Below are 144,179 nucleotides of genomic sequence, written 5' to 3' on the forward strand. Positions count from 1 at the left end.
ATGGATTAGGTGGCCTTTTTAGGTCTCTTCTAACCTTGGTTTTGGTTTCTGTGCAAGGGAAGGGTTGGATTCACAGGAGGTGGTCATGCTGAGCTGGTCCTGCTGAGCCCTGCCTCTGTGCTGCACTGACCATGGATAGACAGGAGAATGGGTGTGGATATGAGCATGGGCATGGGCATGGACAAGGGCATGGGGCTGGGAATGAGCATGGACACAAGCGATGAAGTTACGTCTGAATAAGTGCCCTCTGGGACCCGCCTGATAGCGGGTGCCTGCTAGTGGTGGAAGCCTGTTGTGGGACTGGGGATGTCCCTGTCCATGCAGTGAAGAAGTGACAATATTCACCAGAGCAACTCACTTCCTCAGGGCTTCCCAGGACCTCATCTCTGGAGAGTTCAGCCAGCGCAGCAAGTCCCTTCTCCTCTTGTAAACCTGCACCTGAACTCCAGACGGACCAAGGCTGAAGCCTTCTCCAGGACCAGGCTGGCACTCCCAGAAGAGGATGAGCTTTAGAGGATCCCTCTGTATTTAGGAGATGGTGTCGGACGGTGCCTACTTCTTCTGCAGCTCCTCATTTGTCCTTTACAAGGTTCTGTGATTTAAGAACGTGTGTTAAATCTTCTGCAACAATCAATTCAAATATACAAGTTTGGCTATTCAAATTACTTTTCCAAAAGTACTTTAAAATGCATTAAGTTATTAATTGCCTGCTGGCACTTTAATCAAATGGGAAAATTGACATAGCCAGAGGCATGTATTTTTGTGGAAAGGAAATTTATTTAAGAAGAAACAGCGGCTCTTACTGCTTAATTTAAACTGAGAAAACTGTGGAAAATCAACTGCTATGGAAAATTAATAAAACATTTCCAGCTGCAAACAGTGACTAATTGTACAAGATGAAGACTGCCTGGAATTAATAACTTGCAATCTTCTGTGTGAAGAACCCCCTACCAGTTCAATTTACTGGGAGATTAAATTACTTCTAAGTTTGCCATATTAAAACAGAACATGAATAAAATGTTAGTGAAAGCACATCTATTATTTACTGTCTGTGATATGGATATAATTATTTCCAAACAACCACAATGTGACGTGACTGGCAATATTTAAATTATTTACTAGCGAATGTAGTTATACCACCTCGGTTCCTATAAAAGCAGCCCAAATGGGTTTCTACAGATGGCGTATTCCTGCCACGGGGAATTATCTCCCCAGCCTCTGCCCCCGTGGTGCCCAGCATCCCTGTTTTACTGCTCTTTTAGCACCAACACCAACACCACTGTGCTTCCCCCACTGCCCCGTGTCATATGAACTCCATGCCTCTTTGCTTTGCTCAGTTTTTTGTATTTTTTTCCCCCTTTTTAAAGTTGACTGCACTGAATACCTGGTGCAAACAAGAGCTTCGGCAGTGGTAGAGCATGATCAGGCAAATGTTTTCCCTGCATGCAAGGGCTCCTTGCTGAACCCCAAGCAGAAAGCTCACCTGTGGAGCTGGCAAACTTGCGCTTGCTTTTTCAAAGTGTGCCAAGTTTGTGGGGTGCATAAGCCCGTTTCAAGGGAGCAAAAAATAGGAAGGTGAAAAAGAAACAAATCAAGGCAAGAGAGTATTTGCTAAAACCCAAACAAAACCCAGCGGGATTTCAAAGCAACCCGAGAAGGAGCAGGAGGTGGGAGAGCCATGGAGGATGGAAGAGTTGCCAGCCCCAGTCGTCGATGGGTGCTGAGATAAAGCAGAGAGAGGTTGTGCAATGTGTGGTTTAGGCGGTGGAGATTTTTGAAGCACCAAGCGAGTTGGGAATGAGGAGAGACCACCTGGAAGGTGTTTGGGGCTGATGTGGTTGACGGCATGCCCGCTGCCCTGCCATGAGATGCAAAACACTTCCAGGATCTTAGCATAAAATCGAGACCCCTAAAAAGACCCCAAAATACAAAGTGTTGCAGAGAGAGGGCATGGGAGGATGTTAATGGGCTGTAGGGTGTCAGCCCTTGCCCCTCTGCTTGGAGAAGACAGGGAGAAGGACTGTGTGGCAGCATCCCTGCTTTAGAGAGGGGAAACTGAGGCACAGAGTGACCTGGAACAGCCCTTCTCTGGACATCAGGCTGGGTCAATGTGTTGGGTATCTTACAATCCCAGCCCCGGCAGAGACACCCTCTCCATGTCCCTCTCTGTCCAGCCAGCAACTGAAGGATGCCCAAGCTGACACCCCCAGCAAAGGTTCCCAACTGCTTGGGGACGTAAGGGCACGTCGAAGTGCTCTCAGGAAGCCATAAAAAGTGATGAGAGCAACAGAGCTGGATGAACCACAGCAGGAATCACTCAACAACTTGTTCAAATAGAAATTAATTCTTTACCATTAAAGAGGACTGTCTTTAAAGCTTTGCTCAGACATGATTAGCTACAACTGCAATAAGCCAAAGCTGTCCAGGCAGTGCTGTTGGAGAAAGACAGGACCAGCCACACCGTGCTGCCCCAAAGCCCACCTCACCCCACGGCCCCTCTTCAGTGCTGGCAGTCACTGCTGCCTGGGTCAGAAGTTAAGCATGGAGTGGTACCTTCACATCTTTTCCTCACCTCCACTGCTCTGCCACACAGTTGCTTCCAGCCAGGGGTGGTCTTATGGACCTGCATGTGTTCCTGCAGTGAAGACGTCCATAGCTTCATCATGTGTCCTGTGAAGAAGGGCTTCCTTTGGCTACTTGGAAATGATGTGCTAACCTATCTATCTGAGGACCCTGCTAGTCTTGGCTTTATGAGACAAAATGAAACACTGTACCCTCCTCTGCCATCCCCACCGCTCAAGGCTCTGCAGACCTCTGCCACCTCCCTCTTCTACTGATGGTTTTCTGAGGGGGCTCTTGCTGGGATGGTATCTCAGCAGGAACCATTTACACTTGTGTTTAAAGGGATTTGGGCATGCTCTGTGAAAATAACTGTATTGCAAAAAAAAGGGAAAGATGCTCTGTGGTAACTGTGAGCATCCTTATTTGCCGTTTATTAGTCCTAATCAGTCCTTCAATGTCCCTCTCAGCTAGAGGTGAGATGTTCCCTCCCACTCCGTGCCCAGGAAGGTCTCATCAAGAGGATGCTGAGCCCAAGCAGAAGGCCCTGAAGAGGCAAGTCAGCTCGCTCCCAGATCCCGAGCTTGACACTTGGTGAAAAGCAGCTCCAGCTCATGTTCAGAGACAGCCTTTTGCAATGTGCTTCCAAGGCTTGTGTACAATCACGAGCCTAATTATGGGCATCGGGCATTGAAAGACAAGAAGTCCTTCTCTGTCCACAAATAAATGAGTTGTACCTCAGATCTGTAGGTTAATATAGAGAACGTGCATGGATGGAGATGGAGTTGCCCAAAGACACTTTCGCATTTCAATAATCGAGCGTGTCACATCTAATTGCCAAAGGCCTGTCACTGTGCAAACCTAGGGACCTCTCATCTTGATGTCAGCTTAGACCCGATTGCCTAATTGCATTACCTGGGTAATTAGATAGAAATATAGTAGCCCTGTGCTGCATGATAGTGAGGATCCACTTCCTAACAGAATTAACCTGGCTTTAATGTGGAAAACTTGTACACACACATGGCTACACAGAGACATACAACTTAACCCGGCTGTAATCACACAGATTAGACCCAGGGGCTAGTTCCCTTAAAGAAATAGTGAAAAATGATACAAGTTTAGTTCCAAAGAGCCTCCTTTGTGCTGGTTTGGATCCCAGCAACTAGAGGTATCAGAGACCATGGGAGCCACCACGATCCCACCATGAAGCACCTTTGCAGGATCACCTAGGAGCTCAGTCCAGGCCAGCTTCAAATGCTCCAGACCTGGATGCACCAGCCACAAAGGTGCATTTTAGGCTTTGTGGAAACAGGGTGCTGGGAAAAGTTTGGGGTGTTATGGGCTTCCTTGACGAGTCATGTAGGTGTTTGGTGCCAGAGTTGCAGCACGTTCTCTGTGGTGGTAGCAGGACCTGGAGAAGATGGAGGGAGTGGTGTTGTAGGCAACAGGGCTCACTGCCACCATGCCCTGCTGCCACCATGCCTACTGCCACTGTGCCTTTTTCTCAGCCAGGGAGGAGAATTAGTTTTGCTCTGGAGTGGGTTCAAGAACAAGAAGAAACGAATAATCCCACCACAGCAGGGTGCAAGTCTCATAAAAGCAAGCGGCTGTAATGTTCACCTGGAGACCTGGCGAGATTTGTTTGCCTGAAGGTCCCCTTTCCTCCCCGTAGGTGCAGAACTGGGGCTGTGCCAGCCCACAGTTGCATTTCCACTGGCCTGGGACTACCTGCACCTACGTTGGCCATGGTGTGACCAGTGAGGAGCAGGAGGAAAAAGGCATCTCCATGCAGATTGTGGCTGGTATTTAAGGCAGGATCAGCCCCTTTTCCAGCCCTCACACCGCCGTTTACCCCTGGCTGGGACAACCTGGTCTTTCTTTGCTTTGAAGGGCCCATTCCTCATCCCATCTCATTTCTGCCTACACTTGTCCCACCTATTCCTACCACCCTCAACCATCACATTTCTCTCTGACATGCCACCAACCCTCCTTTTCTCCCCTGTTTTGTTGCCTTTTTTTTTCCTCCTTTCTTGTTTTCTTCTTTTTTCCCCTTAAAGAGCGAACAAAACAAAACAAGAAAAAGCAGTGCCAAGCCGATCCTCTTAACCCAACGTTCTTACCCCAGGGAGGGCTCCGGCAGCGCCGAAGCACGCGGCAAAAACCCCCACGCATTTTGTCCTGTTTCTTCATAGCAACTCGAGCAAATTGAAAGCCGCGGAGGGGTGTGCCCCCAGGCACTTGGTAAATCCACTTCCTTTGTCATAACAAGAACAAATCCCACCTTTGAAGTTTTTCCTTCTTGTTACAAGGGGAATGTCTTTTGTTTAATCCATTTTAGCCTTTAATGCCTGACCTGGATCAATCCTGTTGGGTAGATTACACACTACTCACGCCGACTTTAAACTACCCTACAGGGATTTTTATTCTCCCCCCCCCTCTCTCCCCACCGCATTGGTGTGAGAATCTCAGCAATAATTGGCATTACGACTTTAGACCATCTCTCACTTTGAAGGAGGAGACTGTCCTTTAACAAAGGGGAGGGAGGGGGAGGAAACCCTCAAATATCAAACAGATTTAATCAGCTTTGAGGTCTTGCAATCTCATATTCATACCGGATCTTTATTAGATATGAAAATCAGTGCAGAACTTGGCTGGGCTCTGTGTCTCCGTGTCCTCCTCCTCTGTTTCATGCTCCAGTTTGGGACCAAACTCACTCGCCCTCGCAGCCTTCCATTGGTGATCTGGCAGAAAGCCTGGGAAACATTCACCCAGGATTGTTGCAAACAAATTGTCAGGGTGTCCATCATCCACACCGCATCTGAGCTGCACTGTCCTCCTCCATCCCATTGATCACACAAGTGGAGGAGGCTGAAAATTGCTGCCAGAAGGACCCAGGTGCCCTCCTTGATGACCCAGACATGTATGGTGCTGCACAGAGGATAAATCCATACATGAACCCATAACCTCCATGTCATTAAACTTTACCTCAGGACTTGCTGTAGAAAGAGATGATCCTCAGCTCTTGCCAGCCCCTTATTTTGCAAGACAACCTGTAGCTTGGGCTTCCTTCACTCTCTAATAACTACTTATAGCAGATATAGCTGCACTCAAAGGATTGTCATCAACAACTCAATGTCCAAGTGGAGACCGGTGACGAGTGGTGTTCCTCAGGGGTTGATACTGGGACCGGCACTGTTTAACATCTTTGTCGGTGACACGGACAGCGGGATCAAGTGCACCCTCAGCAAGTTTGCTGATGACACTAAGCTGTGTGGTGCAGTCAGCGCTGGAGGGAAGGGATGCCATCCAGAGGGACCTTGCCAGGCTTGAGAGGTGGGCCCGTGCGACCTGCATGAAGTTCAACAAGGCCAAGTGCAAGGTCCTGCACGTGGGTCAGGGCAATCCCAAGCACAGCTATAGGCTGGGCAGGGAATGGATTTAAAGCAGCCCCGAGGAGAAGGACTTGGGGGTGTTGGTGGATAAGAAGCTCAGCATGAGCCAGCAATGTGCACTGGCAGCTCAGAAAGCCAACCATGTCCTGGGCTGCATCAAAAGCAGCATGACCAGCAGGTTGAGGGAGGGGATTCTTCCCGTTGTGGTGGGTTGACCCTGGCTGGACACCAGGTGCCACGAAGACGCTCTATCTTTCCCTTCCTCAGCAGGACACAGAGGGGAGAAAAATAAGATGGGAAAAAACACCCTCATGGGTCAGGATAAAGGCAGTTTAATAAAGCAAAAGCAAAAGTCTGTGCATGGAAGCAAGGAAAAAAAACCCAAAAGATTTATTCTCCACTTCCCATCAGCAGGTGACGTCCGGTGATTTCCCAGGAAGTAGAGCTTTAGTGCGTGTAGCAGTTGCTCTGGAAGACAAACGTCATAAATAATGAATGCCTCCACTTCCTCCTCCTTTCTCTCAGCTTTTTATTGCTGAGCAGATGCCATATGGTATGGAATATCCCTTTGCTCAGTTGGGGTCAGCTGTCCTGGCTGTGTCCCCTCCCAAGATCTTGCCAACACTCAGCCTACTGGTGAGGGGGGGAATGTTGGAGAGACAGCCTTGATGTGTGCCAGCACTGCTCAGCAGTAGCCAAAACACCAGCGTGTTACCAACACCTTGCTGGCTACCGATACACAGCACAGCGCTATGAGGGCTGCTGTGGGGAAAATTAACTCCATCTCAGCCAGACCCAATACGACCCTCTACTCTGCTCTGCTGAAACCCCCCTGCAGTACTGCATCCAGCTCGGGGGTCCCCAGGACAAGAAGGACGTGGACCTGTTGGAGTGAGTCCAGAGGTGGCCACGAAGCTGATCCAAGGGCTGGAGCACCTCTGCTGTGAAGTTGGGGTTGTTCAGCCTGGAGAAGAGAAGGCTCCGGGGAGACCTTAGAGCCCCTTCCAGTCCCTAAAGGGGCTCCAGGAAAGCTGGAGAGGGGCTGGTGACAAGGGCAGGGAGGGACAGGACAAAGGGGGATGGCTTTAAACTGAAGGAGGGGAGATTTAGATTGGATATTAGGAAGAAATTCCTCTCAATAAGGGTGCTGAGGCCCTGGCACAGGTTGCCCAGAGAAGCTGTGGCTGCCCCTGGCTCCCTGGCAGTGTTCAAGGCCAGGTTGGATGGGGCTTTGGGCAACCTGGGCTAGTGGAGGGTGTCCCTGCCCATGGCAGGGGGGTGGGACTGGATGGGCTTTGAGGTCCCTTCCAACCCAAACCATTCTATGAGTCTATGATTCTATGATGTGTCCTGTCCCAAAGCCACCTTCTGCTTGCAGCATCTCTCTTCATCTACAGCGTTGAAGCACAGGCTGTGCTATAGATCTCCTTGGCAGTTTAACATTGGCTTTGTTGCTTTTTCTTGTGGTTTAAGGCTAATCACCAGCCTTTTTCTTGAAGCGATACAAAGCAACAGGTCATGTGACTCTCTTTATAATAAATTATCAAATTAAGTTTTTCTTTAGTGTCACTTCAGCCTTAGGCTGTGATTTGCTCTGCTTTCACAACCCAGCCCCCAGTGCCACTGCTTCCCCATCTCTTCCCCATTTCACACTTTTGTGTCTAATTTTTCCCTCCTAACTGCACCCAGAAGCCCAGGGCCTTGAGGACGTCTATCTGCACATTTCTGACCTTGGTTCATCAGGGTCGTTTTGCATTCCTGTACAAAAGCTCTGGTCTCTCCCCATCTCCAAGCTTCACAGTGGACAGGTGTACCGGCTTGATGTTTCATCTGACCAAGCATGGGAAAGCAAATGGAAGACATTAAATGACCCGAATATGCCAGGGACATCTTGCATTGCAGCTCTTAAAACCCCCCAAACCTCTTGATCCTGCCCCATGGGTAGATGCTCTATTGCCCCAGGGCACAGCTGAGACGAGGCCAAGACAGAATTTGGGACTTCCCCATGAGAGTGGATAAAAGGGAGACTAAGTAATGAGTTGTAACCACACTCTGTGTCACTAAGCAGACAGCTTTTAGGAGCTGGGAAGACTGGGGACATGAGGACATTGAGGATGTGGGACTCCCATGAGAGACCAATGAATGCCAAGACAAGATTTTGCCAAAGTTGGGTGACTCAGGGACATCTTCCATCCTCACCCCTCAAGCAGCTCACAACCAGCAACCAGGCAAGGTAATTCCAAGCACTCATCCCACAAGAGGTGGGAACCATCTGCTCATATCATGATCAGTGGCCCCATTTGGGGACGTGCCAACAGGAACCACAAAACACCCACCATGACCCTGCTGCATCACCCTGGGAGAAAAAGCAAAGACTAGGCCCATTTTACAGCAACAACACCGCCCCTGGGTTAGTGTGGCCATGGGTTAGAGCTCAAGACTTTCCATCCCTGTTGCTGACAGCATCAGCCTGGGGGATAAGGTGGCTTTTCCTTGGCTTTTGTAGGGCCAAGCCTTAGCGATGGAGGTGGCAGAGCATTTTGGCACGTGGAGCCAGCGGCTGGCTTGAGAAGGGGCCGGTTAGACCCCAGAAGTCCTTCAGGACAGTCGAGTAAGGAACCATCTTCTTTCACTTTTTATGAGATGGATATGTTTTGAAATTAGTAACCCTCCATTAGCTCTCCAAATAGCTCTGAATCATTAGGGTCAGTACGTCTGCGCTCCTCAAAATGAGCTTTTACCTGAATTAGCATCTTAAAGAGGCAGGACTCCCTTCCCTGGTTTTAATTCCGGCGTCTCACTGCACATCAGGATGGTTTCGGTTGGCCAATCCAAGCCCCGCATCCCAAATACATTCAGGGGAACCTGCTGGCTTGTATAAAATGTTCTTTTTCCTTCCCATTCTTTACTAAATGCCTATTATATTAATGTTTAAAATCCATTTAAGTTCATCATGGGTGGCTTTGTGAAAAGACACCGGCTCCGTCATTGTAATTAGATGATTTATTGCCCTCTCGTGGTGACACACGCTAACTAGAGAAGCTGTGATTTAAATTGGATGATCCTTCCAAGAGTGTTTGAGTGAGAAATAAAGGGAGAATTATTAATACTATTAGAGAGCAGCAGCATATACGTGCAAGGGATATACTGCGCTACGAGAGGGATTAGCCAAAACTTGCTGTTTTTGCAGCTGAGCTCTGCTTTCGCGGGTGTCCAGCCCGACGTGGGACCAACATCTCCCGTCAGCTGGAGCTGTGAGCGGGGCCAGGTGCTGGCACAGCGATGAGCATGTCATAAAAAACAACATGTTGGCCAAAAGCACTGGGTTTAGAGTGGGAAACTGCAAGGAAAACCACCACCCTGGGATTTACTGCTCCAGCCCAGCCAAGTGTTCCTGGCTCTGTCCCGCAAACGGGGACATCTCTGCCCTCCCTCCTTTTCAGAGGCTGCTGGCCACAGGACGAAGTGAAAGGGTTGATTTTTTTTTTTTTTTTAATTGAAATTTTGGTTCCTCTCTTCTCCCCGCTGATTAAAATACGTTAAGTGCTGCCTGGGTTATAAACCTTCATCCCTGCAACCCTCCTCATCCCCACTGTTAGGAAAGCTAGATGATTCCCAAAGTTACCCACTGTAAGATAATTTCCCATCAGTTTAGGTGAATCCACATTAACAGTTTTCTCTGATTTAATTAAAAATCCAGGCAGGCCTGAACTGCAATAATTTGGTATAAAAACCAAGTATAGACCTAGCCTGGAGCTGTTATTCAAATGCTTGGGTTAATACACTGTAAAGCCATGAGCACATCCTCTTACGATGGGGCTTAAATCTTTTAAGAGTGGCTTATATCAATCTAGTTTAAGTCAATTCCTCACCGAGTTAAGCTAAATTGAAAGAAGCACTCAGACCCCAAACACAGAGCCGGTATTACCTAATCTCTCTGCACACAGCAATGGCTTCAGCCAGGTACCTGCTGGCACGGTGGGAGAGGACAGGGCACCGGGAAGCCTTGGCCAGACCCCGTTGAGTACCAGGACAGAGAGTTTCCCAATTTTATCCATACTGCTCTTTGCAAACACAGCCGTCCCCTCTCAGAGGTCCCTTTTGCTGGAGACCACGGCATGACCATGTCCTTGCAGAGGACAGGGATCACCAGTTCACTGTGCCTTTGCAATGATCCTTCACCCAAAATCATAAGCATCTGCTCTTCAGGCTTTGGAGAAAACCTCTAATGTTGGGCTGTTCCAAAGCAGAGGGCAAGGCTATAAAACAGCAAGAAGTGGTTTCCTTGCAGGAGGTAACTGCTGCAAAAGAAGTGCCAAAGACAGTGGATGGTTGCCCTGTGACCACTAAATTTATGTGCAGATCGAGACTTTCCAGTGGTAAAAGAAAAATAAAGGAAAAAAGCTTTTCTCCTACCTGACACAGAGTCTGGAGGCCACACACCGGTTCCACACCCAATTGCATGAGCTTCGCCATCAAACTGGGGTTGCGCTGGCTGGCAGGAGGCCTAGGAGCTCCTATCAGGAGCATCGTGACCTGCACAGAGGTAAACTTTGTGGTAACTAAATAAAATCAAGCTTTGATTTTTGGTGTAGTCATTATGAAGCTCCTTGGTTGGGTCCCGTGAACGCTTGGGCCATCAGCCTCAGATGCACTGGCACCCTTTGTCTCTGCCCTCCTCAACCCCTAGGACCCCTACCCCGGCGCTGAGCTGCACCTTTCCAAAAGCCAGCGGCAACCCCAAATGTTGTGACCTCTAAACGCTATGTTTACTTGTGTTTGGCCACGTAGACCTCCTGGCCTCTGCATCCTTTACTAACAGGCAGGAAGGAAACACATCAAAATCCCTTGGAAGGTCCTCAGGAGATTACATAGATGGGTCTTGCCATTCCTCCTGTTCCCAGAACTGGAGTTCACTCTTTGGGCAGGACAAGAGCTGGTTTTTAATCCATTTCACATGCACTCACACTCATTTGGGCAAGTGATAATTGTGACTATAAAGCCATATGGAAAAAATAACCCTCTGCAGAGTGATGCAAAATAAGGAACCTGCCGCTGAGTACTTCGATGAGCATTAAATAAATAAAAAGTCATTACAGGCAGAAACACCACTAAAATAAAGAGATTAATGAACCCGTAAGACTTGACTTGAAGACCCTGTCCTTCTGCAAGCCTCCTGGCTAACCCACCATCCCAGCTACCCAAGAAATCAACTCCTCTACCCCCGTGGCACAAAAAGTCCCAGGGGAAGCAGTTTCGGTAGGACCAGAGTCCTGGCCGTGGTGAGCTGGAGGGTGATTTTGCTGCAAGTTTTGGGTGTGCTCAGCCAAAAGGACCAACCCTTAACTAAAAATCATCCTGGGCTACGTCGTGGTCCTGCTCGGATGCTGCCGCAGTTATCCCTAAGGGTACTTTGAGCTGGTTCTTCGGAAAGGAGCATCATTTATCTGCAGAAACAATACCTCTTAAAGAAAGGGGGTTATTCCTTTTCTCTCTTAGCTCCCCAAAGGTGTTTTGTTTCTTTTCCCCTGTCTCTCCCGGGCGGCAGGGTCTGGCCGTACCGTGCCCAAGCCTCCCTGCACCGTCCGGGTTTGGGCATTAGATGGCAGCAGCGCTCAGGGATGGAGGGGCAGCCGCAGCCCCCCCCCCCCCCCCCCCCGCCCCCCCCCGCCCCCGCCAAGGACCCGGGTACCGGCTTTGGGGGATTTCTGCAGGCCAGAGGGGTTTGCTCGTGTTGTGCGTCACAGGGCGGCAGCGAATATTGGACATATTGGCGAATATGAAGGTATTTTGGAAAGTCAGCGGTATCCTGGATGCGTTGGAGACCATGGCCTCCAGAGCATCTTTGGGATCGATCCCAAAGCAGCTCTGCCCCTGTCCCAGGCTGAGGCTGGAGGAGAAGGAGCTGCCCCAGGAGCGCCGGGGTGGGTGATGGTGCTGAGCACGGGGCGGGGGGGGGGCTGAGAGCCGTGGACGGTTCCCACAGGTTTGACTCCATTGAACCGTAAAGAGATGCAAGGTCACCTCCTTGCTCCACCCAGAGAAGTCATCTGCTGGGGAAAAAAAAAAAAGGTAGCAAAAATGTCACTTTTGATAATACAGATTAGGGCCAACATTCAGTTTGGGGTGGTGGGGTGCAGGAGGGGCCTTGGGATACCCTGCCTGACTTTTGGAAGCAATTTGCAGGAGGAAAGTGATGCTCCACCTCCAGACATGATTTTGGGCGAACCCATCTGGATCCCACAGCATTCTGTGGTCACCAGCACCAACACACCACAAATCCCCTCATCCCCAGAGACACGATGGCAGCAAACAGAGTAATTCCCTTACACCAGCTGGCTTAGTCTGAGGTGTGAGTTAAGAAATCCCCACGGCTTTTTGGCTTCATGGATGATGGTCAGGAGATGCCGGGGGTCCTTTTCCCCAGAGCCGGCTGCGCAGCCTGCGGCAAAGGGGACGTGGCCGCCAGCCCGGGGCAGCACCGGGGCGATGTGCAGCCGCTGCTGTGTCCAAGGCACTGGAGCGTGGCCCCACTGCTGGGAGCCGGCTGCAAACTGCAATGCAGTCCTCTGCTAACAAACACCTTCAGCCCTGTGCCCAGCCCAGCTGGGCAGGAGTCAGAGAGCAGCCGTTTAATGGGTATTTTCATAAACAACCATGTTTTCAGCACCAGCTTTCTGATTTTTTTGTTCCCATCAGGAACAGGCTGTTACTTTGTAAAAAAAAAAAAAAAAATTGGAGAAGGGGAAAAAGATTTCTTTGCTGTTGCTGCAGCAAATCCATGGATGCATAAGGGGACTTGTAAGGCTCAGTATTTATTTTTTTATCTGACATATCCACTCGCTCAGTCTCACATTGTCTTATCTACCATCCCGATAAGAGCCCTAGAGAAAAACCCAGCAGAGAAATTAGCAATCAGGAGCTATTTTATCAGGTCTGTGTGACAAACATGGGGACAGAGAGCAGCATTTCCTTTGGCCCCTTGGAGATAGGGGTGCCTGGAAACCAAAGGGCTGTTTTACAAAACAGGTCAGAGAGATGACATGGCTTGGGGTTGGGTTTTTTTTTTTTCCCCCTGGTGCCACTTCTGCAAACGCCTGGTGTGCCCATACCCACACCCTGCAGGGAGCAGCAGGTTCAAGTGTTGGTAACTGGAGATGCTTGACCATGGCGTGACTCTAGAAAGTCTTTGCTTCAGCAAAAATACGCTGCCTTTTTTTTTTTTTTTTTTTTTTGGCTGAACCCTCAGCTGGTTTTGCTCCACAGCCCAAGGAAAGATGCTGATCCCCAACTGCCTACCGTATTACCGGCACGGCAGCACATGGAGCGACCCAGATGCTTCCTGCGAGCAGCATCCCCCCCATATCTCTTCTCTGCAAATGCAAAGCCCTCATAGCAAAAAACCCACCACAGACTGGAGACGCCACAGAGAAAACCACAGATGAGCTGACCATGGTCTCCAAACCTGGGACCACCGTCTCCAAACCTCCTTTTCTGGGCCAGGTTGGGGTCTGGCATCATGTGCCCCCACCCAAGTATTCCTGCAGGATCCATGCTGCGCCTTGCAGAGCAAAAAAAACCTGCAAGCTGCAGGTAAGCAAGTTAAGTAGATCAATATTATCCAAATATATATTTTAAAAAAAAGATTGGCTATAACCTTCGTCTGTAACCTTTCTCACTGATGAGATTCAGCAGTCTGCCTGCCAAGAAGGAGTCGCAGGACTTGCCAAGCGCTATCGAGCCGCGTGCCCTCATGACTCAGGGGGATTTCGTGCCTTATCACATGTGCACTGCAGTGATTTCCACCATCGGGGGGAGGGGGGCGGGAAGCAGGAGGTCACATTCACAAATGTTGTGAAAAAAAATCCTTAATTACTCCCCCAAGGGCTGTTTCGGAGCTACTGTAGGGCCAAAAGCGAGATTGAAAAGGTTCATTAAGGAAGTTGGCAGACAGATGTGCCTGAATCGCCGAGTCACAATATGGTCCCTGACCTTAAACCAGGGAGTTGGGAACCTGACCACCCTGTAATGAAAGCGGAGGATGGAGGAGTTTTAAAGCAGCCCTTCTCATCAGGCGTTGCGAGGGACCAGTCGTAGCGGGGAAGATGCTACCGAAAGATTTTTCTGGCTGGGGATTTTGCTCTGTGCAACATGCAGCAATGCCAAGAGAGGGCAGCCCAAGCCGCCACATCACCACCTGGCTTTTCCCAAATCTGTGCACCGAGCTATTAGGATGCTGTGAGCAAGCAGAAAAAAAAAAAAAAAAAAAAAAAAAAAAAAGGAAGGAAGGGAAAAAAAGGCATTTACAGCCCAAATCCCAGACGCAAAAATGCTGGGAGAGAAAATATAGGGGAAAGCAAGAAGGAGACCCCCAACTTTGGAGGGATGGAGGGGCTGAAGCCATAAGGATGCAAACTGCTCGTGGGCAAGAAAATTTTAAAATCTGTGAGGTTAATCTGTCCCCAGTAACAAGGGACCATGAGGGGGGCATGAGCAGAAGCCGGGTGTCCCGATGCAACAGCTGCGTCTCGCCCCGTGCGAGGGACGATGAGCCGAGGGCCATGGAGGTGTTTGGATGCTTCGTTTTCAAAATGTTTTAGGAAAAAAAGAAGCTGGGAAAGTTTCCTACTCAGAGCATATATCAGGTTCATGGGGGCAGGTCTCAGCTACTCACCTCTCAGAGAGGGGCAGTGATTTTTCACGTGGGTGGGTGAGGTTTCAGTCTCCCCCCCCCAGCCCACAGAAGACCCGTTCTTTGCAGAAAGAGGGGGCTTTGCACATTTCCAGAGTCTTTAATAAATAGTGACAATAAAACCGGCGGAGATAGGTTAATGGAGTGTGTCAATGTGCAAACATGGCTCCGGGGCATTTCCAAGCAAGCGGCTTTAGCTCAGCGGCCCTAATTGTGGGGGAGAAGCAGGTGGGGTGCATCGCACTCCCCAGGCGATTCGAAATGTGTATTATTCCCAGCCCCAACCGAAACACTGAGCTCCTTTCTTCCATTTCAATGCAGATTTGGGCAGTCTTAGAAAGCGGGCATGTGTGGCTCAGGGGAAGAGAATAGCATCTCCCAAGCTATTGCTCCCCGAGGGTTTGGGGAAGGGTTTTATCCCTGTTTGTGGCACTGAATATTTTCCTTTCTGAAAGAGGACAAAACCACAAAAAAAAAATCACTTTTTTTTTCCCCGTCACAATGCCCAGCTGAAGCTGGGCTACATCCAAGTGAGCATTCGGAGACGGCGTTGGTGAAAGTCCAGGCCATCGAGATGAGAATCTGCCCCTGAATGTGTCTGAACTTTACCAGGAGAAAATAAATTAATCAGGAAGAAAAGGAATTACCCAGCAAACTCCCTCGACGTGTTGTACCAATTTAAAGCGATGTTAATGTTGATTTATTGATTTGGAAAGGTACTTACATTTATAAAAGCAGCAAGGGCTTGTCTATAGTGCCAATAACGTAACACAGATCTACTGGCTGTAATCCTTCAAGTCCCTTATCAGCACATAAAATTCATCATGTGAGAAAGATGCAAAGGGAAAAAACCTCAGGAAACTTTCTTTTTCCCACAAAAAAAAAAAAAAAAGGAGGCTAAGCCATGTTTCCAGGAAAGGCCAAAATAGTGTGTAACGAGCCAACTACCCTGCCTTTGCAAGGAGTTAACTAGGCTGGAAATCAAAGCAGAGATGGGACGGGGCAGCGAGATCACTGGCACATCTGAGGCTCAGGGATCAGTGACTTGAACAACACCATAAATCCCTCTAAAAATCCCCAGAAGCAAAAGATGGTTCCCCCGGGGATTCAGCCGAGCAGCTGGAAACAGATAATATTTCCCAGGCATTCCCAGCAGGAACGGTGGGAGCAAGGAGCAGTTTACAGGGGCATCTTGGTATCGTGCGAGGGATGATGCTTTAGGGCTGCCTGAATAGGAGCGCGGAGCATGGATGAATAAATCTGGAACAACTTTCCCCAAATCCAGGGGGTTTATGTCTGTGTTTAAGGGCAGAATTTGGTTTCTGAAAAGCCCCGAAGGCGTTAGGTCGGAGTTACTCAGCGAAGAGACACTTTTCAGTAAGAAGGGCTTTTTAGGCAGAGGTTTGCTCTGGGCAGCTGGGCAATGTGCGATGCCGACTGAAAAAGGGTTTCAGGAGGAAAAAGGCTGAGAGATGCTGGATGCCAAGGGCCTGGCAACGGCCACGGACAGATATCCCTGGGGACACCACAGGACAGGACTGGCCGTAGCTTTTTCCCAGGTCTCTGCATCTCCCTCTGCTTGGTGGCTTGTCCAGAAGAGATTCATCGGTGGGACAGGGGCAGGAGGAAAATGACACGGAGCTGTTGGAGAGAGTCCAGAGGAAGCCATGGAGATGGTCTGAGGGCTGGAGCACCTCTGCTATGGAGACAGGCTGAGAGAGCTGGGCTGGTTCAGCCTGGAGAAGAGAAGGCTCCGGGGAGACCTTAGAGCCCCTTCCAGTCCCTAAAGGGGCTCCAGGAAAGCTGGAGAGGGACTGGTGACAAGGGCAGGGAGTGACAGGACAAGGGGGAATGGCCTGAAGCTGAAGGAGAGGAGATGGAGATGAGATGTGAGGCAGAACTTCTTCCCTGTGAGGGTGCTGAGGCCCCGGCACAGGTTGCCCAGAGAAGCTGTGGCTGCCCCTGGCTCCCTGGCAGTGTTGAAGGCCAGGTTGGATGGGGCTTTGGGCAACCTGGGCTAGTGGAGGGTGTCCCTGCCCATGGCAGGGGGTTGGAACTGGATGGGCTTTGAGGTCCCTTCCAACCCAAACCATTCTGTGAGTCTATGAAAATCCCTTTACATGGCAAACCAATAAACTGCTCCAGGTTTGCTGTTAAGAGATGTGGGAATAAAGACATTTTTCAGAATAAGAGGCAGAAAATAAATAATTTCTCATGGATCCAGCACAACCCAGGTCAAATAGGCAGTGTAGAAAGGACTAGCTTGTCCGAGAACATCCATATAAGCTCTCCACAGTTTGATCAAACTCCTCACCAGCTTTTAAATGTAAGGGGGGAAATTGAGCTTCTTGCACAAATTCTGCCCCTGGGATTTTTCCAGGCTGGACCAACCCAGAGACAATAGAAAAGCAAGAAAACCAGTCCATTTTCTTAGCCTGGACATTCTCCCCTGTATCCCGTGGAGCTCCTGGATGGAGCCCCCCGTGTTCCCCCATGCATCCTGGAGGATGGGGTACCCCGCCTGCGGTGGCAAAGAGGGGGGTTGCTCTCTCAGCAGACAAATTACCCACAAATTGTACAAGCTGCAGAGGTTGTTTCAGTTACTAAATGATTAAAGGATCTAATCTCTGGAGCGATGAGGGTGAATATGGTTTGAAAAACAGGATATTTGGGGAGAGGAGGGGGCTCCTCCAGCATCTCTCCAGGGCCTGAGCCATAGGAGCCCTCCGACAGAGCCCCAGATAAGTAAGACATCATTAATAAATCAATGACAGGGAAATGAAAATGGAAGTAGATGAATCAGCGAGCTGATCGGGTCACAGATGAAAAATAGCACATCTGCTGCCGCTTTCAGTGCATTAACAAATAAGGCCACTGGCTCAGACACACTAATGCTTGGAATAATGAAGCTTCGAGACCGATTAGAGCATAAATCACTTTTTTAAAACATAGCAAGTCCCTCCCCGACCATCGGGAGACATATTTGCTGTATCCTACGCGTTCCCGGCAGCTGCCGGCTGGTGCAACGGGCAACGCCGCTGCTCCGGTCTGCTCCCGGTTTCTGTAGGGTTGTTGACTCCCACCAGCTGAAGGCACTGAGCCGCGGCTAATCCATACGTTAAATCCACACGTTAAATCCACGCCAGTGAATGCCTGCGACCTCCACACCGACCCGCTCGCCGGCCGGACAGGACCCAAGTGCCTTCCCCTCTCCTTTGCCCTCTGGCACCAATTTTGGGGTTTATTTGGATTGAAGAGGGCAGCGACCGCAGGCTGCAAAATAATCTGCTCTGTGTTATCTGCTCGGGTTTTGGGAAGGAAGACGAAGCGACTTTTCCCTGGTCCCATAAAACAGCAGAGAGCGAGGAGCAGCCCCAGCATTAACCCCAGGGGTTCCCTGGGGACCTCGGGTGTGGGTGCAGGGACACGAGGGTCAGTGCTGCAGGTGGACCCACACCACGTATCGCATGTCGCGAGCTGACACTGAACAGCCACAGCTCACCAACCCCCGCAGTTTTCATCCTTCTCCCTATTCGTGTTGCCCCGTCTCCCCGCTATCGAGCACAGTGACGCAGCCCGGCGCCCCAAAGGCTCCCGTTCATCCATCAGCTCCGCACCAGCCACACCAAAAACCAGCCTCTGAGGGCGTTTTGGGGACACAGCACCGTCTGGACACCCACACCATGACCCATGGATGTGGCCGGGGGGGTCTCCCCTCCCATCTGCTCCCCAATTTCGCCCTGCGCATCCCCACCTCCTCCATCCCCTTTCCTGGACACCGTGGTCACTCGCACGTAAACGAGGAGATCTATAAGCTAATCAAGCTGCTTTCCCTCCGGGCTTGATAGAGAGACAGATCGTTATTGGTGTTTCTATTTTTAAATACACGAGAAGTGCCTGGATATGATAGCAATAGGGTCAGCTGTGTCCCCCCGCTGCACTGAGTCCTGACCCCCATTATCAACAACCAGGGTGTGGAAAGAGAGGCACAGCGTGTATACGGAAATTTGGCACCCAAAATATTGATGGGAAGAGGCAGCTCTTCAACCCCTGAGGATGAATACCACCCAGGCTGTTAAAAATAAAAGGGGAAAAGAGAAAAAGAGAAGGCCCAGGCTCCTGGCATGGGGACTACGGCATGGACCACTGAGCTGCACCGTCCTCCATCCCGTTTGAGAACATGCCAGGGCTACCCTGGGTCTCATCCTCCGCTCAGCCCCAGAGCAGCGTACCCCAAAATGATTATTATTCCGCAGCGGCAGTCACGCCGCCTGCCTGTAAAAACCGGAGCAATCAGAGCTTGCTCTTCCAGCCTCGTTAAATCACATTTAAACGGGGGCAGCGCTCCGCTTGGAGGTCGGGGGCGGGAGCCAGGCTCCGCAGCCGCGCGCGGGATTATTGTACGACAAGATTACAGAGCCATTACGATTTTATACGCCGCCGCTATCCAATTACTTAAGCAGAAATGCCTCTCCCGCATGCTGAGCGAGCCAGCCCGCTCACTCCCGCGCTCGGTTGCTACCCCTGCTCCTACCAGCAGATACGATTCTCCGAGCTGATTGCTGTGTGTTGAAAGCAAACTGGAATTATCAATTTGCAGGGAAGGCTGGAAGGGCCGGTATCGCTGCCGCATGTCGGCGGCGATGGGAGGATGCGGGGCTGGGGGTTTGCAAGGGGATGGTTTAAGATCAGGTGGCAGCGAAGAGCTGCAGGGGAATATCAGGGAGTTTCTGATCCTGAATGAAGAGGTCTGCTCTCGCTGCGAGATGCTCTATTTATTCCGGTGGCAGCTGCCTCCGTTTGTGTTCATACTAAAAGGCGAAAGACCAGCCAGCGACATTCATTCATTACGAAAAGCATCGCGAAGGAGCCTGCTCGGGCTGCGATTACCTGTTTGCAAGTGATATTAATCACTGAAGCAAAAACTAATTATGTGGTTCACTAGTTTTTCCCTTTCCCTTCGACAGCTCTGCTGTGAAACCCCGGGGACCTGATGGGCAGGGAGCTGCGCTCTGCCATCGCGATGGCACAAAATGCCCTCTCCTTCCAAAAAGGGACGGTCTGAGTGATTTAAGAGGAGCCTGGAAGAGCTGCGGGAGCATCACGGGGTTTGTACATCAAACCCGAACCTCAGCTGTGACCCCACCGGGAGATCTGCACCCGGAGCCGAGCGTGGTTTGCACATCACGAGCCTCCAAGGTGAAGCCCCACGTTGGTGTGAGACATCGGGGCTGCGAGAAGGGGTTTGGGGGGGGGGAGCCCAACTGACCCCTGCGCCCCTTCTCCACCGCTGGCTCCCCTTAGGGGCACCCCCTGAACCATCCTCCATGCATCCTCTGCACAAATCGAAGGGGGTTCAGCTTTCACGTACCCCAAGGCAACAGCCCTGGCAGCGGGGCGCACACTTACGTTTTTGGGGGAGAAAAAGTAAAGTTCATATTTTGTTTTAAAGGTCCTTACAGATACCCAGCCCAGGGCGATGTGGCTGCACTTCTGAATTTTTAAAGGTGCTCTTTCATGTTGGAAAGTGTTTAAAAATGCAAATTTTGACCTAAAAAGAGCACCTTGGGTGTGCTTTCAAAAAACGTTCATCCTTTGAATCGAAAAGACCCCTCTCTGCTCTGCCCGGCGTGGCAGCGCAGGGTGCTCACGGCGGGGCGGGGGGCTGCTGAAGTGGAGCCTCTGCAAAGCGAGGGAAAGGGAAAGGGAAAAAAAAAGGAGAAAAGAAGAAAGGGGAAAAAAAAGGAGAAGAGGGGAAAAGGAGAAAGGGAAAAAAAGGAGAAAAGGAGAAAAGGAGAGGAAAAAGTCCAAATGTTTTGCAATCCCGGAAACAAGGCAAGGATGGAAGCAGGGACAGGGCTTGCTGGGGCCAAGCAGGAGCAGCACACCTCAGGTCACCTCTGAGCACTCGCCGAGGAGCAAACCAAGAGCGCCGCTGATTAAGTGGGTTAATTCCCACCCCTAAATGATTATTTTATCGCAGCAGCACTCAGCGAGGCACAGGCCCTGCCTCCGCCGGCCGCTCCCCAACCCGCCTGTGCCAGCAGCAGCCTTCCCCCGAAGAGCTCCCAATCTAGGTCAGAGCCGCGCTTTAAACGCCTTTCAATATTAAACAAAACTAAGATGCTGCGAATAACACATCTGGGGGGCGGCAGGGGCTTTGTGGGAAAGGCAGCCTTGAAAAAGCACAAATAAAAGGCGCCGGTGCTACCTGGGTCACGAATCTGGCGGAGCCCGAAGCAATAAGGATCTGCCCTGCTGATGTTTGAAGGCGCTCGCGAGATGTATGGCTCAACCTCGTGCCGTGTGATGGTGGGTTTGTGTCAATGCTGCAAAAACCCAAGAGTTTGCTTTCTGCTTGAGCTCCATGGGTTGAACGAGGGGGGGGTGTCTGTGTTTTTCCCCGGCGAGGGAGGACGCAGAGCCAGCTCTTCGTGCGAAGCTTCGTGCCGCTGCTTTCCCGTTAACACAAGCGCGATGGGTCCAGCGCTGCCAAACTTCCAGGCAGGATGAACCCCTGTGTCTCCGGGGAGCACACGGGATTTGGGGAATGTTGACCAAAATGCATTGGTGGGGGGGTGTGTGTGGGGGAATCGCCGAGGTTGGGGTCTGCGAAGGAGACGGCGCTTGGTCTGGCTGCCACCCGGCTCTGCCGCTTCGTGCCCGCTCTCCTCCATTCCAGCTGCGAAAGCGCCTGTCCAAAGAGGTTTCAGAGCCGATAAATCCAACCTCAATTTAGTGCCTGTTACACTCCGCAGGGAGAAGGACGCCCCTGTCCAGAAAAATGCACTCGCTGATTTTCATCCTTTTGATTTATAGAGCTTCTAGTTTAAGAGATGTTCCTCTCCTCTCCAAACGAAGCAGACGCTGACAGCTCCATCCATCACCCGGGCTGTCAGAGGCCCAGTGCTTTAAATAAGCTATTAAAGTGAGATCTAGCTGGTTAACAGTCATAACAGACCAGAAATCAGAGAGTTTACTTACTTCAGTGCCCGGTGAAATTAATTTCCTTTTAATGACCGGGGACTGGAGGGAGAGATCACTCCGATCCGGGAGACGCAAAGATATTTCTGACCCCGGAGGTGGCTGCAGCGTCGGCTATAAGCACCTGCCCGCGCTCTCTCCTGAGTGGGAATCTGTCTTCGTTACTGATGGCCAAGCCTAATTAGCGGTCTCAAACACCCACGGAGCTTGGCCGGGTGAAGGAGGTGGCAGCACCTTCCCTGGCAGCCCCTGGGGACCCCTCCGTGAGCCGCCGGGGATGCGCTGGGACGAGAAACAGGTATAAACTGCAACGAGACATGTGCAGCTCAGCAGCTTTAAATAACTCTTGTTATGTATTAACATTACCTACCCGGCTTTTTGGTCCCCTAAAGTAGATGTTCATTACTTCTAAAGTGAGTTTTGCAACAGATTTTTAAAAAGGAAGGTTTTCTTGTGTAATTAACCCTTGAACTTGTTTGGGTAAGCCTTAAAATTACAGTGTTAATAATTAGTGCTGTTATCCAAAGTTTATCGCATATGCATGGCTGCAGAAAGAAACATGGTCTAAGTGTGATTATCTAAGGAAAAGTCCTACAGAAGATTGAAATTGAACGTAGTAGCTGTAATTATCTAAAAGGAAGCCCATTACCGTATGATAAAACTGTCAAAATAATGACGTGGCCTCCTACGAGTCATGCAGAGATCAGTAATGCTAATCCTACATCATAGCTTGAGAATTTAAAAATTGTATTTGGACCTTAATTCACGATGGAGCCATTCAAAACGTATTTAATAAATGGGTTATAGTACTTCTTAATTAAAAATTAAAACTATTCCTGCTGGGCTGGGACCACGGTGGGGCCAGGTCCCGCTGTGCTCTGCCCAGCAAAGCCCATCACATCCCAAAACCAACCAACGTCAGCGGCAACGTAACACGTTCCTCAGCGGTTTCTTTTTCTCCCAGCTCCCCGCAGGAAAATCCCAACACTTTGTCTTTTTTAGCGAGCCCGGCGTCCTTGTCATCTTTTCCCTTTCGATTTCCACCGGCCCATTTCATCCCTCCCCACCCCACCATCTGTCTTGTCCACCTTCGCTCCTTAATCCAATCTCCCCGCTCGTATCACCTTGCCTCTGCACCGCGCCTGATTTATTTTGGAGCGGCCGGTTTCTGCGCTGGCTGGGTCGGGACACCTGGAAATTGGCTCAGATTTAATTTCCAGACCCGGGAGGGGACCGGGGGTGGGTTGCCGGAGATGTCCGGCAGGAGTAGCTCCGTGGACCCCACCCAGACAGACCACGAGGGAGAAATCGAGACCCCAACCGCATCCCCATGCTTCTGCCTCTGGATAATTAACAGCCACTGATGCCTTGGGGGAAAACCCGCTCTAAACCCCGTGCTTGGCTTTAAGCCGGCCACTAAAGCAAACTGCTTTGCCTTAACAGCATTTTTGTTACCCCAAGCTGGCCGGTGAGCGTTGGTTCTCAGCATTAAACCGCTGCTTTTCAGCAGCAGAGACAGCTCGCTTGCTGCTCAGTGAATATTTAATTCCCCCAGAGCAGCAAATCCCCGTCTGAGCGGGTCCTGCGGCCGCAGCTCCGGCGACGTGTTGGGGCAGGGGTGCCATTGCCCCACAGCCAAACGCACGAGCGGTGCAGAGACCTCCAAAAGCACTCGTCTTGATATCCACAGACAAATATTTGGCTCCGCAGCCTCCGTTCCCAGCCCGGCAGACGGCGGAGGGCACGGCTGCCTCCTCCCGGGGCCACGCGTGGGAAGAAGCCCTCGTGTCCTCGTGTCCCCTCCCCAGGGACCCACGGTGCTGCCGCGGGGATGGGGGGAGCACGCCGGGCTGCAGAGGCGATGCTAACACAAGTGCGTTGCCATCAGGGCACGGCCACCCTCCTGCCACCGCCCACGCGCGTGGGGACAAGGCGACGGTGGCCACGGGTGGGGCTGGTGGCTGAGCCCCCCTTTTGCGGGGGCGGGGTGGGGGATTTGTGCCTTCAGGTGGATTTGCGAAGCATCACTGCAGCGAGCGGAGACCCCGCAGGAGGACGCGGCCAAGGGACCCCTTCTGCACACCGATCCCGTGGACAAGCCGTGCCACAGCCGGGGACCACCTCTCGCCCTCAGAGCAGCCTCCACCTCCATCAAACCAACTGCACCAAAAGGCATCCAGGGCTTACGTCATCGATTGCACCAAAAGCAGAGCGTGCCCTGAGCTGCTCGCCTCCGAGAGCCGTCTCTCCGTGGAGCAGCAGCCGCTTCGTGATCAATTGGTGCTCCGTACATAAATCATTCCTCGGGATTCACCTTCTCGCGTAGGCAGGAGCGATCCAGGCTCCCGCAATCCCTCCTGCCTGGGCAAAGCTCAACACCGTGATCCCTGCAAAAAGGAGCGGTGAAACCGAGCACCGAGAAGAAGGAAGGAAATTGCCAGGTCTGCGGCAGTAAATTCACCCTCCCTTTGCCCCGCGTTGGGAAACAACGTTAGTTAATACGTGAACTGGCTCCCCATCAGCGTTAATTAGGGTGTTATCTATCGCGCACCTCCTCGGCAGCTGGTTTTGCAGCGAGCGAGGGAAGTCGCATCCTTGCCAGAATTAAACGAGACACGGTGCCCTCGCCCGCCTGGAAATGAGTTTGTAAACAGGGATTTTGCTGGCACTTGCTTTCATCCAGGTAATGCTTCTGGGCAAGGAGACAAGCCCAGACCTGCTGTCTCACACCATCATTTCGGTCCTTTTAATACCCCAAAAAAGCAGTTTTCCTCCCTCTGCTCCCACCACCGCCTCGTTCCCCTCCCGTACACGACCGGTGCCATCCTGCAGACACATGCAGCCTGCTCAGGGAGCTTGTCAGGATTAAAACCAGCCTGCAAAGGAAAGAGAAGGATGGTGGTTTAATTCAGATGGGTTCCCAGATCTGGCGTCCCCGGGAAGGTTTGCGCTGGCACGAGGAGGCGGATACTGGGCAGCGGCGCAGGGCAAAGCCAGCTCTGCTAGGCTTAGTTCAAAGCAATCGCAAAAATACAGCTTGACTTACCCTAGCGCTAAAGCTTGCCCAAGAAATAAGATATGAGGATAATACAAGCGCACCAAAATTTCTGGTTATAACTATGGAAATCTAATTACAGGCGAGCAGGAGCATCGCGGGTGCCTGAGCCGCATCCTGCCCTTTCCCTTCTCCGTGGGACCTTCTGCCGGCGGAGACACGGAGCGAGCTGTTCTCAGGGGCTCCGTCTTGCTCTGCTGTTTGCCCCATCAAAAAGAAAAAAAGATAATAATAATAATGATGATAGTAAAGGAATCAAGGCCACAGCATGAGGGCAAACGGCTCCTTTTGGGCAAGGAGACGGGGCGAAGAGAGGGGTCACGTGCGGCGGCGGGGAGCGCGCCCGGCACCGAGGGAAGCTCAGCCAGACAGTGATGAATGGGCAGGACGATGAAAAGATACAGCCGTATTTATTACCACTGGTCATTTCTGACAGCAGAATGTTAATAAGAATACTAATAGTCAATATTTCTTCGAGAGAGGCTTCATCCATTTTTAGCAGCTTGCCGGAGCACAGCAGATGAGTTTCTTATGGGCTGTTTCTTGCGGCTGCCGACATGACGTGATGAATTCTGAGCTCCTCGAGCTACGGTACAGTGCAGTGGCACAACTTTATTGGGCTTTCAGAAATCCAATTTTACTGTGTCCAATATTGTGAGTTGATTAAACCTGATTTGAATCGACAAACGTCTGGGAGGGTGGGTGGTAGCTTACTGTGAAAGAAGGGAGAGAGTTTAATAAACAGGCTTGGGAGATAAAAATCTACTTTTATTCCAATAAAACTCCCATGTCAGAAAGCTGATGGTAGTGTGAAGGGTAAGAGAGAGAGAGGAAAAAAACCAAGACGTCTCCAAGCCAATGAAGTCTTGACGATAGCGTGAGTACAAGAGATTAAAATGGAAAAGCAGACACGAAGGCGATATCTGGGCACAGGGCTCACGGGCAGAGTTTGGGGACGAGGTGCAGGGGGTGCTACAGCAAAGTCCCCACCAGCACGAACCAAAGCAGCGTGCCGGTATTTCAGCGTGGTCAGGGAAGGGTCGGTCCGGGGAGGGAACAGCCTCTGCTGAGCCCAGGGCAAGCTCGGCCTTTCCTTCCACCTGCAAAATCCCAGCTGGGCTCGAAAATGGGCTGCTTTTTTGGTTTAAGGTGATGGATCATGGCACCCAGGGTGTGGAAGAGCCTGGGAGGGCAAAAGGGAGATGGGGATGCCCTCCGCTCCTGTCCTGCACCTTCATCCAGCTTTGCCCAGGGTTGGGATGCAGCTCTTGGGGCGCTGGGCAGCAAATCCCACCCCCCAAAACCCAGCTCATCTCTCACCTCCTTCCTGATGCAGCAGCAGCAGAAAATTGTCCATCCCCCCCCAGACATGCCCTCCTTGGTCCCCAGAAGAGGACGGGGTGCCCAGCCATCCCCGCACCCCCCCCCATCAGCCCTAAAAGCCTCCAGTCCCGCAGGTTAAACCGCCGGAGCTGGGAAGGTCCCCAGCCAGCTCCTGCCTCGCGTTCGTACTCCCCTTCCGATAAACCCAGAAATCCTTCACCGCTCACAGCCTCGCCTGCATGTTAACCGGCAGCAGTCAGCGAGCGATAAATTCTCCTCATCCCTCTCCGGTAGAGCTGTTCGGCGCTGTCAGAGCCCATGACTTAGATGGGGGGGGGAATTAAACACAAGCGGAGCGCTCTGCGATAGAGCCTGTGTCAACAGCTGCCCAAAAACTACGGGGTCCAGCGAGCCCCTGCTCTGCAGCGCTCGCACCTCGAGAACCGCCATGAGGATGGGATGTGGGGAACGTGCACGGGGCCGAAACCACGAAATGCCGTACCTGGCAGCGGGGAGGGAGCGGATCAGAGCCCGGCTCAGAGCTGGCATCGAGCAGGTTTTACTGCCCTGCAAAAATATATTGTCCTGTCCTCCGCAACCACGGGAGTCCTTATTATTCAGCCTGCGTCCGTGCCGATGGCTCTCTCCCAGGCAGCTAAAGATCACAGCCAGGGCTGCTTGAGACAGTCGCTGTGACTTTTTTCATAAGGAGTATTTTGTCAAAACCTACAGGCTTTTTGCAAAGGGTTTAAAAGAATTTTACAGCCAGGGAGTACAGATCTAAGCTGTTATTCCCGGTGATCCGAGAGAGACGATGGGCAGATACTGGATCAGTCTCTGAGATGATGCTCACAGCTGTTTGAACAAAAGCAGAGCGCAAACTTCAACCAATGTCTCCCATCAGGCCACCAAACATTTGGCTTTCCCCAAATTTCTCTGCCTTGGCACCTGGTCTGAGCAAATAGGAGGCATTTGGCTGTCTGCCCCCGATCTCCAGGATTTGGGCATCCTACACGAATCCCCCCAGCGCGTTTGCTAGGGAAGTGTTTTGTGGGTGCGTGGGCATCCTGTCCCCCCGGCGCACGGCAGACGGGCACATCTGCCCCCACCCAGCAAGCCCAGCACATCCCAGCCCGGCTGCTTGCAATCCCATCTCTGCCCAAATTTTAGTTAAATGGGACCATTAAGTATCTTGCCTCAACCACAAAAATCCTGGTTACGCTGGATTTCGGTCTCTTTTGAAAAAGATTGCAACTTTAGCACAACCAGATAAGGTAAAGCTCAGTATTTGCTATAAAACTTGCTCTTGAGCAGCAGCCAGCCCTCGCCGTGCGGCTCCCCGCTGCCGCTGGCTCCTCTCCAGCCCGGCGGCTGCATCTGGGCAGCTACTGAGGAACCCAGGGTAGACGCACGCTGCATCTTCTCGTTTGATAAATGTTACGTTATCACATGCCCTCCGTATAAGACACCCAAACACCCATCTGGAGACAAACATTTGTGGGTCTGTATCGCAGGGGCCGGTGGGTGACACCCATCACCTCTCAGTTGCTGCCTCTGGTCGATGAACTCGTGTGTCGGGCCAGGACAGGGACGCGGAGGCACAGGGACATCTTCACTCAGCATCCCTGGTCCCTCCGTGACCTGAGCCTGGCGGCCGCTCCAGCCCCGCTAACCGTTCCAGCTCTGCGCTAATGACTTTTTCCGCACTCCCCACCCCGAATCTCTCAACAGCCAAAGCAAAACAGCAATGCTTTTGCGGGGAGCTGGGGGTGATTTATGTGGCCACGAGTGAATTTGGAGAGGAGCGATCAGTGCAAGCGTTTTTCATCACCCCCTCCCCACCTTTCCCCTTGGCTGGACAGGAGCCGGGTCAAACACCGAAACGGTTGGACCAGCCCCTGGGGGAAGAGATTACGGACACGGGCTCCATCCCAGCCTGATGCTTGTCCTATTGCCTTTGTGGCTATCGTAACCTAAACACACACAAGGGTCAGCCTGCCCCTCCTTTTCCATCCTCCCCCACCCATTTCCCTCAACATCATGTTTTCCCTCCATCACTTCCACCTCTCTTCCCTTCTCCCATGGAACCAGGAGCGTTTCCAAAGCCATCAGCCCGGGACGTTGCCCCCGACGGGCTTTGACACGCGTGGTATCGACGGGTATCTCGTTGCAACGCGTGCATGCATCCCCTGCGAGCGCAAACCCACCCGTGTCCTGGGTTCAGGGCACCCACGCCAACGTGGAACAGGAGCAGTTATTGCCAGGACCTAAACCCCACAGCCCTGGCAGGGTTAAATGTACACGTGTCTCTGTCCCGCTGGCGCTGCGGGTCTCCGAGTTACAGGAACAGGGGTAACACGGGTGGACCACACAAAAAATCCACGTGCTTGCGCTTATTCTTTGCTAAAGCATCTCTGAATAAGCACGGGCAGCAGCAGGCAGGGTCTGCAGGCAGCACAGGGCTGCCCCAAGCAAATCGCTCCCCAAAAAACAGTTTAACAGCCCCAGATTGGTTTGTGGTTTTTAAGTACTCTCAGGATAAAACTGGTTTATGCCAAGATGGCGCAGAGGAACAGCCCATCTCCAGGGCAAACAGTCAGCAAAAGGCATTTTCAACCCAACTTTTCCAACTAACTGAGCTTTCCTCAGTGGCTCATAGCTGGGGGCTGGAAGTCTCAAAACTGGACCCCCTCATTTTCTAGAAGATGAGGGTTGAGCAAAACTTTTAATTTCTCGGGGGTAAAGTTACACGTTGGCATCACTTTGCTGCTTAAAGTGTTGTATTTCAGAGGGTCCATACTCAAAGAGAAGGGAAAATTAAATGAATCCCCAAAAGTTTTGACCACAAACGCTCCAGAACTCAGGTTTTTCACCTCATCTGAGAACCAGCCCCCATCCAAACACATCAGGTTTTCCTGGGAAAGCTGTGTCTTTCCATGGACCGGCAAGCCAGCAGCCCCCGGTCCTTCACAAAAACCCCAGACAGATTTTGCCTGCCAGAGAGAATAAAGAGGGAAATGACACAGTTAAGGAGTCTTCTGACAAGAAGGAACCGTGCTCATTTAAGGAACTGAAAAGCATCCCTGGCTCCAGCATGGCTGCAGGATCGTGGCCCTGCTATGGCCAAAATCCCTGCCCTGATAAGCAGCATCCCCTTTCCCCCCAGCATCCCCCTCTTTGCTGAGTGCTGCCCGCACAGGAGGTCACTCGGTTCATTCTTTTTTGTTTATTCCCTTATTCCATTTTCCTGTCTCCATATCCCTCAGCATTTTTAAGCCAAATCAAAACCCTGTTTTGGGCTTTTTTTTTTTTTTTTTAATTACTCATAATTAAGTGATTCTTGGCAAGGGAAGATCATGGAAACAGCGTTATCCCACAGACAGGCATTCAGCTAGGAATTTCCTCTTAGCCTCCTAGCCCTAAATACATCTGGAAAAATATATAATCACTTTATTTATTACAGCAAGTATTTCCTTGCAAATACAGCCCTCTCGCAACACCCCGGGACCTTTATCACAACAGCCTCCAGCAAGACCTTGAGCTGCACCCTCATTTCGTTATGTGTTGAGCTCCACTTTTCCTCCTGCCAAAGTCACTGAGAAAAACCCTCTGGAATTTTTTTTTTTTTTTTTTTTGGGGGGGGTGTCAATTTTTCAGTGCGTTGACTGGTGCTAGACAGCAAGAGCATCACCTGCACTTGGTAACGGGGTTACGGCAGGGTGCATCGGAGGGCACCCACGAGCGTGGGTCCAAGGGTGCGCAGCGGGTGCAGCAGCCACACAACGTAAGGGCTGGTCCCCCCCTCCGGTGACTCAGCCGTGCTGTGTCCCCCCGTAGCTCACCGAGCCGCTCAAAGATGCCCCGGTACAAGCTTTGCAAACCAGCACAGTGTACCGAGAGGGGAGAAGCACAAAATCATAAGCCAACGAGTGCATAAGCCAACGGGTCCCCATGGACTTGAACAGCCATGAGCCTTCCTGCACCCTTACACCCACCCGTGGCCCCAACACCTGGCCTCTGCGCACACTGTATGTTTGTACACCCACGGTAGAAGTTCAGCCTTAAAAAGAAAAAAAATCATTTTAAAAGCACCTGGGCTGCCTTTAGCTGTATCCCAACCAGCTTGGTTCTGGTGGGGTTTACACGACAAACATCATACGCAGGGATGGTACCCACAACAGCATCCCACACCGCCCCCAGCACACGTGCCAGACCCAAAAGCTGGAGATATGTGGGGAAACGGGGAAATCCAGCCTGTTCATCTGCAGTTTCCTCCAGCCCTTCCTTGTTATTAAGACATGCCTGCAGTCTTGGGTCTCCAAAGGACCAAACCCTTTGAAAGCCGCAGGATCCTTCCCCCCCCTGCTCCAAAGGGGAAATAGACCCCAAGGTTGCTCTTTTCTAACATCTTTTTTAGGAAGACCGCATAGGTCTCCTGAGGCAGGTAAGGATGCGGCCAAGAGTAAAACGGCCCCAACGGCCCCTTTCCAGGCTCAGGGCTATCACCCAGAAGTGCTCAAAGGACCGACCGAACAGGTTTAATAGGGTGGGCTGCTTCCCAAAACGCCAGCGCATCTGGGAGAAACATCACCCCCCTGCTAAGCCCCCAAAACTGAAGAAACTGTGTTCACGTAACTCCAGCGTGCCCCGCTGGGCCAGGTTACTTTAAGCTCATCACACTCTCAGCTTTGCATTTGAGTTTAGCTCCACTTTTCCAAATAAGCTCAAGGAAAAGCCGGTATCCAGGACTGTCAGCTCTAAATATTCATAAGTCATGAGACTGGCTTCAAAGTCGGCAGATTTTTTAGAAACTCACCCGTACGTTGCAATTATTCAAAATTGTCTTAATTTTTTTTTTTTAATGTTCTATATTTGACTTTCTTTTGATGTATCTTCTCTTTAGGTTTGTGTTTCTCCCTGCAATCATATGGGCTTTAAAAAAGAAAAAGAAGAAAAGATAGCTGCAATTCCGATACATTCATACAGCTCCAGATGTTAATCCTTAAAACAAAGCAGATGGGGAAAAAAATAATCACGATGGAGCCACAATAGTTGGTGGGAAGCTCCAGGAATCTGCATCCACACCCGAAGCCCTGTCCAGTACCCGGGGTGCCTCAGCGGTCCCCGTCCTGTGCTCAAGAGTGGTGGCAGGGACCGAGATGGAGTTTGTGTCAGGTACCTTATTGCTCTGCTGGATTTGCATCTGGATTTGCTAGAAAAGCAGGAGACGGCCATAAACGCGCAGGTAAAATCCTAGAAAAAAGCTCTTTTAGGTGACGGGGATGTCTGTCGAACAAGTCAGCACTGCTCCCAGGAGCTGGATGCGGGGACAGGGCGAATCCTCAATTCCCACGGCTGCATCCTGCTCCCAGGACCAGACAGAAGGAAGAAACCGCTCTGGTTCCTGCTCCTGCTGAGGGGATTAAAGGAAAACCCGCTGCAGCGACCTGATGAGCATCCCTGGAGCGTGTACCAGTGCCCCCCTGCAGCACCCAGCCCTGCCCACGAGCTTCTCCATCCCCGACCAGCGCTTTGCGGCGCTCCCCAAATCTGAGCGACGATGGAGATAATCCCGGCCACCGTGCCAGGTGTCTGCCTCACCCTGCTATTGCACAGGAAAATGCTTTGCATAATCCGATTAAATAAAATTGATGTGTTGCTTGGCACAGCACAGGGCCGGTGGGAGCAGCCAGCTAATCACCGGGGAATAAAAACTACCGGGACTTTGATCACTGCTGTAGTATTCTCTGAGGAGCAGCTTTACTTTGTAAATCCTGGAGTACGTAGTTTGATGTTATCGTTGGGGAAAAGAAAAGAGAAAAATAGGGAAATAAAAAGCAAACGCCTGGGTGCGGAGTGCTTGTGCATTAACAACTGGGTGAAGAAGGGCGTTGCTTACTGGTACTAGTGGAAGTAGCAGTCAGTCATCCCTGCACATCACGACTCCGCTCCTGTAAAAAACAGAGGCAAGAAACCTCATGGAGCCAAGCAGCAGCCGACACTGTGCTGTTAATAATATCTAATTAATTGTGGATAGCAGGGAAATTCTAGAAAAATGGGAAGATGGTTTAGTGTGGATGTAGGATCAAACAAGGCAAGTGTGTGTGTGTGGGGGGGTAACCCAGGCTGCTTCCCACCAGATGTCTGTCCCAGATGGAAAACCACATGCGTTTGTGCAGGATTCAACTCCAAGAATAAAGAAATGCAAAACCAACTAATTTCACTGGGTGGTTGTGTAGGAAATAAGCATCAAACAAACATGCTCTCATTCTTAATGAGCTAATGCTCAGGTTTACTAACAGCCCAGCACGCTGCAAGGAATGCAGAAGACTTCCAGGAGGCTTTTGACTTCAAACACCCTGACATTTGAAAGCAAGACTGCAAAATATCAATAAACACAAGCGAAGTGGCTTACCGAGCGGTCAATACCAGACTCTGGCTTGGGGGAGCTCCCCGGGGCGCAGCAGGGATCAGCGCTGAGCCGCTGCCTGGGGACCTTGCTGTTAATGAGCTGCAAATCCATCTGAACATCTCTGCTGAGTGCATGCAGAGTGGCAAGTAACGAGGAAGGCAGGACGGTTATTAGAGCAAACGGGCTCGTTTGGCAGGCTGAGCACTGCCCCGGGAATGGGGTTCATGGCAGCAGGGGGGTTCGGGGTGGGAGGAGGCTGCCAGCCCCACAGGGTGGGGGTCTGCTGCCAGGGGAGCCCCAATCCCACCCATTTCAGCTCAGCAAAATCAGTTACTCCCATTACTTACCAAGTGCCCGGAGCCTTGCAGGTACGAACAGGGCAGTGGCAAGGATGGGATATGATCTTACCTCTCTGCGTCCCACTGAGGAGCTCAGCAGGAAAGTGCATGCACAGATCTAGTAGAGGAACTTAAAAAAGCACAGAAAAGCACAAAAGTGGTTTTCAAGCCAGAGAGAATACCAGGTAGAAAGGCTCATAAGGATCTCATCCTGCTTAAGCTTATGGGAAAGACGACTGATGGCAGCTTGACTGTGTCTGTGCACCTGAATGAGGAGAAAAACCTGAGAGCTAAAGGGCTTGTAGCCTGTTTTGAAAGAGGATGGTTGAAAAGCAGGGCCAGACTCGACAAAATAAGGAGGTGCACTTCATTCATGGGGAGGGTGGGTAACAACAGGACAGCCTCCAAGGGAAGTTCAGAGATATTCCTCTCCAAATGCCTCAAAAATGAAGACGGGACACGATCTTGAGAGAGGTGGGTTGGTTGGACGCAAGCTCAAACCAGGCTGGCATCCAGCAGCCTGGGCTGGGTTTTTGATCCCTCCTCTCTTAGATCTGTGGATCAAAGGTGGCCCCTAAGCCCCGTGCCCTCCTGTGCTGAGCTCCTCAGGAGGGAAGTTTGGGGAGCACCACTGCAGCAGGAGTGGGCACCATCATAGGTGGCACAGGCTCTCAGCGGCCATCTCCTCATCCATCTGCTTTCGTACACACCAGCAAGGCCTTCTCTCAATGTGCTCTACCCCACAAGCCTCTAGAGCCACCAAAACCCCAGCAAAAACCTGATGATGGTGGCTCATCCCTCCTCAGTTCCCATCCAGGTGTCCCTCTCCCCTCATTTCCTCTGCCCGCAGCATCCCGCTGTGCCCGGCCACCGGCACTGGGACAGTTACCGCCCTTTCCTTTCCATATGCCCCTTCAACACAGCCCACAGGCTCTCTTTTTGGGAAAGCACTTGATTACCAGAAAGAAATAGAGCAATTGCTGGAGGGTGATGCTGCTTTGGATTTTTACCCTGCAGGGGCTCGGGACATCTCACGAGGAAAGCAGGAGGCAACCCAACATCGGTGCATAACTCCACAGCGATACTCTGTCAACAGGAACAAAAACACAGTGGAAACTGCCGATTCTAGTAAAAAAAACACTTAAACCTCAACCTTTGAGATGCACGAGCCACCCCTGTTACACCCCCGTACGGCTTCACCAGCAGGTGAAGACGTGAGAGTTCAACCCTCATCACATCCCTCTTGATTCCTCTTGAAAGAAGAGTTTGTACCAGCCCCGGGGCTGGAAGCTATTAGTTAGTGCTGCGTGATGCTCTGCAGATCAAGGTACCAAAGGAAACCCGCGCATCAGGCAGGGCTGCCGGAGCAAACCCTGGCCTTCAAAAGCAATATATTCACGGGTTTTTTCAGACAAATCCGTCAGTGTGAGCATGTCTTCAGTTCAGAAGGGCAGGACCAGCCTGCTTTTGATCCTTGCTTGTAGAGCACAGGAGATCGAGACACAGACAGGGCTGCTGTACACAGAGTGACATTAACGGCGCTTTATCCTCCCAGGCTAAACACGGCTACGCTTCGGAGAACTCCTGTCAAACCCCCCAGAACCGTTTCCAAAAATTTCCCTTAAGAAAATCCAGATCCAGAGAAGCACAGCGCAGTAGTTTCACCAGCCTCTGCAGAAGGGCATTGGCCCACATTTGCTGAGACGAGGGGCCAGGGCCCTATTTCCTAGCAGGCTCTGTGTTTATTATTTGCAGACCTTGAATATAAAATATGCCAAGTCCTTCAAATCTGCAAACAACGTCTGGGTTCTCTTCCCAGCCAGGCATTGTGAATCATTTGAAAAGACTTTGGGCTTTCGAGGAAATTGCTGGTGTGTTTGCTGGCACACGTGATGTTTCCAGTAAACGGAACCGCTGTGGAGTCGTTGCCTTGAACTTCTGAATCTTTCTGGAAATGTCGTCTTAAAGATGTTTTCAGTATTTTAATTGATTTGGTTGTATGAGATAAAGTTTAAAATGCTGAAAGTTTCTGCAGAACAAACCGTTCCCAATGCTTGTGTTTGGAAACGTTGATGGAGGAGTGACGATGCTCATTTGCAGTTTACTCAGATCAAACTGGTTGAAGTTTTCCGAGCGGAGAAAACTTTATCGAAATCAGATGCTATTCTATTTAAAGCAATCTACTGCAGCGGAGCTTTGCATTTGTGAGCAAAGACAAACAAAAAATCACCTTTCCTGGAAATGGGATGAGGCAATGCTTAGGGATGAAGACAAGCAAGTTGCTCCTTTGCCTTAAAGACAACATGCTTCCACTGAGGCTATAGCTACCTCCTCCGGACAGGAGGGCTATGAATTATTTATATTTTAATATAAATCTCTGTTTGGCATGCGCTTTCTGACCTGATGGCTTGCAGCAAGTCCACCCTATGCAGGACACATCAGACCTACTGTTGAACCATGCATGGACAGACCAAACCTGAAGTTTCTCGGATTCCCTGCACGTTCCTTGTCTGTCCTGACACATCCAAGTCCTTTCTGCGTTCACTGCCCGTGTGCGTGTCCCTGCCTGGGGAACCTCACCCTGGGTAGGAGAGCAGGAGCCCACCTTTACTATTTGCTGTCCACGCAGCTCAGGAGCGTGCGGATCTCCGCAGCAGAGGCGAGGCAGAACATCTGGCCCACACGTGTGTTGGGGAGGAAAGATTTCTCCTGGTACGTCAGGGACTGCCTGTAAAACCCGCTGTTCTCTCCGCTGGAGGCTCCTGGGCTGTCTAGACATGTTCAGTTACATGCACTGAAATCCCCAGCCACTCCTGATCTGGCTTGAAGTGACCCTCCTGGCTCTCCTCCCAAGGAGGGGCTGGCTCTCCCCGCCAGCAAGACTCTCCCCGGCCAAGGGAAAGGCAGGAGGATCTTGATACGAAGGGCCCGGCCAGCGGTGGTTTATCCTGATGGGAAGGGAGGGGAGGGAGAAAACAAATCTTACCAAAGGGACAGCACTCCTGGAAGCCCATGGAGGGTGAATGAAGAAGAAACAAGTGAAGGAAGACACAGGTTTCTGCAGGTTTCTGCAGGGAACGTTCCCGTTAAAAAAAAAAAAAAAGGAAAACATTTATTTTCTGGTTGCAAGGAGGCGGGGGGGATAAAAGCCTTTAGCCAAAAGCCAGATTTCTTTCACAAAACCCTCAAATGGTTGTTTCAACCTTCCAAGCAGGGCTGGGTATCCCTGTAGTTCCTATTCTTCAGGTAGGAAAGGGGAAATGGAAAATCGTCCAACCCCAGGGGAGAGCCAGAAGTCAGACCTGCCCTCCCCATGGACTTGCTGCCTTCCCCAAGCTCCGTTAGTTTTTTGGCTTCAGGTGCCCACACAGCGCCCATAGCGCGTGGCTCTGGCAGCACTCTGCCTTCTGCGTGGACACGAAGATTTCAGTGGAGGTCAAGGTTTCCACACAGGACGACAACGTGTGCGTACACAGGAGAGGAAAAGCAAAGCAGCTTTCCCAGGAGCATGAAGCAGGAGAGGCGAGCTCAGGTACTCCTGGTACACGCACGGGCAGGGTTTGCTGAATCGCATCTAACGCGAGAAGAGGCCACTTGGTACAGACACTGCTCGGACAAAGCTTGGCCCAGTCCTCATTTGGACCCTCTCATCAGGAGAATTACTTTGGCCCCATTCTCCCTTCCTCCACCCCTTCCCTGGCTCCTCACTTCCATTTAATCAGAGAGGAATAAAGAGGGGAGGGGATGCGCCACAGACCCAAGATCAGCCAGATGTTACTCGTTGCTCTCCCCAGCCTGCTGAGCTGCCTTTGTGGTCTCAGCTTGACAGGCAATTTGGCCCAAACCCCACATCGCCCTCGAGGCCGAGGCCAAGCCCCGGCTCCTCTCACGTCCGACACAGCTGGCTGTGCAGCTGCTCCGCAGAACCACAGCTGGATTTCAGCAGCACACCTCCCCCACCTTCCCAAGGTGATGCGTGGAAAAAGGACCACAGAGAAACCGTCCAGTGCTGAAACCCGGCAGCAGCGTCCCTTTTCTGCGGGCTCAGCCTGCCCCACGGCCCGCACAGCTCCATCCACACTTGGCAATTTAACCCCAGACTGATGAGGGGAGTCCGAGTCGCTCCTCTGGACGGGGCGGCAACAGCCCCCAATGCCTCACCATAGAGCAAGGGAGCCTGAGGTTGGGTTTAGATTTAAGTACGGCCGCCTTCCCTCTGCTGCTCTTGCAGAGGACAATTTCTACCAGAAGTAGCAAATTCCGACTCAGTTCAAAGGCCAGGGCCTCCGCCTCTGCTAGTTTTAAGAATATAGCATTTAAGGCAAATCACAAAATGTATTTCTTTATCTATATAATTATATACATGCATGTATATAAACTTTAAGCACTGATGTAATTGGGGTTCTACTGGATTCCTTTCTGCTGTTAAGTATTCCCTCATCTTGAGCCTGTCTTCAGACATGAATTTTCAGCGAGTTAAAAAAGAAAAGAATAATCAGGCTCAGACTCCTATGTCAAACTTCTGTCTGCCTTAGTTTTACATGAAAGAGATTTCTTAAGTTCCTCCTAAAAATATGCATCCATACAGCAATACCTTGAAAGGGAGAGAAAAGCAGGAATCACAAATGCTCTGGAAACCGCTCACAAAGATCGTTTCCCAGCAGCACTGTACTGCAGTGCAAAGTGAAGTTTTACAGCCAGGTAACGCAAGAGGCAGAATACACGTTCTCTTCAGCAGGGAGTGAAAAAAAAGACCACAGCATCTTTAACCAGGTAGTTGGAAAAATGAGAACAGTAGCAAGGGAAATTGGATCATTGGGACGATGTTTGGTCCTGTTGTCTCATGTAAAATAAACAGAGAACAGGCTGAAAGCTGTAGGTTTAAAGCAGCAGCTTGTGGTAAATGATAATAAAATAATAAAACCTGATAAACAGACACAAAATCTTACATTTGTGTAAAAAGCCCACAGAAGTTTACTACTGAGGGGTACTACAGGGTTGCTTTAGGATCCAAGCAGTGACACTTCCCTCCCCGTTCCTCCCTCGGTGCCTGTTCCTGCCGCATCAGCAGAATCCTCCTCTCCCCCGCTCCCCCGGCAGCAGAGCACAGAGCGACAGCTCCACTCTGCCCCCACGTTCCCAGAACTACTTCTCTTAGGTGAGCACATTTCAAATGTCTTGAAATGAAGAAGGTGGTCCCTGCACAGACAGCGATGGTCCCAGAGGAAAAAGGTTTTACTCTTGTATTGGTAGGTGGACACAGCTACATACAAATAATCCAAAGCTTCTCCTGGGAGCATCTTCCCTGGGAAGTATTTAACACTCTGCAATTACAAGGAAGCCTGATAGCCAGCTGGCAGACGACCACATCTAGAGAAAGTTGCAGATATCCTTATTTCCATTTCCTATGCTCACGCCAACGGTTTTTTTCTGCTTACCAAAAAAGGCTGACAATTCATTTTAGCTCATTTAAAAATAAATAAATAAATAGAAAATGAAGCTTATGTACTTACAGGGACTGCATACAAAAAGGGACGAATACACAAACAAAACACTGAATTACCATTATGGAAATAAATTTTAAGAGTCACAAAGCATATTATTCCTGGAAATTGCTTTTATTTAGCAATTATGTTAACACCGCAAAAAGGCAGTTGGCATTGAAAACAAACAGTTCAATTTAAAAATCAGGGAAGTGAACTGACTGAAATTTCAGGGCACTCACACTTGAATACACTCCACTACCTTCAATACTTAAGAATCCTCAATCACAGGCTTAGGTTTTTGTTTGTCGAGGAGAAGAAGAAAGGGGATAAAAGGGTAAGAGAAACTGTTTATTTTGCAAATCAAAGTTAAACCCTGACAACCAACCAGCAGGGGAAAAAAACTGAAGGAGTCAGTGACAATACTGAGATAATATTTTAATTTTTTTTAAGTTTTTGTTTTGTTTTGGGTTTTTTCCCCCTGTAAAATGGCTTGTACTTCCACAGGTACAACAGAAAAGAAATTATTTCAGTCCATTTCACATGGTGTATAAAAGACCAATTTTACAAATATACCCAGAAGTTTTAACAGCTTTTTAAAGGTAAACATCGCTTCTTCGTTGTACGGGGCTTGCTGTGTGAACCAGACTTTTCCTACAGTTGTGCCGCCAGAAGGAGCCTTCCAGGGGCTCCCCGTCATGTATTTGATCCAAGGAAAGTGCCACCCATCCCTAATCACTGTGACACAAACAGAAGGGACTTCCAGGTGACCTGAAGACTGGTTTGCCCACCAGAAAAATATAGAGACACCGCGTTAAAAGGAAATCTTGACAGCCACCAGTTTCGTCTGTAGCCTGGTTGTCCGAGCAACACGTATTTTTGTTCTGCTGCCAATAAGTGAGAACTCTGATCAAGACAGACAGTGAAGCTTTATCTTTGCGACCTGTCGAGGCTGAGTACTTTGTTCTTTCGAGACCAAACGGTCTGCTGCAGTCAACAGGACACAGTTTGCACAGGGCCTGCAGAACTATTGCGACTTCGTCCTAGAAACTGCCCCTTCCCCACCCCTGCCCCCCCCCCAAAACCAGCCTTACCTTCCAAATTTTTCCTTTTAATTCACAACACCAAGTGTGAAGACTTGTGAAGAGTGCTTACAAAAAATCAGAATAATAAGAAAATCTGTAAAAGACATTTGCAACTCCAATTTATATTTTCCTTGAAGAGATAAGCAAGCCCGAAGGTATCTTTTTAATTCTCTTCCTTGTTTGTTTTCCTTCCAAGCTATATTTATTTGTTTACCCCCAACTACATGGATAAATAGAAAATGAGAGGAGCCAAGAACTCACAAGAGGCTGAAAACTGAGCAAACAAGGAGGAGGAGGGATGCTTGGCCAGAACACTGCAGGATAGCTGGGCTGTCCACACCCTCTACCTGCCGATTCCACGTCACATCCAACGCAGCATGTTAACAACAGTCTTGGGGAAAAGCAGACCTCACCCGTGACACAGCGTTCCTTTACAAAGAACAGACAAGCACAGCTCATTTCAAAAGCGTATTTTGCAACTCAACTTTAAGCAAGACCAGGAGTCAAGTTAGATCAGTTGTCTTAACATACTAAAAAAAGCATTTAAGTGCTTCTTAGCAGTTCTCACCACGGCCAGATCACTACCAACAGGTCTCTGACCCCAGAAAAGCGTCAAGACTATGGGCTGGATGAACAGAAACATGACTGTCCTGGAGAAGCTTCCTTCCACTTCCTGAAGAGCGAAAAAAAATGGTGAGCACAGCAATAAGCTACTGCAACAGCACTAGAGGGAGTGTTGCCACAGTTGAAACCAACAGTTTCTCTTGGGTGGTGTGAGGAGTTAAAAAATAACTAAGTTCTACCCAGAGACCACTGCAGTTTCTCACTATGATACACTCAGAACCTCTGCTCCTCGCTCAGGCTCCGAAGCAGAACCCTCAAATTCCAGGAGCTGTCATGAAAACATCCAGGAGTGTTTTGCTGGGAAGATCACAGCCTTTCCATTTCATCCTAGAGCTTCCTAACAAACTGAGGAGAATCTTTTTTAGAGCATGAATCAGGTCTGAAAGCAGGAACAGCTACAATAACATTTCTGATGGGTTCCTGGCATGCCTCTGCTTCAAGGGGGATTTGTCCCTACCTGAACCAGCCTAACAACGGCTTTTGTCTCTTCTGAGCCCCGTTCCCACCCTCACAAAGAAAAAAATTCCTTAATAACTCCACCAGTACAGTACTATTACTGTACTCTGAGGCACGAAGTGACCACACTTGAAAAAAAAAAAAAATCCTGATTAAAATGCAGTATCATGCTAACTCTTTTGCACAAGTTGGACCACGATTCAAAATAAGAACAACGCTTACCACTCAGTTGTCTATTTAGACTTCAGCGCTCTATCAAAAAGCTGTCAGGAAAAAGGAAAGTGTTACAGCTCCAGTGTGCACGGATGACAGACTTTTTTTTGAAGATCAGACTAGAAAAATAGTTTTAGCTATAAGTTATGCCATCAAAGCTGGGTTTGAAGCATTCAAATAGAAGCAACAGTAACAGGTGGAAAAAATCCTTACAGAATACATTGCCAGCATTTGAAATGGGATACAAGAAATATAACACTAAAATCATGAAATAAACTTTCAAAACAAAGTTTGAGTGTCATTCTCAAGTTTACTCACTCCAAACAGAACTGGTCTTATTTACCCAGAAACGACTTTCTCCTACTGAGTTACCAGTGAAGGTGTGTGTTTACTGAAACGGGGGAAGGACAAAAGGGCCGAGTAGCCAAACGATCTGCCATTTGATCAGAGCAGCATATGTGGCAGCAGCATTTGAGAAAAATAATGCTACAAACTCTTCTGCCTTCCCAGTAAATCCAGCTCTGCGGGACTCACCCTAGATTTGAATACTGGTTAATGGCAAAGTACCTGGATTCATGCAAAGGAACTGTGGATGTTTGTTTCTCAGATAAGAGGGGAGTTTTCCTTCCTGCGGTAGTTCTTGTGTTACACAGAATTGCCGACAGCGAAACAAAAATCTCGCTTAAAACACAGTCTTTTCAAAGGGACACTTCCCTCAGATACAAACCATCAGCCAGTCTTCCACCTCACGCAAGCCAAACACACCACAACCAGATGGTGTGCCAGTCTTTCCAGTGAGGATTCCTCTAACACTACATTCCCGCTCCACACAGTACAGCTATATGAAGCCCTGAAGCAGCAATTAAACCGCTACAGCGAAGGAAGTAAAGCAGCTCGATAACAGAGATGCCTGGGAACCTGCGCGTTTAAATCCATTTACGCTCGGAGGGAGACTACGCATGCAAGTCCTGATCAGCTCCGCAATACAGTTGCCGCCCCAGACCCATGAAGCTGTCATACACAGAGCTCAAGACCTCTGGCCACCAGCATTAGCACACGGCTCGGTGTGTTTTCATAGCATCTCTTGTGGGAAATAAAGTTACGTATTTCACAGAGCCCAATGAGAATGGGGTGGAGGTGAGACTGCCTCTCGCAGATGAGGTATATGCTAAATAGAGATAATGCTGCAGTATGCATACAGGACCTGAGGAACTTGTACTGGATATAAACAAGGAAGAGGCACCTTCACGTTCAGGACAGAAACCATGACAAGGAATTGAAGGCCAAAGGCGTTTCTTCCCACTCTGGTTGGGCTGCCATTCTTGATGAAGATTAGCCACAAGGTTGTCTTGTGGGAGTAAGGACTCGGAATACAGAATCGTAAGAGGATCTCATTGAAAAGGCACTAGGAAGAAGCATATAGTTTTAGGTTAACAAGACTCATCCTATTTCCAATCACCAAGCAGGACAAAAACTGTACAGTTTGGGATTTTTAGAGACAATGCTGCAGAATTTTTTTTTTTTTTAACAGCAAAAGCATAAAATGAAAAGTAAAGCTATTTCCAATTATTAAAATGCTGAACATTTATACAGCAAAATCATATTAAAACAGCAGCAGACAAAGTACGTCCCTTTACCATTGGCAAGGGACATGTAAAATGTTTATAAGGTTAACTATAAAACAATTTTACAACCAAAATATGAACAGGCCAATTCAAGTATATATATACAGAATATATTAAAATCATATAAATTATATATTTATACAAAGGGCACAAATATAGCAAGAAGCTATAGTTGATTAAACAGAACTGAGCTTGAATGATCAATTTCATCTAGAGATGTCATAATTTTTTCCCAAATTTTTTTTTTTTTTTTAAAACCTGGATAGATTGATACCTCAGATACCAAAAGTACAGAAAGCAAAAGGAAAAAAAAAACCCACCACAAATCAAAGAGTTATCACTCTGTATGAAATGAAACTAACAGTGGGCGGGGTACATCTCATATGAAATTCTGATTTAATTATTTCCATAGTAAACATTTATCAGCTCTCTTAAAAAGTCAGGAATTTCAAGTGATCCACTTCAGATGTACCACCCTGGTGCATATATTTGATTACATTTGAATGTTGTTTGATTTGCAAACATTTGAAAAAAAAAATGGATACAAACACATCTCAATCTGCAAAAAAAGGTGACAGATGGCAGCAAGTTGAAAACTGAACAAAAACACTCAGCTGAACCAGAAACGATGCTCTCCTTACAGCATTTTGGCTAGTAAGTGAGCTTAAAAAATACCTTATTTTTAACTGCTTTTTTATTTCAAAACATAACAGCATATAACCACAATCCATTGAAGCACTTGAGAATCTAAACAGTCCCATCCATGGGTTTATATTTAAACACGAACTAAGTGCTTTCCTGAATTCAGGTCTATGTAAATAAGTTCTGTATAAGTTGTACCTAAACCTTCTGTCTTGCTGCAGCACTACCCCTTCATTAATACAGTTTTAAAAGGCTCGTTCAATTAACCCAATGATCCTGGGCATGCAAGGAGCAGTTAGGGCAAGCTAAATTAAGCAGAAATAAAAAGGCCAGACTACACATATACAGAACATTGGCTTAAAAAAAAACAGAATTAAGTATGTAAAAAAGTAAAGCAGTTTCACCAGATGCAGGTTGAACAGGGGTGGAAAAAAAAGAAAGAAAAAAAAATCAGCCATATACCATACATAATGAACAGTGGATATCTATTACACTGAAAGGAAATCAATGCAAACAGGATTTCCTCAGTTTCAAGTAATCCTTGATGCCTTTTTGGCCAGCTGTGTTATACCATAATAGATATTTTAATAGCTTTTATACTCTACAATTTAGGCAGCTAATTTTTCTCTTACATATCCAATTATCTCTAGTGAACATTCACCTATGGTTGTCCACACATTCTGTATTAGCTCCTTGAGAAACTATTCAAGTTGAATCATATTTCAAATTAAAGACAGTTACATTCTGTACGTTCCTTCTAGATTTGAAAAATAGGTTTTAAAGGCTTGTCAAAGTTTAGAAGAAAAAACCTTTCCATTAAAAAAATCTTAGCTTAAAAAAATCATTAAGACACCTTTTTCTGATCCAGGGTACTAATAAAAAGATTAGAAATATACTACAATTTGACCAAGAAGACTTCATGAATATGCTGCTTTTGAGCATGCAACACCACTGATATCTGTCAAGTTCCAGGTATCAATGTATCCCTATTCCACCACAGTCCCTCACAATTTCCTTGTCAGTTCCCCTATCCCCACCCTACCACCCTATCAATAACATTATAAAAAAAGGTAAAATCTAGAATTAGTGGCAAAATCTTCACAGTAAATTGTTAAAGAAAAATGTTATTGTGGTCATTGCAAAGTGATATCAGTCAATCGGACCCTGAAAAATCAGCTTGATGCAGTTGTGTTCCCCAGACAGTTGTGTTGCACAGAAAGGGCAGGCGGCATGAAATGCATGAGTACCGTGAGGCAGCGGGATTTGAGACCAGTATTTTGCAGACTTCTCAGAGCACACATGTCCACAAGGGGTGAAAGCATGAGTTGGAGGACCAGCATCCACATAGAAGCCTGCTTCGCAACCAAGCCAAAGAGGCACGTAGGGGCCAACGGTTCTGCACATAGGACATTCCCGCTCATTGGCTTCTGTGTCACTGCGATGTCCCCAGTTGTGATAGCCGTGAACATGACCACAGCTGAGGTATGCCCAAGGCTGCTTCTCTTCTACCACATCTTTGCGGTTGATGCTGGGAAACGCTAAAGTGTTTAACCCAACCGGACACTGTGGTCTGGCAGCATTTATCTCTTGTCGCAGAGCTTCAATGTGTTTCTGAGTTGGAGTGTGAAACAGTCCATCTGCTGTTCTCCACAGAAGGGTGGCTCCACACAGGTCAATGAGAGAGCCATCTTGTAGGACATTGGTCTCATTTTCTACCTAGTGGTAGAACACAAGGATAAGTAGTTAAGCCCAAGAGCTTTTACTGTGTTATGTAAATGTGTCATCTTTCTCACCAAATCGTTACCTTCCTTAGCATGCTACCTAGTTTTGTCTTACTGTTTCCTTGCGACCCCCCATTTGTCTGAATCCATCTCTTGCCTCTTATCCTATTTTAAGGTTGCAATGTCTCTTATTCTGTGCTTGTACAGGAGGTCCTAAATTTGCAACTGTTACATGCCATGACAATACTAATTATTATACACAGTCTTCCTGCCTGTAATTCTTTGGGAAATATATTACATTAGTAATCACCAGCTTCTTCACAAATACCCCCTACCTCTGAGCATGATACTTTCTCTCTCTAATAGTGATTTTTCACATGCCTTTGTCATGTTTAAGATAAGTCATGATAGACTGAAGAAGAAACTTGCCATTCCCTAAAGGCTGTATTAACAGATTGCTGCCCTGGAATTCTTTACCCACGTAGACTGGCAAAGGCTGCTCAGGCAGCAAAAGATGCTTTTTGGACTAAAAACTGCTACCCAGAACAGACCAGCTGTCCTGACACTTAGACACTTTTTTTTTTTTTTGGCTTGTGGCAAGTGTAAAACATTTTGCAGAAGCGTGAACTCCCACAGACTACCTCATCAACAGTGAAACTCTTCCATAGATACATTAGGGATAAATGGCAAATGCAATACTAGCTACGCACACAGGTACTTGCATAGATTATTGTTACAGCGGAATGAATTACCAGTTCAATTTCTCAAGTGACAAGTTCTTCAATTGAAGCCGCGCAGGCTCAACTTCTGAACAATTAACCACCCCAACTAGTTAGGCCCTTCATTTAATGAGGTATTCCATGCAAATACAGCCCCAATGTGCACTGCCTAAAGGCTTCTCTCATCTGACTAAAAGCAGGCACTTAAAACATTTTCAAGGGATTATGCCAAACACACGTTGTACTTTGCTGAAATATTCTTTAATTTATTTTAATGTCACAAACATATAAGCAACTTGTGCTATTGCTACCAGCTCAGTAATGATGAATATATATTAAAAGGGTTCTTTATGACATTAAAGAGGAAAACAGACCGACTGCCTGGCTTTATACATAGAAAGTAGGTAGAAAATAGCACTAAGGTGAAACAAGTACCCAAATACAAACAAATACATTAAGTAGGTCACATGAAATCATCACGTCTGCCTAAGAATACTATGAGTGACAACCAATTTGGCATTTACATTTTAATCCAGTTTAAACTCACAGATTAACTGTGGATCATCCTTGCACAAAACACCTAGCTGGTACAATACAGACAAGAGGTCACCAGTGTAAAGTACTTTCAGCAGAAAAATTCAGTGGTTCAAATAGAAGCGAGAGAAGCCTTGATTTGATGCACTTTTCAGATAATTCCTTCACAAACAGCAAAGCAAAAAGCTTTCTCATATGCAATGTGTTCAATTCATTATACAGTGTGCATTTGGTTTTATGAACCCAATCAACAAATACTGATCACATCAATACCAGTGTGCGCCATGTAATTTTATTCAAATGAGAATTCAAATCATTTTGGATGCAGGGAAGGGAATGTATTTGTTTTAGTATTGCTTTTCTTTAGCAGCACTAAAAAGGTGGTTTGCTAACCACATACAAAGGGCACAATTGCAACATCATCTGTCCTAGTCCCTGAGGCAATGTTTGCCTGCCACCGTTAAAGTGACAAAGCAATTTATGTACTGCAGGCTGTCTACTGAAAGTGCAACAAAATATTCAAAATCCATTTTCCTAACTCCTTTAAGCAGTCAGTATTCTGCAAGGCCAATGGCAAAGCTGGCAAGTCAGTTCAGGGCACGTATGTGGGATACCTCTACCATACCACTATCGAGCTCACGGGAACTCAAGGCAGCAGCACAAAAACAACTCTGACATGAAGACAACAAGGATATTCTCCCACAGCATGAACCCTTTCTTGTCTTCAAACTCTAGCAGCTGAGTGATAAAGTTGCAAAAGAGACAGGGCATCTTCAGTTGCAGTGAAGATGCCCCTTGAACATCCTCTGACTTCCTGAATCCTAACAAAGAGCAGAAGGGGTGAACCACGAAGGCTTTTCCAGGTCTGCAGGCAGCACAGCATTCTAACCTACCCAGAGACAAGGAGGACTTCTGGGAAAGCTCATCTGCCCAAGTGGGAATACGGCTGTCTGCATACTTCACTGGGCTACTTCTGTGTGGTGGTGTTTGACTTTCTTTGAGGGCAGGGCGAAGAAGAAAGGTGATGATAGCATTCTTCCTCCTAGGCTCCACAAACCTTGGGAAGGGGAAAGAACCAGACCCCTGAGGGAATTCCCTTCCATCTTCTATGGAGAAGTGGACACATTCTTTCAGGGGAACCTCTCCTGGTTATGTATGGTCTCTGCGGCAGCTGAAATCTCTCACTTTTGGTAAAGGCAAAGCCCATCCTGCTCCGCAGGGTAGAACAGGAATATACTTAGCAGGGCTTCTCATCTTCCTAGTGGCAGGTAAATTAAACAGAAGCTGTGTTATCCAAACTTGTTTTGCATGCAACTGGACTTTTAAGATAGTACTACAAAAGACAGCTCCCTATGCAGTAACTTCCAGATGTCCCCATGTCCCAGGAGAACATTTCAGAGCTGGAGATTCAAGAGTAAAGTTTATTTAGCTTTAACACTCTGTGCTATTTCAGTTGGAAAAGTGACATTAGCAGAAAACTTAAAAGAGTACTCTCCTGTATAAGCAGAAACAGAATAGCTTTACAGAATCTACTGTAACACACACGGACCCAGATGATTTCAGTGCCCGCTACCCAGGGACGTCATTACTCTGCAGTCACCTGACAACTGACTTCATTCAATGCCAGGAAAACAAGTATCCCTTGTTTTGTTTTAATTACCAGTTACTTTCAACTTACCAGTTTCCCCCTTTGTTGAGCAGATCTGGTTTCCCGAAGAGTGTACACATCACCACAGACAGAGATTTCCCGCCACACTCCAGGTTTGGACTCCTCAGTGAACCCTCCTTTTGGATGCATGACCAGCACTCCATTAGTTGTCAATCCATCCATGTGGCCATCAGGATTTTTCCACTTTGCTGCTTTTTCCTGCATGTGACAACCACCCCAGAAAATAAAGAGTTTGTCTAAAAGGTTAAGGACTAAAATTTTACTAGTACTATCTAAAACACAATATTTCCTCAGTGGCTGGTAGTGCTTAGACATAGATATACAAAAGAAGCATTTTTAAGAATACCTTGTGCCAGACTGGTACCATCTTTTGCTTATACATCTTCAATTACTATTCTATCTTAAATATTATTATTTTTAATTCAGTTGAGTGCCTCTGACCACAGGTCAGGTAAGAGTTAAGGCCTCAAGGGTCAGTAGCATACTCCTAACTAATGGAATACCATTGCAACAGGCACATCTTTTTCCATAATGCAGCTGATGTGGCTCCTTGGTCTTCAGTGCTCGGAACTGCAACAGCGGCTTATATTTTTGATACTCATTGTGAACATCAAACAAACCTAAAGAAAATCCACTAAGAGTTACTAAAGTAGAGCTTCATTGTTAAAGACAATTATGACCATGAGTCCATGCTGGTAATAAATCAGGCACATAAAACTGCAGTTTGTACTTAACACTGCAGCTGGTACACTGGAGTAATAAAAGTGTAATGACAGCATAAGTTATCAACTAGTACAAGGAAATTTTGGGGCTTGAAAATAAGAGAATAAAAACCAGTTTGATTGTACATAATTTTTAGTAGTACTTACACCAAGAAATATATTTTTAGATGAGTCAAATCCAGCTGCAAAAATCCTTGCTGTATATGGTGGGCTCCTGTCACAAACAATCCTGCACGCAAAACGCGATATGGTGCTCTGTGTAATCTGGGTTTCATCATTATTTTGACTTCCAGAAATAGTATCTGTTACTACAAAGTCTATGGGGCTTTCTGTTGACCTCCCAACCTGCAAAAAAAAAAAAAAAAAAAAAAGATAATGGTATAATTAGAAAGAGCCATAAAAATACCAAGCATTAAAGACACAGCTTGGCCAAGGTAATGTCAATGACATCAGTAAACTACTTACAGTCTACTGATTTTTTGGATGGCAAGATCCAACCAGAGACTAATCTGTATTTTCACATTGGTCCTAGGCACAAATACATCACTGACATGGCATGACAAATCTTCACTTACTACAACTGATGTAACATGCTTGCCAGCACAGCTGGAATGAATTGTTTGATGGAGTATTGTCAACAGCATGAAAGTATTATCACCTTGGTATTTCATAAGCCAACCACAGCAAATTACTTACCACTAAATTCTGTCAACTGAGAAAATGCTAGCTTGAAATGACAAGTTTTATTCATATTTCTAGTTCTAAGTTAATTTGCCATGAAAATAAAGGACTTTTTTAGATCCAGAACTTGGTTATTTTGATACATCATAACAAAAAGCTACCTACCTTCACGTTTTCAGAATAGAAGAGTTTTCAGGTAAAACCCACAATATGATTAAATTTATTGCTAATCATGCATGTGCATGACTAAAGAGATTTAAAAAACTAAATTTAAAAAACTTTCTTCAGCAGAAACAAAACACAGCTGATCAGCAGACAAGACTATTTTTCTATCTTGACATCTACAAAGTTTAATTCTAACACTGGAAACATCTAGGCATCTGGAACAGAAAACTTCATTACAAAGTGGACAGAGGGCTCTGATTGCCAATCAAACATACAGTGAGACTTAATCAATACTTCTATAGGCAAATTAGTGTTACACCAATGGGGAAAGTGGAGCTGAGGAACAAGGAGTGGAATATTCATTTTATAGACACCTTGTGATCAAACAGTAAAAAATTAAGAATATTCTTCACATTAAACTACCTTCACTATCAGGCATCTACATTTATATAAAATAACCTCCTCACTAAACATGATCTTATGGTCCCCCAAGAAGTGACATTCTGCTTAGCTTCTTGTTCTTCAAAGCCAACTGTGGGAAGACATGTATGGTTCCATCATAAACAAACAGCTCTGCAAACTAAATTAGCTGTAAAGAAACATTATTCATGAGTCAGGGAAAGTGATATTATTAATACTTAACCCTCATCACAACTGACATGACAGCAACAGTACAGGGATCTCTCCTGTACTTCTCTTCTGCTTTCAGTTCTACTTTGCAGCGTTAAACTCAAGACATGAATTTCGACATGCGTTCAAGTGACACATCCAGTTACTTTCTCCACATTGTGGGTCTCAACCTGAGCATAAAATGTGATGAGCTTACTGCAGAAGCGCCAAGGAAATACTAAAATAGGCTTAAACAAAAGTATGCACTTCAATTTTTCACAGTGACTACAATTTTTCACGTGACTGCAAGAAAACCCAAGACAGAATTTAGAAACTGTTTAACACGGGACATTTCTGTTTTATATAACTTGATGTGTTGAAGCTAAAACTTAAAGGTATATTCTTCTTCCTTTTACATTATTATTTCTTTCTAACAGGCTTCTATTTCCTATCCAATGGAATTCCTGCTAAGACTCAGCACCAACCAGCAGCAGGAAGCTTATTCATAACTTTTGATTATTCTCTATCTGTATGTGAAGTCTTAAAGAACAATCAATAATGAACATGAAATAAATTTGTTCAAAACAAATTTTTGCCTGTTGCAGTCTCTCAAATAGATCACTCAATGCTTTTAGATGCAATTAGAGAAAAATCTGCCTTATTTTCCCTTAAAGGATGACAAAACACGCCAGTGTTTGCTCCCAGTCTTCCACACAACATCCTATCAGTCAACATGAAATCTGAATATGTGTGGATATAAGCATTAAAATCTATATACAAAGCTTTCATGTGGTTTTTAAAATTTCTGAAGTTACATTTAATATTTTAAGCAAACATTTATTTATATATCTCATTTGTGTCACAAGTATGTCTATGTCAAATATTTTAAGTATTTGGTTTTCTTTTGTTTGTTTGTTTTCTCCTCTTGCAAAAGCCTTCTAGAGGGTCGGTCCCATGTATTGCGCTACATTTCAACACTAGAAATTATTTGAAGTGCCCTTCAAAACATGGCAATTTCTCCATGCTCTGTATGAACTCAAAATTTTGTGTTTGAGATCATCGGAAAAGAAAGCCCCTCAGGAACAAATGAAGAATTTGATGCTACCAACATTTACCCACCAAAAATTTTAACTTATCTGATGTTGCAGTCAGACTACAGACCTAGTTCCATTATTCAAAGCTAGTCTTCAGACTTTGTTACTCATTTTTCTTCCATTTTCCTCTGTAGCACAGAAGACTTTATTTCTTTTAGTAATTTCAGGCTATATTTTGGGACTCTTCTTGTTAACTGTGTCATATTCTATATTATTTCACTAAGTTACTTCCAATAACAAATCATAAATCTTCCAACTGATGCATAAGATAGTTTCTGTTGTTTACACTACAGGTTAATGTTAAAAGCTGTGTAAAAGCCAGGCAATCAATTTGCTAGTGTCTACCGTCAATCAAAGAAGTGCTATTAAAAATGCTCACTCCTGAGACAACAAAAAACCAGACAACCTGCCAGCAGACAATTTAACAGCTGCAGATTCTTGGTCTTCAAGAGAATTTAACTCCAATGATAGGGAGAATTGGACCATACATCTTCTGAAGGCCTGTTCTTCAGGAAAAAAAAAATCCAATTCTTATCAAATGTACCTGGTTCTTGTATAAACTTGTAGTTATTTAGGGTACTGGCTATACATTGTGGTTCCTTGTAGTGATATGAACAGGTATAATCAACCCATTCTCATCCAATCAAAACATGAAGGAACAGGTTCTACTCCAGCTGATGCATGATCAACAGAATGGTTACTAAACTCTGAAGAAAATCTTCATTTTTAGCAGCATACAGATGCTGCAGCATATAGACTTTGGGAGATGCCAGGTTGAACATATTACTACATTCTTTTTGTTATTACATGAAGAAATCTGATCCGTATGTCACTAAGACAAAGCCGTACAATAGCTCTTGTACAGAAATTTCACTACTGAATTATGTTAAGGAAAAAACCTGCACACACAAAATAGCAGAACAAGTGGGGGGGGGGAAGAAAACCAAAAAAGCCTATTCCCAAAACCAAGTACAGGACATAAGAACAGAATCCTATGAGATGTCCAGGACAACCTCCCAAAGCAGCTGAACACCTCCAAGTTTCAAATCCCTGTTGCAGGAGGTTGTGAAGCCACTTTTGTTAAAGGGATCCACAGCAGAAGATGTTTGTCAAGTGACACAAGGATACAAGTAAGCCAGGAAGACAAGAGCACCCATTTCTACATTGTTTCCAGCTTTCAAGAAACAAGAATGTTCCTGGTTACCACTTTAAGTAGTATTTTCAAACACTCAAAAGAGTATGCTTACTTGTAAATAACTCACGTTATCTGCAGAAAAGAGCTAGTAGAACAGGGGGTAGGATGACTCCTATATAAAACTTCATCATGCCGCATCCACTGAATATGCATATAACCTGCATGGTTAACACATGATGTGTGTCTGCACGGGGGAAGCAGGTAGAGTACGTGTATGGTGATTTAAACCACTCATTAACTGCTAAGTTATATGCATGAAAATATGGTCATTTTCATTTTATTATGGAAAATGTCAAGAAAATTGGCATTTAGACAGTCTGAACACTGCTCTTCAATGCCTTCTGAATTTCTTTACTGCCCCTTATATAGTCTCCCCATATTTTCCATATGTGTCTCACTTCTGATAAGCGTCTACTCATGCTTCTGTTTGGTTATGAGCTTAGAAAGCATAAAAGAAAAAGCTATTCTGGGTTTGCAATCTTCAAAATTTTCCAGTTCGTTTGTGGAAAAATTGCAGAATACAAGCAAGCAATACATTTCTCTTCTTTTCCTTCAAAGAGGAAGGCTGACAACAGACTCTCAAAGTGGAAGCAGGAAAAAGGTGGCAGCTTTTTTCAAACTGTGAATCTCTCTCATTTTCACGGGAAATCAGCTCTAACCAAATGGATTCAGTCCTCATAGGTTATAAATGGTACCCAGGAAAAAGACCTCTGCCATCCCTTTTTCCTATTTCAGGTCCCACTGACTAAGGTGTTACTAACAACCACCATTCTAAGCTTCTCACATTCCTTACTACGGTTATCTTAGTGAAGTTATGCAGTGCTACTATCCCATCTTACAGAGGGGAAGATTGAGATTTTAAAAAAAAAAAAAAGCGCACTAAGTGATTTGCCTAAGATAATACATGTTAGCAGCAGCCAAGAAGGGGCCTCAAGATAATCCTGTGGTCCAGGCATTACCCTTCCCTTTTCAGCTTCCACATCCTTGCCAGTATTCTGCAAAAGCCAGGAAAACACATTTGAAAAGAAAACAGCAAACTCCAAGGACTGTCTATTCAAGCAACGCTTGATCCACAGTAAGGTTTTACTCTGTGGATCAATAAAGACAATGTGGAATTTGCCATCACGTACCACAGGGCAGCACAAAACAGCCCTCAAGTAACTCTCCTCTGACTGCTTACAATCAGATTACTGAGAATTAAAACCTAATAGCTTATCTAAATAATGGAAATCTTTTCAGTTGCTGTCTGGCATCACTTGAGCAGCAAAATATTGCCAAAGTCTACCAGACTATTTCTTTTCCCATTCTCACAGCTATCAGGCCAACACTTGCAGTGTGATTTTCAGGAGACAGCTACAGAGGGTGGAAACATGAACCAGGACACAGTGCTTGAGGTGAAGCTGAGATCAAGTCACAGCACGACAGTCTGCACATCTCAAGACAGAATAAACAGACTGCACTGAAAAGAGGAATTTTAACAACACAGAAGCTTCAACCCCAATACGTTAGCCATTTGAGGGGGCACCAGAAGGGCTGAGACACTCTACCAACACAAAATTCAGCTCAAAACTTTTTATTAAGATGGGATGGCTTGACCTGTTACAAGCCAAACCAGTCATGTAACTACAAATGTATGGTAGATAACTGCCTGAACCATAGGCAGCCTCTCACAGGTGATTTAGTACATGGGCCAAAATTAGGGCTTTTGTGACATTTCACCAGGCTCCTGAGAGCTGCCAGAAGGAGAAAGCATGATCTATGCTTGTGGCAGTAAAAGATGTGCCGGCCATGGAAGTGCAGTAGGTCTCTGGGTCAGGCAGCACAGTCCAGGCTCAGTGTACTACCCTGTGCAAATTCCTCCTCTACTGAGCATCAACGGATCCTGAAGGGGAGCAGGAGAAGATCCGTTGTTAGCCAGGCTATGCTATGCTTAGCCAGTCCATTCCCCCCTGAGCCAAAGCTCTGCTTTAGATTCAAAGCATCCTTAATGAGCTCCCTTAACCTACTGCCTTAGACAGGGGTCACTTGAAGTGCAGTCTGTGGAGCACTGCTTTGCCTGTGCTGGATCTCCTCACCTCGGGCTGCTAGATTTCATTCGAGTGACAGCTAAGCACCTCAACTGACCTAATTCTTTATCAACATCCCCCCCAAGTAAAAGATGTAACTACCACTAGGATATTATGCAATCAAGAAAAGCACTGTCTATAAAATATGACCAGAAAACCAGCTGTTCTGCAACTCTTTATTCATTTTTTAGTGCATACAAGTAGAAAAATTCCACCTTTCAAAAATGTTTTTTCAAAATTTACATACAGAAGAAGTTTAACTGGAGCTACTCAAGGCACAAAAGCACCTTGCAGAGACGAACAAGTATCAGACAGTAACCCAAAAGGATGGGTTACATTTTCCTTTTACTAGTTAACATAGAAAAACCTATTTCAGTTCACTCTAGCTGTGTGATCCTTTTCTAACTACCTATTCATGCAGCACCACAGGAACATGACTGGTTTTTATCAATCTCTATTTGGACCTAATTGTTCCAAAGTCACACTAGTAAAAATTTTATATAGAACAAAAAACAGAAGCCACGTGAAGCAAACGCATTTTCATCTTGACAGAGCCACTTCCTCTTCTGTCAACAACACTCAATTGCTGACCCTTCTAAATATGAAAGACTGCATGAGGAGGGATAACAATTCATAAGAAGATGCTCTAATTACAGAGGTCACTGACAAGACAGACTTGATTAGACTTGATTGGAAAAGTTTGTGCGTGTGTGTTTTTCCCTGAGCTTGAGGTTTAAGTTTGTACAGAATTTCTGCTCTCTTATTATATATAAAAATAAGTATTGCACAAGAAAATAACTTAGGTTACCAGAATGCTAGATGATGCAGAAAAACACAAACGTATACACAGGAGAATGAGAACATGTTGGATAGAAGGTAGCTTAGAGAAACACAGCACAGTCCCCTACACCATTTGATATATCTACACACCCTTCAGGAAGTGGTTTTTTTATCATTCTACCACCACTCTGTCTCCTTTAGTGCACAGCTCACATATTTCCCCCTCTACCTTTGCTTTTACCTTCCTCCTTCCTCATCCCATGTCCTACTCCTATCCATTTCCTTTTTATTCCAGCTACTTGATTAACTGCAGGGTGGGGGGGTGTATTCTTGTGCTTATTCATGAATTCAAACAGAGCACACATTTCTTTCTAGTACTATTTGTACAGTCCTTGCAGAAAAAAACAGAGTACAGTATAAGCAGTAAGGATATTAATGGATGCTGGCACTGGTTTAAGAAGAGCAGACAATGCAAAATTTCAAGTGCTCCCATATTAATGCAACTAGGTTCAACCATGAAAATTCCACAGATCACAAAGAATACCCAGAAGAATATAATTGCTTTTAAAAAACAATGCATGTATTGCAGAGTCTTACCTGAAACATGTCTGTATCTTTATCATGAGTATACTCCACTACAACAGTCTGGTTTCTGGATAATGTGTAAGAGATACTGTGCTGACCTTTACAGCTGATCGCCTGTTGAATAAAAAAAAAGTCTATTATACACAGCTTCCACATAAATATTATAATCAAATTCATTTCACTATATAAACACCTTTACTACGATCAGGAAAAGCAGCGTATCGTAACATTGTATTACGAGGCTGGGTAAACACATACAATAGGATTTTTTGTTTCATTTTTAATGGAAAACCCCAAGCTGCACTTGTTTGTTTCCAGTTCGGAGCTACCCAGTACCTACCATTTTCATAGTTTAGACTCCAAAGACATGGTTTTCTCTCTGAAATTATAGTAAGTTCCTAACCCTCACAGAACTTGTACCCCAGCAAAGACTTAGGGTTTAAGGTTCCTTGGTTTATTTGGGGTTTGGTTTTTGGTTTTTTGTTTGGGTTGGTTTTTTTTTTTTTTGGGGGGGGGGGGGTTGGTTGGTTTGTTTTTAAGCAAGTGAGCAATACAATTGATTTCCAGTTAAGAGTGCCAGGATTTCAGGGATATCATTGCAATTAAGTAGATTTCTAGTTATATCAAGAAGAGCCTCGCAATTTTAGGTAAATTGTGATCAGGAGCGAGCACTTTCACCCTGTTTTTCCTCATTAAAGGGTACTACTTACTTCCTGTCAAAGGAAACTGATCTCTATAGATGTGGCATCAAAGACTAAATAGTATTCAAAACAAGACTACAAGAGGACAACTGTTATTCTGCTGTATCTAAGACTGAATTCTTCATTTGTTAAGACTTCCCAGGTTTACATCTCTAGGTTGTCTCTTTCGAGAAGTCCAGTTATCTTTTTCCTAGCCCAGAAACTACTTCAGAAAACAGAACAGACATCACCCCAACACAGAGGTGGTCCAAACTCGGAAATAAACAGTGCGAACCAGTTTTCCTTGATAAATGAATACACAGCACAGTTGTGACAGCAGAGAGCTGTAAGAAGGGGTACTGCGATCCTTTCAGAACCTCCAAGACTCGGCATACAAAAAAATCTTTGTGGCACTGATGATCATTTCTCAAGCTTAAAGATTAACACTCACTTCAAATGATTAAGCGATGTCAAAGTGTAATTGCACTAAAATGTATGTAAATATAAGGTCCATATAACTGCACACGATTATGAAAGGTAATGACCGTTACTGCTCAGAAAACACTTTGCAGACACTTAAGTATTGAATTAATAGGTTAATTAAAGCTTTCTTCAGTTTTCTGCTACAGGGGGTAATTTTCTAGAAGAGGTTCCTTCACTAGCTCCATTCTCTGATGCTGCTCTTCACCTACAAAATTCACAGATAGAGATGATTAAACTAAGCAGCTAAATATATTCTCCTCATCTGTCTGTCATCTCTCACAAAAGTCTAAATGATCCCAAAGCTACAGATCAATTATTAAACAAATCATTAAAAGTCTTACTAATGTTGGAGGTACTAAAAACACCTACGTGCATACTAAAAACCTACTAAGGATTAGCAAAAATATTTGACATAGAATTACTGAAACAACATACAAAATTATTTTTTTTGTAAACTGCGTGCATTTACAGCAACAGATTAGAGATTAGATTTACAACATGCCTCTTGCTGAAAGCTCTTAGCAGCTCTGACACCTGCTAAAGTTTTAGGCTTAGGTGATAATACCTGGAGGCGAAGGAGTGGGCAAGATGACCTTTCCCTGTCCCTTCCAGTACTTTTTTTCCTGCAATGAAGCTTTTAACAAAACTTCAAGTCATAAAGTCCAGTTTCCCTGATTTTGTTCCAACAGTTCTAACAACAGCTGAAAAGTGAGGTAAGCATAAATCAGCTGTACGCAGATTCTAAATTTCCCAGTTTAAATTTATAGTGTTTTGTAATAACCATTACACAGGCACACAGTATGTTGCGAGAACAAATAGCATCTCAAGATGCAATTCAAATGAAGTCACTAACACTTTGTGACCTGCTAGGACACTGAACTGTAGGTCTGAAGCATGTATCATGAGCTTTTGCTCTATGCGTGTTTGACCGCTAACAAGGGGATCTCGAGTCCTGAGCAGTCTCAGATGTGCCGAGAATACAAGTGAAACAAAGTGATGTACAGGAGACCCTTACACCTTGCATTTTGAACACAATATGGCAATAATCAATTTATATTTATATCATCAGATATCATCATTTCAAACATCAGAAAGTAGCAGCTTTCACACACAAAATTTTCCTTCATTTCCACAAAACTGTGTTGCAGCTGAGGATACAATGGAGGACAGGCTCATCAGCAACTGTTAACGTGATGGTCCTGGCTTTAGGTGTGCAGCATGGACCACCAGCAACCAGGTAAAATTCCCAGGCACAGATGTGTGCCCTAAGCTTATGCTATTGTCAAACAAGATACTGGATCAAATGGAAGCTTTGTTGAGACCCAAAACTGAAAGTTTTACAGTCTGATGTAAAAACCAAGGAGGAGGGAAAGGCAAGAACTTCCAGAATTACTTAGTAAGGTCATGTCCTACACCTACAGAATTAGGGCTTAGGTATGTTAATAATTCCCATTAGGTTGACCAGGGTCAGTATCTCCTCTGAAATACCAGAGTAGGACATAACCTTTTTCTTTTCTGTGTGTTCCTTTCCCCTCCCAACTTTTCTTCCTCATATTATTTCCCTTCCTCTTTGTTTTCCAGTTTTTAAATCCACTTCTTTTCAGTGTGAAATGCTTTGTTTCATTTTCTGAAATTGTGTAATCATTTTTTCAAAAAGCTAAGAACATTATGAGAAATGTTTCAGCTTGTGTGCTTTCACAGACTGGTCAGCACCAACAGTTGCTCCAATTCAGACATTTTACAGGCATATTAACTGCTGGTCTCAAAGCAATCAGACACTTCCAAGTTTAAAAAAAAAAGTAACAGTATTTCAGGAACTACACAAAACCATGAACTATTCACAATGGCTATGACAAGTGAAAGGTAAATATCTTAATAAACCTGTATTGAAGTAGAATGCAGCCACAGGCAAAATCATGAAGGATTTTGACAGCTTGAGGAACTACAGAACCACACTACTATAAGTCCCAAAAAAGTCGGGAGACTGATTGCCCCAACCCCTTTAAAAGTGGTTTGTAGCAACCAAAATAGTGAGGTTGCCTTTTTACTGCTTTTAGCATTCAAATTTCTAGACTTTTTTTCTGCCAGTAGGATTTCCCCCCTAAAAAACAACCTTGATGCTGTCACATAATTGCACTACTGCGAAGTTGTGAGAAAAGCCCTGATTCTCACGAGCCATACAGCAGCATCACAAGTTCTAGCAGATGATGTCAGAGTTTCAGGCTGGACATCATCATGTCCACCTTCCAGGCCAGAACTAAAACACAAAAGAACAAAAACCAGGCACTAAACCTTACCTCCATCTCTTCACCTCCACCCCAGTGCTGCCAAGATCAACCAGAGCAATAATGCATATTTTCAAAGCTTGTACTCAAACTTTTGAGTGTGTGGGCCAACATCACCTTAATTTGAGAGCAGTTCTCTCATAGCTTTTCGGCTATTAAAAGTTTAATGAAAATCAGCAATTGACCATAGGAGGAAAAACCCACCTAAAATTAGTTCCCAACAGAAACAAGTGCTGGAAAAATCTTGCTAACATATATAGCCTGAGCCTGCCAAACAAATCAGAAACATGTGGCTCCAGACTGGCCATAGCATATGCCATCTCTTGTCCAGCAGGAATACTGGTGGAGAGATACAGGCTAGATTAATTCAGCCACCTACACACCAGTTTGTTTTATATCGTTAACTGTCTCAAGCTGCTAAATTCAAGTAATTCCCTTTGGAGGAAACAGATAGCAAAGTGGAGACTAATTGACAAAAACCCTGTGGAGGAAAAGAGGGAACAAATAACAGCAACAGGAGATTTTTCTAGAATAATTCCACTGCTAGTGACTCTACGTCCATACTGGTGCTGAGGGACTTTAAAAAGTTCAAATGAAAGCAACAAGGGAAACCTGAGGTGCCATATTCCACTTGGCATGAAGGGACAGATTTCCCCAGCGTCTTTCCAAGACAGAGCTCATGTTTGCACAGTAATCCATCTATCTCCATAGAGCTTACAAGTTGGAGGACGGCGTGCAGCAGCTCCAAGCCTCACTATTTTGAGCCAGTTCACCATAACAGGAAGGCTCCTCTCCTCCCCATCACTCAAAGTAAGCCCCACAGCTACCCCCACTGCCTTGAGATTTGTGCTCCAGTGATTTAGGATCATCAAAACTGCCATGGGTTATTAAAGACCGAAAAGGAGCTGCATCTGAGAAGGCCCACTATCTCACTCCCACGCTAACTTGGCCTAAGCAATTTATTATTTTTAAACTTTGCTAGTAGCTCAAGTTTTCGGTTATATCCTTCCTGCTGGCTGGAATTACACTTGGCTGTGGTTTTTCTCCTGCCTCCTTACACACACTTTTCATTCTTGCTCCTTTCTCTCCGTTTTGAGAACAAAACCTCGTTCCAGCACTCTGCGCTCACAATCAAAGCAGCAGCTAAAGGCTATGGCTTACAAATCTGTCAGGTCTCAGAGGAGCTAAGATCAAACAGAGACTGCTTTCCCAGCAGCAACACTACAACTCAGGCAGCCCCGGGAACATCCCAGCCCACCTGAGTTCTTTGCTCACCACTCATTCCTCTGGAAAGGTAGCTGCTATCAGTTTTACCACCATTTCGAGAAGTGAGAAAGTAGAATTCCCTCACCCCACATATAAAACCACCTTGCAGGTAAAGGGAATAAAAAAAAATTTAAAAAAACAGTATTTCTTAGCACTCTGCTTTTTTTAGCAGAGATACAGAAAAAAGGGAGGGAACACAAAACAAAAAAAAAAAGTCTTCAGCGGATTGGACATAGGCCCAAGTGACTGGCAGCGATGCACACCACATTTGCAAACACACAGCATTACTCAGGAGCACACACTGCACTGACACCACTCCACTGCGAGTGCCACCGCTCCGAGCCAGAGAGCATAAGTGGCCACTGCCCTGGAAATGAGCAGAAAGGTCAGTACATCTGAAAAACTTTAACCGTTTCCTGCTGCACAATGACAGATTAGTGTCAAACACATCTCCAGAAATGCCTTTATCGACCGGCAAGCCACAAGGAGGCAACACGGCAGCAGACCAACCCTTCTGCAAGAGCACACAAAAAGCCTGTAAAATAATCTGACCTCAGATGGAATTCTTTTTCAAGACAGTAACTATACCCGTGTTTGGATTTATCCAAGTGCAAGAAGAAAACCTGCATTTTCCTTGCACTCCTTTTTTATGGGCTGTTCTTTGTGAGCTCTAAAAGTTCCTTCTTTGCACATTGTGATGACCTAGTGAATATTCTTAAAGTTTGTCTTCTGTAATAAGCATGCCATTGTTTTGACCAACAACAGATGTTATGGAGTATACAGAGCATACAGGATCAAACCTGAAGAAAGGCTTGCAAAGTACACACGTTATTTCCTCCCCCGCAATTATACTAATTGTTTTAGTACGAGATTCTACATTTAGCTACTACATAGGCTTTGTATCTACCCTCGGACAAACGTTCCCTATCTAGGAGCATCTTCTGGTGCACCGCAGCTCTCTCCCGCACACTGACACTGATAAAGTTGCTCATTTCTCTTAAGTCATCTTCAGACCAAGAGTTCAAGAACAGGTCAGGAGCTCGCAGCATGACTACATTAACTTAACGCTATTACGTCAAACCTGTATAAAGGGTGTGTCAATGAACTAGAGAAGCAGATCCCAAAATTCTCACAGACTGCCGCTTACAAGGCTTGCGGGGAGCAGATCTATCCACTTCTAGAAATGGAGATTTTGCCACTTTCTTCTAGACTGCAAACAATGTTTCCAAGAAAAAAAGTGCTCTGCATTTGGAAATTTAAACTTCACAGTTCACTTGTGCCTAGCTAGCTCCCCAAAGATCATGAGGGACTTGGTGTTATTATGGTTACCAACTCTTCTGCACTATAGCAGAAGCGAAGGCTAAAATCCATTAAGAAAAGAGGCAGATGTCTCACAGGAAGGGCTGCTGCATTAGAATAGGAGTTTTAGTTAATTAGGTTGGATTAGGACAATAAAATGATTTATGGGAACACTTTAGTTTTCTTTGTTGGTAGTCAAGCTGACCGACACCACACTGACGTGTTTAAAATTAATGACAGCAGTGCCTTCACGAGTTAAATACTTTCTTACTTGGCTGCTGGCCTTCAATTTCTTTTATAGAAAGAGAACACAAGCAACACTCAGGGACGTCAGACAAAAGACCTTGCAACTTAAGAAAAAAAGGAAGCTTTAGCTAGCAAGGAAGGAATCCGTTTAAAGTGAAGAACACATCACATTTCCACTGGATTTTTGGACAGACTGACTGCCAGAGCCAGCAGGCATTAGGCTACCGTAAGAAAATACACCAAAAGCCCATGATCATGACACACTGACATTTTGCCCGCCATCAGAAAAGTGTGTACTCTTAGGAAGTTTCCCAGCCCATTATAACAAACATCAATTTATATAACATTAACTAAAGACTGTTTGCAATTTTACTCTGTCTCAACTTAAACCCAACAGTAATTGACCAGAATTGCTGCTTCTTTAACACCAGATTTCAATAACACTGCAAATTTACACTGACCTCTGGCTACTGATACAGCTATTATATACAATTTTCCTTTAGCCTTTTGCAGAGAGAATAAGAGACATGATCACGGAAACTTTACAGACTTCATGTGCCTACAGGAGGGCCTGAAACGACTGTTCCAACCAGAATCACAGGCCCAGCTGTTGAACAAGTCTGCATCTGCTTCCTGCACAGCTCCATACAAGCCCATCCTTCAACCTTCTTCCTTCCTTTCTTTATAAAGAAGGATCTACATTAGAACCACAACAACATCTACGCACACATTTTTTTTTAAATACCAATGCTAAGACCTTGTCTGTCTCTAATATTTCAGCTGTCGATATTCTCTTGACAACTAAATGAGCGTTAGGAAAGGGTTAAAAAAAGACTAAGAGTCAGCAAATGCAGGTAAAGTAAAAGAATACATCAACATAAAGAAATTAATTAAATTTTGTACACAGCGTTTAGCATTTCTGACAAAAAAATTTAATACGTATACTGATGTTGCAACTGCCTAGAGGCAAATTATTTCTTTTACTTCAGTACATGGTAAACTGAATAGAGCAATGCTTGCCTTCTGAAAAACACCATTTAACTGTAAAAACATTACAAATTCCTTATTGGTTTCAGCTAGTTTTGTTCATTTGTTAAATGAACAGACTCGGGGAAAGTTAAAAATGCCCATGTAACAAGTAATTGGACAACAGATACTTGACATTTAAAGAAACAGTTTAAAACTCTATATGCGTGGAACTGTCTGCAATCCCAGTCATAATAGGCAAGTTGCTGCATGTAACTTGTGGACCATCTCTCTTCAATCCGCTGACTGCAAATCATCCCCCCCAAAAAACCTCATGGTACACAAGCTCAGTGCCTATGCAGAAACAATTTCAGCAATCTTGTTTATTTACACTTCAAGCTTTTATGGCTTTCAAAGCATTCACAAGTTTGTTCTGATGTACCCTTTCATGCTGAGCTTGGAGATTTGAGGGGGAGGGGGCAGAAGGGACAACACATTTGTCTCTTGCATACATCAAAGCCATCTGCTACAAGTGCACATGTGAGGTTGTGTGCTACTACTCAAGTGATTTACCATTTATCAACTCAATAGGCAGATGTTAAACGATTTTCTCCATTTGCTGAATTTGTGTTGGTGTGCAGTTTTAGATAACCAGCCAATACAGTATACACTGCCCTTTCTCCAGAACAGGCATCAAACTAAGCCATTCTCATAATTCTCTTTTTTAGATACTGCAACAAGTAAGGAGGCAACAACCTAAAAGTATTTCTAGATAAGCTCCTGTAAAGCTAGGTAGGCATTGACAGACTGCACACTGTTATTCCAGGGAATAATGCAGACTAGGCTGCTCCTCAGACAAAAGCGAGTATTCAGAACGCATAGTGGGTGTTGACTAAATTGCACAGATTTAAGTTAGCTGGCCAAAACCATCATTGCAGCCACTTACTAGACCCAAGTCCTACCTCATACCTCGGACTCCTGACCAGCTCTGATGAAGCAACCCAAGTTGTTCCATTTAATAATTTGAAGTATTAAAAGCAGCTTGAAATAGGTGCCAGTTTACACTAGCAGGCACACTATATGATACAGCGGCTCAGGAATTGTTTTGTAAATCAAACACTTTTGGTTGTTGTGAATCACCACTTTACCTAACCAACCAGTGAATCATTTTCCTCCCAATCTCACCTTTAGCTTTTCTAACCCTTAACACCTTTCTTTTCCCCTTCCATTTTCTTCCATCTGTGTTCAGTAACATTATATTGTAAGTGATCTTTCATCCATCTCTGAAATAGTCTGCAGTTTTCCTCCTTTAGTCAGCTTGCTAAATTTCCTCCCCCAAACAGACTAGAGCTAGAGACAGCTCAGAGGCAGAACACAAACCTGCAGCAGTGTCAGATACATCAACTACTCATAGCCTAAGTCATTTACCCCAAACTCCAGAATGCTCCTCTGGGCAAATTACTGCCTGCACAGTGCTGCTATACTTTCTATCACAACTGCTCTGGAGTTGCCTGCTGTAGTCGTGTGTTGAGGACACATTTCACCTGCTATGGAAACCCAGAAGATGTATATATTTATCACTGTCCTGTACTGAGTTTCATCTACTTGATATGTGACCTTAACAGGTTTTTGAACAATTGTTTCAGACTGTCAGTACGTGCACTAATTCCTAATTCCCCTCATTCATATATTGGCAGCCAATGATAATTTATTCATACTTAAAAAAAAAAGTCGTACTACAACTTTTCATTTACTCCACCAAGTCTTCTCTTTTCATTATCTCAACTGATCACTACAGAGAATATAGAGATCCACCCACCGTATTACACATTATGTTTCCATGTACCTGCCAATATAGATTACAATTGAACAATTAAGGTACTTTTTGGAAGACACATCTGTTCCCATTTCAGCTTCAACCCACTACACAGTCATCTCACTACCTAAAAGAAAAATGCATATGGGCATGAATTCACAAAGTGGTTTTGCAGAGTATTTTATTGCTATTTGTGAAAAGGAAGCAAAACAGTCCAGAAAAGTAGGACCAAAAAATTGAACATATTCCACCCAGGATACTGCTTTGGAACAAGACCTCTTGCAATATACTGAGCATTCAAGGTCCTCTATCTGCAAACAGGGAAGAAAGTAAGAGAGAAGCAGCTGAGCTCTGCTGAGAGCTACTGTTCCTGGTCTTGCTGCTAGGACTTTGGTAGTACTAAAGCTTACTACCTTTGTATAATGGAACTCATTCTCCTCATCTCCACTGTAAAGAAGTCTAAGAAACCTTCTTGTTTAAAAGAGAAGCTGAAGAGACTAGCAGTCTAGTACAAGAGACTCTGCACAACAGAGTTTGTCTACAGGCACTTTAGGGAGAAAGCGACTAAATAGTTGACTGGAAAAAAGCCTGCTACACCAAGAGCTGTGTTGAATATGACGTTAACTATACTAAGATCACATACTGAAGACCAGTAAGACCTTCCCTGATGTGTGACCTTCTGAAAGCAAAATTTCTGACCCCAAAACTCCTGGCATTAGTTCACTAAGGGTAGGATTTCTTCTGGAAGCCTACAAGCCTATACATTTAAACATAAAGGCACAAACATGATTTTGCCACTGCAGCTGGAGCACATCCCCCAAAACTCTTGATACACCCACAAAAATATCAGTAATTAGAGAAGGATGCCACAGTGTTTGTAGCTGACATTCTGGTGCCAACAGTCTACAATTCATTTATATACATCAGGAACAAAAGCAGCAGATGCCTGGCTACACTTCCTTATTTGGATATGCCAAGCACACAAAATAGCCACAAATTAGAATCCTTAACTAAAAGCCAGACAAAAAATACAGTGATAAAGTCCCCTCAAGGGCTTCCATCAATACATAGACTGAAAGATTTGTACACTCGGCGCATCAGCAGTGAATGCTTCTGTGAATCAAAGCACCCATGAGCACCAATCTAAGCCTGCCTGCCAAAGGAGAGCACATAATAACAAGATGAGAAGCTGCATATCATTCTGTACCTTCCAGAAACCATAAATTCAATCTGACACAAATCAATTTTACATTAAGACAGCCAAAGACTCTCCAGACAGTTACCTTAACAGACCTGTTAAGCAGTTGTACAAAAATCTCTCAAGAGGAAAGAAAAAGTGAACTTGCTCTTGCCAAAAAGGCATTTAATGCTTATAGAAAGCAGTTAGATTTTATAAAGCCTAACAAGGGACAGAAGCTGCTTTCTAGACTTCACACTATAGCTAGAATATTGTCCTGATAGAAAGCACCCTTCAACAGAACAAGCCCAAAAGCAATTGGATTTTTTTCTATTGGTCTGAGATTCCTACAAAAATTGCAACGAGTCATCGCAACAAACTGGACTTTGAAGCATTTTCCTTCATGGAGGCTACCAACAATTCCTGCAGAAAAACACTACTGAGAGTAGCTCTCTGGAAAAGCAAGTTAAGCCCACCTTTGAAACAGAGCATCCTTACTGCAAGACATTCTGGGGGCAGAAGGCACAGATAGGTACATCTGTAGTATCTGTCTCCTGTAGGTTTGACCAGCAGGCTCTCGGTGTGCTAATACTCAAGTAGAAGAAACAGTGTGCAAGTTAATAGCATGCATCTCATGTAGGAAATGATCACTTCTGATTTTTTCAAGTCCTGTGAGCCTACAGTAAACAAAAATATTTCTAATCTTTGCAGTTATCATTTATATATACCATCAAGCATCCTCCTGTGTAAAGTTCAGAACTTACATTCCTTATACATAAATTAGTATATTTAAAAATACACGCACACTTTGAACTCTGTTTCACTGAGCTACTTAAGCAATTTAAGTCAACAAGTAACACACTAAACAGCAGTCAAAATGCAATCCTGATTTATGCTGCTGCACAGGAGTTGAAAAATCAGCTTGCTAACAAGTGGGAAGCAAGGAGCTTTCTTCACTATATGTGCAGTTGCCAAGCTCATTTCCAAACATAACTGACTGTAAGCCCCTTCAGTGCTGTCACTGAATCTGTACAGAACTGAAAACAGGTCTGGCCCTGATTCCCAGATTTGTTTGGTTGGGTTTTGGTTTGGGGTTTTTTTGGTTTGGGTTTTTTTTCTTGGGGGGGGGGGGGGTGGGGGTGGTGGTGGGGGGTGGTGGTGTTGAGTTATCCAGGGGAAAAAAGACAGACCATTTCTTCATGCAGGAGAGGGCATGGCTCTGGGAGTACGCAGTAACTAGCACTGCCTCTCCATCTGGCAAATTGAGGAGCAGAGTCAGAAAGCAACGAGTACATATCCCATTCTCAGTCACTCACCTGAACTATGACAAAGGGTGAACAACTAAATGCAGGATTCGTTTATCAGAATGTTTTGTCCCTGGCTGTCTGTCACTCCAAAAATTTTACAGTCCAAGCTAACAGCTAGGTTCACAAAATACATTCAATACTAGTACAGGGAGGTTCAACTGAAAGCCAGGTATTTAACTTCAGCATCTTTGTCTATTTACTAACTTCAGTGTGAAATACCAGATTGGGGAAAATTTCAATATTAACAGCACACTACAGAGTAAAGCAAATACAAAAGAACTGTCTGAGAGCACTTAAGCCAAAACATGGGTCATGTCCACCACTAAATAGCTTTGATAGCACGAGTGGAGCCATATAGAACTTTTACATGCCAGCCCAACAGTCACTGCCGTAACATGCCCCTGTCGTCCCCCCCCGAGCAGATCATTTAGTTAAATTTCAAAACCCAGGGAGTGAAAGGGTGAGCACAGGGCAATTAACACCCAGGAAAATTCAAGCCTGTAGACAGACATTGGACAGAGTAGCCACATCTGTTTCACTTCTATCAGATAAAGACAACCACAGCCCATTACTATTCTGAGTTGGCAGCAAAATCCCTCCCCTCTATAGCTTTGGAATGGAATAAATTTAGATTACTCTAGATTGTACTGAAGGAAATTCTGCAGCACAATTCCCAGTGTTCAGAGAAAGTAATTAGAGGATTAGTCGCTTCTATTGGTCTCAGTTCCTGTTATTTTCATTGTGTTCTCAAATTCAAATCTTCTGTCATTTTTTCACTAAGATTGATTCAGACAGAGGGGAGGAAGGAAAATTTATGTCCCTAAAATTTAAATCTATCATGCCAGCTTAAAAATTCAAGCCACAAAGGTTTTAACACTTATAATACTGGAATTTGGTTTTAGCAGGCTGTGCTAGTTGCACTCATATCCAGAAGTTACCACTTATCTCTTCTGCACTTTATTAAAATTTAAAGCAAGCTTTACAGGCAACTTGCTTTATATTCATATGTAATATTAGATAAAAGTACAGCTCATCAGAAGCCATGCACTTCATACATCATGATTTTACCACTGATATGACCCATTTCCCTCCCACAAACACACATACAGGCTCTCTCAGAAATAAGCAAGGCAGAAGTCTGTCATGTATTAACATTTTTTTCTGTATGTACCTTTTGTAATAAGGCCCAAGTTATCTGAACATATTGTCAAAAAGACTTTTTTTTATTTTTCAAAAGGTACAGCACGAGACCAGAGCTGCAGTAGCAAAATTATGGTATATGTCACTATTTCTATGAAAAATAGAGACTAGTACCCGGTGATGTATGGGATTTGGGGTTTTTTATTGAATGAAATAAATGCTGAGAAACAATATCAAACAATGACACAATGCACTTAGCAGGCCTGCAACGTAAATAAGGCATAGTTTTCATTTAGGCTACAGCATACCAAGTGCTTCTGAGGGTAAAGCAGCCTACATTTATGTGGAGAATATAGGCGGCTTATGAAATTACATACAGCAAAAAGCACTTCAAGTACCTTTTCTTTTCCCCCAGCATGCCTGGGTACAAGTTCTTTACATAAAAATTAATCATGTTTCCCAGTATTAGCTGATTTAAATCACGTTTTTAATTTGGTGTCTTAAACTACTTGATTTCTTAAATCTATGTTTAAACCAGGTTTTAACAAGTTGGAAAATCTTCACTGTGTTGAACTCTTCTGATAGAGCTTTGAATCTCGGTCTTGTGATATTTAAGAGTGTGTAGCACCCGGTGCTATTAGGCTGCCCATAATTAAGATAAATGAGTTCAAGACTATTGTTTACACTTAAGAATTCATAAATTTACATATATGTTTTGAGGGTTTTAATAGTAGTATTTGACATGTTTCAAACCACCTCATCACCCACAATTTTACAAGTTTACAGAGAAATAGATAAAAAACCCCAAACACACACACAATATTTAATTTCTTAACCTCTTTTATACTGCAGCACAACACATATGCAGCATGAGGAGCCTCCAAGAGTCTCCTGTACACCGCCACACTGCGTTCAAGTTACACCTCTGTGAACTTCCAAAAGAGACTTTGCCTTAAGTTTGACATTTTTGACTGCTGGCAAGACATTCCTTGTTTTCCCTTGCAGGCAGCACATGAGCTGGAGATTGCCAGTTGAAGAGCGTTGGTACAGACACCTACACATTCTGCATACAGCTGAAGAGATTACTGCTTACTCACTCTTTGCAGCCCATGACCACAATTGTTGCCAATGGAACAGCTTGTGCAGAAGTTCCTGAACCTGTCTGGATCCGTGAGCCGAGCTAGCCGCTACCCACCGTTTAATGCATTTTTGACAAACTAAGCAGTTTGAAGGACAACCTCTTTCATCCACACAACTGAGTTTGAAGCTTAGTTTGTTGACTATTCACATTACACGGGTTTTTAAGCTTATTTGGCACATGAAATAAATACATACTAACTGCTGTGTATTACAGACCAACATGCATGAAAGTTTGAGCTTTGATAACTGCAGCATAAAAATTATGCTGCAGATAAGAACGAAAGATTCCCTTCTGCAAGTCCTCTGCCAAAAAGCCCCATTACCACTTTCCAGAGAGCTGCCACATAAAAGCATTCCTGGAATCGTCTAAATCATTTGCACTGTCCCTTTCTTCTGCACCCACCTTCACCTCCAGACTTATCTGCCCTTTATGTTCTTTTGACCAAATATCTAATGACTGTTGTTGCATGATTTGCAATATATATATATATATCACATTATATATATAGTATATAATTAAAAACATTGAAATCACATGGCTTTGGGTCAAATGTTAGCCAAATTCCAGTACACTTGGAATATCTGGATGGTATCCAAAGGAATCGTCAGGACACTGAATGTGCAAATGGCAAGTGAAGTCATCTACACATGAGAGAATTAGGAACCAGCTACAGTAACTCCTTGGAGCCAACGCTATCTACAAATAAATGATCAGATTATCTAACATAGGCAGCAGTAGAAAAATCATTAATAGGCTTTTTAAAAAAAAAAATAAACCAAACAGCAGTGAACATGACGATGAAGTCGCAAGAACTGATCAGCCAACACTCTGCTGAGCTAAAAAAAGTAATTTAAGCATAGTTACTGTGGGAATCTGCAGTGAAACCAACTGATTCTTTCATAAAGTATAAACTGTAAAGCTACAAAAACCAGCAGGAAGCCTAATTAATGACAACAGATGAAAATGGCAATCCAGATCAAATGTCAGATAAAAAAATAATTAAGAACTTGCATATTTTAGAGCAAATAAATGGAAATCAAGAAAAAAATAATCTCTTCAAAGTCAGTATAACTGAAGAATGTATTCAAATACACATTTAATATAATTATAACTGAAAAAAGCTTATCAGTTTTCTTAACAACCACCCAAGAAGCTAGTACAGGTTCACTGATCCTTAAAAACAAGAACTAAATAACATAGTATTGTTGGAGAAACGCAGACCACACAGAGTGCAATGCCAACACAAAAATTCTTTTTATGTACAGACTGTACACAAATAGTTAGCGTTACTTCAAGAATTACTTTCAGAAGACTGTAGCAGAACCCCTATTCAGTTCTTCTATAAACATGTAAAGAAGGGTTTGAGTCTCTCTCAGTAACTGAATGCGCTCCCCACCTGCAACATGACGACTTTGAACAACATACTCTCTCGGCATGTCCTGTCCTATCGAAACATTAATTTTTGCATTTACTCTCCCATGCTTTATTAAATCTCTGGGATAATGGCATTTATTCATTAACAGAAAGCCTAGTGAGGTAATATGTAGAGAACATTTCACAACTAAAAGAGGGTTTTTTAGCTACATTAATCTATTCTGCTATATCAACCTCTATTATTATAGCTATTATATATAATGAGTAATTTAGAACAACTTTTATCAAAGTATCTCATTTTGGCCTTTCAGTTTCTGTACACAGCAACTGATCTAAATTATTTTCACTCAAGAGATTCACACTCTGATTGTTAAGTTAGGTCAGCGAGTATGGATAACACTGGGATTTAAAGTGATGGTGGAGGCTATAAATCAAAATTTATGGTTGATTATAAACCAGTTTACCTACAGTATCATTCCAAATTTACAATTCTGCAAATTAAATACAAACTTCAGTTTGAGGATTTTTTTGGTATTGGATTTTGGTATTGAACCTCCGTAAGCGTAGCAAGTAATCTCTAAAAATCCCTGCTTTGTTGAAGGTGGACAGCATCTGCTTTGTCTAATGAAGCACCAGAAACAAAAAGCCCTGACAGCTGAGAGGGTTTCTCTACATCCATGAAGACATGGGCTTTTACCTCCTTCACTCCAATATGCCGCCTCTGCAGACATAGCTGAAGCTACAAATCACCTATGGGCAATAAAGCTGGTATCTTCTTTTAACCTTCCAAGACTAATGCTTCCCAGCTTTTCTATCCACATTGTATACACAGATATTACTCAGTCTCTCTAAGCACTACCATTTTCTATACCTAAAAAATAGTCCCAATTTTAGCATTTACTCACAAACAGCCCTGATTTGTTTTTACAAGATCCATTACGCTCCACATCCAATTTCATTGCAAACAGTGACTACTATAACACACAAAAACATTTTGCATCATTCTTAAAACACTATAGTTACTGCGACACAACTTACCTGAGCCTCCACTCAGACTTTAAAGAAAACAGTAAACACCTGATTCAGAATAACCAAATAACTTTGTGCACTTAATATTAATTTCTCTGAAAGAGCACTTAAAGAAATGATAATTAAAATTTTTAAACTCTGAATTACTTAATCAGTTCAAATTTTCCCCATACCAGATGTCTTCCAATTTCATCCAGTTGTTCCCATACTGGTTTTTAAGTACACGGTGTTTGGCTAAGATCTTTCAATCTGCTCCATGCTAATTCAATTTCATCAAGATATTAAGTCATCTTTCTTACTGGCTTGCTCCAAGAGTTAACTATTCTCCTAAAAAGCTTCCCGTTTGAGTTGGTTTGGCTTCAGCTTCTACATCTCCTTATTGATTCTCCTGCTAGAACAGAATGCCTTTTAGTAACCCGTATTTTCATGGCCGCAGGATGCACACTAACAGAGCTCAATAGTCTTTGAAAAGCAAAACAGGCTGTTCTTCAAGGAGCTTCAGCTTTCCTGCAGCAGCAAGTTAAAATTGCTAGGCAGTTGCTGCAGTTCAGAAGGAAATTTGTGAGCCACTTTCTGCCATGGAAATGGCAGTTTCTTGAGTAGCTGTGGTGAGTAACTCGTAGAATAGCTAGTTTAAGCTGCCAGTTTTCATTTGATGCTATACAAGTCAGAGCCTCTCTATTCCCTCCTTCAAATCATTTTTGCTACTCCTGTTTGCATCCTCTCCAGTTTTTCCAAAATCCTTCTGAAAACTTGACAGCAGAACTGCACACAGTATTTCATTAAACAGCCTCATCAACATAGGCTGTACGATGCTACCATTCCCTTACTCCTACTACTTCCCTTTTCATCCAAGCCAAGAATTCTATTACTCCTTTTTACTGATCGTAGAAAACTCTGCTTTCCAAGATACAGTCCCTGATGCAATAGCTATAGAGCCTACTGAAACCCTCCAAATATTTAGCTGTATTAGTATTTTGGTTATAGTTGGATTACAGCTAACATGCCTTTTTTAAAAGCCCATATCACCAAGCCATCTAGACAACTCTATGCAGCCACCTTTATTTTATTTAACTTTTGACAGTTGAACTGATATGAATTTTGTCAAATGAAGTTTGTGGGGTTTGTGTTTGAGGGGTTTTTGTTTTGTTTTTTTTGGGGGAGTTGTTGTTGCTTTTTAAAAATTTTCTTTCATATGATGTATTTAATGCAAATTACTTACCTCCACGGAATCCCATAAGTAATCGGCTCAGGAATTTAAATTTCTCAAATAATTTCTTGGGATTTAAATGAATAGCCAGCTGATAATGGTTAAGATAATACTACATAGTGCTCCTTCCAATTCTCTTCTTGACTTTTCATACCAGAATATCATTAACAAAAAAAAATCTTAAAGAATAAGTAAAAGGCAATATACGAGTTATCAATCAACTGTTGTACCATCCTCATACACAACTCACTGCAGTTATTTTATCCCTCTCAGTTAAAAACAAGTAAGCTTCCTCACATTCACCATAGTAACAGCACAGTTAGACTGTTATCACCAGGCAGCTGAAGCAACAATAACATGTTTAGGATTATATGCAATAGGGTATCAATACAGTTAACCCGACAAGCTCACATGCCGAGGTCAATAATTTGATTTATACAGGACAAAAGCACATTATCCACATAACTGCCTTCACTAGCACTGTACTCCTGTCCTGTACATGGAGTTATAAGAAATTAAATTCTGGTCCCTAATCATCCAGTTTACCTTTTCACACTCTTAGCGGACCATTAAAACTCTCCAGGAATTCCCCCACTGCTCTAATACCAGCAATCAATTACCAAGCCAGCGTGTGCTCTCGCTCTCTTTGGCCACTTAGGATTCTTGGAAACTACCCATTTAAAAGTGTTTTTTCTAGTACTTACTCAATAGACCAGGACTCACTTTATAACCCTCCAATGAACAGACACACACTGTTCTGCTCTTCTCCCCAAACACAGGCAACAATCACAGAATCACAGAATGGTTTGGGATTAAAGGGACCTCAAAGCCCATCTAGTTCCAACCTCCCTGCCACGGGCAGGGACACCCTCCACTAGAGTGAGTATGTGTGAGCAGGGATGAAGAGGCACTGCAGAGGTGCCGTGCAAGCTTTTTCACGCCCACCTACCTTTGGGAAGGAAATACAGCCAGGCTCTCTCATGTTCCTAACAAACTTAGAGAATGCCTCATTACTGTAACTGCAGAAAATATCTGTAAGGGGCTCAAATCTAACTGAAATAGATGAGAACTAGATCATGGCATTCATGCTGTGCTCCTGCCCCCCTCCTCAATGAGCAGGAGGGTAAGTGGTTTAGAATACCACATTCCCCTTTTCTACTTCTCCATAGATTTTCTGAAAATGTCCTTTATTATATCAACATTTCATTCACGCAAATTATCAGCAAGTTACAGAAATGCCAAAGAAAGTTTCTTCTCACGTGATGACTTACAGAGATTCCTTGCATTATTATGTAGGCAAGCAAGGAATTTCTTTGGACTAGAACCTGCTGAATGAGTTTCTCACATACACTGCTTAACACACTTACCATAGTTCTCCTGGGTGCTCTAAATTGCCTTCAGCCTAGATGACAATCCCACTTGCAAAAAATTAAGAGTCATCCTTTATATAGTCCTGTCTTCCATTGAAATGGAAGAAAATAATGCACAGCACCAGAACATTTAATTCTCGCTGGTCATGGTACATTTTTCCCCCTTCTCCTGCTGAGAGAGTCTGAGAAAGTCAGGATTTGTATGGTGCCAAATCTACATATTGACATATCCTTTTTAGAAAAGTATTTTGGATAGACTGTCCCAAATCACCTCTGTTTCTAAAAGTAAATATTGAACAACAGTTAAAATTCATTTTCCAGGCACGGAGTACTGTGAATTGCAGATAGCAACTTAAGCACATTCTTTTCAAAAGATTATAGACATTCCCTTAACAAGGGGCTACAAATGCACGTAAAAACTATTTTGTTTCCCCGACTTGCACTCAACAATTAAATGCTGGCAGAGATATCACCATATACAATATGGAGAAAGAACTACACCCCACTAAAATACAGAAGCAAAAAAAGAGCATTTAATGGTAAATTAAAAATTCTAATATTAATTATATGGAGCTTAATGATTTAAAGGATCATGAAATACCAGGTGCCCAACTGACACACATTCTTACACAGTGGAAAGTATAAGCATCAGATAGTTTTCGTGTCCATAACCCAATGCATATTTATTACAGTCTTGTGCTGAGGCTCAAGCTTTGATTTCACAGCTAAAATTGTCAAATGAAAGAAGGTTTAAGTGTTATGAAAAGACAAAGCACTACCTGAAGAGGACGATGTTACTACAATGCATAACTAACAGCCTGGAAGGTCTGAAGTATTGATAATCAACCCTGAGGGCAAGTATTTAAATCTAAAACATCAGGACAGCCTGCTTAAATACACACTATCCCATCATGAAATCGTTGTTATAGCATAATGTTTTAAGTGTTAAAGTATTAAGTGCCTGTCAAATTGTATTAAACAATATTAGAAACACACTAGTTTAAAGCCATTTCAGAGATGCAATTGTCCCTGTCTTTAGCTGATAGCAGTGAATGAGCTGATGCAGCAAAACAGCCGATACTTTTGCTATCAAACAAATAGGTTTACATACAAGGTTTGTCAGAACTCACACAGATTCTCCTGTTGCTACAAGAACAGCAAAAAAGGGCCGTTAAATGTTCCATCTGCAGGTATGAAACTCTACACACACACAAAAATATTTGTTGTATCTGTTGAATCCTGAACTTCACGGTGCTGGGAAACAGAAGCAGCTAAAGAGGAGCCACTTTAATGAAGCCCCACGGGAGTACAAAGACAGAGATAATTGCAGCTTTGTATCACTGCACATCAACTTGACCAACTTCTGTTAGGAAGTTCAAACACAATTTCACAAATTAATGCAAGATTTTTTTTTTTTTTTTTTTTAGTTAAAAACAAAAACCCACACAGCACTTATGGAAAAAGCATTCATAGAGGAACAATGCACTTAAGTTGTAAGAACAAGACGACAGACTTTCCTCCTAGAGGAAAAAAGCCAAGTTGTTACTATGAAGCTTCTCCAGTGCAAGTGCTACAGGAAAAACGAGCTGAAATTCTGTCCAGATCTTGAAAGACTCACTTTATTTGTGACACCAGGAGATCACAAATCACTGTTCTGCTGCTAGACACGCAGATACATGACTGACAATTTCTGCTCAGACTAGCTTCCAAGCAAAATAATAGTTTTGAGGAAACGATAGCTATGAAAGAACAGCATGTATCCTACATTTTTCCCTTCAGTAGCAAAAGGCCTCAGTACCAAGGAAAATAGAAAAACAGCAGAAGAGTCTGAAGCCAACTGTAACATGTAATTTTTAATGCTTGCCTCTGTGCATCTCACTTAGCGAAGCATATAAAGTACTGATTTGCAGTATGAAATAGTAAAATGGAGAGATAACCTAGTGTAACTAATATTCTAATTATAGGAGCATGTTCACTACTCCAAGATTCCCCTTCTCCCTTCACAGAAACATGAACAAACACAAACATAATAAAATCCTACAATTTCCTGCTTTACAAACTTAAGACATATTGATTCGCGAAGATTGAAAACTAGGATTCAATGAAGATTTTTAGGATTTAAGCCAGAATCAACAGTATTCTGAACTACTTCCATGAACACAGGTGTTGAAAAAAAATGATAAAGGGAACAATTTGTAGTTCTACGTTTTAGATTATTAAAATGTATTTTCTAGATCTAATGTTACGTGTGAATATTCTGTCAACACATCCACCCCCTTTCTGTTGCTACATTGCCATAATTTGTGTTAAGAGACAAGGAAAGAAACCTGTGATGGCAAAAACAAGTTTCTCGTTTTGCCAGCTCAAGAGAAAAAGTATAACAATCAAATGCTACCAACGTGGAGCGATGGATTGACAGACTCACAGAATGGTTTGGGTTGGAAGGGACCTCAAAGCCCATCCAGTTCCAACCCCCTGCCATGGGCAGGGACACCCTCCACTAGCCCAGGTTGCCCAAAGCCCCATCCAGCCTGGCCTTGAACACTGCCAGGGAGCCAGGGGCAGCCACAGCTTCTCTGGGCACCCTGTGCCAGGGCCTCACCACCCTCACAGGGAAGAAGTTCTGCCTCACATCTCATCTCCATCTCCCCTCCTGCAGCTTCAGGCCATTCCCCCTTGGCCTGTCACTCCCTGCCCTTGTCACCAGCCCCTCTCCAGCTTTCCTGGAGCCCCTTCAGGGACTGGAAGGGGCTCGAAGGTCTCCCCAGAGCCTTCTCTTCTCCAGGCTGAACCAGCCCAACTCTCTCAGCCTGTCTCCACCCCTCAGACCATCTCCATGGCTTCCTCTGGACTCTCTCCAACAGCTCCATGTCCTTCTTGTCCTGGGGACCCCTGAGCTGGATGCAGCACTGCAGGGGGGGTCTCACCAGAGCAGAGTAGAGGGACAGAATCCCCTCCCTCAACCTGCTGGTCACGCTGCTTTTGGTGCAAGTGTTAGTGGTACAAATGAAAACTGGGACACATCAAGTCTCACAATTCCTGAACAGACTGGACTATTTTTACCCTACGTATTCCAGTAGGAACAAGGCTCTACAACAGTAGTGAGTGCTAAGCACAGTGCATATGTTTTATATATTAAATGCAAAATGAGAAGGAAAACTCTCTTTAAAAAACCCAGGAGTACAGTTTTAACATTTTTCTTTCCAAAAAGAAAATGTTCAGCAATGTTTTTCTAAAAAGCTCAGCAACGTTATCTCACTGACACCTATCATAGGCCAACTAGAAAAGAAAACACCAAAACAGCCTCAAGACTCCTAGTGTCCCTTATTTCCCAGTGACAAGAGAGCACTGAGTGGAGGAGCAGCACAAGGTGGGTAATTGGCAGGGGATGGAAGAGGGGAGGTGTGCTGGGAAGGAGAATAACTGCAGAAGGGCTTTAACCCATCCTTTCAAACCAATTCATTAAATCAAAGGCTCTCTTTAAGCTATGTATGGTATCTATTTTCATAAGATGTGCAGGAGATTATGCATAAGGTAAAAAAGACAACTGTAAGCTTCTTTATCAGCTTACTTCCACATTATATGTCATCTTCTCATAAAAAGTTATTAGAATACTTTGTTTCTAAAATATGTCACAGCCAGGTCCCTGTATGTCAACTATTTAAGAGTTTAATGCAAAATGCCTCCAATTTAATATCCTTTAAAATCTTGGCAAAGTTAGAAACTAACTCCCAACCTAGCAACTTCGCAGAAATTCACCTGGAACACCACATTAGAAAGCGAGTCTTCGCTCTGTTTACACATACAACCAAACTGCACGCTTGACGAGAAGACAACCTGCCCCAGTCGGGTATCAATCTTAGTTTCTGCCAAAAGCACTTTAGTATAACCACATTCCCTATTTTAAAGGCAAGGTGTTTTCCCCCTAGTGTGAAGCGAAACATACACTCAGCGTAACAAACTATTAATAGAATTTCTACCGCAAGGCACAATCATGAATTACAGTAATACAGCACTGACAAGGCCAAGACATTCAGTACATTTTTGGCCTTTCCGCTCCACATGCGATTGTTTGCTGTTGACAAAGTTACATTGGCTGATTCCATCAATGATGAATTTTATTCCACCCCAAGTTTTCCACTAGCCTGCGTAAAAGAACATTCAAACACCATACTGTCTACAGTTAGCAGGCACTGAACAGATTTAAATGCATCTGAGATGCTTCATGAAAGAGCTACAGGTTTTCTTTAACACTAGTTATCTATTTTAGTAATAAGAGGAGTATGGTATTTGAGTAATGCATAACCAAAAAACCCAAAATAGAGAAAGTGCATAAGCAACAAAACATTGTGTCAAATTAATGTGAAGACTCTGGCAGTCATTGAAATGAGACTGCAAATCTTTAATATTTGAATGAGGAGGTTTTAAAGAAAACCTATTTTTTTTATCTTCACTGGCCTTCAAACACATCTTGATACACAACTGAAAAAGTTATACGAAGGATACAGAAGAGAGATTATGTACCTGTAACAAGTATTTTAAGTGCTGTCTCCTTCCTGTTAATTAAACCTGAGAAACATGAGACTGAGGCAATCCTAAAACACTGAACAGGCTGACTAGACAGAATCGAGGTATCTGTGATTTATGAACTTTTACTAGTACTAACAACTAAATATTAGCAGAGCTATTAACAATTCACCAGTGATTCTGGATATGACATTTCCTTGCAGAAGACTTCCTTGACTTCAAAACAAAGAGTATCTAAATCCTGGCAGGAGTACAAAAAAAAAAATTGCTCTGCTGACACTCCTTGAGTGTTTGGCAGAAAAATTACTGAAGGACAATAGACTACATGAGGCTCCCAAAATGTCAAACCTCCACTGTACCCAAATTTGCTAGACTACCTTCTGAGGAACTCAGTTCCTTCCAGCTGAGGTTAAATCAGTGATTAAGATACCTAATTCGGTATGACAACACCAAGCTGTGTGGTGCAGTCGACACGCTGGAGGGAAGGGATGCCATCCAGAGGGACCATAACAGCCTTGAGAGGTGGGCCTGTGCGAACCATATGAAGTTCAACAAGGCCAAGTGCAAGGTCCTGCATGTGAGTCAGGGCAATCCCAAGCACAAATACAAGGCTGGGTGGAGAATGGATTGAAAGCAGCCCTGAGGAGAAGGACTTGGGAATGTCGGGGGACGAGAAGCTCAACATGACCCAGCAATGTGTGCTGGCAGCCCAGAAAGCCAACCATATCCTGGGCTGCATCATAAGAAGCGTGACCAGCAGGTCGAGGGAGGGGATTCTGCCCCTCTGCTCCGCTCTGCTGAGACCCCCCTGCAGTACTGCATCCAGCTCGGGGGTCCCCAGGACAAGAAGGACATGGAGCTGTTGGAGAGAGTCCAGAGGAGGCCATGGAGATCATCCGAGGGCTGGAGCACCTCTGCTATGGAGACAGGCTGAGAGAGTTGGGCTGGTTCAGCCTGGAGAAGAGAAGGCTCCGGGGAGACCTTCGAGCCCCTTCCAGTCCCTGAAGGGGCTCCAGGAAAGCTGGAGAGGGACTGGTGACAAGGGCAGGGAGTGACAGGCCAAGGGGGAATGGCCTGAAGCTGCAGGAGGGGAGATGGAGATGAGATGTGAGGCAGAAATCCTTCCCTGTGAGGGTGCTGAGGCCCTGGCACAGGTTGCCCAGAGAAGCTGTGGCTGCCCCTGGCTCCCTGGCAGTGTTCAAGGCCAGGTTGGATGGGGCTTTGGGCAACCTGGGCTAGTGGAGGGTGTCCCTGCCCATGGCAGGGGGGTGGGACTGGATGGGCTTTGAGGTCCCTTCCAACCCAAACCATTCTGTGAGTCTGTAATTCACACTGATGCTCTGCCATCAACACTGCAGCTAATCATTATGTGGCAAACACCAGAACAGAAAGGATTACTGCTTCATGAAAGCTGCAACGTTTGCTTGTTGAGGCAGAACTGTCATCTCTCAGCATTTGCATAGCCCGCAATCCTACCTGAGGCAGAGGTACTGGTGGTTACATTCCAAAATCATCTCCTTTTTAGAGATTTGTTTGAAACCATCCAACCCTTTAACCTAGGAGGGTGCCTCTACACTTCTGTTTCAAGGTGGTTTAGTGCTTTTAAGGCCAAATGTGGTTACCTTCACTGCCATCAAGTAAAATTACTACTTCACTCTGAAAAAAACTCAGCACATTCATACTGCCACACTATATGATGGCGTTCCCTTTTGTCATCTGTATTTGGTATGCATATATGTATTTTTATTTATCATTATGGCTAAAGTTTTATCAGAATATTTTCTACACACAATTCCTGAATGTTTACTCACGCAGTCACACAGAAAAATCAGGGCCCTACTTTTTCATCTTAGCAAGTACACCTTCATCTGGAGAAAGACATTACAGGAAGGGAAATCCCTCCTCAAGGCGATGGAATTGAGCGATGCAATGCCACTGCTTCACCACCACTGTCACACAAATGTCAACTTCCCAAAGCATTAGAAAGCATTCCACATCAAGAGTTTACAAAATGAGGACAAAATGGAACTAAAACAGTAGCAGGCAGGACGGCAGGAAGTATGCAGATAATGGTATAGAGGGAGATTAATCCTAGAGCACTAAGGATTAGAAATAAAGTTGGATGTTACAGAGGTGTACAGGCTGATCTGTCAGGATTTGGGGATGTTCCTTACACCCACTCCTCAGGAAAAAGTCTTCTGAACTTGAAGGCCTAGAATTAAACCCTACAGCAACCAAGAAGAAAAGCATTTTGCCAAAGGATTTTAATAATAGATTGTAAAGAAGTAGTTGTTCTCCAACATCCAATAATGGAACAAAGCACAAGGTATAGAACGTATACTCCTGTTTAGACTTAATGAATGAACTCTGTACCCAAATTTTACTGTAACAAGTTTTATATCCACTGATCTAAAGCAACAAATTCTTTCTCTCAAAAAATTCCAGTATTCTTTAAATAACAATTGGAATGCTTTTTTTTCTAATCCTTAAAATATTTCCATTGCAAAAGCCAAGAAGTTTAGAAATATACATTGCATCATCTAAATATATATATTACATAAGTATTTGACAAAAACACTTTTGGAAAAGTTTTGAATTGGTATAATGAATGGCATGATGAATGGGGCTACCGTAACTCGATAGCCTGATCTGTTCGCAATCTATTTGAGGCTTTGCATAAATTCACACATCCAAAGGAATTTAATGGATATGCAACCTTTTTTCCTTTATGAAATCCTTTTCTATTTATTTCCAGGGGAAAAAAAAAGTTCCTGAGGAAGAGTCCTGGGTTTTTTATACGCATCACATAATGACACAGTAATACTCTGAACTCCAGCAGTATCTGCTACTATAGTACAAAGATACTAAGATACAACATTAAACAACCAGGATATTTTTAACCAAGGAAACTAGACTTAGACCTTCCCAGTAACAGTCAAGATGAGTGATATTTTAAGATATTTAACATGGGTTGTCTCTTGCACAAAACTGCAAACATTTTGTTTTGACTTACAGTTTATTTATTAACACTCAAGCAGCAGTAGAGTCAATTTTTGTTACAGAACACTAAACAGTAAAATTTGAGAAAGCTTTGAGGGGGAGGGATGAGTTAGGAAGAACACTTTATGAGCTATTAAAAGTTTCGCAATCCAGCTTTCCAAGGCCAGCTTTTTATTTGGAACAAAATAAGAGCAGCTGCCCATGCTGAAGCAAGGTCAGCTTTGTTCCTGCCTGCCTCCCACCTGGACCACCAAGGCACTGCCTCTTACCACTGACCTTCAGCAGTGGAGGATTCTTTGGTGGGCTGAAGCAGAGAGAACATGGCATGGAAAACCAAATGCTAACAGGGAGGAGGAAAAATTTCTGCCCATCTTACACAGTAGTCTATTGTCTGAAGTTTATAATAGTGTCATTATTTGAAGGCATGCAGTCCAAAGTAATCCACAAAGCCCCCCCTAAAGCTCCCTTCAGTCCTCCTTCCAGTTTTTGTTGGTTTGCAGTCACTGTCATTCAACCCAAACCAGTCTATCATTATAAGGGACATTAAAGATCATCCAGTCCCAACCCTCCTGCCATGGGCAGGGACACCCTCCACTAGACCAGGTTGCCCAAAGCCCCATCCAACCTGGCCTTGAACACATCCAGGGATGGGGCAATATTCAACAGTTTCTATGCTAGAAAAATCAACCCATAATTGTTGAAGATTTTTTGACCATTCATGCACTTTTGCATTCATGCTGTACAGCTAAAAAGTTTTGCTTTAATAACATTCACCAAGCACTCTAAAGCCTCAAGCACAAAAAACACACCTCTCCCTCACCTTTTCTCAACCACATGATCTCCTTAATTACCTCTTCTGGAATTCCAGACTCAGGAGGAGACTGCATGTTAAACAGATACACAGTCAAAATCCTGTGAAGGGAAGAGCATCAAAGAGAGAGGTTGGCTGGTTATCTGTGTGATCAGCTTACGTCCACCCATACCGTGAGGGACTCCAAGCAGAACTACCAGAAGACCAAGCTGTGGAAAAAAAAGTCTCCCAGAGTCCATACTTCAGCAAAGGACTGAAGGATGGGGTTTTTTCCTATTACAGCATCTACTATTGCAGCCATAGTGTTGTGTTATACTGGTGACATGTAACTAAGGCCAATCTCAGGAACTGAACTATTCTTTAGGAGTGGTTCAGTCATCTCAACACAACAGACACCACAACAGGTCTTAACACAGCTACGAGAAGATCACCAAGACTCTGGCCATTTGTGATAGAGATGCGGAGTTGCTGGTCCTATGAATTTAGTCCTGTCAATATGAGAAGACAGCACAACTCATTCAAGAATGGACACAACTTATAAAGTCAGGGAGGGAAAAGGTATAATAGTCTAATTCAGCTGAAATTAAGCCTCAGCAACAGCAGCTGCTTAGGAAAGGCACTGTCTGGGGAAGCTCTGACCCCAGAGGCTGTAAGCCCTACCCAAAGAACAGCTTCTACAGAGAATTCCCCAAAGAGCTATTTGCTACAGGTTCAGAAACAACCTGATCATGAGGGATGCAAATGTGTATGCCCTGGTCCCAAAGTCTTGATTCCTGGAAGAAGTCTGATCCTACAGAAGAAGGTATCTCTTCAATTAAACTTAATTGAGATTTGAGATTAACTAGCTATAAGACCCAGAAGTTTGCCTTGCTGCAGAGCAAACATAAAATGTGGTTTGTATCACCAGGAAAGTTCTAGGCTCTTTACAGATTCCCCTGTTTGAGAACAACATCTCTCACTGAAGCTGAGCAGTGTTTTAGACACAAGAGCTATCCAAGCTGCAAACTGGGAATGTTTTGTCATCTAAGTCTCCAACCAGTTAAGAAGTCTGGGAGGAGAAACAGAATTGTGCAGCTGCAGGTAACTACACAACAGGCCCTGGAACCAAAGTTTCTTTGGTCACATGGAAGCCATGAAAGAAAAAAAATAAATAAAAATCAAACCTATGATTGCTTCCCCTTTCTTTACCCTGGGTTAGGGCAATAGAGAAAGAAAAGTATGTCTCAGTATCTTAAACCTAGAAAACAGGAATGGTTCCCAGGGAAATCTCTGGAACCACAAAAGGAGTAGTTGTCAACGTCCAAGGCTGAGAGCACACCCCTTCCATATAATCCAAGTCCAAGACTGTTAAGACACTGGTCTCATTCTCATGAGCAACCAGTCAAATGTCAGGCCAGTAGTCACTGGAGCGAGAGTTCCAGGGGAAACATGCAAATCTGACTTCAGTGCACTAAATCCACCATTCTTCAGCTTGGCAGGGACCAATACCCCTCCTTACTTGCAGATATCAAAAAAACAGAGGAGAGAGCATCCATCATTCCCTGACAGTGAACTCAGTATAGGTGAGGTCACTCTGAGCTCACACTGATATGGAGCTGGAGGAAAACTGAGTGTACTGTACCACCAAGCAAGTTGGCAGTGCTGGGCCTTTAATGAGCTTCCACAAGTCAACGTGATAGGCATCGGCTGTTACTGAAATTAGAAGGCTGAAGCATTTATTACCACACACATTATCTTACACCAGACATCTGCAAAGTCCAGAATTTCCTGAAGTACTGGCAGAATCGCTAGGGACAAGAGACACATGCAGAATTTAAAGACAAGTCTGTACACAACACACACAGTCTTGCAAGGAGGTCATGTAAGTACAAGCTCTGATGCAGACCCAATGGCTAGACAAGCTTGTTTTCATGGAAGGACAGCTCATGAGATGACAAGAAAGAGATAATTGTCTTGTGGAAGCAAACTCATAGTGCTAAAAACTTCTGAATTGCTCTTATGACCGCCAAACACAGAATTTCTGCACAAATGAAGCATCACCATAAGCACTTTGCTGGGGATGATCTCTTTTGAAGGGATGTATCCTGACAAAGTACTCCCTGTTTTCTCCTAAAAGCTTTGTGAGGTCTTTGGTGTTGAGTAGCAGCAAACCAGCACGATCCCAAAACAAAGTAGCCCTGCATCTAAAAGAAAGCATAAACATGTCTCAGACAAGAGACCTACAAACAGTGGAAAGAGGAATCCTGTAGTTTCACAAGTCAGTCACCCCTCTTCAGCTTCACTGAGTGAACAGATAAAGTAACTCATTTTACAGATGTGGTCATAAAAAACGCCCCCAAAAGAGAAATATTTAGATTTTGTTCTTTCCATCAACATAATCTCAAAGCACTCTGGAAAAATAAGTATTTTCTAATTTGTAAAACAGGAATAGCAGCTGTTTCTTTCTTTGAAAAGTTACTGTTGGCCCACGAAGCTTGAATCGCTTTCTGTGTTTTCAAAATAATTGCCCCTCTCAACAAAGCCTTAGAGCACAGGAGTCTCATCTACTCTTTGATGCAGTTCCAACTCCTCTGTTCCAGGAAAGCTGTTCCATACTGCTGTGACTGAGTATATGCTACCTGATTTTTCCAAAACACAACATTCCTTCCATTTAAGACAATTTTGTTTGGACATTACAGTTTGAGATAACAGGAAAAGCACATACATCATTAATTGCATGTTCTTCTTGTCACCACATTTTGTTTTGAGCATGAAACAACCTATATACATATCATTAGCAACAAATACTCCAAGAACTTTCAATTTCATTGAAAGAGGGTAACACAAGAATAAGATGCACACTGCCTTACGCCTCTTCACAGTGCCAGAACATCTATCTTCAGTTCTGTGGTACAAGTCTCAGTCAAGGACAGGCTTTCTGTGTCATGTGTGCTATAAAACTACATTCTATACAGCCTAGAATCCAACTGATCCAACTGTGTCCCTCTCTACAAGGGCTTTGCAGTTCAAAGCCAACATGAAAGTCACACTTCAGACTACTGTAAAGTCCTTTCATGACAGAGGTGATGAAGTACATTTCCAAAACAGTAGCTAGGAATTCCTGTATTATAGATGCTAACAGTCCCAGACTCTTCTATCAGTTGTATACGAGTCCTTGTAGTTCTCAGGCTGTTTATAGTTGTGCTGTAGCACAGCCCACCCAAACACCTGGAACACAACAGCAGATTGTCATCACTTTTTAATATTCTATGGAGATTCTCACTTAGTAACACCAACTTGCAATGATGTGTTACCCCCGACAGCAAGTTCAAAAGGCAGGAGTACCACGCAGGCAGAAATACTATGCTCAGTCCATGCAGCTTCATTTGATCTGAAATCAGTTTTGAGTTTTCTCCTACCTTTTAGTAAGCTCAGACCCGCCCAGCTCTCAGGAGACATGCACTTCTAAGACCAGATCCATTCCAGCCAATTAAGAGTCCGAACAGAATAAATGTGTAACAGGACAGAGCTTCACCACTGCAGTAGGTGGTCCAAAACTTCCACTCTAAATCCTGAGGAATGGTGGGGAAGCATGCAGAAATCATTCAAATTGGAACAAGACAGATTTAAACAAGTCACATTACGTGAAGCTGAAGTAGTGAAATTGTTATCTTTCAGTGAAACGAGGAGCTCTGCTGCTTGCAGTACAAATCCTACTTGTAGCGTTTCCAAACAGTTGAGATTCCCTGATGGGCGGCAAAACTTTGCAGCATCTGACCTAACACTACAGCATTCAAAACTCAGCTGAGATACAGTCTGTACTTTACCTAGCTCTCCATTTCCACAAGACTTAACTCGCCCAGGTTATTTCTGACAGGGTAAAGGAAGTAGCAAACTGATAGGTATTGTGCAGTGGTGGGTTACACAGCCTGGCTCCCTGCAGGAAGGAAAGTGGAAGCCTATGTGGAAATGCAATGCTCCTGAGTTTCTTAACACTAGCCCTGGTGATCACTGCACCTTCATCTGCTTCCAAAGGGCACCCAAATTCAAGCAGAATCTGTACTAAGTATTGATTTATAGCAGATGTAGTTTAAAAAGAGTTTACAAGGAAAGTGTTTTTTGATCTTTTGTCTACTCTCTGAAGGGAGAGCATGAAAACAAAAAACAATGTTAAGTCATAAAAAAATAATTGTTGTAGTCCTCAGCAATTTTAATTCCCCTTCCGTCACTAAACATCTGTTTTTTATTAGAAAACATTGTAAAATGATTTTCCAAAACCTTTGACATGCATTCTGCTCAATAGGTCCCAAAAGCTCAGGAAGAGTTTCAAACCAAGTTACAGTTGTTATTTATTAAGCCCTACTAATGAAATTGGCCTAACCATTTTCTTCTGTCTAACCATTCCCTACTATTTGCAAGGGCAAGGGGATAGGGACTTAGCATGTTAAGATCATGCTCATTTAATAGAAGAAAAGGACATTACACCGAGGAAACTATTATTCAAGCAGACTCAGTCTGATGAGCCAAGAAAAAGCTGCCTCTGCACAACTCAGGACTCTCAAGATACCTATGTGATTAAGTTACTTCAGAACAAATTAGTGCTCCATGAACTGATTACACCATAAATAAGCCCAATACAAAAGACAGAAGCCACTGACAGACACAGTATCCTCCTGACAGCAGCTGAGCTCTACAGCTCTCATCCAGAATGAACACCAAAAAGCTGTCAGTGTCAAAAGGATTTCTGGTCTTTTTACTCAAAATTCACGAAGTACGTCAGAGCAGATGCAATATCTACATGAGATAACTAATCACAAGAATCCTATACTTTCATTTTCTCTTGTCACTCAAAGCACAAATTGCAGCTCTCTCCCGGACCTAATAATTATTCGTATGGCTGCATTTTGCTCTTCTCCAATAGCAGCATGAAACTTGGTTTGAGCTGCAGGAACCCAGCCAGTGACTACAGAAGCTGCTGTTGTGATAGCACAAAGCAGAAGCCAACTCGGCAGGTAATTGGACTTGAAGTCGGAAAGATCTTCCCCAGTCAGCTTGAAATAGTAATTTCATAGGGGAGAAAATAGGTTGTCTTTATCTACCACAGGTTACCAAAGGAAAACTTTGATCCCAAGACAGACAGACATAATAAATACCAAGACATACCACCATAAAAAGGCATTAAAGATGGGGCTTTTTGTACTCTGCAGCAATTCAAAAAGACATTTGCAATCTTCTGTCAAGTCAGTATTAAGAATGCAAGCGCTTGGGTATCAAAGTACAACATTCATTTGTTAGACAGGAATACTTCTAGTGCTTGCTAGTTATACGCTCTTGCCCACTGACTCAATACTTTGGAAGGATTCAAGTACCATACAGGCTGTTACAACAGAATTCATTCGTACTTTCAGAGTAATCCTAGGGAATCCTGGAGGGCTAATGTCAACGATTCATGTTTCCTAATGCCATACTTCAAGTAACTCAAATGCACATGAAGCTCCTTCTTCATTTTCCTAACCTTCACACCCATGGAAGTAATTCCAAAGCATTAGAAACCAGTAAAGCCCTCTCAATGCATATATACCTAGAGTCATGGGGGATGACATGACTTGAGTGTTCAGAATCACCAATAACTTCACTGTTAATGCCAGCTGCCAGCACCCACCTCACATGGAACTGGGGGAGTTTTCTCTCACAATTCTACAAGAACTCCTCCTCCAACAAGGAGTTAGTGATGACTATGAAGAGGAAAAATCAGGAATGAAGATCCACCTGTGTTTGCACCGGGGGAAGTGTTAACAGCCCACTGAACCAACAGATTGATTTGTACAAGAAGATGAACATCTTTGCTTGGCAGATATTGGGATCATACAGTTTTATTTATTCACCTACTTAAGATCTGTAAGACAGATATAGTCCTCAAATACTTATAGAGATATTAAGCTGCTTTTGTTTTCAGTTACAGACACATCTTTCTGTCAAACGTATTCCCCAGACAAAAAACCCCACAAACCCTCAAATACAAAAACCCCTTAAAAAACCTCTCATATGCCCCCCCAAAAAAACCTAGTAAACTCCAGTTTAGCATCCCATCATTCCCAGGTGATTACTGTGAAAACTTACAACCCCCTCTCACTTGAAGTTCAGCACTCACTGAACAATTTCTGCACAAGTAAACCTCGTAATCGTCTCAGACAGCAGCAGACCTAGACTTCGCCTAGAGTTCCACAGCACTAACTATTGTGTGTGAAAGCAACAGTTAAGACAACTCAACCAAACAAGATAAACATTACAACTAACTTTTGATTTTGTTAAATAGCTCTAATAGCTAGGATTGTTGATTTTTGTTTTCAAGCTATGTCATGATGAGCTAGTAGCAAACTTACACTGAGTTTGGTAGTCAAAGGAAAGTTTTCACAGGTCATATGATTATGACAGTCTTCCTTTTCATCACGAGACCCAAGTCCATGCAAGGAACGGCCTCTCCTGTGACTTGTGATTTTGAAACAAACTCTCTCATCTAGCAAAGGGGATTATTAAAATGTTGAATAAGGTTCATACACAGTTAATGAAAAGTCTCACTCTTCCCCCCTCCCCCACCACAGACATGTACACACAGACAAACAAGAGACAGCATAAGAGTTTTAAGCTTCCTTTCTTACAGTAATATAAATTTTGACAATGCTGGAAAAAGCCTGCCTCAAACAAACAGCCTGAGTTTTGTAAAATATGGGACACTAGAAAATTCCCTGCGTAGTGCCTAAGCATAGAGTTAATAAAACAGGTTTTAAAGTCAAGTGCATAATGCTGAAGAGATGCATGCATATTTTAACAATGATCTGAAAAATCTTGAGACTTATTATCCCATGCAGTGCTTTCCCCCCAAATATACCCATATACCCTCAGAAGGCCAAACAACTCTAAATTTTATTTGGCACCTCCAGAAGGCAGAGTGGCAAAAAACAAGCACTCCAGTGGAAAAAACAAAGGGCACTGATTCATATGCAATTAGCTCAGCTAAATTTACTACTGAAACCACTGCTACTCCAGCTGTCCTTGACACCTGCATAGCAGGGACAATGGAACATGACAAGCATCCTCTTACGATCTATTGCAGTTTTCAGGCTGACACACTAACTTAAAATTGGTGACAGTTACAGTTCTTGAGCTGCTTCATTAACGGCCTTAGCACAAAACCACCTATGCATCTTATTCAAGCTTATCCATGCCACAGCAGTGACAAAACAAAAACCAAATGGAGACAGTCAGTGCTTTATCCACCTCTGCTAAACCCACCACCCTAAAAGCATCAGTACTCTGAAAAGAACATGTTTCTTTCTATTCAAAGATTCAGTTAATATAGTGACAGGCAAGCAAAGCAAAACAGAACTGGCATCTGAAAAGTTAGAAGGAAGGATGTAAAGGGAGAAAACTTGTTAATATCCTGTGCAGCACAAGTTCCCACTGGTTTATCTTCCTTAAATAAGAGTTAGACTGAGAGCAGAACAAAACTTTTGAGGTCAAGTTGCACATTATTTTCTCAGAACAAAGCACATCACTCTTTTCTCTTAGCCTGTGTTTCTGCAATCATTTACAAAAGTTGTATGTAGAAGCCATTCCCAGTAAAACACATTTAGGGTCTGGTGCTTAAGATGTCAAAAAAACCTACAAAAGCATCTTAAAACGTAAACGTCCTTTCTGTGCATTGAAAGAGCACTAGCTGAAATCCACTGCATCACTGTTCTGGCACACATCCACCAGCCTTGCCCCAGACAACAGTATAAATACACAAAAGCCCTTTTATAAGGGTTCAGAGAAAGTGCAAAAGAATACATTCAACCTGACATAACTACCTGAATCCAAATCCTCAAAGGAGGGGCTTTAATGTCTCAGACCCTCTGCTATCTTTATAAGGGCACTAATTTGTACAACACACATATTTTATCTGCACTACAATAACAACACAGATGAACATTAACCAGATACCTTGTGGTGTCTGCCAGGTGTTTAAATATTTTGCAACTCAAATGCCGAAATACTATCTGCAGTCCAAATGCTTAAGATTACCCAGTGAGAACATGTGTATATTTCCATCAGCTAAGTAAACCAGATTTTTTTTCATTTGTTACATTTTAAGCAACAGACCAGAGTTAGCAACATACAAACATATACTACAGGCTTTCTATTTTGAAGGTTGATTTCATCAGAAGATTTAACTCTCAAATGTTTTCATTTTGAGAATACAAACACTGAAAAATATTTACAGGAAGTTTTAATCCAAAAGACTAGGTATTTATCTGCTCCAGGCAGGCCCTATACAACCTTTAAAAAACCCCAAGCTCTGACCGTATATTTTCAATAAATTCAGGTGCATACTGTGTATGGTATGTATTATAAAAGAAAACATAATCCTATACTATGTATTAAACAGTATTCTTCTCTTGGTCTAAAGAATGGTGTATGTCCTCTCCCTCCTCGGACATGTATTTTGGTAAAAGGGGTGTACAACTCTTACAAACCATCCACTTCTGTGAGCGTTACCACAGAACTCCCCCTTCCAGTTTGGCCCTAATTCTAGTCACTTTTTGCTTCTAGAAAAAAGGCTTTGAGAGAAGATATAGCATGACTTTTTGCCACTTGACGTATGTTCCACCACCACAACTCTAACCTGGATATATAGGTTAATACGTTACTATGTTAACATGTTTACTGCTTTTGCTCCTTCACCTACACTAAACTTCAGGTGACAACATATAAAATAGCATTATAAGCAACAAAAATGAAAGGCCCAGAAGGATCACAACGGTTTTTATACTATGTCAATTATCTTCCTGAAGAGGAAAGAGACATATCAATCTTATACTTCAGTGAGAAAGAAATTAAAATACTTTTTGCATGTGCATCACCTGATCACTCTACAGCTCAGATAAAACAGCACTGACAGAGTCAGCTTTCTGAATGGGGGCAGAAAGGTCAGATTATCTCATATCTGAGGTTAAAGAATGTTTTCAACAGGTAACTGGATTAAAATTGAAGACATATACCCCCAAAAAGAAAATCCACTGCAGACTTTTCATTAAAGCAAATATATCTGGACTACTACAGAATGAACCAGCAGTAATATGCCAGTTGTTCTCCACCCAGGATCATCAGAAAAACAAGATTTGCCCCACTGTCACATACCTTCGATGCTTGGGGAGTAGAAATCACGTGAACGGTGCTGGGCTTAACTCCATTTGCCTTAGGTCGCTTATAAAGGGCAAATCTGCTTTTCCTGCGTCCTCTGTCGCCATTAGGGAGGGATCCATTATACCTAGAAATAAACAAAAACAAGTTTGGCATAAACCACTACCAATTTGGAATACAGAAAAGGAGAGCAGCAATTTGGTCACAATATCCTGATGTCATCAAATGCATGGGCAAACCAAAAAATTAACAACCATGGTAAGCTTTATTTCCTAAATTATGAGCATTCAAACATTCTTTACCTACCAATACTTGAAATTTTATTCATCATTAACAAGGTAATCAACTACAAATGAAATACTGGAGTTGTTCAGCCACAGAAATACTTCATCTCTAGAATCAAAGGAATTTGAAAGAACAAATCCTAAATCTTCTCTGTAATTTCAGAACATGAGAGTTTTAAAGATGTTTTTACCCTACCATCCTCCTCCCCACATCTCATGCAAGAATCGAGAAAAGGAAAAACAGGGAAAACAAAGTAATTTAGGGGCAAGTCAAACTAAGTGAAAGGGAATTTTACTCTAGTCACATAGGGGTTTTTTTAGTTGATTTTTTCCTTTTTTTTTAAACTCTAATCCTAAAGGCTCATCTATTATTAAGGAAAAAGGATGCAAGTGTTTTTAATTTATGTGAATGTTTCTGAAGACTTGCTAATGACTTCCTTTATCAGGTGTAACAGAGTAGCCTTCGACAGTTCTTTCATCTCTCTCTGAGGACAGAGACCCAACCAATTAATTATTCAGCAGTCTTAAGCCTCCAGGGGACACAGCTCCTTCCCCAGGGAAGGAATCAACTGGAAATTTCTTTCACTCCACCCCGAAGATGTAGGACAAGTAGATGCTTCTCATCACAGCACTGTCACCTCTAACATTCTTGATAACTCTCAGCTGGTCTGTGAAGAACTTTCAAGGCTTTACTCCATAGAAGCCTCTTCCATTCCTGATCCTCAGAGATTTCAGACTTTTGCCTGAAGAACTACAGATGTTATTCCACTTATAAATCTCATTTGTCTTACTGGTGATGTCTATTCTACACTGATCACATACATCCCTCTCCTACAGTCTTTACAATTAAAAGCTAACATCACAGTCAGGAAAAGAATCTGAAGAGGAGAAGAAAGAAGAAGATTTAAAGGTGACTAACTCCCTGTAAAGCACAAGAGGTTAAAAAAAAGTTAGGAGAACTCATTATCTGTTTAGACATACACTTAGAAGTAGTTCAGCTCTACATCCACCACACTATCTGCAGATTAAAATCATTTGTTTGTAGCCCTACAGAAGGCTAATAGTCACTGCTCAGGCTGTAAGAGCAGTTCTATGACAACTGCAGATCAGGAAAAGTAATGCAGTTACCCAGAATTTTTTTCCCCCCTTATCATTACATTCTGTAGTTTGCGTAACAGGAGAATGCACTTGGAGAGCCCTATATCCTTTTGCAAACAAACGAGAAATGGGTAGTGATGAGAGCAAGCGGTCTCATTGTCCAGGCTCCAGAGCAGTGCCCTGCAGAAGGCTTACTGCAGGCAAGGATCATCTGGTGTCACACAGGAAAATAGTTTAAGCTTCACATGCACAGTATTTTAACACCAGTGATCTGAACTGCAAGACTGCTGAATGGTTGTGAGCACAAACAAGAACAGATTTAAGATTTAAATAATTTCAAGTTTAACACATTTAATACATTATTCTAGAGACACATAATAAGTTAAGAGCTTTTCCGCTGGGCTACAATTGAACTTGTTCTCCCACTTCCATTTTCATAGGGAAGCCTACTGTATTTTTCTGGAATATTAAGAGACATTCCCCAACGTAGCAGAAAAACAACAGGAATAAATCACTATTATTTCATGCCAGGCCCACTCGTATCTGGAAACTCATTATTAACCCTACACAAGAGAAGAGTAGCACTCAGTTAGCACAGCAGATGCTCATCACAAGAGACCATTTCCTAGAAAGATGTATCAATATGATCCACATGCAACTTAAATACCAGCCCTCAAAATAGGAATAATTTGATTCTGCGGCTTGAATCTTCCTAGATATATACACAAGCTTTCTTTCAAAGACACTATATTACCATGAATATGTCAGCAAGTTTTAACTTGCCTGAAGACAACATTCTTTCTACAAGTATTTTTATCCAAAAACCTGAGAAAGCAACAACTCCTTCAGAAATATATACAAGCAGTATCATCACTAGTTTTATATTCTGTAATTAAAAATTTTGTATTTGTGTAACTGTTAAGCAGCACTGAATTTAAGTAGTTCCACTGAAAGTTACAACCAGCCTAGTAGGGTTATTTTGTTTGGGTTTTCTCACGTTCACAAAACAATTATAACTTGGAAAGGCTACTTTATTTCATTTCAGGTCTCTGTGGGATTTAATTATCTTTTTTTAAAACAGAAAGAAAGAAGCCACTCAAGGTTAAAAGGCCTTTTGGAAACTTTAAATAGGAAGGAAATACAAGCGAAGTAAAGTTTAATTCATTCATCCTGATTAGCACCACCGAGTTTTCATGAAGGCTTTCCTTGTGCCAGTGTCTAAATTTCATTTGCACAAAAGGGCAGGAGGATTTGAGTGGTAGTTTTACTATTTGTTATGCTTTAATTATAGACCTGCAAGTTTTATCTTGATCTGACACTGGTAAAAAGAGCTAGGACAATTACTAGGCATATGTATGTGTTTTATAGGGGAGGAAAAAAAAAGTCTCAGAGAACTTGCCTCTTTCCACAGCTAGCAGATGCCTTCATTTTTTCTAGGCCAGGACTCTCAACTTGTTCACCACAAACCAACCCTCCCCATGGCACTTGGGCCACACCTTTCCTTGCCACTACCTAAACAATCTACATACCAAACGAACCGATATTAATGCCATGGGATCTTGTAGCCACAACAGGACCTGCACTCACCCACTCACCCAGCATCTCTGTCCTGGTAAATGTGCAACTAAGACTGCTCTTGAGGCAGCAAACCCACGTTCACTTCTTGGCAAGCCCCTGCCTTTCTAAACTGAGCTGTCCCACAGGACACAGCGCGCTTCAGCATTCAGGACGAGGAATACAGACATGTCCATCCACACCTTGCCGAATCAGCTTTTCTAAGCACAAGCATAAGTAGCCATAGCAAGAGAAGCAGCCCTCTCCTGTTTTTCTCAACTGTTCAACTGAGCAGTGCCTGGGTGAGCAACAACTGCCTCCTCACACGCAGCAGCACGATGGAACTGCAAAGGAAGAGGAAGGACAAGGACTAAGGCCACAAATTCCCCGTCACTGAACACTGGGAGACTCTGAGCTTCCCCATAGCCATCAGGAGCTTCATAAACAAAACACAAGTTCCTTGCTCAATCCTCTCACAAGCCCTCTCCACAAGCATCAGCCCATTGCCCTTCTCGCTGCACCCTTCCAATAGCTCCGGAGGCCTGCTGTAGCTTAGGGACCAGCATATTAGCATGCCAACTCCTTGCTTCACAAGATGGCCAGCACTACCAAAAGACAACCTGCAGCTGGAACTCTTCTTTCACACCACCAAAAAGCCTAGAACAAATGTTGCTTCCAACTAATAAAACAAACTAGGAAAAAAAATGTTTAACAGAGGCAGGACAACCATTTCCGAGATCATCCTGTTCACATGCAGATCTATGGGGTACTTCTGAAGTTCTCCATATGTTCCAAAACATCAGATCAGCACATGTGGTAAGAGCAGCCCTATACTTTTTCCAAATGCTTCTCAGTGACAGCAACACTGGGACAACTAGCATTATGAAACCTCGTAGGATAATTATCTCTGTTGATAGCACTATTCCTTGCAAATAAGGGAGTGGTGCTGGCATAGGCTATGGGCACCGTAATTACCAAAGCCAGTTTCCTACAGATTTACATCAAACAGTTGAGGACTTTGGTATATAATGAAATGCAAACTCCAATTAAGTTCTTCCCATAGTTGGGATACGTAATGAAAGCTTCCCCTCTGCATCAATTCACGACTGTCTGGAGAGCAAGACCACACATGCTCTCTCCCACAGTCGGAACACAGTGCTAAGTTCCTATTTTCTACAGGTCTTGAAGGAACCTACTTGACTACTTCAGAGATCATCAACAAGTTTTGAACCATTAGTGGGACAGCTTGTTACACAAGCTTTTTTGTTTTGTTAAAGGAATCAGGCTTACCCAGTGGCAAAGAGTAAACAAGAGCTCTATTACTTAGGATAAGAGCTCTAAAAATCTTGACCTGCACCTCAAAAAGTTAGACTTCGACTCAGGGAAGTCATTCCCAAAATTAAGGGGAATATCTACTAGCTACCAGACACAGAAGATGCTCCATGTAGCTAGTTATTTTTTTCTTTTCAAACAATACTATGAAAATACAAGCTATCATTGAACTTGAATACTTCTCCATACTTATGCAACCTACCTCCTAAAAGACTAAAAACCGAGTCAGTCAAACTTTCACAGGTAGCATTTCTACTGACAAAAAAGAGTAACTTCACTTCGCTTTTCTCACCTACTACTAACAGTTCTACTGCACATCTCATCATTTTTAGATGCAAACCACCCTGTTTCACAGACTCAGCTTTGAACAGATGACATGCTACAGTTCAGTTGTTACCATAGCACTAATGCGTGAGAGAAAGCACATCTTTGCTGTACTGAACAACAAAACTGCAGAAGTATTAGCAACAGCTTTCACTGTGAAGTCAAACTTGAGAGAATTTTTCCTTTTAAGTACATTCTGATTCCATGTTTGGTATCATACAGTAGTATATACTCAGCACGTATCAAAAATTTAGTTTGTGCTTAGACCATATTTTTACCATCACTGAACTAGTGTGGGCCAACACTGCTGCCAAAAGCAGCAATCCCACCTTCCATTTGCTATTTTGTTCCTGCTACTTCTCTCCCTGGTTCACGTGAAGGGGAAGCAAAACCAGATTTATGCTTTAAATTTAGTTTTGAACCACATCAATTCCTCGCTCTCCTGTCCACTGCAAAGCCACAGAAACACTTATATCGGCAACCAGGGAAAAATAGCGCAGAGGGCAGGAGAGATTCCTGTGGAAGTATTGCAAGTATACAGTCAGCCTGACATCTACAACATTAGAAGTCTAAAGATACATTATTCACCTTCACAATATCCAGCCCCAGAGTTTTACATGGCTGTATACTGAAGTCCTGCCGAACTGGAAAGCCCTCTTCTGCTGAAGCATCCAACATTCACTCCCTTGAACAGATTAAAAGGAAAAGCGCCACATGCTAGTTTATATCAAAACACAAACAGAAAGCTTCAACACATGCAACATCGACAACAAAATAAGTGAACTTGTGTCTCTTTCATGTAATATCACTGCCAACATTTCATACTCCCTTGTATCATACTGAACAATTAATTTTGTGTCTAGGAGAACTGATGTACTACTTCAGCAAAATAACTTGAATGGTTTGGGATGTCTTTTTTTTTTTTAAGACAATATTTATTCCAGATATATTTTTCTGTATCAGACCTTCATAAAACAAGCCATTGCTGTCTGCCAACTATCTGAGGATTTCAGTGAAGTAGGACAGTGAAGTTATTCTCATACTTAACCTCATTAGGAAGTGTTGCCAAGTAGGAAAAGCAAAGATAAGTAGTACTTCTGTACCGACAGGATACACTGGGTTATTTTCTATTTTTTTAATACTATATCACATATTAACTCAGTATGAATTTAAGTCTAAGCTTGTCTCCAGCTGATTATTACATGCATCAATTTCTGTCTCAGAAGCAGCCTCCACCACCACAGGCATTGTTAATCGTCAGCCTGTTCCTGTGGTGAAATTTTGGCAGTGAACCCAAGGCTGCTTCTTGAACACTGTAGCGCATCACAGATGACTACAACAGATTAAAACAAAAACCTTTAATGTTGAAGTTTTTTAGAGGGTGGAAGGCGGATACTGTTATCATTATAATCATCCCCTGGCACTAAAAACTCATTCTTCAGAGATAGCTCAACAAGCGTAGACTGACCAGAAGGTTCCCTTTTGTCTTCCAAAGATGCATCCTCCCCATCAGATGGTCCTTTGACAGTATACGGTTGCTTCCTGATCACAGAATGACAGAAAACAGAGCAAGATGGAACTTCAAGGAGTCACCTAGCCCATCCCCAACTCTAAGGCTTGATCCAGTCCATCCACAACATCTCCATTTCAGTTAGGCTGGAAAATCTAGGCCTCCCCACCTCGTTTCAAAATCTTTAGAGTTAAAACTCTCCCCATGCACGCAGCAACGGAGATTCAGATCAAAGCAAGTCTCCTGCACTTCCTGCCAAATCCACCAAAGAACTTAAGCAACCTGTTCTTTTTTTCTTTTCACAGCAGGCTCACATGCTAGAAGATTTGATTCCCATCTGATTTTTCTTTCTTTCTGAAGGAAAACATTTCAAGAAGTTACAGCAGCAAACTACTAAAGTAGCCTTAAGTTGAGTTTTTGTTACTATAATAACTACATCAATGAGTAACTCATGGGTAAGCAAAGGCCTTCCATCCTTTGAGTAACAAGAGCCACTGATCCAAGACCTTTAGTTTATGCAACTTTGGAGGAAGTCCTGAATGAAAGACAGTCCTATGTCAGAGTCTCCTGGCTAAGACCTCTCTATAGGCATAAATGTTTCCTAATCACTACCAGTAGTACAGATTAATAAAGCAGTCTTCCTACAGAGCAAGAAAATCCAAACCAGTGAGTTCCAAAGTCCCAAATAATCCCATCTCTTTCCCCAATTAAAAGCAATGTTTTTACATCTGTGAACTTGATTATCCCTGAGAAAGGTATGGTGGAACAGTTAATTGTGGCTATAATCAGCACTTTTTTTTTTGTTTTGTTGAGACAAGTGTTTGTTCTTACAGCTTGCATCTGTGAAGTAATTTTAATCTCATAAAACACTTTAAGAAGCATTCCCTTCTCCAGTACTTTTGGAACACTCGTTGGCATAGTGATTAATCTTCTGTGTTCACCAGAAGACTTCTCTTGCCCAGCACCAAGCTGTAGCAGTACCTGCCTAGTTTACTGCTACCTGTATAGCCCTAGAGCCTCCAAAGAGGTTGCAGTGGTTCAGTGAAATGCAGTCTGACCTGATAACCCCTATAGTTATTAGGCAGATTTTTCAGAGGGAAGGCTGATTTGCATCACTGGCTAGTGATTAGGGGTTATTTTTTATTTTTTTTTAGCTACCCTTCAAAAGTTGCTCCTAATTGCTCCTGCTACCATTAGGAACCTAACAGTCAGCTTGACCAAAAGCTGTGTACTACACTTATGGCATTTTTATGTTCAAATACTTCCAGCCTCTTTCAGATGAGAATCAGAAGTGTGGATTAGCTGAACACATGGCTAAAAGGTTATGCACACCATAAAAAAATAATAAAAAAAAAAATCTTTCAGAGGGATCTGCAACAGATCAGATAAGCTAGAACCTACTTCCCTCCTTCACGAGGTATACAAATTAAGTAGAACCTTATCTACTGAAAACAGTGCAAGAAATCACATGTGAAGTAGCTGAGGTTCTCCAAGGTGACCTTACTTCTCCCTTGGTGTTCTGGAACAGAACTGGTTGCTCTTCTGCTTCACAGGGAAAAAGCCTATTTCTCAGGGGAAAAAAGCTTATTTCTGGCCACTATGGCTGCCTCCTGTTCCCCCCAGCCCCTCAATGATGAAAGGATCTGCAGTTCAGATTAATTCATAGGCTGCTTTAACTATTCCACTCCACACATTCCCTCCACTGTCAGCAGGACTACTCTGCTATTGTAACAACTGTAATATAATAGTTAAAAAAATTCATCAAGTTTGGTTTAAGGAGAATATACATAGAAAATACAGCTGGCATCCTCATGCATGTTTAGCTTATGTAATATGGGCAATTCAAGAGAATATACACCCGATCTATATTAACCTCAACCTATACAAGAAGTTAAAGGATGCTACTGGCTTGCAAATACTAAATCAATTGTGTACGAACTGCTTTTAATCAGTCAGCTTTATTTACGCTAGGCATCCAGTTTCCTTCAAATTCCCAAACCTCTCTGCTATTTTGATACTCTCCCCCTCACTGATGTGGGAAAATAAAGTAAGAAAATACAGCAGCAAAGTAGCAAAAGCAACCAGTCTCATAGCGAGGGGCACAGGAGTTGGGGCTATATTACTCTAACCACTTGTAACATAAGGCAACTGAGATCCAGTCATGAGCATGGATTTGAGGCTCATGTAAACCAGCCAGTATTTCTTTTGGGGTGGGAGGAACTTACTGTAGAAAGTTCTTACAATTCTCTTTGACCATATTTTTCTTAGCAAGTGGTTTGTTACTAGATTATTATTCTGGAAAATACTTTGTTACTTCTGCTTTTGTGAAATCAAAGCCAGCAGACCCTTGCCACCGCTTCTGAAAGATGTTAAGTTTCTGTAGAAGTTTCAATTGGCATTGCAACCTTAGTTTAATTAAAGAAATTCAACATCTTCAATTGCATGTGTTAATGACAAGATGGAAATAGGTGTTTCAAGAGGCAATAACGGAGGATATTTGCTGTGTAGGCTTCTGCAAGACAACTATATAAGCAGCACAAGAGTTTGATTAAAAGCTAATACTCTAGAAGAGCCTAAAGGAGCATGCTAATGCAGACTGCTAGAGCATCAGGATAAGTTTCAATTAAAACAGTCAAATAACCTGACAGTTCCAAACAACTTAATAGCTGAACACCTATATAGGCAGCCCAGTTAAGCCCTACAGCCAGAGAAAGGAATGATTATAGTCTCATCCGCAACATAGATTTCTTAGAAGCCATCTGTCCTGATTTTGGCTGGGATAGAGCTAACTCTCTTCCTAGCAGCGGGTATAGTGCTGTGGTTTGGATATAGGATGAGAATAATGTTGATAACACACTGATGTTTTTAGTTGTTGCCAAGCAGTCAAGGACTTCTCAGCTTCTCAAATGCCCCGCCAACAAGAAGGCGGGGGGCATCCAAGAAGCTGGGAGGGGACACAGCCAGGACAGCTGCCCCAAACTGGCCAAAGGGATATTCCACACCATATGACACCATGTTCCACATATAACTGGGGGGCTGGCCGGGAAGTGGCATGGCTCAGGAACAAGCTGAGCATCGGCTTTGGGTGGTGAGCAACTGTGCTGTGCATCACTTTTGTGTATTCTTTCATTATTATTATTCTCTTCCTTTTCTGTCCTATTAAACTGTCTTTTATCTCAACCCACAAGTTTTACCTTTTTTTCTTTTCAATTCTCTCCCCCATCCCACTGGGTGAGGGGGAGTGAGTGAATGGCTGTGTGGTTGTTTTAGCTGCCTGCCGGGTTAAACGACGACACCATCCATGACCACGTCACTAGTAGGGAAAAAGAGCAGCTACCTTTAACAGGAAAAACCCCACATTTAAGATACCATTATACCAATATAAGTAATATGCCAGAAGAACATTAGAATGCAAGGGGGTTTTTCCTTTTAGAAAGCAAAGGGTAAGGGAATCTGTTCTTTCACGTAATGACTTCCTTAACAATCCTTATTTCCAACATTTTACTGCTCCCCCCAGCATTCATTTAACAAGGAGGCAATTTTATTCAGCGCTTCAAGCCCATCTCCGAAGCTGTCAACTAAAACCATTCACCACTGCATAAATCCAACAATGCTAGCGCACAGCAAAATACAGAGTATAAACTAATCAAGTTCATTTCAAAGCATGCTTTTTATTCGAGCTAAAAGAGCATAAGAGGTGGGCAAAGCATCATGTTTAGAGAATCCTCTTTCCAACCCTAAACCTCTCATGCTATAGAGGAAGTGTTATTCATCTGAGAACTATCTATAATCTAGCCAAATGCCACTGAAATTGTTTGATACGGCATTTTGTTAAACTAAATACAGATAGATATGATAGAAAGTGAGATCTAGCTTTTACTGCATTCAAAACAAGTCAGATAACACAAAATCCCTTTCAAAGGAAAGTACTATGCACAGCTGGGTTTTGATGCAAAGAGAAAGAAGTGAAGGAGGAAGACTGTTTATCCAAAACACCAGAGGCTTAGGATCCACACACTTTTGTATGGAAACAATTTATAATCTTCTCTTAAATATCAGATCAGAAAAAAAGGCTGAAAGTTTCAAAATTAAGACAAATTAGACTTCATATAACACAACGGGACAAGAGACCTCAAAACACACCTGCCCTGACATACCAAACACACTCCCAACCTAGCTATTTGTGCTTCATATATGCTTGAAGGTGCGAAAGCAAGCTGTTCAAATTTTAGTCTGAGGAATGAATAGTAATAAGATATTACATCTGAAATTTCACTACATTAAACATTATGGAGAAACTACATTTGATTCAAAGGACTGTTTGGGCCATTAAAAAAAAGCACAATTCAGACAATTCATTTCCTAAGCAATCAAATGCTTCCCCTAAAACACTATCAAGGACTATCTGACAGTTCACATTTTCATAAGAAACAGTGATAGCTTTCTTATAACTTCAGTTATCCTCCAAATAAGAGCAGTTGTAATATCATTTTTGTGATTCCACAGAGAAGTAGGTAAGTAACAGACATCCTGGAACAGCTGTTTCAAACACTCAAGCACAACAAGAATCTTCTTAGGTTCATTCCAGTATCATTTAGCACAGAGGAAGAGATAAAATTTGCATCCATTTTGTGAATATAGATGATCTCACAGGCAGTGTACTGAATAGAAAGTGAAGCACTCAACTACTGTATCCTGACCTGCAACATCTGTGTCAAATCCTATCAATTTTAACATCCCTTCGAGTTTCCCAGGGAAAAGAGAGACTTACAAATGCACAGGTCTGTTCAACCCCAAACTGCAAATGTTTGCCTTGAAAACAGAAAATAAAGAATTGGGTTTCCTTCTTTGTAGCACTTGCAAGCTTTAGTGCCTCTCAGAACACAGCAGCTTCCTTAATATCACTGGTGCTGCATTATCATTGACTGCTACAGCAGCACAAGCAGTTAAAGGCAAGATAATCTACTGCACAGCCTGCTCCAAGCAAGTTTAGAGCAGTAAGTAAAGAGAAAAAAAACAAAAAGAGTTACCTTTCCACCTTCTAGCACCCAGCAAGATCTAGAGGTGGAATGTTTCCAGATGGAGGTTATTTTAGAGGGCTAGGGATGTACCAACCTAGCTGAGAATCATTCTGTGGTTGCATTTTAGCATGTATTGTTCAGTGCAAGATATTGTCAGAGGTTTCTGCTTTTCTTATTCTCCAAACAATAAGAAAAGATTGGGCATTCTACGAGATAGATGTAGAAATAAAACCAGTGAGACATGACCACACAGGAGGCTGGAAGAACTACACAGTACTAGAAGTCTGGAGAGCACCATGAAGCAACAAGCATTACACCTAGAACAGCTAGCAAGGAAGCTAAGCGCTACCTATTCTTTGGTAACAAGCGTGTTACATGCCCCAAAAAACATACAGGATAAATTATTCTTCATACTCAGTTTTAAAGAACTACCTGAAACCTACCAGATCAGTGTGCATACCATAACCACACAAGCATCACAGCACAGCCGAAGCTCTGGGTTTGGTTTTTTTAAAAGTCTTAATAAACCAGAAATTAACAGTGCAGCAATGCAGAGAACTAGACTTCAATACATCTTCTTCCGACTTAAAACACCCTGACAACTTACTAATTCATAGCAACCTTGGGTGTTTGCTTTTATCACAATCTATAACAAAGTTAATCAGTCTCCTCCAGCCAGGAAAAGATTTTGCAAGGCTGTTGAATGTTTACTGCTGATCAGCAAAACTCATTCTGATCTATATACCTTTATGACAGCAAAGTGTTTCCATTTCACACTTACCAATAGAATTCTGAGATTTTTCTTCCCTTAAGAGGACTTCCCAAAAATGACACATCAAATAAACACTGACCCTTTACAGGTCTCAGAACACCATCACAAATGTTTAAGAATTATGAGGTATCTGCACGCACTTACTAAGAATTAATCACTGTCACAGAAGTGATGTATTCCTAAAGTTTTTCATTTCTAAATGCTCAGAGATTCAGATCTCTGGAAGAATCTCACTATATAGCTTCTAGCAGCAACTGCTTGAACACGAGACTTTGCACTGTTGTCGTCTCCAGACGGGAAGGCCCATCGTTCTCAGTGATGCAGCAAGACATGGTTTTATGCAAGGTAACTACACAAGACTGTGTTTATATACAGCTGCAACCACTGAAACCCCAACGCCACGCTGAAGGTTCTGTAGTGGCTAAGTTTCTGGGAGGACCAAAATGTTCGCTTAGTTCATTTGCAGTGCTAATCCAGCCTACCTATTTCTGGTTACATACACTATGAAGTTGCATAAAATTTGCATTCCAACAGATATTAAGTAATGCACGCAAGTGGCACAATGGTTTGTAGAATAGAAAACAAGTTTAAAACCACATAGAGTTCTCCCTCAAATTTTTTTTCCTTTGGAAATCCAGCTCTTTCTTAGCCAAAACCCACAGTCAGCATGCTATTACTATTTTTGTTCACCAGCTTTCAAAAAAACAAGCCACTCCATATGTTTCTCTCTTTTTATCTAGATTTATTTGATTTTAAAAGCAAGCATGCCCTTTGGGGCAAATCAGACCAAGAAAACAGAGGATCTGTTTAAAGCAATGTTTCCCAAAGTACAGGCCATAATTCCAAACAGCAATACAGGACTTAGGAGTAGCATTTCCAAGCCAAATGGAAATTCAGCTGTAGAAATAAAGTTCACGAGCCCAAGACTGAAATTGGAAGTTGATTCCCTAGCAAAGCATGTCTGAGAAGAGCTAGCTCAGAGACACAGAATTCAAGCATTCTATTACAGCTGGCTGGCTCAAGAGATTCCCTTTTGCCCTCAAATTTTTATACCTGACATCCCTCTTCATAAGGGCACCTTGGCCATGATATGCTGTTTTCAACTGAATGAGGGAGTGGTATGATGCTAAGAAATTTTGCATCCCGTTACCCTGCCAGTGCATGAGGATGCACAAGTACGTACATAATCTATCTCCTTTTCATGTGGGTTTTGCGGATACCGAAGTTCTTACACAGCTAAAGATACTGCACGTGCATTTTAGAAAATGAAGAGCACATTCCCTTGCTACTCTGTCAATACTTTGGCATTATACCCATAAGAATATCTGTGAGGGTATCCCACAGCTGTTTTACTTTCTTCCTATAGCCCTATGAAAAGCAGAGGAAAGAGCTACAGCGTTTGCTTCTATTATGTAGAAATCTCTCGAGTGAGAGATGCCATTGCTCTGCCACCTTGGAGGGGTAGCAGAAGATAAGGATGAGGCACAGAAACACGCCCTATCAGCCTGTTTCAATATCTTTGTCTGTAAAACTCAGAAGTAAATCTTCTGGAACTGCCCAATGTAACAGAACAAGCCTGAAGTCCACCAGAAAGGCATTCACATCTGGACAAATCCCAAACTTCTCCTTTCAGAGTTTTGGCCAAGGACAAAAATCCTCAACTAGGCTATTTTACAACCACTTGAAAAGGGAGACATTTTACATCCAGAAAATGAAATGTTTATGTTGAGTAACAGAGAATACTAATCTTAGTTCTGAACTGAGCTCATACATGAGAGGCAAAAGCATGGGGCTGCTGAACTACATGGGACATTATTTGCAATTCTCAAAACAAAGTTTCAGGTTGTGTTCCAAATGCCTCGAAAAAGCTGGTTTTCTAAGGAAAGCAGACACTCAGTTATTCTTCAGAGACATCTTTTTCCACTGAAAAAGCAGAGATGAACTGATCCAAAGCAAAACTACAGATCACCACAATACCTGTGTTCTATACCGAGTGCTTCCTGAAGCACACTTAATAAGGCTTTTCTTGTACCCCAGAAACCACCAGAAAGTTTTTCACCCCAAGGCACTGTGCTGACTTGTACATACAACACAATGAACATTAACTATACTGAAGTTTTCTTCACAAACACCTGTGACAGACCTTATGGTGTGGCTCAGGCTGCCACTAGGGATTACAACACTCTGCTATATCCAAACCTCTTCACCATAGTTAGGTGCAGTGCCAGAACATTTGTGCCCATTCCCATTCACTCAAAGTTCACATCCCACCATTATTGCAGCCAGCAGAGGTGAAGCAATAGTAGTGACAAAGTGAACAATCAAAATCCAAGGAGTTTCGGAAGCCAGAGAACCAGCAAAGTATGATTTCCTCTGGGTGCGTGTCTTGCAGTTGGATCCCTTCTTTGTCTACTAAGGCGACAGCTTCAATTGAAGCTTTTACTCAGAGGTGAGGATCATAGTCACATGGATTCCCTGATGTCTTATGAGGCGGGGGTGTGGGGGGCTCATTCATCTCTCAGACTCTCCTCAACAGAGCTCAAACAGCACTGGGAGGCTTTGGAATAAAATCAGCTCAATGACATACTTCATTTCCAGTTACAGACTACAACCTCACCTGTCACTACATCTTTCAGTAAATCACACAGTATTCATCAGAGGCAGATGGAAAATGACTGGAATAGGGAGCTAATTGTGCCAGCAGAGTGGAGGACGCAGTGTCCTTCCACAAGAAGACCACCTAGACAGCTGGGAGCAGTAACAACCTCAGATATCTCACTTCAGTCCATCAGTTTGGGTCACCACCCCAAAACTGACTACCTTGTTCTGCCCCTACCCAACATCTGCCCTTTACAGTCTCGGAGGCATCAGATCCTTAAACAGTTTATCCCACTCAAATACAAGGAGCTCTAGAGACTACGAGCAGTTACCCCAATCATTTTAAAACAGGCACCTGTTCAGAACTTCCTTAGATTTTAACTAGGCTTAATTTATGCCAAGACAAATTGCACATCTGAACAGTCATTATCTGGACTTCAGTTCTTCAAAAGCAAAGAGAGATAAAACAAGCAACAAATAATAGGAAGCTAAAAGGTCCTGTCAAATGCTGCTTGCTATACCACTTATTTTTTTAATTTTGACAACAGTTGTCACACTGTGCATAGGTCTGTACATCAAATAAAACTCCTCTTTCTCCAAAAACAGGCAACAGCATATATAAAAACCTAGCAGTGGAAGAAGGAAGAAAATGAAGAGTTTAGATTATCTCTAACCAGACCATTCCTTAGACTTATAGGTGGGAAGTTACCTTCATTTAAGTGAACAAAAGACTGTCTGACCAACCTAGTGGCCTTCTGTGATGGAGTAACTACATCACTGGACAAAGGAAGAGCTATCCTAGGAGGATAGGAGTCACCTATCTGGACTTCTGTAAGGCCTTTGACACTGTCCACCACAACATCCTTCTCTATAAATTGGAGAGATATGGATTTGATGGGTGGACTGTTCAGTGGATGAGGAATTGGTTGGATGGTCACATCCAGCAGGTAGTGGTTAACAACTCAATGTCCAGATGGAAATCACTGACAAGTGGTGTCCCTCAGGGGTCCATATTGAGATCTGTACTGTTTAATATCTTCATCAGTGACACAGACAGCAGGATCGAGAGCACCCTCAGCAAGTTGGCAGATGACACCAAGCTGTAGGGTGCAGCTGACACACCTGAGGGATGGGATGCCATCCAGAGGGACCTGGACAAGTTCAAGAAGTGGGCCCATGTGAACTTCATGAGGTTCAGCAAAGCCAAGTACAAGGTCCTGCACATGGGTTAGGGAACCCCCTGTATCAATACAAGGTGGGGGATGAAGGGATTGAAAGCAGCCCTACAGAGAAGGACTTGAGGGTACAAGTGGATGAAAAGCTGGACATGACCTAGCAATGTCCACTCACAGCCCAGAAAGCCAACCGTATCCTGGACTGCATCAAAAGAAGCATGACCAGCAGGTAATTCTGCCCTTCTACTCCCCTCTGGTGAGATCCCACCTGGAGTCCGGCATCCAGCTCTGGGGTCCCCAGCACAAGAAGGACATGGACCTGTTGGAGCAGGTCCAGAGGAGGTCATGAAGATGATCAGAGGGCTGGAGCATCTCTGCTATGAGGGCAAGCTGAGAGAGTTGGGGTTGTTCAGCCTGGAGAAGAGAAGGCTCCAGGGAGACCTTATAGCAGCCTTCTAGTACTTAAAGGGGACTTATAAGAAAGATGAGGACAAACTTTTTAGCAAGGCCTGTACCAATAGGACAAGGGGTAATGATTTTAAACTAAAAGAGGGTAGATTTAGAGTAGATATAAGGCAGAAATTGTTTACGATGAGGGTGGTGAAACACTGGAACAGGTTGCCCAGAGAGGTTGTGGATGCCCCATCCCTGGAAGTTTTCAAGGTCAGGTTGGATGGGGCTCTGAGCAACCTGATCTAGTTGAAGATGTCCCTGCTCATTGCAGGGGGGGTTGGACTAGATGACCTTTAAAGCTCTCTTCCAACCCAAACTATTTTATGATTCCATGAATCACTTACACAGGCTTCATTTAGCTCATGCACAAGTAAGAAGGGGCGGGGGGGGGGGGGGGGGGGGGGGCAGCGGAGAAGGTCACTTTGGACATCTGGTTTTAATGAAAAAGTAGTTGTTTTACAAATGAATACACTCATTTTCTGGATATTAAAGAACATCATATACGCTTATCTATTTTTTTTTTTAGTTTAACTCAACTAAGTGTTTTGCTTCCTTGCCTTACACATGACAAACTGATCTTTAATGCATTTCTCTAACTCTACGTAGCACAAAGCATCGGACTTTTACCACTTGACATATAACAAATTTCATCAGTTCACAAAAATGAGACTATTGTTTTTTTCTCAACTGCCATCTCTGCCCAACACTTACAAATCAGCCCATACTCTTTCTGGCTTGGGTCTGAATAGAGTCTGCAACGGGAAACTAGCCAACCCCAAATCCAGTTCCTTCCTTCCTCCCTGCACTGGCCACGAAATGCCCAGAGGAGAAACAGCAAATCACTTTTGCCACAGAAAGATCTGCTTACCCTTTAACAAAGTTTTATTTTACAATTGTTCTCTCTATTCTGAGATATTTCCAGTAGGCAAAGCCTTAATATAAACCAGTCTCCTCCAAGGAGCGTAAGGTACAAACTAGAAATACATGATCAGAGGCGATTTCCTGAATTGAATTTAAAGTCACATTGCACATAATAAACTAGGAGGGTATGCTGAGCTTGACTTAGACCCTGCTAATCACTTAAACCCTAGCTTTGCTTACAGAGGGAACTGTACTTTGTATTTTGTAGTCTTCCTGCATCCTTACATGGAAAGGTATTTGCTATATTAAAGCAGACTCTGCATGCTGGAAACTCAAAACTTGCAATAAAACTAGATATATAGCATTCAAGTATTGCAGCTGGAAGTGTGATTGTTCAACCAAAAAGATAAGGCAGGGCTGAGCCAGCAATGTAACAGCAGTATTTTGTGCTCAAACATTGAAAGTAAGGCACAAAACAAAAGTCAAAAGTTAAGGGTTTTTTGCTTTGACAGCAAGCAGACTGAACATACTGCAAACAATGGCTTCTTTCAAAGGCGAAAGGAAGAACACATTTTAAGCTTTTGGGAAAACTCTGTCAGTCTTTAAACGGGTGCAGGGGCTCACTACCAAAATGGGTTATTTAAGAAATGCTTTTGGAATTGTGGAAAAAAATTGCAGTGCACACTCCTATAAACAAATGAGTAGCTTGCAGTCTCTACCCAGCACCTTCAGGAAGACATCTCACCAAAAAAAATAAATCTCGCCACAGTCAGACTGAAGCATCGCAGCTTCCACAGACAGTGCCCACAGAGGCACATTCCTGCAACCTCTAGGAACGCCAGCATGGTCCCAAGAGCAGCTAGCTTGCCAGTGGCATTAAAAGGCATCTCTTGTGTTTCAGACTTTTCATTAGTCCAATGAAGACAAGACAAAAACAAAGGAGTGAAAAACCATGCAAGACTGATCTGTTTGGCTATGGCCAAACTTCCTTCTCCAGATTTAGCCCTGATGGAAGAAGTTACTCAGCTGCCCACGTCAACCAAAGCTTGCCTCCTCATAGATCTGCCCCAATACCAATTTGTTCCATTTGCCAAATTTGCTGGTAGCTTTTTGGCAAAAACCACCAAGGTATTGACAGCCCATTTAATTAAATCTTCTAGCAAAATCAGATTAGGGAACACTTTCACAAAGCAATCCTCTGTCTCCACTCCAGGGGGTACAGACCTGCAGCAAGGCACTGTAAGCTCTCCCATCACACACATGGTTCTGGAACAGGACTTCTGCCCCCAGCCTACAACAAAAGGCCACACACTAAATTTTTGAATTCAAAACTCACTCCCTGATGCACTGGGAAACTATCCCAGCAAATTTTAAGATTCAGAAAGTAATTCAAAGTAGGTCATGCACATCTGTTAGTGGAAATGTTACTACAACTACTACAAGATAATGAATCCTAGCTAGCCTGGAAGATTCCTCTCCAATGCCAAAATGATTTTTGAACCCAAGTACTGAGTTTCACAGCTGCTTGCTCTGAGAGGTCACACATGGACTAGCAGGAAGGCAAAATGGAAGTACAGACACATTTTGGTTTATTAGTCAATGCTCCATAAAAAACACGATCATCTGTGAGCTACAGAATCCTGTCACAGGATGTGCAGGGAAGCTGGAACCATACAGCTCTTGGTATCTTTCAACAGCTCTGTCTTTCCTATCAAAGAAGGACATACACACACTATTCCTGTTGCAAAGGCTACAACTCCACCATTACTATATCAGACATTAACAATCAAAATAAAGTCATGCTGTTGCACATGAAGAAATACAGCTGTGCTTATATCAAAGTTTCAGCCCATTAACTTCTGTGTCTAGACTAAACAGTTCTTTCACTCTTCCTAGAGGCACGTGCTAGAGAGTTTGCACATTTGGTCTCCAGTTTATTTGTAATACAGAAGAGGAGATTTAAGTTTTTATATGCTTCCATTTGTTTAGTTTACTTTCATACAGTGACTAATTGTCTTCACAGTCAATACCACTTTGTCTTCATCCTTGACATTCACATGCCTTAAGAGGATACACCTCATCAGTTTGAAGCCTACCTGTTCATTTAGGCAATACTAAAGCCATCCAGTTTGAAGAATAAAATTATTTAACAATTTATGAACTTACTGGATTCCAAAATAAAGATAGCATACATATTTCAGGGCGAAGAGTAATCTGAAAGCCTACTAAACACATCACCACAGCTGGAAGATTGTTTTCCAAAAGTGTTTATCAATTAGAGAGAAAGACTATGTCAACTGTGCTGGTTTTGGCTGGGATAGAGTTAATTTTCTTCATAGTAGTTCATACGGTGCTGTGTTTTGGATTTGTGCTGAAAACAGCATTGATAACACAGGGACGTACTATTATTGCTGAGCAGTGCTTACACAGAGCCAAGGCCTCTTCTGCTTCTCACACCACCCCACCAGTGAGGAGGCTGGGGGTGCACAAGGAGTTGGGAGCGAACACGGTTGGGACAGCTGACTCCAGCTGACAAACGGGATATTCCATACCATATGACATCATGCTCAGCATATAAAGCTGGAGCAAGATGATGGAAGAGTGGGACATTCAGAGTGACGGTGCTTGTCTTCTCAAGTAACCATTATACATGATGGAGCCCTGCTTTCCTGGAGATGGCTGAACACCTGCCTGCCAATGGGAAGTGGGGAATGAATTCCTTGTTTTACTCTGCTTGCATGTGCAGCTTTTGCTTTACTTAAACTGTCCTTATCTCAACCCACCCTTCCGATGCTCTTCCAATTCTCTTCCCATCCCGCTGGAGGGGAGTGAGTGAGTGACCGTGTGGTGCTTAGCTGTCGGCTGGGGCAAAATCACAACACCAACACTTCTCCCTTGTCCTTAATCCTTGTATGTACAGGGTAAAAAGAATTTTGAAAAAAGTTTACAATACTCAAGGAGAAGTCCATTATGCTTCTTGGCCTTCTCCTTTTTACCACACTGTGCGCCAGCTATCTCTAACTTTTCTTGCCTGTCCCCACTCCTTTGGGGAGTCAGCGTAGTGAACTGACATTTTAAGTTAGTATTTGTCTCACTGTGCAACAGGCTGCTTTCATCTCTGATACAATTAGTTGCTACATAGTAATGTAGATATATCATCATTAATATAAGCAATGACAGATGAACATTAGATCTTTATTGCCAAATACTTCATAAGGGCACGCGTGGCCATAATACCATTCTCTAGCATAGGAAACCTTCTGCTACATTAGATTAGCAACAGTCCCATATCTAGTTCATCCTCGTTTAAGCATACTAGCTTTTATCTACACTGAGGTCAGGATACGCAGTGTGCTTAAGTCCAATATTAAAGATGCTATTGTTAAATGGGGAAAAAAACCCCAACACCTAAAGTAAATCACTTCCAGAAGCACAAAACAGGGCTTGCTTACTTTCCCTCCCTACAAGAGAAACAAATTGCTATTGATAGAAGCATGCCTAATAGGTCCTTCAGAAATCAGCACCTTGAAATCATGCCTAATCAAATTCAGCTCATCTCAAAACCACTTTGCTTTTAATAAAACAAACTCTTCAGCATTGTAGATGCTGTCTGTATCCATTTTCAGAACTGCTGTTTATAACATCTTTTGTCCGACATTTCTGTTGTGAAATAGAGGAAAGCTTTTAGCTGAATTATTCTTTCTTCACCATGAGCTAATAACTGCCACTATTATGAAGCTGCATGCACACTTCTGACTGACCTGACAGGACTTCATAGTCTAGCCTTGGAAGAACTTAACAAAACTCCAGTGCAAAACAGCTGATACTTGCGTATACTGCTCAGAAGCCCCCTATATTTAGGGACAGAAGTTATACTAATTAGAATAAGTAAAAGCTATACCTAGACAATGCAAGTCCACTGATACCTTATTCACGTATCATTCATAACCCAATCACATTAAAAAGCCACGTCCTCCTGCCACACAACCCCTCAGTAACAAGTTTTCAAAGACTGAATGTTTATATTACAACTGTTGAAGCTTCGCTGTGCAAATATTTCCTACAAGGACTGTCATCTTGTATCTTAAGCTCCATTAACCCTAGGCAACAAGTGCTGTTTGTGAGAACGGCAGTAGAAAGATGTTTAATTTGAAGAGTCAAACCCAAAGGCAGGTTACTCTTACTGCTGGACTCCCAGCATCATGATGCCTACTCAGATGTTAAGAAAACACAGGAACAGCTTATTGCCTGCTGCCCTTGTCCCTCCCCCAGTCTTTGTTTAGTTTGAAATCACATAGCCAGAAGTGCGCCCATTATATAGTCATCAACAGTACACAGAGACCCAGTGAGAGAGTACTTGCATGGGAGGTCATGTTACAAGGTTAAACGTACAAGTCATCTCACAGAAGGGGCATATCTGGTCATCCAGAGAGGATGCACGTGTACCACAACTGAAGAGCTGGGACAGCACCACTCCAGCTATTTCCCCTCACACACCCACAGCACACTGATCTACTGCTTTGGACGCCCCAACTGCTCTTGACTGTACTATTTGCTTAATATGAGGGCCAAGACTTGTTCTAGGCCACTGAGTAAAAAGATCAGAATGGTCTAATCCCAGATGTCACTTACAGTTTGCCAGAGAAGTTACCAATTGGTCCTCCGAAGTACGTGAATGATGCTATGATCTCAAGACCCCGTACTAACCTGTATAAAGCTACACCAGTAGACATCTAAAAAATATGAGGCAAAGGTAAAGGAGGCATAAAATTCTGAACTGTATCTTGCCAATAGGAAAACAAGTCATGTAAAGGAAAAACGGGACCCCTTCAACACAGTATTAGCATATACAGGTAATAAAAGTAAAAAATGCAAGGACACCACTGAGTGATGTACGTATAAAACAAACAAAATGAGGAACTTTGCCTTACAAGTCTCTGGAAGTGGGCATGCTCTCTGTGCCAGCATCCCTGTTCCTGTCCCTCAAGGTTTAAGCTCGTGACAAGTCACATGCAAGTTTTTTGGTGTTGACCTTGGAACAGCGTGAGAATAAGCATAAGGATATTTGTTGACAAAAGGAAAAGCATCCTCAACACAAGTGAGATTTAGGGTATCAAACAGTACAAGTGGAACAGGATTTGACAGCACAAAGTATACCTGGAAACCAACCAGAGTTTCTGCTTCAAGCTGGGAGCTCAGACTGCATCCTCCTCTACTTCACTTGCCTCGCTGACCACAGGACAAATAAGCCACAAGTATAACCGTGCGGAATAACCGAACACAACTCTAGATGACATCATGAGAAGCACTTCTACTAAACATGAAGTAAGACCGCAACTGCACAACACACTACAGGAGTCTCCTTTGGAAGGTTTCATACCCGTACTAGTCACAGATACTCAAAATTTCAGAACCATGTGCAGACAATACCAAGAATAAAAACAACACAAGACAACGGCTAGTTCTGCTACCTAAACAGCTGTTGCCTACAGGCATGTCTATAGCATTTTGCAAACAGTTGTAAAACTCCTCTGCTAGCACTCTGAACTAATAAACCCTACCTTCAGCAAGGCATGTTGGCTCAGGCTCAGTGCCATACCATGCTCACACAGCTTCTCATTAGCTGAGAGTACAGGAACGGAAGGTTTCATCTTCTCAAAGTATCAAGTTGACATGAGCTATCACTACTGAGGAATAAGGACTAAGCCAGTTAGACAGCAGCATTAATTCCTTGATAAATAAGACCACCGTAATTTAGTTTGAACTGGATAATAAAAAGTTCCTGGCTTCTTAGGAAAAATCTGTTCTCAAGCAACCTTGTAATCACAGTTGGAAAACAGCCTGCTGTTAAGATGGAGCATGAAACAGCTTAAGCAAGATGCCGCTTTCAGCAACAAAAACCCACATCTTAATACCTTAGAAAGTAATTTCTAGGTTTAGATGCATATTTTAAAGTAGAAGCAAGTGGACTTTCATGGTATCTACTCATTTATAAATTTCAGCTGAAAGTGGAAAACTACGCATCCCTGATTCTGCCAAGATAGCAAAGGAGCAGCTATTCGGTTCTACGTGGGAAGTGCCTCAAAGGCAACAAAGTCTTACATTTCTCAGATTTGTTTACTCAGGGTAAACAGTCTTTTTTCCATATTTTAAGGGAAAAAAAAAAAAAGTCTTTCACTTCTACATGGATGACCTACTGCCTGTACCTGCCAAAGGGATTACAGTTTAACTTCCAGAACGCACCCAGTTTCTTTTTTAAAAGAAGCATTAAACATGCAGATGTTCGATACTCTGATTTGCTTCAACAAATATAAATTTTAGCTTCTAGAGTTTGAAGTTTCTGCTCTCTGATTTTACAATGATATCGAGATGCTGTGAATAAAGCCGACAGCTGGATAAAAATCTGCATTCTGAGAAAGTCAAAAGTACTCCAAGGAATAAGACAGTTGCAAAGAACCAACTCGGGTATGTTTTCTTTCTTAGTTTAAATGAAGCAAAACGTTTGCTCTATCCAGCCATACACAAGCTTTCACTGAAAAATCCATGAATCTTTCCTCAAATATAACCTTTTCTACTATTTTTTTTTCTCTACATTGCAGTTAATGTTCTATTCAGACACAATACTTCTGGTATTTGATTAATCTACTTGCAAGCTCTGAACTGGCACTGATCACATCTTCTCAATATGCAGCATATAAGTGCAAGACATTAAAGTCTCCAAGAAGCCACTGTCAATAAAAAAATAAATGCTTCTCCAGAACAGCAGCCTTCCAGCTATGACTGCTGAAGCAAATGATTCTCAGACAGAATCACGACCTTGAACGTATTTAACAGGGGGCTACCATTATTCGCTATAGACGCTCCTTTAAATGAAGCCTAACATACATTTTTAAGTAAGACTCAAAAGCAGAACCCGTGTCATCTGAGCAGTTTCACCAATATATCTACACCATATAGTGCAGAAAATTACAGAATCATTAAAAACAAAAGCTTTGGCTTGATATCAAACAGCAAATCTGTAATAAGTGCAACAGAAGTCTCCAGTTTAATGCCATAACCAGGATGACTCTCGCTCTGCCTCTGGTCCATAAACAGATATCAAGGAGAAGCAGAGATACAATATTGCATCTGCATTTGTCAACACTACCGGAAAACTACATCAGTTTCTTCCTGAACTGTTCAGCAAGAGATTAACAAAAGAGTTCCATGAAAAGCCAAACAGAGAAGTTAAAAACTGGGAATGTGCTTAGAAGTAGAAAACACTTCAAGAACTTTATTTAGCTCGTCAAGGAGGTAGCGGTTAAGGAGCAACTTTGATCAGTCAGAAAAAGCTGAATGAGAAATAGGAGTCTAAAAATGGAGGTCCCTTCAGATTAAGACAAAAAGACATGTTTCGAATCTAAATTTATCCCAAGTATAAAGTGGCCCATCAATTAGAACACCTTCCTAAAAGACACTGTAGAATTTATCACTGTAAACATAGATGAGAATTTTATTCTATTTTTTCAAAAGGTTAAATTTAAAGCAGATCTACAGCCTGTTTTTTTGAGGACGTCCAACAATCCACATTAAACAAAGCTCACAACAATTCATAGGGGCTCCTTTGGGCATTCCGGCCTCTAAGTTAACCAATTCATTTATTCTAATGGTTGACCCTGAAAAATTTATACATAAAACGCTGATAACGATTTCAAAGTGACCACTGTAACAACACTGAGTGACAGCCCTTAGAGTTTTGACTAGTTAGATAAAAAAATATTAGATATTGCAAAACCCATTAAGTCTTCCTCAGCTGAGAACGCAGCAGGCTGCGCCTCCTTGCTAATGAGTAGGTAACAGAAGTCTTTGGTTAGAAAGAAGTATTACACTTACATACACACACCTATTAGAAACCTCATCCAAAACTCCTTAGAATTGGTTGCAATACATCACGTTGAAAGCACCTAATGTCGGGTACAAAATCCTTTCACTGCTAGAGAACTCAGCCATTGACTAAAATTTATGCTTCTTTGGTATTCCTCCTTCAACTTACACCATTTTAATCAAGTGACTTTTCTGAGAAGTTAAACCTGCCCATCAACATCATTAAATATTGGAAAAAATCTAAAAAAATATATATTCATGGCCTAAGTTACATATTTAAATTCATGCAGTCCCAAAGGAAGAGAGATTTAATGGCACCAGGCCATTGACACCTGCCTTCAGTGAAAGCTGCCCCACGCAGCCCGGGACCACCGCCCATCACAAGACAAAGCCATACTGGCCTGAATGCCTTTATACCAGAATAAATTCTGCAGAGTGCAATTAAACTTGGGGGGGGGGAAGGGGTACTGAGGACACACACCTCAGGAGGTTATTTTTGCTTTCCCTAGCACAGTTCTTAACTGGAAGTCATTCTGCATGGCTAACCAGATAGCGGACAAGTCAAATGAAGGCCACTGACAAATACTAATACTGTGACACTCTGTTCAGGTACTCATTATTGTATTCAGTATCTCCTTCAACACTCCCTCCAGCCCCATGTTCCAAGAAATACATAATGGGCCATTACTTTGACAGGCCTTCAAATACAGGGGTTTTTTTTCTTTTTAAATTAGTATATGTATGTTTCTGCTTCACCAAGAAATCCATAGCCTTTTGTGAACAGATGATGCTACGAGCAGATGTACACAAGCAGATTCACAATCAGCAGATGATCTCTTCTTTACCAGCCATCTTGACCTGTCTGGCTTGATTTACATAAACTGTTTTTATTCACTACAACATTGATTATGTAAACCTCAACAAAATCTTAACCAAACATGCACTGCCACATCACTTACAGAAAAGTAAGGCTACTGAGAGAAGGTTATTAGAAATGTATTTGCTGCAATGACTGACTTCAAATGCCTTAGGCTTTACCCTCTGATCACACTAACGCGCAGACAAGCGGTCACAACTGTTGCAAGACAATACAGGAACATGTTCTGGTGGGAGAACTACCAAAAGAACACCTTCCCCTTGAGTTAAAGGTCAACTAATGAACAACTCTACTTTAAGACTCCTGAGACAGAGTAAGAGCAAAAGATAAAGGGAAAGTTTTGTCATCTTAAAAAGAGGACTCAACAGTTTGCCAGGTATGCCAGTTCCTTTGTTCATCATCCTTTTCACCACCTAATTTAAAAGCCTCACAGCTCAAGACCAAAGTTATTCATCAAAATCACAATCAATGTTTTTTTTTTTTACTATTTTATTAAAAAACTATGCAGTGTCTCAAAACAATTTTTTTTTTTAATCTAGCTGTGAGGTCACTATCAATTTTAATCAAGCAGTTGTAACAAGAGCTGTGATGCTATGCTTCTGTGGTTCACAGGTCTCAGTTTCACTATGGGGAGAAGAGCAGATTTACATTGTCTTATTTAAATGGAACTCCAGATTACAAGATTTTAATACAAAACAGGTATTAAGAATTTTTTTTTTTGAATACTGAACAGATGCTTAAGCTATTCCAAGAGTTCCTAGTCCCAAATGTTGAGTCACCAAAAGAGAGGTATGTTTGTATTATTTATGGCACTACATACAACGTTTAAAACATCTTCTGACAGGAAATGCAATAATCAACTCCTGAAGTGTAAAGTGGTCTTAAAACCCTAATCTCCAGTCCAAAAATGTAAGACGTAGTTACTGAAGTCATGGCATTTCCTGGACTGCTTCCATCACGTCTACCTATTTCTACATCACGCCCACCAAGCATATTGTGTCAGTAAGCCGTGACAGCCAATGCCCTATTGTTTCCATGTACCCTACAGAGACACACTGACCAGAGATTCTGCTGCCAGTTTGCAGACTTCTTGTTCACGAGCCTACTACAAGGACAAGAGGATTTGTTTGCTTTTTTAGTACCTAACACCCAGAAAAATATAACCTCAGTAGTTTTAGAGAACAGTTGATAGTCAAATAAAAACTAAACTCAGTCATATAAAGTTTATTTAAATTTTATTGGCATGTTTCAACACACAGCAGTGAAGATCAAGACCTCTGGCAGAACTGATAAGCTGAGATCAATGCATTTCCATATTAAAGGAAAAACACACCAGACTTCGCTAGGTTAAGATCAGAGCCAAAACATTTCATACTTGTGTACTTTCAACTGCTGCTAAAAATAGTAAAGCAACAGAAAGGAAAACGCTTCCAGCTGTGCACGAAAAGCCTCTGCAGCACAACATCAATTTATGCACTCTAATTTAATTAAAGATGCAACATTATACTATGACTTTATTGTTAGAGACAGTGTTGCACAGCTGAGGTTACCCTCCATTTCCACAACTGAAACAGTAAGAACGTTTCTTTATTAAATTTAGTTTGATATGGATATTTCTCCCGAATCAAGTTACTTTAAATTCGAGTCTTTCAAGTGCCAGCTATACCACATTCATGGCAATAGCTGTATTTTATTCCACGGTAACTGTATTGTGACCTAGTCTTGTGATAAGAAACATTTAGCATCCCTTAAGGTAAAAAGGTACACCACTAGACGCATGAGTCGTCAGTCTCGACTGTTCTTTTTATCTGCTCCCAAAGATTCAAACAGTTATTCTGCAGAGGTGAATACAGTTCTTTATGAAACGACTTGACCAAAACAAAACAAACAAAAAAACACCCTAACCAGAATAAGGTTTTCTACGACCTTGCAGCAAATACGTAACAGATTCTGGGGGAGGCTGAATAAGGCAGCAAGGCTGTAACTGTTCTGTTTCAAGGCTGGCTTAAAACCTTTCCATTGTATTTGTTGCTAAAAATTATTCTGTTAACCATATGCTTCTACATATTAAACTATCAAAATTAAGCATCTCTTATAAGGTTCACAAGGGCTCTCAGCAAGCAAGGCTTAGACACTTCTCCCTCATCTGCTTCTACAGCGTTTGCAGAAAGGCTTCAAGCTTTAACAGCAGGGCAAGAACATAGTACCAAGCGGATTACTTTAGGATCTGTATCAAGCTGAGAAAATAAACATTTTCACTACGAATCTGAACATAAGTGCTTCATCCTCCTCCCCCCCGCCTCTCCCCCTAATTCCAAAGTCATCTCCCCTGCAATCTGCACGGAGGACGCCGTCTCTCGGAGCCAGGGGAGAAACCGCCAGGGAGAGCTCAGCAAGCGGCTGCGGCGAAGGAACGCTCCTCGTTAGCGCCTGCGAGCGGCACCGGCGGAAGGACGGGGCCAACTCCGCACCCTCGCCCCCCACCCCCGCATAAAGTTTCTTCCCAGCCGGTCGCGCCGTCCCCGCAGGTCCCGCGGTCGCGGTGCCCGACAGCCCGCTGCCGGCCCTCCCTCCTCCTCCTCCCCTGAGGCAGCCGGAGCCGCGGCGGGAGGAGGGCCGAGCCGCGCTCCCCCCCACACCAAACGGGGAAAGTCGCTGGCGGCGGGGACGGGCGGCCGCCACCACGCAGCGGGACGAGACGTGAGTGGGACCCCAACGGCCGCCCCGCGCGCTCGGGCGGGGGAAAGGCGGGAAGCAGCGCGCGCCCCCGCCGGGGGTCCTCGCGCCTGCGAGCGTTACCTCAGCGGGGAGACAAAGCGCTCCCCGCGGGACGCGGCCGGCGCTGAGGGGAGGGGGCGGCCCCACCGCTGCCCCCCTCCCCGTCCTAGGACGGGCCCGGACCCCCGCCGCGCTCCCACATACAACACACCACCACCCCCCCGGCGCCCCCCTACAGCGCTCACCCCAGCACCACCAGCTCCCCGTACTTGACGGGTTCCTTGTTAGGCGCGCAGTGCTCCTCCTGGCTGGGGGAAAACATGGGGCCGCCGCGAAATCACCCGCCGCTACAGTCCCATCCGCCGCGCAGTCGAGTCCCGAGCGGGCTCCGCGCTGCGCCCCGCACTGAGCCGGCGGCCGCCCGACAACGGCCACTACACCCGGGGGGGGGGGGGGGGGGGACGGGACGACGGGGGGAGGAGCGCCGACGGGGACGTACCAACTCGCCGCGGCAGGGGGCGGGAGGAGCGAAGCGGCGCCCTCCCCCCGTGCCCGCCCACGCGTGGCCCCGCCCCCTCGCCCCCATTTACCGCCTGCGGAGGGGGCGAGCCTGGAGGGGCGTGGCTCGGTGCCTCTGCGCTCCGCCCCCCCTCTTCGCACCCTCCCTCCCCCCCCTTCATCGCCCGCAAATGGTACGGCCCCGCTGTGTTATGTAAACATAGAGTAAAGGGGACGGGGCCGCTCTTAAAGGAGCCGCGCTCCGGCGGGGGGGGGGCAGGGGGCGGGGCCGGGCGGCACGCGCCCGGGGGAGGGGGGCTCGGTATCGCCGAGGGGTCCCGACCGCGGAGGGGAGGGGGGGGCGTGGGGGGTGTTGTAGGCCCCCTGCCCGGGGGACGTGTGCGTGTGTCTCCTGGGTTCCGGATCCCCCGGGGGACTGGATCCCTGTGTGGGGTCCTAGGTCACCTCCTGCCCACGGGGGGTCTCGATGCGGGGGGGGGGGGGTGTGTCTTTACACCCACACCTGGAGGCCTGCTTCTAGATCCCCTGGGGGGCTGTCACCTCCTGTCTGCCCTGGGAGTTCTAGATCACCTCGGGGTTCTAGATCATCTCCAGGCCACCTTCTGCCTGGGGGGGGCTGCAGATCACCTCCCTGTGTCGCTCTGGATTCCCTCCGGGGAGCTCCTAGGTCACCTCCTGCCTCAGAGAGTGGGGGGGCTCCAGGCGGCCACCCACCTCCTACACCTTCCCCACAGTCTCCAGCACGGTGGTCTCAAGCGACGAGGCCGCCATCAGCTTCTGGCTGCTCTGGTGTCTCTCATCTCTAGATGAGGAAGGAGCTGTGGAGCCCACCTTCCAGCCTCTTTTCTCCGCTGTCGTCTTCTGAGCCTGCAGAAATGCCCCCCTGCTCCCCCCCTCCGGTCTTTGTTCTTCATGAAGAGCTTTTCAATGCTCTGACTCATCTCTCCAGGTGTGACCGCCATCCCCACCATCGCAGGTCTGCTCCAAAGCTGGGACGGGGCTTCTTTAGTCCTTTAAAAACTTACTTTCCTAAAAAAAAAAAAAAAAAAAAAAAAAAGTCTGGAATGAAAGCGGGTGACCGCCGCGTTCCCGAGGCCACGGCCCCTCCCTGAAAGCCCACCCCCCCGCAGCGCTCAAGCACAAACACGTTTTCACGCCGTTTCTGACAAATTTGGGTGAGATAAGTCAAAAAATTGATGGGCAGACAGGCATCCGAGTCATGTGCCCTGACACCAAGGCCTTGTGCAATGCCAAACCGGGCTAAAAAGGCAGCGGGGTGCGAAAAAAACTCCCAAACCCCAAAATTTCCACAGCAACTTCCAAGGACTTACCGCCAGCCCGCTACTGCCTCGGCATCTCCCCCAACGCTCCCTCTGCTTGGAGCTTGATTTCCTTCCTCCTCAGTACCCGACGCAAGCACAAAACCAACAAAGATTAGCTCGACATCGATCCGCATCGAGGATGGAAATTCTCATTAGCCGCTATTTGAGGTGTCCAACCCGGGAGCCCGTTAACGAAGACAAAAGTAATTGCAGCGGCCACCACGCTGCTCCCGGCCTTCGCCGAAAAGCATCCCCCGGGTCGGCGCGATCAGACTCAGGATTGAGTCCTGCTCCTCTTGCCGAAAGCTTTCCCTCTGCCTGAAATTGTATTTAGCTATTAATTTTCCCAGTAATGTTATTTTTCTGTCGTTTCTGGTGAAGAGGTGAAATGGAAAAACCCAGCCAATCTCACAGGGTTGCAAAATGGAGATCTTCCCAGGGGCTGTGTGAAGAAGACAAGATTTTATTAAAGACAGAGAGCTGAATTATTACAGATTTATCTTCTTTATTGCCCTAACAAAATAGAAAAGAAAGCCGGGCTGTAAGTCACTGTCAAAGAAAACAAATACAGCCCCGAAAACAGTGTGAAAAACAAACCTCCTGGCTGCATCCTCTTCAACTTCTCCCATTTCTCCCCCCAAAAGCGAGACCTTCGCGGCAGTTTGGCTTTTGCACGACATAAACAAACTTCGATCCTCTTCCAAAAAACGCTCCCAAACAGCTCGGCTCAGCCAGGTTTCCTGCAAGTCAAACCTCCCGTGAACGTGGCTGGATTTACAGCATCTTCTGCTGCTCCCCCAGCCCCACACAGGGGTGGAGGGACGAGGAGCGACCCCAAAGATCTGATTTTACCCCTTTTCCCCACTTTCTCATTTGCTAACACCACGGTTTTTTGGAGAACGGGCAAAAATTGTGCGGAACCTTGCCCGGCGGAGCTCCTAAGTGCAAAGCTCTGCACCCTTTTGCCAAGCCGGCACATTTTTTTTTCCAGCATGCGAACCAGCGCGTTTGCTGTATTGAAATACAGAAATGCAGAAATTATTAACTACAGAAAACGCCCTGGTTTGCATTGCTGAAAAAAAAAAAATAATTGCGCAAGCCTGGAAAAAAAGATCCCGGAGGGATTGAGGGGAGAATATTTGGCACCTGATGCATTCGTGGGAGGCAGATGAGCTGCACCAGGTTTTGGAGACACCCCCCCACACACACCCCGCTGCGTACCTTTGGGGGAGACGGTGAGATAACCCCTGCCACTTGGCTTCAGGCATTTATTTTTTTTCCTCGGAGATGTACTTCACCTGTACATGTGCAGTCCCTTCGTTCTGCATCTCTCTGGGGGGGTATTTTAGGCTGGCAAGTGAAGAGGGAGGCTCAGCCCCAGCCCCATGAGGTGTTTTCAGGGTCGCCGGGGCTTTCTTCCCAAATTGCAGGGTTTCTCATTGCAATTTCCAAGGACCTGTTGCTCCCAGCACTGGAAACCTGCTTTTAATTTTTTACATTTTTTAATTCTTGACTAATGAAGCGGAGCCAGGAGCAGGGAGCAGCTTTGCTGTACATTGCACGGCTCCCCATCCCGCACAGATCGCAGCCCTGAATCCCAGCACCACTTCCTCGAGCTCCAAAAATTCCTTTTGCAACTGGTGCAAGCAACACTTGGCTGGCATTTTTCCCCAAATCCATTGAAATAATTGAAAAATTTACCCACAGCTCCATTTGTTATTTTTGAACTCAAAATGCCTGGTGGTCTCGGACTGGGGATGGCTCGGTGTGGTTCCTCGGGGAGGTTTGGTGGTTTTCCCCCTGGAAGTGGGAATTGTAGATAACTTGGAGCTCCTTTCCGGCAGCATCGGCACTCCGAGAGGGAGTTTGCTCCCGGGTTTAGCGCGAGCAGCTGCTTGGCTGGAAGGCGAGATATCCAGCCAAGCCAGAAGAGCATAAAAACCAATGTTCGAAAAAAATCCCAAACATGAAGAAATAGTACATGCCCATTTATTTTTAAAATGTAATAAAAAGTTATTTTAAATGCAGGAAGATTAATAAGGCTCTAATTCAGCAAAGTACTTACAGATGTGCTGGCCTCTGGGTAAGTACTTCAGCGCTTTTATGAATCAGGGCTTAGGGACTGAGCTTGAACTATAGAGAAAGTATTGAAAGATGTAAATAGCCCCGCGGCTTATGCTGCACGTGAAGCTCACGGTACGTGGGATCGGCGCATAAATATGGATAAAGGTTTCCATTCCCAGCCCTATATTGTTGCCATTAATAGAAAAGTTTCCAGGAGCGGGATGAGGTCTATGTTCAACCATTGGTGCCGATGGTTGGGGCTGGGAAAGTTGATTTCTGGGGTTGCAGCAGCCTGGCTTTGGTGCTCCAGGGTGGGGAATAAACCCCAGGAAAGGAAAAAACTGTCTGAGCTCCCAGGTTGGGATCAGTCAGGTATCGCCTGGGTGGGTGCAGAGCTCTCAGGCTGGGATGTCCCCAGCTCACGGGGGGCTGAGGCTCTCGAGCAGCCACCGAGTGGAAGCAGCAGAAGAAAGAGCTGTATTTTAAAATCAGGTTTGATAAATGTACTACAGGAAAAATATGATGTGATTGCTCATAATGATGCAGTACTGAGCTTAGCATGTTTGGGGGATTCTTTCAGTCCTGTGTTTCAGGGGTTCAGTGCCTAACATAGATTGGGCTAAAGTAGATTTGGGGTTTTTTTACAACATTTGGGAAGCTGTCTACGTGCTTTAGCCCTGCTATTGTCTTAATTTTCTACCATGCCATGTAATGGTCTTGATTCACAGCAACACCTAAAATTTAGAAAGGGGAACTATGTTAAAAATAAATGGAAGAGCTAAAAGGATAAATGTTTTCAAGTATCATGGCAGCAGCTTAAAGATATGTTGCAGGCTCCAGCTTAATACGTAATACTCCTTAATAAAGACCCTAAAGGATTTTTTTTTAAAAGCAGAGGAGTTAAGTAGCAGAGTGAGGAAGGCTATTAGGAACAAAAAAGATAGCCATCAAAAAGCTACGTCTAAATGAGGAGAACAGAATATAGCATAAACACCGGCAAATATAAACCCACAATAAGGCAAGTGAAAGAGATATTGCGGAACAGTTTGCCAGAGGCATAAAAATGCACGTGAAAACATAGCAGAGACAGAAAGTCTACTGGGAGCTCACTGGGGCTGCAAGCAGTGGAAGTGTGAGAGAAGTTTTGGGTGAAATAAAACCCTGGTGGGTTGGGTAAATGAACCCCCGGGGGGCTGGAGACTCCGCGGCAAAACATTGTTTATCTGGATCAGGTCTGATGAGCTGCTTAAATACAAGTGTACTCGACAGAGATTTTGGAATAAACAGGTAAATTGAGAGAGAAGCGAATTGCCAGGGTGAGGGCTCACTGGCCCAAGACTTGTCAAGAGGTTCAAATATAATTATATGAATATTTAACAGGCAAATAAATAGAAAATACAGTAAAGTGTAGGTAAATATGGATACATAGGGATGCATTTGGCAGATCTGATACACCGGGGAAAGGGCAACGGGGGGCTTTTGCAGAAAGAAGTCAAAGTTTATAATGCATTCGTATCCTTTGAAGCAGTCAATGAGTATGACGGAGAAGGTGATTGTGTATCACATACCTGGGGCTCATGAAAGCTTTGCCACCATAAGGGCTGCCAAAGCAATAAAAGTAGCATGAGATAAAGGAAGGGCTTCGTGGATTAACGGCTGACTGCAAGAGAAACCAAAGGCTAGAAATAGGTTCTCATTTTCACGGTGGGGAGAGGCTATTGCTGGGGTTTGGTGGTGGTGGTGGTGGTGTGGGGCCGGGGCCAGGCACCTGCCTTCTAATGGGAAAGTTTGCTGAGAAGCCAAAATTTTTAAGCTGACTGCAAAGAGTTATAGAAGGACCCAGCAAGAAAATGCCCCAGTAAAGTACATAAGAGAAGATGACCTTAGCCGTATCTGTCTAATGACTGGCTCTAATTGAGCTATTATCATTCAGGAAAGACATCCTGAGGTTTTACAGTCACTATAGGTCCTTCTCTTGAAAGATCAGCTCAGAGATCAACCTAAGTCTAAAAGACAAATAAAATGTGCCAAGAAGCTTCTGCACGTCTTTCGCAGCAACGTGGGTTATTCTGGGTGGATGGTCCAGGTCCCTTCTCCTCTGGGGCAGAGCCAGCGCTCTGCCCTGTGCCCCATAGCTCACCCATCTTCCCTGGAGCACCGGCACTGTGCGCTCTCTTCGCAGCTTCTTTCCTGAAGGACCTGTGATAGCTAAGGGGGAATAAACACCTTTTGTATGTGTCTGCCCAAATCGGAAGCACTGGCAAACCAAATCTCAGTGTTGCCTTTCTTCTCCCCTCCCCAGGAGGATCCGGGTCTGTCCACAGCTCCAACCCCTGCCGAGGATCCGCAGCCCAGAGCTGAGTCCCCCCTCATATCACCCCATCCCTCTTTGCAGGATGGTCTCTCCTGCCCCAGTTGCTCCTCTGGGAATGGACTTTCACTCTCCAGTATGTTGCCCGTTTTTCCTTTTAAATTTTGTCTCCATTTGAAAGTTAACACTAACAAGTGGTGGGAGGTAGACGATGGCGACAGTTTCCCTATAACGTATTTATAGCTAATTTAGGGGAAATTCTGTTAGTCTGACCTTCATCCCAGCAGACAAAGCTGGTGAGATCGGTTCCCCAGGCTTGGACCACATTATCCTACTATGGGGAACCATCCCTGGCAATGACGCTCCCCGTCCCCCAGGAGAACAGCTTCGAGAGCAGATGGCTGGGTCCACATCCACAAATTGATATTCAGCCATCTCATAAATCAACCAAGACTTCCCCCGTCGAACATGATGGGAAGACCCGGATCATTGCAGGACAGAAGGTAGGAGAAGAGCTCTGCTTTTCAAGTGCTGAAGCTCTGGCAAAGCTCGGGTGCGTTGTCTCAGCCTGGCTCTGGTTTAACACCACACCAGCCCGGCTGTGAAAGGCTCCTGTTGCGAGGGCTCGTCAGCTAATTGCACTGATCCCTGCGTGTGCTGAAAGCCTCATCTAGCTGCTGGTATCACACCACCAATTTTTATTAACCAAGGGATCTGCTTTTCGAGAGATGCTCGAGGAGCGCAGGGATGATGGGAGCTTCGCTATGTCAGCACCGTGAACCTCAGACCCAAAACTTTCCCAATTTGCAGGCGCCAAAGTACTTCACCCACCGGCAAAGCGTGAACACCCACAAAGCCACTTAAAATTAAACACCATTTTCACATATTGCCACGACAGAGAATGAAATGCATTTTAGAAATTATTGCATATTAGAAACGAGAGACAGTCCCCTGGTTCCCATTCAGCCAGCAGATAATCAGCGGGTTACAGCAGCATCCTCCACATCTCCAGCGCGATCCAGCCCGTGCTGTTCCAAAGCAGCATTCAGCTCCGCGGCCAAAAGCGCTGAACCCGTGAGGGCCCGTCACCTCGTCTCCCCAAACTCCTCAGCACTGCCTGTTGCAATCTTTGCAACACTGATGCGTGCGTATGATTTTAGAAGAGAAGAAACCCACCGTTTTGCTGAGAACTATAGGATCTGCGGTTAATAACGACTCGGGAGTTCAGACTTCACTGGCAGTAAGACCCAGCAGTTAATCAGTTTGCTCCTCTGTATCTTGTTAGAGTAAAGAGGGCTGGGTCATATCTGAATATGTTAAAAGCAGCATTTGGCCTTCAAAGTGTATACATCAGTAAAGTCATAACTACCTCCTAGCATTTGACATTTGTTTCATTACTATAATTTACTAAGTGCATTGCCAGGTGCTCCTGGCAGGCTTCCAGGCTGCCTTCAGCCAGGCGATGGATAAACTCAGAAAAAAGGCTCTTGTTGACCCCAAAACCTTGAAATCTGAGCATGAAAAAAAAAAAAGGGAAGAAAAAAAAAGAAAAAAAAAGAAAAAAAAAGAAAAAAAAAGAAAAAAAAAGAAAAAAAAAAAGAAAGGAAAAAAAACCCAAACCACCAAACACCCACCCAAACCCGACCACCAGCCGGGCACAGATGTCAGGAAGATGCAGCAGAAGGAAAAACGTCCTGTGACATCCTGGTAAGTCAACAGGCAACTGCAGTTCCCGAAACCCCGAGCGCTGCCTTCGTCCCTGTTGTGGGAGCTTTCGCTGTATAGATGGGTATAGATGGTCACTTCTCCTACGCCTGCTCGGTATGGGTAATTAGTAAGTCGTTAGCTTTGTAAGCTGAAAGGCTCACAATTGTTAGGATCAGCCCAGACGCTGCTCGAGTTGTCATTATTATGGGCTCTTTAGCAGATGGATGGCTGAAACTGTATTGCACAGGAATAAGGTAATGGCTGAGAAATGCAATTCTGGTAGCCCCCTGATTGCTACTGGCTTTCGCTGGAATCGTTAGGAGATGAAGATGCCTCGTACCTCATCAGATAATGCCTTTCCTTAACAAAGGAGCCGAGTTATCTTGGGAGAGGTTGAGAGCTCATTGCCTTTCAGACAGGGAAAAGGCACTGTTATGTGTTGCTGAGATTTACTAGTTATGTTAAATTAGGGAAGATTTTGTATGGAAACACTAGAAGAAGCTATGAAAAGATTGTGAGACTTTTTTTTGTATAAAAAGAGCACACATATACCTGCTGTTGCCGTTAAGAGACAGAAGATGAATGAAAAAAGCCTTCGAGCTGAAAGAAAATCAACACGAATTCATTGCTAAGTGTTAGTGATCATATATATAGCATCCATCGAACTACAGCAACAGAAAATACGGTATTGAAGGAATAGAAAGAACAGGAAACCACTTGCTAATAAAAATCTCCATCTGCCTTCTGGAATGGACGACTACTCGGTTTAGATGTTTTAGTCAAATCAAAGCATCCGGGAAAGCAAAAACAACCTTATAAATCCACATCTGGATTGTAAGGAACCGCAGAGCTGGTGGCAAAATCCCATTGACTTAATAGGTGAAGAACAGGGTCTTACGACTCCAGTTCTCCGAAGGGTGAAAGCCATGCAAGGTGGCCCCGTGGCCCCATTTAGAGCCCCCTACCAACCTGATTATGTGACAAACATCCCAAACTTGCTCTGAGAAACAGAGACACGTACCACTGTCTTCTCCGCGGGCTGTTAAACCCACTGATTTCCAGGCACGTGATGAAGCCAACGGTAGGAACACGCTGACATCTTTACGAGGAAGAACAGGCTGTGACAGCCCTGTGTGAGAGCAGGGAGGTATTTTGTGTTTTGTTAGCCTGATTTTTGGGAACAGATGGGAAAAGAGCCATAGGAAGCCTCCTCCTTCAAGAACTGGCCCAACTTGCAACTCATTAGTGAGGCCCTGCACAGCTAAACCCTCTGCTTGTCCCATCTGCAGCAGCCAAAACCTCGGTGACCTGCAAACCCACCACCTGGGACCCCCAACCCTGCCATCGCTGCTTATAAATCTTTACATTTGAGACGCGTAGACGACGGATGCAAATGGAGCATATGGAGACTATAGCAAGCAAAACAAAGGCAGAAGCCACGGGCCATTTCCATGATCAGAAAGAGAAAGAGTTTCTAATTATGCGAAGGTCATTGACTGAGCGTGGTCCTACATTTAAATATTTTAGTGTGTCTTTGCCTGGATCCTCTCAGAAATGTTTGCGTACGTGTGGGTAAATGCTCCTCTGTGGTTTTGGTGAGATAAGGGAACACAGAAAAAGTGCGGATGTCTCTGTTTCATGCCACGTGAGATCTTTAAAGCAGACTTAAGCATCTTGGGGGATTTGGGCTTCTGGGTTTTTTTCCCCTGCAGTTAATTGTTCATGCTTTGACTCCTGGTTACTCCACGCACTTTCCAGCACAAAGTCGAGATAAACACTTCTGCCTCCCAAATTTCGCATCGGCTCCGTGCAGCACTGATGGATGCACCGACAGGAGCTCGGTGCTGCGGGGTGTCACCTCCACCCTGGCCACCCCATCACCTCCTCTGTGACCACAGGGCATGGCTGGCACGGCCAGGCCGAAGGAGACAAAGTTTGACATGTATTTTCCCCTCCTCCTCTTTGCAAATGTGTAACAGTGAGAAGGGACATTGTCCGCAGGTCTGTGGGAAGCACAAAGCGATGGCTGTGCTGACCTCCTTATAAAAATTCAAGGCTGTCCTCATTTTTCCTGGAGGTTTGGGTGGTTTGCACACACGTATCTTTGTTTTCCGCCCCCCAGCCCCAGTGCTGGCTGGTCCAAAAGCCTCCAGTGCCAGCCCAGCCCTGCTGCCCACACAGAAACCAGCAAATTCTGACATACCCAGTCAAAACTTTGACAATTAGGGACAAATTTTGAAAATCCCTTCTTGGAGAAAAACTCTGCTTTTCTTTGCAGCGATGCTGCCAGTTCACAACTTCAGCGGAGCTAGCGCTGGCAACTCAGCTTTTCCCAAAATCGAGCCCTTGAAGCTTCTGTGGCCGGTTCCTCATCGCTGCAAGTGCAGGGAAGGGTGGGATGCTGGGCTTCCCAGGAAACTACTTTACATGTGTAATTTGGAGATTTTCGTTTAAATATATTCTCTGTGACCACTGACGTCCCTGGCTGGAGTCTGTGATTTTTAAAAAGGATTAATGCTGTGGGAGCCTTCATCCAGATGCCCCTCAAAGAGGTTTTGACCTGGTTGTGTGCTGAGTACTTTGCCCTCCTAAACCTACCACTTCAAATCCCTTTTGCTTTTCTGTTTCCAGCCTTATTCTTTTTTTCTTTTATTTTCTTTTTTCTTTTTTCTTTTTTCTTTTTTTTTTCTTTTTTTGTCTTTTTTTCAGCCATTTAAATGCTGAGCTCACCACAGGTATAAACAAATTTTTAAAGACCCCTTGATTTAACAACCTGACAGCTTATATTATTTTTTTTGGGGAGGAGGATGGGTGCCCACGGTCACGCAGGGGAATCCATGGTCATGGGGAAGCCTGAGCTCGGCAGCTGGGACGTGTATGACGGGTCCTCACCTCTCTCCATCGCCCGGCGGTGTTTTTGGATTGACGCAGGGTCGCTCTACTCTGCTCATCTCTGAAAATTTGAGATCTAAGCGATATTTGGGAGTGAAGAATTACGCCGCTGGTAAATGCGGGGGGACGTGCTGGGTTTCTTAGCCACAAGCAGGATTAAGGCCAAAGAACTCCTTCCTGCCAAAAACAGGGAGAATAATCCTGTCATAAACTATTAATACGGAGCTGTATTGGCACTTGGCAGCAAACCACCAAACCCACAAAGTTGTGTTTAATTTGCTGTTAGAGGACAGGCTGAATCTTCTTCACTCAATTATACCGAGACGATATTTCAGTACCGAGCCCTGGAGAAACGCCACCGCTCAGCTCTCCATGTCCCCACATCTCCATCCCGGGGTCGCCGGCATTGCCCGTCCACTGCTACTTGAAAGGAAATTTCAAGTGCTCCTGTTTGCCGAGATGGCCCACGTGCAGTGAATCCCGGGGTTTGCCATGCACGCCCGCGCTGCTGTGGGAAGCAGAAGGTGCTTCACTCCCCACCGCCGTCCCACCAGCCCCGAGAGCCAGCCTGAGCCCTGGCACCCATCTCATTTTGGCCCCATGTGCATGCCAGAGTAGCAAGAACAAGCAGAAATAACAGCATGTTTCCCCCAGAAAAAAGGGCCAGAGAGGATTTTTGACTTTCCACAGGGTTTCTTTGTCCTCCTCCCATCCCAGCCCGCAGGTCCCCATGCGAACCGGGCTCCCCGCCGGTGCTGGGCTTTGCCTGGTGCCCTCCTGCCTTCCCTGGCTCCCCACTGGACATGAAGCCTTCCCCTGTCTTCCAGGATGTCGTTTTCTATTTTTACTCAAATCCCTTTACCTTCTTGACATTTTTATGGTGGCAGCCTGGAGGAAATAGATGATCCCGACAGTGGTACTGCGTGGCTCTAGTCCTTGGTTAAGAAGGTAAAACTTCTTCTTGTCAGGGTTCATCACATTCCTGAACTGGCTGCAACTCCTAACTCACAAAATAAGGAATACAATGCCCGTAAGCTTTTGTTCTGTAAAATTTTATAATTAGTCATCATATCCTTCATGCAGATGGGGAACAACAAGAAAGGGACATCTCTTGTTTTAATATATACAGCCTGGGAGACAGCTATAGCCTTTTATCTCAGCTCGTTGAATATCTCTTGGCTTGCTCAAGTCCCATTAGAGCTAGGAAGCTGGTTAGCTGCCCTGATAGACAGCCTCCATTGTGTGGCGACATGAAAAACAGGATGCAAGGATGCACTGAGATCTTTTACAAACTGCAATGACTGAAGCAGGGACTGCTGCTGGTATTAATTTTGTCCTACACTCACTGTGCACAATATGAGCCTGATATTTCCTTCTTTTTGTTCTGTAACTGCAGGACCTAATCCTACTTCCCCCCCCCCCCCCCCCCCCCCCCCCCCCCGCTTCAAGCAAAAAAGTCGCACTTTTCCTTTGTTTCCAGTACATGGAGAAGTGCAGAACAACCACCGCCTTAGGAGTATTTCAAGGCAGCAAGAGGAGAAACTCCAGAGCGGCTCTGGGGAGAACGCTCCCACGTTCCTGAGATTCCTCTTCCAACGCTCTACAGACAGACTCACAGTTTTATTTGCAAAAACTGGGAAAGTTTCCAAATCCCAGCCTGTAAAGCCTTCCACAAAAAAAAAAAGAAAAAAAAAAACCCCAAACAGAGGAAAATCACATTTTCCCCCGCTGTGGAGCAAGAGACCCTTGCAAGCAGCAAAGCCCCTGCAGATGTGCCCCTGTGAAGCACAGCGTGCTGCGAGCGTTCACCGTCAACGTGCCACTTCCCAGCAAGCGTGCGGGGCTCGAGCTTTCAATTTGCAAGCACAGCTCTGGGTTGTGTCTCCAAGGATAACATGCTCTTCATCTGCAGGAAGATTCAAGGCAGGAATAAACAGCGCTCGCTGGGAGCCCTGACGGAGCAGGGTCCCTTGGCTGAGCTCTTGCACCGATTTTGCTTGTGTTGGTGCATCCAGTGCGGAGCAGCAGCTGAATCCCATGCACCTAGATGACAGACTCTTGCACTTGCCCCAATTTTCCCAGCAAGTGAAAAAATAGAAAAAAAAAAGGGCATTTCTGCTTAGCAAGGGTAGGACACATGTAACCCCTCACATCTGCAGCCAAGCCAACGTGGGCAAGCACGGCCCTGCAAGGTTTGACGCCTTGAGGCGAACACTTGGACTGATGTGAGCGGCAGCGGAGGAACCCCTGCTAGTGGCATGATTTTGTGACATGGGCTTGGGGCTTCGTAGCAGAGATTTGACTTTTGCTCCTTCGTGTTTTATTATTCCGCTGGAGCTCAGAAAAACCATTGACCTTGGAAGCGCAGTTACCGTCCTCTCCAAGTACTCCACTTTGTGTTGGTCAGTTACTGTTAGTGACACCAACAGAAGAGAAACAAAAAGCTGACCAATGGATATTACACTGTTTTAACCTAATTTTGCACATCCTGAACACTCATTCTGCTGGCCACGGAGACGATTGGACTCCCCCTTTCCAGATCTGATCTACTCCAACTTGCTGTAGCCTTTCCCGCAGCCGCACACTTTCAGACCCAGGGGTGACAACTCCTCAACCAAATTTAGGCAGATGGGTGGCACCGATGGACAACCTGTCTTTCAAAGACAGGACGGTCACAGAGGAGCTGGGCCAGGGCCAGAGTCGTCTGGGCCTGTCTGTTGGGCTGCACAGCCTCACCACATATAAGCAATTAGCGTTCATGCAGAGAGGTCTGACAGACCCTGCTTTGCAAATGCTGAAGTGTTGACACTTCACACCAAGGTGCATCTTGTGTTATTGGCAAAGAAGAAGCTACTCCATTAAATTTGCAGGGTTTCCCCGATAGACCTTCCCATTGCTCTAACTCAGAAGCAGCCCAGCACCGATGTCCACGCTCAGATCTGCAATGCACTGCGTTCGTGTAATTGTCAGTAAGGCTACAGTCTGCTTGCAGATAATCAAAGCAAGCAACGGAGAGGGTGGACAAGCCTGGTTGAGGTGAGCTGGGTGAGGCTGGCCTTGGTGGGAAAGGCCAGCATCCAGACCTGGCTCTGGCAGCACCAACACCTGACACATCAGAGGTCCAAACACCGATATTGTTAGAGGATCCTGTGAGCAGCCCAAATCCACAGCACCGCCAGGAAGCAAGATGAAAAAAATGTATTTTCCTGTCCTGCGTCTCTTCCCCAGCCCTCTCCACACCCAAACCTTTGCTGTGTCTGGAGCTGGTACCCAGGCACCGTCCTGCTAAGAATCGAAACGCTCCCATCACCTCTTGATTATCATCTTCACTGTTTCAATGCAGACTATGTAGAATGGGTGAAGGCAGGTTCCTAAAGGTCCCCCAGCCACCGACGTGCCTGTCTCCTACAGGAAAAACTTCAGTGCCTTTGAAAGCCTTCCCTCCCAGGCGCAAACACTGCTTTTGCTTTGAATTTGAGCTGCCTGACAAACAACACGCCGGGTCCCCCCGCCACCTTCAGAGCAAAATCCGTGCCGTTGCGCTGGCACGTTGCAGCCAAGCCCTGCTGAAGATGTTATCAGGAAAGGGAATTATTTGCTACTGGAGAATGTACTTGTGCCTCGCAGCTATTCGGCTGCACAAATATGTGGAGTGTTGCCGATAACTCACCAAGGGAAGTCTGGAAAATGGATTCTGCAACGAGATAATTCTGCTTGGAGACTCTTATTCTGTGTATTTCTGTTTCCTTCCTCCTTCTCCACCCCCCCCCCTTTTCCATTTACATCTAAATGGGATCTTTGTTTTTTCTGAGTCAATATTTAGTCACTTGTTCCTCGTTCAAGCCTCCTAGCTCAGTTTCTCAGAGACATTCCCAGGGGAGACCCGGGCCTGAGCACGATGTGGATCCGGTGCCATGCAGCTCCTCCAGGTATTCATGATCCACACCGGGAATGACTTTTACATATGGATTTGTAATTGAGTGATGCAAACTTTCTTATTACAAGCACCCAGAAATAAATGCCACATTCTCTATACTGATATCTGTGATATTTGGTATAACAAAAATCCAGGATCGGGTCCACTTTAGAGGGGATTTGCATTGATGTCACCAACAGACTGAAAGTCCGCATAGCTTTAGATAAAGAGACACTTCCCAAAGACCCTTCTCAAACAAGGATGTATTCCCAGCTAATTGTTTTAGATCCTCTCTCTTGCAGAGACCTGCATTAACTCTAGGAAGAGACAAGGAAACCTGTCTATTAACAGATTGATTTCCACTGAGGTATCGGCCGCTCTTTGTCCAGCTATTGTCACATCAGCCGATGATGCTCAGTTGATTTACAAGGCTCTAGCACTCATTGCTTTTTCTTGCTTTTTGCATTGAAGCTACAAGTATATATATATATATGTTTGCTTCTGGGCTTGTCTATTTGCAAAAGTATTATGGTCTTATCTGCAAGCTGAGCTACACCAGCTGGAACACAAAACTTGCCATTATTTCAATAGAAGACCCTGTTACATCATATGCTCTAAACTAGATTTAATTTATGTTTGCAAATAAGCAGATACATTAAGCAGGGGGGGGAAATAAGATCTTTTTAGGCTTACATAAAGCATCTGCATAGACCTACACTGAAATAAATACAGGTTGGGTTACAACCTATAAATATGGTAGTTTTTCTAACTAGAGACCCAACTGTAGTTTTTCAGTTCCACCACATGGAGAATCCTGTGAGCTGAGACCTCAAACTGATTTCACTAGACCTAATTCACACATCTGCATGGACTTTTTGGGTTTGTTTTCTTTGCTCCAAGCCTGTTCTGCCTTTGCTCAGGTCAGCTGGGAATGGGACATGGCTGTATGGCAGGAACCGACTTCCTGGGGAGCAGCAATGGCTGAAAACCCGGGGATGCAGAGTTGGGTGCAGCTCCTGGGTGAAGACAAGAAGGTTTCAGATACCATCTTACTGCCTTGCCTGCATTGCTTGGCATAAGTGTCCTCACCCTATGAATTGCCAGGAAAATAGAAATACTGGAGGGGTTATGCAGAAAAACAGATCCATCTTTGGTGTGAGAACACCAAGAGTTGTCCAGGCCACAGATGGTCCCAAATTATTAGCCCACACAACCACCAGGGTGGAGGTGGGCTTCACTGTGACCAGAAGAAAGCAGGGGAGAGCTTGTGGGGAGAAAGGGAGGGGAAGTGCTGCCAGACACACAGAAGGAGCTGTTGGGTGCAGGCTACATGCGATGGTGACCAAGGAGCTCAGGAGGATTTATTAGGTTTTAGAATCATAGAAAGGTTGGTGTAGGAAGGGACCTGTAAAGATCATCTAGTTCCAACCCCCTTGCCAAGGGCAGGGTCATCTTTCACTAGATCAGGTTGTTCAAAGCAACCTGACCTTCAACACTTCCAATGATGGGGCATCCACAACTTCTATAGGCAACCTGATCCAGTATCTCACCACCCTTGTCATAAAAAATTTCTTCCTTTTATCTAATTTAAGTCTAACCTCTTTTAGTTTAAAACCACTACCCCTAGTCCTATCAATACAGGCCTTCGTAAAAAGTTTCTCTCCATCTTTCTTATAAGCCCTCTTTATGTATAGAAAGTCCTCAATAAGGTCTTCCCGGAGCCTTCTCTTCTCCAGGCTAAACAATCCCAAGTCTCTCAGCCTGTCCTCATAAGAGAGTTGTTCCAGCCCTCTGACCATTTTTGTGGCCCTCTTCTGGACCTGCTCCAACAGCTCCATGTCTTTCCTGTGCTGAGGACCCCAGAGCTGGATGCAGTACTCCAGGTGGGATCTCACAAGAACAGAGTAGAGGGGCAGGATCACCTCCCTCAACCTGCTGCTCACGTTGCTTTTGATGCAGCCCAGGACACAGTTGGCTTTCTGGGCTGCGAGTGCACGTTGCCAGCTCATGTCCAGCTTTTCATCCACCAACACCCCTAAGTCGTCCTCCTCAGGGCTGCTTTCAATCCATTCTCCGCCCAGCCTGTAGTTGTGCTTGGGATTGCCCCAACCCATGTGCAGGACCTTGCACTTGGTCTTGTTGAACTTCATGAGATTTGTGTGGGCCTGGTCCTTAAGCCTGTCAAGGTCGGTCTGAACGGCATCCCTTCTCTCAAGTGTATCAACTGCACCAGTCAGCTTGGTATCATCCACAAACTGGCTGAGGGTACACTCAATCCCACTCTCTATGTCATTAATAAAGATATTGACCAGCACTGGCCCCAGTACTGTCCCTTGAGGGACACCACCAAATGATCTCCAATTGGACACTGAGTCGTTGACTGCAACACACTGGACACAGTCATCCAGCCAATTCCTTCTCCTAGGGAACAGCTGAATTTGTGTTGGTAGACGACTGTTGGAGACAAGGTGTGAGCAAGGAGGAGGGACCCATGTCCTGTGGCCTCTTGCTCAAATAGCTGGTAGAAAGAGGATTTTCCAGACGTGCTCTGCACTGGCATGCCAGCCCCTGGGAGGGGAAGGGGCACAGAAGCACAGACACCCACCCCTGCCCCACTTCCCTCTGTGGGTCCCCTCTCTGATGGCCAATGCTAGGAGAGCAGTGCCGCCTTCTCACTCTTTTCAGCATGGCCACCTTTCCTTGGGACATCAGCATTTTTCAAAGTGAAATAAAAGAAAAAAAAAATCCCTACACCCTCTTGCCGTGGGGACATTTATAGCAGACTGGAATGAGATGCACCCATTTCCTTCAGTCGAGCTCTCCCAAGCATACACACACAGCTTTATAGACACACTTATTTAATTCTGACCAAAAGTAACTTGAATCCAAGCGATGCGATTTAAAAACATTAGGTTGGCACTTGGCTCCAAACCCCTTCTGCCTCCTCAGCCATTGACCACAGCAGGATGATTTTGCAGCTGGGCTCAGTGTAATTCTTCTGCCTGCTGTCTTGAAATCACGCAGAGATTGAATTATATAACAATACTGTTTAAGCACTAGCAAAATGCACAATTTGATTAATCTCAGCAATGCGCCGACTCCAAGATCTAAAAAGACAAGTCATGTGCATTTTAACAAAGTTAAAGCCCAAAGCTTTTCATTTCATCCTAATGGATAGCAAAGGTCGTTCTCCATTTGATGGATGACGACAGCACTGCTGCATTTGTCTTCTGGCTGGCAGCGCTGGATTCCTCTGAAGTTCGTGTTAATGAGATTCCTCCTACCACAGAAACGAAATCCTCCAGTGAGGCACTGGCACTGGATTTATCGCAAAAGGTACCTGTTCTGCATGCACACAGCAGGATAAATGCAACTTCCATCTTGCTGGCGAGGTGCCCACAGCAGCTATGTCCTGATGGAATGACGTTGTCCATGACATAAATCCCAAGCAGTGGGAACTAACTCTGCAACTAGATTTATTTCTTCTCCCCATGACTCAGCTGAGCAACATTTTTCAGAAGGAACACATATCAGCAAAGAATTAAAAGGGTACATTCAGTATTTCTCCCTTGGGAAAAAATGCCTAAAATAAAGCTATCAGCCCGAATCCTGAAGAGGTGATATTTATTTTGCTTGCAAAACCTCTTGGCAACATCCAGAAGCCATGGAGTTCCCAAGCCGGACTGTAAATTAGCAGAGATGTGTGCATGTGCTTAACATTGCTCTTGTGTCTTGCACAGTGAAAGGTGGATGAATGAAAGCTGTAGGAGATGTACAACCCAAGAGTGAGGCAGGAGCCATGGGGGAAGAGAGAGACCAGACAGCAGCACGGAGAGTGAGATCCTGCTGCAGAGGAGAAGGATGTAGTAGGAAGCTCAGGGAGCAGGCATGGGTGCTGTAACATCCCCAGAAGAGCAAGCACTGTGTGACAGCGCTCCTCCTCCTCCTCCTCCTCCTCCTCCTCCTCCTCCTCCTCCTCCTCCTCCTCCTCCTCCTCTTCCTTCTTCTCAAGGAGGCCAGCAGACCAGGGAGGCAGTGGGAGGAAAAGCCCAGGAGACAAAATTTCCAGAGAAGAAATCCTAGCTGGAGCATCAGCTGCCAAACTGGACATGACTAACTTGATGCCTTTTGTCCCAACTCTTTACCCCAAAACCCTGGGGTTTGGGGGCTGTTCCAGCAGGGAGACATGCTGCACCTTCACAAGCATGTACAAACCCCTGATTTCTTGGCCACTCACACGTGCACGTATATAGCCCTTCTTTGAGATGGAGACATCCATCCAGTTTGGCTCTGGAGACTCCTGGGTTTTTTCCATCTGCCTCCTTCCGCAAAGGACAGTCCTTAGCACTGATGAGTGACTTGAAGTGATTGGGAATGCTTCAAACACAGGGGTTTGTCCTTAAATTACACAGCCCATTAACAAGCCCAAATTAAAATGACGCTATTAGCAGGAGATCTGAGGGAGAAGGTGGCTTTAATTTTCATACAAATGACACATCTCTCAATACCAGAGATTTAATATACAGAAAATAGTCCTTCAAATCCAGTCTTACCAACTGCAATTGTTCAAGTATAGACCACGCACCCCAAAATCTTGAGACGGGCACTGAAAAAATCAGCAGATTACAGAAAGCACTGCTTTTTTTTTTATTTTGACATTCGCGTTTTGAGCTTTCATATTTTGAAACCGCTCAGTACCCACACAAAATGAACTTTACGTTTAAATAACCCACACAGGGCTGTTTTGCAAGTAGTGAGGAAATGAGTTAGGTAAGAAGTTCTGGGCAACCTATTGCCCAGGTACCCAAAGAGCTTTTTATATTTTAATGTATCAGATAGTACCTGCATTATTCTCCCTGACCAGGACAGCTCATGGGCAGCAAGAGGAGCTGAGGCGTCACTCAAGCAACACAGCTCATGTGCACCCATCGGTTTTGGAGACGGCCCCTTGCAGCATGGCACCTATAACATACGAGAGAGGCACAACACGGCCGGCACGTGCAAGCCAGGTAGGAGCAGGAGTGGTTTTAAAAGAGCTCACCTGTGGCTAACGTCTTATCCTGCTCTTTTTGCATATGCTTTTTCACCATCTATATCACCACCAGCATCTTTCTAGAGAGAGGACCACAATGAAGGTCTTGCACTGCCTTGAATGACCACATATTTCTTCAAAACCCCATGACTTCAAAAGCCCAAAGCATCCCTGGTCTACATGATGGCCAACAATGGGCTGATCATTACCCCAGGGGATCAAACAACCCCCTCGGTCCCAAAATCAAAGGGCAGCGACTATGCTCAGAGCTGACACATGATGAGCCCTGCTGATCACCAAGCCCTTCCCATGCCGGGCAGCAGACATGCATGTACAACAGCTCCTTTCATCCTGACCTCCAAAAACCGTCTCCTTTCAGGCGGCCACACAGCCCTCTCTTTCCGCATGACTTTGCCACCTACCTTTGCCACCGGACAGGCAGAGAAATCACTGCAGTAAAGTTTAAAGAGCTGCCAGCACCCAAAATTCCTACTTATTAGACATAATCATAATCCTATAATGACAATATAGTACATTGTAATTTGCAAGGGGGGGATCTTTTTGACATAAATTGCTTGCTTCTCTGATTCACCAACCTGAGTGCAATTAAGGCACATCAGTTATGTGGTATAGATACTTCATGTGCAAGTCAAAAAGGGAGAGGGCTTCGGAAAAGTTTCACTATCCTTGCCTGCAGTGCAGGACCTGCTCAGGGAAATCTCAGCACCCACCAGGCTCAGCCCATGGTGCTTGGGGTCATTATTTGCACCCCAGAAACACAAAATATCCCACTCACAGACCAGGACTCACCTCTCCAAATAAAAAGAGTCAGAAAACAATCTGTGCTGCAAAGACTCCACGGCCTGAGCAAACTGAGGGACCAGTTTTGAGTCAGAAATGTGCATTTTGGTGCGTGCTCTCTGACCGAACTGCTGCCGCCGCCGGGTTGCTCCGGGGACAGGCTGCAGCTAGACCTCCCCTTCCAGGCACTGCCGCGGCACTGCAAGGATCAGCTCGGCAAAGGCTCGCTCCAGGTGCTGCAACGCTGCGGCAAGGGCTCTCAGAGCTGCTGGAGCTTTTAAGCATTAAAACACAAATAAGATTTACTGGAAGTTGTTGCAATTTCAGCAAGGCTGAGTTACAGGGCTCCCTCCCCGCCGAATGCAGACGCTGCTATAGGAACAGAATGCATTTCTTGGAGGGTCTCCTTTGAACCCCCAGCAGGCACCTCCACTTTGTCTCCATCCTGGGCTCTGCTAATAAAACACAAGGCTGCTTTTAAATATGAAGCTGTGACAGTCCCTGGAACGTTAAAGGTTATCACGGCTGAATTACTCATCCTGGAGGGGAAGGCGGAGGGAAGCAGCTGACTCACATCATGGCAACACAGAGAGGGGCTGGCGAGACCGGAGCCCTGATTTTCCCCCGACACAGGGCTGCTGTCTGAGCACGGGTCATGATTTTACCCCATAACTGCTCTTTTTCCTGACTGCTCTCCCCAAATGAAACTCTGACAAGCACGAGAGAGGCTTAATTTCCCCTATGCGTGTGTGTGCGTGTACCTGCATGGGGATACGCCTGCTTTTCCACCTGAATTTATAACATCTCTGGCAGCCTCTGAATGCCTCGTGTAGCCTAGGGGTCTAAGCCTCTTTCCAAAACTTCCCACACACGCTGCACATCCCATCCTCACCCCAGCTCATTTCCTGCTCTTTACTAAGGGAAAAGCCAGCTGACAGGCGTGTACATAAATTACCCCGAAGCCACGAAGGCTCTTATCACAGCTAGAAACCCCTGGTCACCCTAAAGGACATGCCAGAGCCTTCTCCCTGCCATGGGCAGGCTCAGCCCCGCTCCTGGCATGGTCCAGGGGAGCCCCAGCTCTGCTGCATGATGGGGAAGGCAGGCTGCAGGCAGGCATGTTGAGAAAAGGTCATTTCTTGGCATGGCACTGAGTTAGAGCTGTATTTCATGCCTTCTGACAGCGTTAGCCAGAGCATCCAGATGTCCAAGGTATCTCTGGACAAATGGACCCATCAAATTGACCGCTTCTTTCTTGGTTTAGGACTTGGCCAGGGTGTAAGAGCAAGCTCCTGGGATCTGCTTTTACCCAAGCCTGACCTTTCAATCTTGATTGTTTTATAGCAGCCATTTAAAAACATCCACTACGTTCATGTAAACACCATAGGCAGCACCTCCTGGGAATGGCGTGGCTCTGGGAGAGCTGGGAGAGGGCTGCAGAAAAGATGCTTCTTGCTTTCCCCATGAAACACAGCAAACCCCTCTCCCAGAAAAGCAGCCATTCCTTTTTTTTCCAACCATCTGTGTTATTTTTGTGTCATGTTGCTAGTTAAAAATACCCCTTACCAGCAAGAACGGAGTTGTTTGGGGCACCCTTGTTTATCTTTGGAAAGAGCGCACACCACCGTCAGCTGCCTCTTTCCTCCTAAAAATCATCTGCTGCAAAAAACACGGATGTGTTTGGTCCATGGCCCTGGAGAGATGCTAGAGGTCGTGATGGCCTTTCATCCAGGCCTGACATCACCAACAAAAGGGGAGAAGGACACAAGTGTCTATCAGATGTAGGGTATGGGGGAGATCTCCCCACTCTCTTCCCTGGACATCAGACTTTGTGGCTTTTGAAGGGGTTCCTGCCAGCACATCCTTGCCTGCAGGAAAAGACAAGAAGATCTGGACATCAAGGCAAGCCTGCTGGGAGGTTTTTCTCGCTGAGCATCTCCGTGGCACCAGATGCCCCAGAGCCCCCAGGAGCTGGCTGCAGCGGGAAGCCAGCAATGACCGTAAATAATTTTGTGGGTGAAGCTAGAGCCGGCCACAGAGCCAGCACAAACCCAGACCCCTCTTGCCCGCACAGCCACCACTTCAGAGGGAGAAACAAGACAGGAAGGGTCCTGAACAAAAATAATTCAAAAAGGCTGTTTACTAGCAGCCACCGCTGATTGCTGATTGCAGCCAGGGAGTATCACCCGAACACCGCTCACCCAAGCAGCATCCTGCAACTCATTGGGTCAGGCAAAATTATCTGCCCCGCTCCCTGGAGATCCTTGGTTGTTTTTATTTACTACAGGGCATTTTAAGACCTGAAATCATTCCTGGGGAAATTGAAGCGCCCTGTGTTCGGCAGTGCCGTGCCTTCATCAGTGAATCGGGCCTTTCTTTTCGCCCTCCGACGTATTGCTTTTTTTTCTAGGCTAAAGTAATCACGGAGTAAAAAGTCTGGAATCTAACCACAGGGAGCGCAAAAATATTTAAACAAGCTGGTTTAAATCAGGGCTTCAACTTGCTTTTGTAATGGCCTCTTTGGTCAAGGCTTGAACGTGCTGTTGCATTTTGGAGCAGATAGCAGAGGATGGGTTTGCTCCGTCTGCTCCCGGAGGGAGCACGGAGGCAGAGGCACGGCCTGCAGTCTCCAATACTCCAGAGAGAAAAAGGAATTTCTTTACTCCTCCTTTTTTTTAATTTTTTTTTTTTTTAATTAACCTGCACAGGGGCGATTTCAATCTAGCCTACAATCAGCCGAGCTCCCACCGCTCATCCCCCTCCGTCCCGCAGCTGCTGCTGCACGTGGGACAGTGCTGAGGAAACCCTGGAGCACCAGAGGTGACACCAACCCTCCCAGCGGCTCCTATTTCTTAATTTCTTTTTTCCCTTTACCTCCAGGCACCCGGAGGAGCCGCATGTCTCCATTTCCCACCCATCCTCCTTCTTGGCATCCCCAGGAGACACGGCAAATCCAAACCCTGCACCCAACGAGGGCTGGAGCAGCCCAGTCTCCCTGCTTTCCAAGGTAAATAATGACTTTAATTAGGAACTATGTCTAATTAACCATGCGGACTTGGTGACTCAGCTAACTGTCAAAAGCCTTTTCGCTCTGGTTTTGAGTTTTCGCAACTTGACCCTGCGTCTGCCCCTGTACGCGTTAGTGCGGACCTTGAAGCTCGGGGAAATACGAGTTGCACCAGGTCCTTTAGGCTGGCCTCAAGCTGTGATATCTTTTTGAGAGAGGTGTGTAAAACCCCTCCTGCAGGGGACTGCCAGACCCCTGGAAAGGAGATTATTGTCGTCCTCATTTGAATTTTAAAAAGCAAACAAGCTCTGTTGATTCAGACATTACATTTAGACTCGGGGTGGTAAATAATGCAAGCTTTGCTCTTTTTATCAGCTTGCTCGGCAAATCAATTGGAGGACTCGAAAACGTATTGTCATCATAAACGAATGAATTCATTAATGCCCGTTGTTTGCC

The 144,179-nt window shown here is 44.6% G+C and overlaps 1 protein-coding gene across 6 annotated transcripts; it reads right to left on the minus strand.

Annotated features, from left to right (window-relative positions):
• Positions 1-38,365: 38,365 nt before the first annotated feature.
• Positions 38,366-120,578, minus strand: PELI2 (pellino E3 ubiquitin protein ligase family member 2). Of its 6 annotated transcripts, XR_008577399.1 has the most exons (8): positions 120,398-120,572; positions 91,710-91,839; positions 55,436-55,537; positions 48,396-48,593; positions 47,536-47,724; positions 41,860-44,599; positions 40,626-40,666; positions 39,329-39,752 (listed from the first exon to the last, which is right to left on the minus strand). XR_008577399.1 is itself a non-coding variant. In XM_054827830.1 (6 exons), exons 1-6 carry the CDS (start codon positions 120,472-120,474, stop codon positions 44,033-44,035), a joined length of 1,263 nt encoding a protein of 420 aa, XP_054683805.1. In that variant the 5' UTR covers positions 120,475-120,578; the 3' UTR covers positions 38,366-44,032. The 6 variants fall into 6 exon arrangements, 2 of the variants coding, with proteins under 2 accessions (XP_054683805.1, XP_054683806.1); XR_008577400.1 differs by lacking the exon at positions 40,626-40,666; XR_008577397.1 differs by having other exon boundaries at positions 39,329-40,666.
• Between the last annotated feature and the right edge of the window lie 23,601 nt (positions 120,579-144,179).

Source organism: Grus americana, chromosome 5, assembly GCF_028858705.1.
Source record: "Grus americana isolate bGruAme1 chromosome 5, bGruAme1.mat, whole genome shotgun sequence".
NCBI classification, from domain to species: Eukaryota; Metazoa; Chordata; class Aves; order Gruiformes; family Gruidae; genus Grus; species Grus americana.

Bases quoted from the DNA above. Each gene is read 5' to 3' on its own strand.
- PELI2 (XM_054827830.1), bottom strand. From the start codon at position 120,474: ATGTTTTCCCCCAGCCAGGAGGAGCACTGCGCGCCTAACAAGGAACCC. The intron at 91,840-120,397 runs GTGAGCGCTGTA...GTTTATTTCTAG, and splicing joins GGGGAGCTGGTGGTGCTGGG to GTATAATGGATCCCTCCCTA. The intron at 47,725-48,395 runs GTAAGTACTACT...TGTCACATGCAG, and splicing joins CTAAAAATATATTTCTTGGT to GAAAAAGCAGCAAAGTGGAA.